At 46.7% G+C, this 143,660-nt stretch overlaps 2 protein-coding genes, 1 long non-coding RNA gene and 1 other non-coding gene across 12 annotated transcripts; 2 read left to right on the forward strand and 2 right to left on the reverse strand.

The window, feature by feature from the left end:
• Positions 1-2,946: 2,946 nt before the first annotated feature.
• LOC120863652 lies at positions 2,947-38,344 on the reverse strand. Of its 3 annotated transcripts, none has more exons than XR_005721053.1 (4): positions 37,638-38,344; positions 37,308-37,538; positions 35,312-35,388; positions 2,947-3,512 (listed from the first exon to the last, which is right to left on the reverse strand). It is a non-coding gene; the product is annotated as an uncharacterized LOC120863652 (long non-coding RNA). The 3 variants fall into 3 exon arrangements; XR_005721054.1 differs by having other exon boundaries at positions 38,061-38,323; XR_005721052.1 differs by lacking the exons at positions 35,312-35,388; positions 37,308-37,538; positions 37,638-38,344 and adding an exon at positions 8,786-10,581.
• On the forward strand, positions 3,186-31,991 carry SAR1B (secretion associated Ras related GTPase 1B). Its single transcript, XM_040240081.1, has 7 exons — positions 3,186-3,310; positions 13,770-13,845; positions 17,575-17,694; positions 23,197-23,262; positions 24,722-24,825; positions 25,835-25,966; positions 27,298-31,991. Exons 2-7 carry the CDS (start codon positions 13,788-13,790, stop codon positions 27,412-27,414), a joined length of 597 nt encoding a protein of 198 aa, XP_040096015.1. The 5' UTR covers positions 3,186-3,310; positions 13,770-13,787; the 3' UTR covers positions 27,415-31,991.
• On the forward strand, positions 19,285-19,391 carry LOC120864979. The gene has a single exon (XR_005721306.1). It is a non-coding gene; the product is annotated as a U6 spliceosomal RNA (small nuclear RNA).
• Positions 38,345-42,696: 4,352 nt separating the features above from the next.
• JADE2 (jade family PHD finger 2) lies at positions 42,697-92,002 on the reverse strand. 7 transcript variants are annotated; one of them, XM_040240087.1, is made up of 12 exons: positions 91,862-92,002; positions 81,313-81,370; positions 79,262-79,350; positions 69,326-69,483; positions 64,742-64,902; positions 63,839-64,050; positions 62,441-62,608; positions 60,881-60,997; positions 59,148-59,612; positions 50,489-50,606; positions 48,636-48,764; positions 42,697-47,373 (listed from the first exon to the last, which is right to left on the reverse strand). In XM_040240087.1, the coding sequence occupies exons 2-12, from the start codon at positions 81,368-81,370 to the stop codon at positions 46,565-46,567; spliced, it is 2,484 nt and encodes an 827-aa protein (XP_040096021.1). In that variant the 5' UTR covers positions 91,862-92,002; the 3' UTR covers positions 42,697-46,564. The 7 variants fall into 7 exon arrangements, with proteins under 7 accessions (XP_040096021.1, XP_040096018.1, XP_040096017.1 ...); XM_040240084.1 differs by lacking the exon at positions 91,862-92,002 and adding an exon at positions 91,697-91,826; XM_040240083.1 differs by lacking the exon at positions 91,862-92,002 and adding an exon at positions 90,125-90,509.
• Positions 92,003-143,660: the final 51,658 nt, after the last annotated feature.

Genomic DNA, 143,660 nt, shown 5'->3' on the forward strand with positions numbered 1-143,660 from the left:
CGTGCTGTTGCTGTTGCTGCTGCTGCTGCTGCTGCTAAGTCGCGTCAGTCATGCCTGACTCTGTGCGACCCCATAGACAGAAGCCCACCAGGCTCCTCTGTCCCTGGGATTCTCCAGGCAAGAACACTGGAGTGGGTTGCCATTTCCTTCTCCAATGCATGAAAGTGAAAAGTCAAAGGGAAGTCACTCAGTCGTGTCTGACTCTTAGCGACCCCATGGACTGCAGCCCACCAGGCTCCTCCATCCATGGGATTTCCCAGGCAAGAGTACTGGAGTGGGGTGCCATTGCCTTACATGCTGTTGAGGTCCTGGTAATAAGATAGAGACTAGGAAGCAGGGAGTTGATGTGGATAGAAAGGTTAGGACATGAGGTGACATTTAAGCTGTGATCTAAAGGACAAGGAAGTTAGCTATACAAAGGGAGAATATGGGGAGAAGTAGGACTCTGGGCAAAGGGAACAGCACCTACAAGAGCTCAGACACAGGAATGAGCTTGCTGTGGTGAGCAAGACAGAGTGGCACAAGCTGAGATTGGAGAAATATAGGAAGCAGCGCAGCAGGAGCCTTATAAGGCGTTGTACAGACTTTATAGACTTCGGGAATCAACTGAAGAATGGTAAACTAATTAAATTCATGCTTTAAAATGAATGCATCAAAAAATCAATCCAACAGCTGTGAAGATAACCAATCAATGGGGAAAGAAGAGTTGCTGCAGTAACCCAGGCCACGGATGATAGTGACTTGCAGTAAGGTGGTTGTAGGGGAGATAGAAGTAGACTCACTAAGCCAGGTTAAAACTTGGAACTTTGATATTTCCTTTACTTTTGCTACCAACATGTAATCAATCGTGTATAGGTTCTGACTTCTACAATTTCTCATAGCTGACTCTATTTCTTTGTTCTCGCTGACCCAGCACTGCCCCATGCTACCTCTCACTTCTGTGACTGCAGCTGTCTCATTACTAATCTCAGTTTTCAGTCCTTACCTGTTCCAATACAACCCACACACAACTGCCAGAGCAAACTTTCAAAAATATGATTCTGACCCTGTTCCTGTTCTGCTCAGAACTTCCAAAAGACTCTATAGTTTGGGAGTCTACATCCCTGGTAGTCCAGTGGAAAGCTATTTAGTCAAAGCATAGTGCTTGCCTGGTGCTTTTCCCATCCCTGTTCCTTTCTGAATGTGATTCTCACATTATGATATTATCCCTGCTGGATATTAATCCCCATTTTACATATGTAGTAACTGAAACCTCAAGTGGTTGATAATGTTAGAACCATAATCTGTAGTTGTACTCCATTAAAATAAAGTCATTAAAATTAATGATTTAGAAGAAAACTTGATTACATTGAAATGTTTTTAACTTTAAATGTTTTATAAAACTGTTCATAGTATGATTATAATCTTATAAAACTGTTTATATCTGTGAGGTGTGACAGAGGGTGATTTTTGTTTCCATTTTTTTTGACTTTCCAAACTTTTTAACCATGACTGTGTATTACTTTTATCATGATAATAGTCATCAAAAAGCTCAAGGGTAAATATCTTACATATCCTGTAAGGCTCTCCTCAAACACTGATATCTCCTGCCTCTCCACTCCCTTACCCCTACCAGAAGTTTGTAGTTTGTTATCCTTTCTCTCCTCCTACCTTCTTTTATAGTCAGTTGTGAATTAACACATCTCCCAGCCAAATCAAAAGGTCCTGGAAGAAAGAGACTGTCTTGCTTATTGTCATTCCCCCATTCCTAATCGATTTACAATCTATTGCTGAAGTCAGCAGGAATCATAATTTAGATTTCTATCTAAAAGCTAACTCAAATGCCAAGGATATCAGGAGTATCTTTTCAATTTCTGGAAAAGAGATGTGGCGTAATCTTGAGAAGCCTGGTGAAGTGCCTCAAGCCACTTAAAAGTATTTATTGTCAGGGGAGAAAGGCTCAAGAGGGAGACGATATATGTATAATTATGGCTGATTAGCATTGTTGCGTGGCAGAAACCAACACAACACTGTAAAGCAATTATCCTCCAATTTTAAAAAAGTATTTATTAAACCAAACTGAAGACTAGATCAGTGGAAAGGAGAATAAAGGGAAACCCAGCCTAGAACAGCAGGCTCCTCCAACTTAGACCAATCAACTCCAGGGAAATTCTTTAACCCTCTGAGGACAAAAGTGTACCTAAGAGTCCTTTATATTATGACTGAATCACTTGCTCGAATGTATTCAGCACCTATAGTATGCCAAGCACTGAAAATATGTTCAACAGGAGAAAAGGCAGATATGGTTCTTCACCTAAGGAAGCTGATAGAATGCCTGTTGGGGAGGCTATAGATAATAATCATACATTTTAATTGTAAAATCATAAGCAAGATAACTTCAATCAATCATAAGATAAATTGTACAGTTGCTGGGGAAACCTGAAATAAAGGGCTTAACTGAATCTGAGAGGGAGTCTGATGAGAGAGCTATTGGTGCTGAGACCTGAAGAGTGTGTAGGAGTTAGCCGGGTGGAGGGAGATATCTGCGGAAGCAGTTCTGGCAGAAGGAATGACAAGTGAGAAGCGAGGGCCAATGGAGTAAGTCATTTCCTGAGGCTGGGATGAAAGAGGGGGAGAGCTTGTAATAGGCTTGTTGGGAATCTATCCAATAACTGCTTCAGTCCCCAAGCACCTCCTTGTTCTGTCTGCATCCCCGGGAAAGAATCGTAGGCTTGGGAGCAATCTTGGAAGCACTGCCATCACATTTTCATTCAAGGTACCTGAGTATTCCTATTTGAATAAATTTAAGAAAAGTAACATTCATGAGCAAAAAACAGCGGAGTCAAGACAGTCTTAAAGATCAACATTCATTAGCAAAGAACGATGGAGTAAAGACAGCCTTGATGAAAGCTCAACACATTATCTGGCACATTTTGTAAATTACTTGTTGAACTCAAGAAACAGGTGCACTTTGAAAATGTAATTTATTATTTTTTTTAAAAAAAGAAAGAAAGAAAAGAGGATGTCACGTATAATTTCCCCAAGCTAAGAACCGGTGTTACCTTCTCTGCCTGAAACTCCTTCAGGCCTGTGTGGGCAGCAGGTCCCACCTCGGAGCGCAGTCAGCCGCGGGACTGTCCGCGGAATCGCCGGAAGGCGGAACTGCAGGCGCGCGGCACTGCTGTCCCGCGAACCTTCGGGAGTGAAGCACCCGCCGGCCCGGAAGGAGCTAACGCGAACTACGGCCGCGGCAGCCATCGCTCTTTGCAGTTTGGTGTCCGAGTGAACAGGGCCGACTCCAAGCAAGGAATTGCGTTTTCTCCAACAGCAGGTAAGTGGCGGCCTCTCGTCCCGGGAGAACTGGCTGGCGGCAGCTGTTGATCCCGGGGAAGGAGCGCCTTTGGGGCTGGGCCCACTCGATGCCCCTGCCTATAGCAGGGCGGGGAAGGGGCTCCTGTTTTTCGCCCTGGAATCTGGAGGCAGGAAAGACGACAGGTTCCTTTCGTGCTTCGCGGGGCCACTCTGACGACCATCTGGAAAGGACACCACTGCTGTCAAATAGTGGTTATTTCAGGAATCAAAGAGATGACTCTGAACTGCAGCCAAGCTCTTCCTTGCCCTTAGCCTCAGTTTCCTTACCAGGTAAGGTGAAGGCTGCGGGGATCATTGACAGCTCAGAGGCAGTGACGCGACGTGTTTTCAACTCTCCCACATAGAGTGGGGACAAATCGAGCTTTCCCTGCTACTAGTAGTTAACGTTTTCCCATTGCCCAAGTCCCAGTTGAATGGGGAAAAGATACACTATACTCTTGGGGGAAAGCTGCAATTATTTACCGACTGTCCCAAGTTTACAACAAGGTTTAAATACTTTGACAACAGCTGAAACTCTTGACATCGTTGACCAAAAGAACCAAACTCGTCAGGAATTTTAAGGTATTAGGTACATTGGACACAATGAGCTGAAGAAATACTTTTAATTTGAAAAAGTAAGCCTATTATTAGTTGCACATTTTTATCTCACACTGAAGACTGTCCTGCGTTCAGTGTTAGAACACCAATTAGAGTCGCAATGAGGCAAATGAAAAAGGGACAGGAACATTTGTTGTCTACTATGTGTAAGGCGCTAATGTATTTTTTGTTCATTACACGAACCAAAAGGTTTAGTTCCATACAGCAATCCACTGAGGAAGTAGTAGTACCTCTATTTTACAGATGAGGAATAAGGAAGGTTTACATTTTGTCAACAATTAGTGGTGCTATTTCAAAATAATCTGTATATCAAATATTTTAGTGGACTTGCATTGTCATCAAAATATTTTTAACTTTAAAAACTTTAGGATAGTTCTTTGATGTTTCCTGATTTGTGGAAGAGGAAGGTGTTGCCATGATTTTAGAAATATGAAGAGAAGCAGTCATTAATTATGCAGATTAGCAGTTTATATAGGGTACATTTTAACTCCTTTGCCTTGCACTTTGAGCAAAAATTGAGACCAAAGAATAGGCTATCAGAAATGGAAATCAGTGCCATATATTTGAAGCTTATAAATCAGAATTCTGTAGTAATGATTATTTCTCCACCCTCTTAAGTACACTTGCTGAAAGTCATTTAAATTATTTTTCTGCAAAACGTAACTAAGCAAATAATTTTCAGATCATTGTATTGAAAAGTTTACCTTCCTTGTATGTTGCTTTTAGTACAATTTGAGTTAAAAGTATTTTAATGATTGAATTAGCCATTGCTTTGTCAGTTTTTATTTTAACTCATTATAGGTAAGTTCAGTACTTTTAAGCTTTTTTTTGACGTGGACCGTTGTTACAGTCTTTATTGAATTTGTTACAGTATTCCTTACGTTTTTATGGTTTGGTCTTTTGGCCACGAGGTATGTGGGATCTTAGCTCCCCGACCAGGGATCTCATCCACAACCGCTGCATTGGAAGGCCTCCAAGTCTTAACCACTGAACTGCCAGGGAAATCCCTCACAGCTTTTTAAAATATATAGTTTTTTCCCTCTTCCTCTTAAAAAAATCCAACTTATATCTGTCATAGATTTAACCTTATTTCAGTCGAGCATCACTTTTCCTTAAAGAAAAATGGAGTATGTACTTTTTGTTCATTACATGAACCAAAAGATTTAGTTCCATTTTTATAATGGCTAAACATTCAGTCCCCAAATGTTTTCTTGAGTTTTTTATTTGCATCACTATTTCAGTACTTTAAAGGCTATAAAAAGAAAATCTAATAATTTTAGGGGTGGGTATTTAAAAGCAGTCTTATTTTTAAACATTCAGCATCGTCAGTGTCCAAACTTTTAGTATGGACATTGGCCCTCCTTATCCATGGATTCTGTTTCTGAGGATTCAAGAATGGATGGAAAATATTTGGGGGAAAAAAATTCCAGAAAGTTTGAAAAAGCAAAACTTCAATTTGCCAAGTGCTGACAGCTGTTTACATGGCATTTACATTGCATTTACAACTATTTGCTTTGTGTTAGATACTTTAAGTAATTGAGAGATTATTTAAAGTATATTAGAGGAAGTGCAAAGACTGTATGTAAATATATGACATTTTTATATAAGGGACTTAAGGAGAGTGTGTGGGGTGTAGAGGCCTGGAAACAATCCTCTAGATCCCCGAGGGACCAAGGCCGAGGGCCTTGTTGAAATTCTACAAAACATGGCCAGAATTTGGCCTTTGTATTTGTAGTACTGTTTGAAACTGAGAGAGGGGTATTTATAGTTCCTAAATTGGTTTACAGATAGTATACTGATCTTATGGAATTTGTGCACTTTATAAGGCTGACAAAATTGTGTAGAAAGTTTTGATCAATCTCTTCTACTGAAATTTCCTTACCTGGATTTGAAAGAAACTATTCTAGTGCTTTTCTGGTGACAATGATGTTGTTGTTAATATTTAAAGTAAAATCAGAACATCATTAAAAATCTTTTTCTTAGTAGTAGTTATTAATATTGAAGTTGATTTCAAAATTGGCATTGAAAGTTCTGTGCTTTGATTTTCAATCGATTTAGTCTAAATTAATACCACCTTATATGGTGTATTCAAAGTATTTTCATGTATGTTATAGTATTTAATCATTCTTAACACTCTCTGAGGCAGGCGGTATTTCCCTTATATCGAAGAGCAAACTGGGGCTCATGAAGATTGGCTTTCCCAGGATGAAATTACAGTATTTCGAAAGAAGCACATTTAGGACTTCCCCGGTGATCTAGTGGCAAAGACTCCATGCTTCCACCACAGAGGCACAGGTTCAGTCCCTGGTGGGGGAAGTTCTGCATGCCATGTAATACGGCCGGGTGAGAGGCAGTGATGCACATTCAGTTTAGATTTTTTAAAATCTAGGACCTCCATTCTACTCCATCCATTTTACCACAGCTCTACCATGCTTTGCTTCCCAAAGTTATTAATGTATTTACTCTCGAATCCTATTCTCAATAGGATTTATCTCCTTAGAATATTCTAGTTTTTATTTTCTACCAGCACTACTTTTTGGAGTATTTGTATCTTGTCATCTTATGTTTATTTTTTCTCTTTTTTAAAAGTTCACACCTAAATGATTTTGCTAAATTACTTATATTGTTGTTGTTTAGTTGCCAGGTCATATCTGACTCTTTTGCAACCCCATGGACTAAAGCCTGCCAGGCTCTTCTGTCCATAGGATTTCCCAGGCAAGAATACTGGAGTGGGTTGCCATTTCCTTTTCCAGGGGATTGTCCTGACCCAGGGATTGAACCCATTCTCCTGAATTGGCAGGCGGATTCTCTACCACTGAGCCATCTGAGAAGCCCAAATTACTTTGTTGTTGTTCAGGCACTCAGTCCTGTCCAACTCTTTGTGACCCCATGGACTGCAGCACACTAGGCTCCCCTGCCTGTTGTCTCCCAGAGCTTGCTCAAACTCATGTCCATTGAGTTGGTGATGCCATCCTACCATCTTATCCTCTGTCATCCCCTTCTCCTCCTGCCTTCAGTCTTTCCCAGATCAGGGTCTTTTCCAATGGGTCGGTTCTTTAATTTTTTAATAATAATTTTATTGAAAGAGAGTACATACCATAAAGGATAGTTGTACATACACTACTTACCATTGTAAGTGTACAATTAAGTGTTTTTAGTTTACTCATGTTGTGCAACCATCACCAGTAACTCCAGAAACATTTTCATCACCCCAAAAGAAACCCAGTACTCATTAGCCACTCCCAATTTCACCTTCCCCGAGTCTGACAACCACTAATCTACTGACTCTAAAGACTTGACTATTCTGGACTATTTCATATAAATGGAATCATCCTTGTAAGTTTAATGTGGCAAGGCTTTCAGAAGTTATTTGTAATCTGAGAATTTATTTTCCATTACACCCTTTGCACTGATTTTTGTAGTACTTGAGTAGATCACTTTTCTAATCTGTGGAGCGATTTTTCCTGTTTGGTGTTCATGCAATAAATAAATCTGCTGACGTGTATATGTTTCCTTGTTCTTGACCTTTGCTTTTCACATGTCTTAATAGTGTATCCATGGTGTTGTGTAACCTGTTCTCAGGGCTCAGGTATCTGATTGCGGCTAAGTAACTTTTATTCTTAGTTGGCATTTTTACCTCTACTTTAAAATGACTAATGACTCCTAGCTTGTTTTAAAGATCTCAGAAGCCATGACTTTATAGAAATATAAATATCTCATTAATTTCTGAAGAAGAGTTTCCTCATATATGTTATCAGTTATCTTGGGACAAATTTTACAAAAGCAAATCCTTACACCATAAATGCATTTACCTGCATGGCTACCCTCTCTACCCTCTTACTCTCTCTACCCTCCCTGTCTCTCACCTACCAGCAGTCTTCTCCAGTGAGGACTTTGCCACTTGACTCACAGTCCTGCTTTCTGTAATGCTCCCCTCCAATCTTCTGGTGATTCCACTGCCTGTCAGCGAGGACAGTACTTTGGAGCTTGCCACCACTCAGACCTTCCTTAAATTCTGAACCCACATTTTCCTCCACTTTGCTGGCACAGTTCTGATCACCTTTCACTTCTTGCACCCTTTTACTACATCTATATCTGCTATTTTTAACTAAAGACTCTTCCTCTATTCTTCCAGTTTTATTCTGTGAGAAGCCTGCTTTTGACCCCCACCCATTCCCGTACTTTGTCTACCTTTGTAACTTTATCCACGCAGCCTGAACTTCTGATCAGACCACTTCAGCCTCTGACACTAGTGCTCTCAAATTCTTGTTCCCCTTTTTTGATTTGCTCTTCTAAAGTCCCTAATACACATTTGCTCCTTATTCTCTAAAGCTGAGCACTGCTGGGGTGGGGCTGGGGAAGCAGCGGGAGGGATAGAAGTCAGTGCAGACTGGCACTGCTGTGAATGTTTCAGTCTTCACAATTGGCTCTTTTTAGCCATCTTTTAACTTGATCTTTCCCCCCACAGTAGCTATTCTAATCCTCAATCTGCTCCTCAGAATTTCTCTACACTCCTTCACCTTTCCTGTCCTGCCTGCGTTTTCATCTTAGAGAAAGAGAGCATGCTCTCTGCCCGGCCTCCTCTTGAGACCTTGCCCCTTTTGGTCAATTCCTTCTCTTTCTCATCTTTAACTTATTCCTTGCCACAAGCTCCTTCCTTTCAGTTTATCAACATTATCAAGCCTCACCCTCCCCTAAAAAGAAAATCTCACTTCCCTCACCAAAATTATTTCAAATTTTTTGCCTGAAGAATTTCCTCACTGCCTCCACCTGCTAACTTCCATCTCATTCTGTTCTCAATAATATTAATAACAGAGGCCACATTTTAAATACTTACTTTGTGCATTTTGTCTTGTTTGCTCATAAAACACCCTGAGAGATGGTAATTTGCTCAAGGGCACACAGTTCTGCTAGACCCCTGGCTGGAATCTGCTCATGCTCCCAGCAGCTGCCTCCGTCAGCAAAGCAAGCAGTGACACCTCTGCATATACTGTGACTGACTGCTTTTCTTGCCTGTCTCTTCTAGTTCTTTTACCCTTCCTGGGTTCTGTTGGTTCTTCCACCCGTATCTGTACCTTGAACACTATCTCAAGTGAGAATTAGTTTCTTCCATAGCATTTGGCAAGGAGACTTTAGGCAGAGATGATGGGAAAACATTCTGATGCCTGGAAGGATAATGGGCAGATGTTTTAAGGTAAAGCACAGGTCGCCAGCAAGCAGTTTACTTTAGCCCAGGGAAAGCTACAAGTAGGGAAGTGATATGTATTATAAGCCTGGAAAGGTAGCTACAAGTAGGATGTGGAACACTAGACCAAGGAGTTTGACTGTATCATTTCTCAGCTCACAAACCTCCAGTGGCTCTCCATCCACAAGCAGAACGGCCATATAATTTAACACTTAAATCAGGACCCTTTTGAGAAGGGAAGCACTATTAATGATTACACTGAAATAACTTTACTGAGACTGTCCCCAGCCAACTGGGAGTTACAGTCACCCTGACGGCAACAAATCTGAGATGACATTTTGGTGAAGCTACTCTGGAGGGCATGTACAACTGGGTAGAAACACATTTTGATGTTAAGATGGTAGTTTAGGGAACTGACACAAGGATTTTAACCAGGTGGCTCCTGTGAGAATCAAAGAAAATGCAGAAATTGATAGAACTAAGGAATGACTGGCCGTGGGGTGTGAGGTAGAAGAAGGAATTACATGTCAGAGTCATGAGCTGGAGTAATTTTACAATGTTATATAATGATTTAAATAACTTTAAACCTTTAAAACTATTTTTATAAAGCTTTAGAGAGCCAATGCAATGTAAAGAAAAGGGAATGGATGTGGAAGTCAGACTCATGTTTGAAACTTGGATGTGCCAATCACTAAAAGTTGAATTTTACTCACTAGTAGCTTCAGCTTCTGCAAAATGCAGTCAATAATGTATTTATTCTGAAAGGTTGTTGAGGTGTTTAGTGATGATATTTGTAAAGTGCCTAGTACTGTAGGCCATGTAGTGGAAGAAATAATAGTAATAGCAGCTAAAATTGAGTGCTTCCTCCATGCTCAGTTCTAAATGCTTTGTGTGTAGTAATTAATCTTCACAACAACCATCTCAGATAGGTATTGCTATCCCCATTTTACAGATGAGGAAAGTGAAATAAGTTACTTAAAATATTAGTAAAGTCTTAGCTCCAGAGCTGCTGCTCTTAACCTCTAGACCATACTGCTCACAGAGGTTTAATAAATGGTAGCTGGTATTTTTTTGTTTTGCTCCGTTTTATTAAATTGAAGTGCAGATTCAGCAGTTTCTTATGTTCACATATTAAAAGTAGCCAGCATGAAAGCCAAATGTCTAAATTTAATCTCAAATTTGTTTATCAATCTGGCTTCTGCATCACTAATTAGCACCCATTGATTTTAACTCTCAGTCTCAATCCCCTAATCCCAGTTACATCATCTAACAGTTCCTGACATTTTGCTATACCCATCCAGGCTATGGGTACCCAATCACCATCCAAGAAACCTTTCCTTAGCTATACCCTGCTGTCACCACTCCAGTGTTCTTGCGTGGAGAATTCCAGGGACGGGGGAGCCTGGTGGGCTGCTGTCTCTGGGGTCGCACAGAATCGGACACGACTGAAGCGACTGAGCAGTTGTCACCACAGAACTGTGAAAATAGGATTTTGAATGTTGAGACAAGCAGGACTGGTTTTCTCGTTTTCATACATAATATAAAGTGTTACTTGTGAGCATAATATACCTCTTTCAGGATTCCCTTGTGGCTCAGCTGGTAAAGAATCTGCCTGCAATGCGGGAGACCCCAGTTCGATCCCAGGTTTGGGAAGATCCCCTGGAGAAGGGAGAGGCTACCCACTCCAGTATTCTGGCCTAGAGTATCCCATGGACTGTATAGTCCACGGAGTCCCAAAGAGTCAGACACGACTGAGGGACTTTGATTTCACTGTACCTCTTTCTGTTGGTATGCACACACATACCACATGTCTTTTTTTCATTTGTAATTTATTTTTGGCTGTGGTGAGTCTGTTGCTCTGTGGTCTTTGATCTAGTTGCGGTCAGCACGGGCAACTCTCTAGTTCAGGTACACGGGCTTTTACTGTGGTGGCTTCTCTTGGTGGGGAACACGGGCTCTAGGGTTCACAAGCTTCAGCAGCTATGGTCTGTGGGCTCAATAGTTGTGGCTCCCGGCCCTAGAGCACAGACTCAATAGCCATGCTGCACGGGCGGGCTTAGTTCCTCCGCAGTTTGTGGGATCGTCCTAGCTCAGGGATCAAACCCGTGTCTCCTGCACAGGTAGGATTCTTTACCATTGAGCTACCAGGGAAGCCCACCTCATCTCTCTGTTATTTATTTTTATTGTTTTGTTTCTATGCTCTTATGATCATTACTCCCCTAGTAGCTTAGGATCTACAATATGGGCATTTCCCCCCCTCCCCTTGTGCTTGAATAATTCTTGAAACTCTATAGGGTGAGTTGTTACCATTTTAGATAATACCCTGTTCAGCTTTAACATTTTTCAGTTGCACTTGCGTAGCTAATTCATCACTCTATAACCTTTCTGAGAGAAGGAGCCATGCTTGTCATCAGTATCTGTGTTCCCTATAATGTCTAACTTAGGGCCCTGGATGTCATATGAGCTAGGTGCATATGGATTGAATCAGAAAAAAGACTCAGCACACCACTGCTTTATTTGATTCTCTACAGTGAAAATTATTATAATATATAATATATTATACACCATAATATATATTAAATTTTATATTAAATATATTTAATATTTAACATAAAATTAAAAATTTTTAATTATTAAAATTTTCCTTCAAAAGGCATATACGTAAAAATCTTCAGAAAAGATAAGCCACTTGTATATATTTTCTCTTAAGTCTCAATTTCTCCATGACCTAAAATGATAATAGTAGGAGGAGTTGTAATTTTCAACTTGTAAAATAATAACTTCTAAGAAATTCGAGGTACCAAGGGAACATTTCATACAAAGATGGGCTCAATAAAGGACAGAAATGGTATGGACCTAACAGAAGTAGAAGATATTAAGAACAGGTGGCAAGAATACACAGAAGAACTGTACAAAAAAGATCTTCACGACCAAGATAATCACGAAGGTGTGGTCACTCACCTAGAGCCAGACATTCTGGAATGTGAAGTCAAGTGGGCCTTAGAAAGCATCACTACTAACAAAGGTAGTGGAGGTGATAGAATTGCAGTTGAGCTATTTCAAATCCTGAAAGATGATGCTGTGAAAGTGCTGCACTCTGCCAGCAGATTTGGAAAACTCAGCAGTGGCCACAGGACCGGAAAAGGTCAGTTTTCATTCCAGTCCCAAAGAAAGGCAATGCCAAAGAATGCTCAAACTACCGCACAGCTGCACTCATCTCACACACTAGTAAAGTAATGCTCAAAATTCTCCAAGCCAGGCTTCAGCAATATGTGAAGCGTGAACTTCCAGATGTTCAAGCTGGTTTTAGAAAAGGCAGAGGAATCAGAGATCAAATTGCCAACATCTGCTGGGTCGTGGAAAAAGCAAGAGAGTTCCAGAAAAACATCTATTTCTGCTTTATTGACTATGCCAAAGCCTTTGACTGTGGATCACAATAAACTGGAAAATTCTGAAAGAGATGGGAATGCCAGACCACCTGACCTGCCTCTTGAGAAACCTGTATGCAGGTCAGGAAGCAACAGTTAGACCTGGACATGGAACAACAGACTGGTTCCAAATAGGAAAAGGAGTACATCAAGGCTGTATATTGTCACCCTGCTTATTTAACTTATATGCAGAGTACATCATGAGAAACGCTGGGCTGGAAGAAGCACAAGCTGGAATCAAGATTGCCGGGAGAAATATCAATAACCTCAGATATGCAGATGACACCACCCTTATGGCAGAAAGTGAAGAGGAACTCAAAAGCCTCTTGATGAAAGTGAAAGTGGAGAGTGAAAAAGTTGGCTTAAAGCTCAACATTCAGAAAACGAAGATCATGGCATCTGGTCCCATCACTTCATGGGAAATAGATGGGGAAACAGTGGAAACAGTGTCTGACTTTATTTTGGGGGGCTCCAAAATCAGTGCAGATGGTGATTTCAGTCATGAAATTAAAAGACGCTTACTCCTTGGAAGAAAAGTTATGACCAACCTACATAGCATATTCAAAAGCAGAGACATTACTTTGCCAACAAAGGTCCGTCTAGTCAAGGCTATGGTTTTTCCTGTGGTCATGTATGGATGTGAGAGTTGGACTGTGAAGAAAGCTGAGCGCCGAAGAATTGATGCTTTTGAACTATGGTGTTGGAGAAGACTCTTGCGAGTCCCTTGGACTGCAAGGAGATCTAGCCAGTCCATTCTGAAGGAGATCAGCCCTGGGATTTCTTTGGAGGGAATGATGCTGAAGCTGAAACTCCAGTATTTTGGCCACCTCATGCGAAGAGTTGACTCATTGGAAAAGACTCTGATGCTGGGAGGGATTGGGGGCAAGAGGAGAAGGGGACGACCGAGGATGAGATGGCTGGATGGCATCACTGACTTGATGGACGTGAGTCTGAGTGAACTCCGGAAGTTGGTGATGGTCAGGGTGGCCTGGCGTGCTGCGATTCATGGGGTCACAAAGAGTCAGACACGACTGAGCGACAGAACTGAACTGACGCGACTTAGCAGCAGCAGCATACACCAGGTTAGACTGGCCTGGAAGAGTATTTAACTCTTTGTAGTAAGGTTGCTGTAGAATTATTTACTCACAGTTGATGTTTAATGTCATTGCTATTTAATATTGACTACTAAATCCCACTTTTTTTTCCAGACCCTATCAGATTTGGCTATGTCCTTCATATTTGACTGGATTTACAGTGGTTTCAGCAGTGTACTACAGTTTCTAGGTAATGTTGGCCCTTTTTTCCCTTTTGTTATCCCATTTAATCCTACTTATATGAAAGTGTCTTTTATTTGTCTAGAGCTGCTTTATATGTAACCCAGTAGTTACAGATGTGGGCTTTGGAATCATACAACACATTCAACTACTCATTATACCTGTTATGAAGTAATCTTAGATAAATTGCTTTCTCCACTTTAGCCTTAATTTCCTTATGTGTAAAATGATTAACAATTCCTACCTCCTAAGGTTGTTGATCGGAGAAGGCGATGGCACCTCACTCCAGTACTCTTGCCTGGAAAATCCCATGGATGGAGGAGCCTGGTGGGCTGCAGTCCATGGGGTCGCTAAGAGTCGGACACAACTGAGCAACATCACTTTAACTTCTCCCTTTCACGCATTGGAGAAGGAAATGGCAACCCACTCCAGTGTTCTTGCCTGGAGAATCCCAGGGACGGAGGAGCCTGGTGAGCTGCCGTCTATGGGGTTGCATAGAGTTGGACACGACTGAAGCAACTTAGCAAGCAAGCAAGCAAGGTTGCTGATAAGCATATTACTAGCAGGAATAGCTACCATTTATTAGCCAGTTTCTATAAGAGCTTTACATCTTTTATCTCAGGTAATGCTCACAGGAATCCAAGACATTATTATTTTTGCTTTTTTAATAAAAATTCATGTTCCATCAAGTACCTCATATATTATAAATGGCATTTTTTAACCTACTAAATGAGACTTGTTCACCCAGAGATTCTGACTAGTGCTTTTCTTCTCTTTATAGATTTTACAGATAGGAAAAACCTTCTTTTATTGACACCCGTGACTTCTCACATTTTTCAGTGAAACAGGCTTTTTTTTCTCCCAAGGACAGACTTTTCATTAACTTTTATGTTGGGATATACACAACTTTACCATTGCAATAATTAACAAAAATATTTCTAGTCCCCTGCTTTCAAATTTTGCTTTAATTTAAATTGGCAGAAAGAGAAGCATTTCATGTAATTAAAGATTGATAAACATGGTTCAAACTGGCCACAACTGTACTTATGGAATGATATCTTCTAAATATTTCTTTCTCCACAAACATAATCTTAACTGAGGAAGTAAATTTTGCTTGGGAAATGTAAATTTTGACTACTATATATTAAAAGGATAAAAGTATAAGATCAAATTTTGTCACTGTACTTTTATTTCTTAGTTGAACCTTAATATTTGCAAATTTAAAAGAAAACTCAAGATGTTTTTCTTTATGTTTTAAAAATAAAATTCCTCACATTATTTTTATACTGTTGCTCTACCACAGGTCAAATGTCAGATCTTGCTATACTACCTCCAAGAGAATTCTTAAGTATTTTGTCACATATTTGTAAGAACTGTGTCAGAAATAGGGGTTTTTAAAGTTTATTTTGCTGACGTTTTGGATTATAACAGGTTGGAATCTGTATCTCAGTTTACAGAACAATGAATCTATCCTGAATTATGTTGAAAAGGCAAAAAAGACTGCATCACAGTCAAGAACAAGAAAGTTAATAGTGATAATATCAGGAGGCAGTGTAGAGAAATGGAAATGAACCAAAGGTCTGGGATCAGACATGGGTTCAAATCTCAGACCTGACTTCAGCATTTGAGTAAATAAGTTAATTGAGTCTTCATTTCTTCTCTGTAAAAAAGACAATAATGATGCCCCTATACAGAGTTGAGGATTAAGTGAAATAATGTATGCAAATGTTTAACAGTGCCTACCACAGAACAGAAACTTAGTTCAATTCAGTTGAAAAATTAAATGCTCTAGGCTGGTCCCCTCTGGAATCTTATCCGGTACACTTTTACTATTTAAAAGCTAGGGTGGTAAGACTGAGTACATTGGTTAGAAGCAATCTGTGTAGAAACCTTTTAAGAAATAGAAATGTTTAAAGAGATTATTAGTCAGTATTCATAATTAAAGGAGAGCTGTAGTATCGCAGCGCAAATGACTGTGGAAGATAATTTTCTCCTTAGGATCCAGGTGGTTGGTCAATAGGTGATTAGGACTTAAAAAAAAATTGCTTCTTAAACTTAAATGTGGGTATGTAACTAAATGTTATTTTGGCATGAACTTACTAGAAAATGGATAGCTCAATCTGTAATTGCCTAATATCTTAAAATTTTCACTTACTGATTAAATTTTTTGAGTTGGTACTGTGTTCCCTGTCCTCATATACTCCTATAAAATAAAGTTCAATACTACTACACACCTATTAGATGCCCCAAATTCAGATGCTGACAATACCAAATGTTGTCAATACCAAATGTTGGTGGGGATGTGAAACAACAGAAATTCTTACTCATTACTGGTGGTAATACAAAATGGTATAACCACTTTGGAAGACAGTTTGTTGTTCTCTTATGAAACTAAACATACTCTTACGATTCAGTCCAGCAGTTGTGCTCCTTGGTATTTACCCAAAGGAGCTGAAAACTTACATCCATCCAGAAACCTGCACACAGGTATTTACAGCAGCTTTAGCCATAATTGCCAAAACATGGAAGCAACCAAGATGTCCTTTAGTGGGTGGATGGATAAATGAACTATGGTACAGCCAGATAATGGAATACTATATAGCATGAGAAAGAAAATGGGCTTTCAAGCCATGAAAATACATGGAGAAACCTTACGTGCATATTACTGAGTGGAAGAAGCCAATCTGAAAAGCTATATATTGTGTGATTCCAACTACACAACATTCTAGAGAAGGCAAAAATATGGAGACCATAAAAAGATGAGTGATTGCTGGGCAGTGGGTAGAGTGGATATATAGGCAGAGTACAGAGACTTTTTAGGGCAGTGAAAATATTCTGTATAATGATGGACATAAGTCGTTAAACTTCTGTCCTCTTTTAGGGAAGAGTATATATATGTGGGGACAGAGGTATATGGGAAATATCTGTACCTTCCTTTGAGTTTTGTTGTAAACCTAAAAGTGCTCTAAGAGAAGTCTTTAAAAAATATATATAAAAAGCTCAATATGGAATTCTGCAATAAATGTCAGTCTACTGTAAACGAGTCGGTGCTGTCTTTCTCTCTTTATCACTTTAGCTATCAGTGCTTGATTGATGTATTTAAAATCATGTGCTTGGATATTTTTGTTTTGCTTAGTTTTACACAGTCATGTGAATAGTTTAACCTTATTCTCAGGTAAATTTGACAGTGAACTAAATTTTCTTACTGAAAAAAACTCACTGTAGTTTTGATTGTCAAAAGTAATTTATTTTTACCTGTGAAATAAATGAAAAGAACTCTAATTTTTCTTTTGGTCTAGCTTCATAAATATATAATCTCAAGTATTTTATGTTTCTCTAGTAGAGGGCACAGATATTTGTCAAGGGATAAATTAAAAGAGGATTTAAGTTAAATCATCAAGGGAATTGGCATTTTGGTATTGCAAGATAAGTTTAGGTCACACACATTCATTGATTGGGGCAAAGTTTAGTTTTATAATGATCTGACGTCCCAAATCATAATAGATTTAAAATAGCTCTTCAAAACTAAATATAGGTTAGAAATCCAAGCTTTTTCAGGCCAATTTATAAAATCTTAGAAGTTCAAAAGGTTAATAAGTGTCTCTTTATCAAAAATCTGGGGTAATTGGGAAAAGTATCCAAATAACTAAATTGTGAAGATTATACTTTTATTTAAAGTCATTTTATTTCTGTAATCTGTGTCGGATATCACTGACTAATCATAGCTCTTACTCTGCAGGATTATATAAGAAAACTGGTAAATTGGTATTTCTTGGATTGGATAATGCAGGAAAAACAACATTGCTACACATGCTAAAAGATGACAGACTTGGACAGCATGTGCCCACGTTACATCCCAGTAAGTACATTCTCCCATACAGCGCGTCACCTAATGAAGTGATTCCAGTTCACAGGCCCTAACCAAAAGGTTTTGTTTGTTTTTTGGTGGATAAATTATGATCATGTCATTTCACTTGTTCTTATTATAGTAAATGATAAGTGACCCAACTCCAGGGAGTATATTTAGATCTTGAAATAATACTCATATTATCTTATAGTTAGTATACCTTTGTCCAACTAGAGTTAAAAAGTTATTGTCTCAGGGATTATGATAGTATATTCAACCACATATTGTTTAGGTTATAAATAGCATTACCTTTCTTATATAACCTAAATTTCTTTCACATTTTAGAACTGTACTATTTTAATCATTATTCAGTGGACAGATTATAGTCTTACACTTTGCTGTAGCTCTTAACTTATTAACCAGTTATTTTTCTAGTTCTAACAACATGAACTGTTTCTAACATAAAGACCATAGAATTTTTATTCCAAAAACCAGGCATATATTGATACACTTATAGAAAGTTTTCTTTTATTTTGTGTTTGGCCAGACCCCATGGCTTGCAGGATCTTAGTCCCTCAACCAGGGATTGAACCTGAGCCCACAGCAGTGAAAGTGCCAAGTCTTAACCACTGGACCACCAGGGAATTCCCTAGAAAGTGTTAAAGTAATTAAAAAATAATTTACTGTGCTTTCTTTTAGAAAGCCAACTGAAAGACATTAATAGTGATTCTGTAAATCATTTAATATGTATCATTCTTAATAAGATTATGTAATAGGTACTGTTGAGAGAGTCAAGTTAAAGTGACAAAATTAGTCACTTTAAAATTAGAAACAGAAGTCTAATTTTAAAATACCTGTGGGGGACTTCCCTAGAAGTCCAGTGGTTTAGAGTCTGAGCTTCTAGTGTGGGGGCACATAGATTCAGTCCTTGGTTGGGGAACTAATATCCCACATGTTGCATGGCACAACAACAACAAAAACTTATGAACTTGTTTTACTGTTGAAAAGACTGTGAATCAACTACACAGAGAGTTTAAGACAAGCTAATCCACAGATTTTGAAATAATGAGTGTCGGCCTTAAAAATGAGTATAAAGTTGAGAATTGGGCTAAAAATTAAATAATACAACAGTTAATTTAATTCTGTAAATATACTAAGAACAAGGAAGGAAAACAGAACAAAACAAACTACCATTTTATCTCTAAAACTGTTAGTGAGTCAAGTTGGAAAAGGAAGATTTCATAAAATTGATACTTTTTTTTACATTAGGGGAAGAAAGTGGGGCTTGACAAATAAGATTCTGATACAAGAACAATACTGTTAAAGAAAAATCATGGTGAAATTGAGTATATAAAATTATCTGCAAAAATAGAAGAATTGGAAGAGATTACACAGTGGTCTTATATTAGGTGTAAGTCATTTTTAAATTTTTACGTTCTTTTTAATATATTCAACAAATATTTTTTGAGCACTTGCTTTATGTCAGACATTGTTCTAAGTACTAGGAGTAAAAACAGTGGCACAAAACAGATGTTATCTCAACCTTCCTGCATCTCATATTCATTTTAGCTTATATTTTTCAGTTAATCAAAAGCATTATGTGTACTCTCTTCATCAGCACATATACTAAAATTAGAAAGACACAGAGAAGATAAGCATGGCCCCTGCAGAAGGATGACACACAAATTTGTGAAGCGTTCCATATTTTTAAGAATGAAATTAAAAATACTCTCTAACACCATACCAAAAATAAACTCAAAATGGATTAAAGATCTAAATATAAGACTGGATACTATAAAACTCTTAGAGGAAAATGTAGGCAGAATGCTCTCTGACGTAAATCTCAGCAGTATCTTTTTTGATCGACTTCTAGAGTAATGAAAATAAAAATAAACAAATAGGGTCTAATTAAGCTTAAAAGCTTTTGTATAGCAAAGAAACCATAAACAAAATAAAAACAAGCCACAGAATAGGAGAAGATAGTTGCAAAGAGACTGACAAGGGATTAATCTCCAAAATATACAAACAGCTCATGCAGCTCAATGTCAAGAAAACAAACAACCCAATAAAAAAAAGGGCAGAAGATCTAAATTGACATTTCTTCAAAGAAGACGGATGGCCAAAAGGCACATGAACAGGCATTCAACATCACTAATTATTAGAGACATGCAAATCAAAACTACAGTGAGGTATCACCTCACATCAGTCATAATGGCCATCATCAGAAAAATCTACAAACAGTAAAGGCTGGAGAGGGTTTGGAGAAAAGGTAACCTTCTTACATTGTTGGTGGGAATGTAAATTGGTACAACTATTTTGGAGAAGAGTGTGACAGTTCCTTAAAAAATTAAATATAGAATTAACATATGGTTCAAGAATCCCACTCCTGGGCATATATCTGGAGAAAAACCATAATTAAAAAGATACATGCTCCCCAGTGTTCACTGCAGCACTATTTACAATAGTCAGGACATGGAAGCAACCCAAATGTCCATCAACAGAGGAATGGATAAAGAAGATGTAGTACATATATACAATGGAATGTTGCTGTTGTTGCTGTTTAGTCAACTCAGTTGTATCCAACTGTTTGTGACCCCATGGACTGTAGCCTGCCATGCTCCTCTATCCATGGCATTTCCCAGGCAAGAAAACTGGAGTGGGTTGCCGTTTCCCTCTCCAGGGTCTCTTTCCAACCCAGGGATTGCTTACTCAGCCATAAAAAAGAATGAAACAATGCCATTTGCAGCAACAGGGATGGACCTAGAGATTTATCATATTAAGTGAAGCAAGTCAGACAGAGAGAAATATCATATGATTATCAGCCATATGTGGACTCTAGTAAAAAATGATACAAATGTACTTATTTACAAAACAGACTCACAGATCTTGAAATCAAACTTATGGTTTATCAAAGGGGAAACAAATAAATTAGGAGATATGGATTAACATACACCACTATATATAAAATAGATAACTAACAAGCCTACTGTATAGTACAGGGAACTCTACTCAATATTCTGTAATAACCTGTATGGGAAGAGAATCTGAAAAAGAATGGATAAATATATATGATTCACTTTGCTGTACACCTGAAACTTAACACAACATTACAAATCAACCATACTCCAATAAAAAAATTTTTTTTAAGAATATGGGAGAAAGGTAACATGTAACTACCCTATGATCTGGCAGTTCCACTGCTAGATATTTATCTAGGAAAAATGAAAAAATATGTTCACCAAAATCCTCATACAGGAATATTTGTTATACCAGCTTTACCTGTATTAACTCCAAACTGGTAGCAGTTCAGATGTCTTTCATAAAAAGATGCATAAACAATGGAATTCTATTCAACAAAAAGAGGAATAAAGTACAGATCCACACAATGCATATTATATTGCATGGAAGAGGCTGGTCACAAAAGTTATATACTATATGATGCCATTTATATGAAATTCTAAAACAGGCAAAACAAACCTGTGATGATAGAATCCAGATCAGTGCTTGCTTCTGGGAGTGGAGGTGTGGACTGACTCGGCAGGGGCAAGAGGGGACTTGCTGGGATGTTAACAGTGTTCTGTATCACAATCAAATTGGGACTCATTTTATAAAGCAGGGAGTGTACCAGAGATTGTAACCACAGAGATAGTTTGCCAGCCATGTCCAAGCATTATCTTTTCCTAATGGAAAGGACCATGCTTTGAACACAAATTGTATTAATTATTCAGCTGGCAGTCTTCCTACAGAATTTTTTAGCAAGATAAACTACTCTGGGGTCTCAGCTATACTGAATAGTTAACAATTGTACTGAACCTTTCACCATAATTGTAGCGGCCTTCTGCTTTTGTCCGTGAGGGAATAACAGGGGCTGGAATTACCCTCTCACTAAAAATGCCTAGAAAAGTGGACAAAAATATACACTACAACTGTTTTCAAATATTGGGCAATAGCTAGCACAGGGCTATGATTCCTGAGGAAAGAAAAACAAACCCTTGTCTGTTGTAAGTTTTATCACAGGGGTTAATTTTAAGACCATGGTGTAGGGAAAAGAAACCCAAATGTAACCCAGTAGTCTCACTGAATTGAGACAAGAGACCAGAATTTGGGGAGGCTGAGGTGACTGGAATTTGCTGGGCAGATTACCACAGAGCAGACAGCTCTGTAGAGAAAGAACTCCAGAAATGTTCATGGCTGAATACCAATCTGTGCATACATAGGGTAAAACTACACATAGCCCATCAAAAGAACAGGTATAGGGAAGCGGTTAGCCAGTTCATTCCCAGAGCTCACACGGAGCTATGGACCCATGTACCCACCAGCCGGAAAGAAGACACCTTGTAGACTACTCCAGAAAAGCGCATCTTAGCAATGAGGCTAACGCAGCTCCAGAGTGAAGGCTACCTTAGATCTGCTGGAACGAAACTTAAACCTGATCTGCAAGCAGTCTACCTGCCTGCCAGAACAAAGGGACAAAGTCCAACTTTCTGGGGGCTTTTGGGGGGGCGGGGTTTGACCATGCCCTGGAGCTTGCAGGATCTTAGTTCCCTGACCAGGGTCCCCACAATGAGATGGCTGAGTCTTCACCACTGGACCACCAGAGAGTTCCCAAAGGTCCAACTTTCTTGAAAATGATGAAACAAAATCCAACATCCAATAAGAAATTACTAGACATGCAAAGAAGCAGGAAAGTGTGATCCCTAAATAGAAGAAAAGTCAATCAGTAAACACACTGATGGCACAAGTCAAAAAGATGATGGAGTTAGGAAATATGAACACTAAAACAGCTACTATGAATATGCTCAAGGATTTAAGGGAAACACAAACATAAGAGAGAAAGGTTCAAACCTATCACTAAAGTCCCAGAAGGGAAAGTAAGGGAGCAGAAAAAAAATTTGAAGAAATAATAGCCAAATTTTTTTATTATAATTATGTTTGCCATTAAAGACAGTGTGTGTGTGCTTAGTCACTCAGTTGTGTCTGACTCTTTAGCCTGCCAGGTTCCTCTGTCTGTGGGGATTCTCCAGGCAAGAATACTGGAGTGGGTTGCTATGCCCTCCTCCAGGGGATCTTCCCAACCCAGGGATTGAACCCACGTCTCCCACATTACAGACGGATTCTTCATGGTCTGAGCCACTAGGAAGCCCCAAAACCATCACCTGTGAAATATAATAGCCATGAGAAAATACTGTTTTTTCACCTTTATCATTTAAGATGAATTACAGGAAAAATTATTAGGTTAGACCAGTCACTTGAATTCACAGTAAATAACTGTCAGTTTCAGCTGGATAGAGGAGGAAAAATAAGTTGGATTTGTGGTGGGCACTGAATACTAGAAGTGAATATTACCAATTACTTGCATTATACTGGCAATATGAAATGGAATATAGTAGTTATAACAAAGAATTCCTTTTTGATTTGACCTTCTTTGCAATTAATCAAACTTTAAGTGGCAGTATATGCCAGAAATGGACTTCTAATTTTCATGTTTTTAAAACATTTTGTATTATTATTTAGCTTCAGAAGAACTAACCATTGCTGGCATGACCTTTACAACTTTTGATTTGGGTGGACATGTTCAAGGTGAGATTCTACTACTCTTACAGTTATTTTATTTAATAACAATGTGACCATTATGTTACAGTGCATGAAATCTCATTTTATTCAAGGAAAGCCAGAGTAGACTTAAAATTTAGGAATTATCACCCCTGGATAAATGCTTTAAATGCAAAGGATGATTTTATGATACTCCAGTTTAAGTCTGAATTGCTTTTGGTAATAAAGCATATGAGTAAAATTTCACCTCCATTTTTTCTCTTCTTCAGCCCACCTCTCTCTTACTGTCATAATCATGTTATGAGTATGTTATGGCTTCTATTGCTCCATATGAAAAGCCTTCATTGGCTAACTCATTACCTACAACATAAAGGCCATATTCACTGACCTGGTATTCAGGATTTCTAAGATCTGATTGCACTTTACTTTTTGAGTCTTTATTTCCCACTCTACCCTTTGTCATTCTTTTGACTCCAACCAGACCAGACTGTCTTGGTGTTTGTTCTTCCACCTCTGTGCTCATGTGGTCTCCATCAGCACACAGGTAGTCCACTTTCAGGGCTCAGTGCTAAGTGTGGCTGCCTCCCCTGAGAAGCCACTCCCAGCTGGGAGTGCTCTCAACTATACTTACCTAGCAATTAGTACATTTGTATACATGTCTAAAGATTGGAATGACTGTCTTATTTCAGACTCTACTAAACTTTCTGGGATTGAAATGCTAGTTACTTTTTAATATCCCCACAAGGACTTAGCAGTACCCACTACATAGTAATTCATAAATAATGAATACTACAAAGGTTGTGGCTACAGAAAGCACATTTGAGGTATACATCTATGTTTAAAATATACATAAACTAATTCCTAGAATATAGTGATTAGATTTAGAACCTAATGGAGGTTGAGGCTTCATCTCTATATGAAGGTGTATCATAAAGCTGAAGTCTGGAGAGAAAAGTTACCTTCCTCTAGGGCACCCTCAAAAATATTTTCTTTTCTAAAAGAGAATGTCATGGAAAAAATTACCCTAATGGTTTCATAAACTTGTGCTATGAGTAGAACAATTTGCTTTTTTAACTTAACAAGTCTGAACCTGATACTAATTTCCTTCTGTCACTTACTCCAGACTTGATCACTAGCAACTAAAAATGTCAAAAAGAAATGAATACTGCATATGACAAATAGTAGTGGTCCCGCTGATGAACTTAATCTACATCCTTGTCCATTAGTAAGCAAATATTAATTCTTCTGACATGGGTAAACTGGGCAGACTATAATATTTGACTTGCCCAAACTAAGGAAAACCTGTAATTTCTTCTTTGATCATGTGGAAAGATTTTGGCAATACTGGGGAAAAGATTAATAAGTACATAGTGATGTAGCAGCAGCTAAGGGCTAATTACACTTGGTATCTTGTTGGACTCTTCCATCAAACCATCTGCTAGGTTTGACCAGCAAATAAAATCTAACTCCTGATTGTTTTTGTTAGCTCGAAGAGTGTGGAAAAACTACCTTCCTGCTATCAATGGCATTGTATTTCTGGTGGATTGTGCAGACCATGAAAGGCTGTTAGAATCAAAAGAAGAACTTGATGTAAGTTAAATAATTAAAACTAAACAGTTGAATCACTCTGGTAAGCCTGAGAAAATAGGTTAGAGATGTAGGTATGAGAGTGTAGCTTTTCTGCAGCCTCTGATGTAACTCCTGACAATTTGTGGAGTTCAGAGATTACTTAGAATGCAGAGGGAGTACCCTGGAGTAACTGCGGCTGTTGAGGAGTACTAAGATTTCCTTCCTGAAGGCTTAGGCTCATTCTATGCAGTGTGTGCCCTTACAGTTTATTTCATATCTGCTGCATTCCTGTAGGGGCTTGGTCTTAAGCCCCTGGTCCTCCAAGTGGTTTCTCCGGGAGTTGGCCAGAACCTGGAAATGGTATAACATGCTATCTTTGTCACCATTCCCAGGAGTGATCAAGGCCATGTGTAGCCACCTCCTCTCCCATCTCTCGGGTTACATGCTTCATAAAGGGGCTCAGGAGCAGCAGGCAAGGCCAGTGCTAGACCTGGGCCCAGAGAAGGGAGGTCCATGACCCATCCATGCTTCTACCAAGAGCAAGCAAACAAGTACTTATTCATGTGGAAAACTCCTTAAGTTTTATGGTCATGGAACAGAGCCGGAGAATTCCTTTGTTACTGCTTTGTGCCAGGCACTATGCATATGACCTCATTTAATTCTCAGATTAACTCTGTAAGGTAGCTGCTACTGTTGCAGATTCTCTTTAAACTTCAGCGAGCCTTATTTGTCTAAGATCTCACAACTCAAAAGCAGCAGAACTAGAAATGAAACCAGATCTGCATACCTTCAAAGTGTTGAGTCTAGTCACAGTGAGAATTTACAGAAGGAGACAGAGAGGCAGAAGAATTGAGCTATGGGATCGTTGAGCTCACTTTAAAATGTAGGGAAAGTTCACCAAAGAAAGCCAAACTGCCAGGATACGATGGAGAGTGAGCCCTTGATGCCCATTTGCTGTCTTGTCACAATGAGCCCTTTAGATGGTTTTATATCAACATCTTAACTTTCATTTTGCCTTGTTTTTTTTCAGTCACTAATGACAGATGAAACTGTGGCTAATGTGCCTATACTGATTCTTGGGAATAAGATTGACAGGCCTGAAGCCATCAGTGAAGAGAGGTTGCGAGAGATGTTTGGTTTATATGGTCAGACAACAGGAAAGGTAAAAAAAAAATTGACAGGTGTGAATACTTCATTCAGTAGTACAAATATCTTTTTATTTACTTTTAATCTTCTGAAAAGGTCTGTTCCCATACTACCCTTAACAGTAATCATGCTTACCAGTCTAACTGGTAGTCAGGCTTCTTTTTTTTAATTGGGATATAATTGACATACTAGTTTCAGGTGTCCAACCAGTTGTCTTTAAATTACTATTGTCCAACCTCACAAGGCCAGTTTCATTTTCTTCTTAAAAACTGTCATTGGTACATTTGGGTCTTTTTTGAATGTCCTCATTTATTTTCTTCCTACCACTGAATGAAATGAAACCTTTTCAGTTCAGTCTGTCGTGTCCGACTCTTTGCGACTTCATGGGCTGCAGCACACCAGGCTTTCCTGTCCATCACCAACTCCTGGAGCTTGCTCAGACTCCTGTCCATCGAGTCGGTGATGCCATACAACCATCTCATCCTCTGTTGTCCCCTCCTCTTCCTGCTTTCAGTCTTTCCCAGCATCATTTTCCAATGAGTCAGTTCTTCACATCAGGTGGCCAAAGTATTGGAAGTATCACCAACCTTTTCTTGTTGATACTAAAAATGTCACAGCCTGTGCATATGGGAAACTTAATGAAAGCTTTCCAAGTTTTGTCATAATTTTTCAGAATTAGCCACTAAATAATATATTTGAATGTTTAAGCATACCAGTAGTGTGTTTAGGCCCCCAGTTCAGTGTTTAAGTCCAGAGTTCCCCACAGATAAAAATGAAATGTATACTTGGCTATAGCAGAGTTATGGGGTTTTCAGAACATACACTTCATAATTAAGCTTTAACACACATTATTTTTGCAATCATTTTTACTGGGATTTGTTTTGGGGAAGGACCTTAGTATTGAAAAATCCCAGAGTAGAGCAATATGGCAGCCTGTGGAAGGAGACTGTTATGTTAGATAAGGTAGACTTTGGTCTGTTTTCTGTGTCTTCTTTTTAGTAAGTCAGCTCCACATTAATTTTAAGAATGGCCTTGTTAGGTCATAAATCTACTCACAGAATGTTTGTTTTAATATTAGTGAAGCCAGTTGTCCCAGGCGATTTTGAAGTCACAGATTATTTTCATTCTTGTGCACCTCACAGGCTCGCTCCCATCCCACCGAATGGACATCTGTCCTACAGCAGAGTGAGAGGAGGTGCCCTGTGTGTTGAGGGGAAGGTACTTGGGTGACATGGCTTTATCACAGTCACCCTCTGTTCTAAGATGTATGAACTGCAGCTCTCCTAGGGAGTAGGGCTTTTATTTCATTAAGAGGTCACCCACCATAATGCCCATCTTCTCTCCTAGGGCAATGTGTCTCTGAAAGAACTGAATGCCCGGCCCTTAGAAGTTTTCATGTGCAGTGTGCTCAAAAGACAAGGCTACGGAGAAGGCTTCCGCTGGATGGCACAGTACATTGATTAACACCAGCCCACATCAGTTCCAGGTCTCACCATTCAGGCCTACTCAGAGATTTGATCACTCAACATGCATAACTTGAATTCAATAGACTTTTATTGTTGGTTAGAAAACAGATGTTTTTTAGATTATTAATATTTTATCAACTTGAGTGAGAATTGAAAACTGATTCAAATAAGTTTGAATATCACAATATTAGCTTTCTAATTCCATAAAAATACTTAGTTTTTACAGTTTATAATGTGACATTACCCCCAGCACCATTTTTGAACAGCAACTTTCCAGACAACATTTGAAGCACTTTTTAATAACATGAAACTGCAACTATCAACCATATTTAAAAGCTCATCATGTTAAATTTTTTAAGTAATTTTTTGAAACTAGTTTTTAAATTTTAGATTATATGTCCACCTATCTTTAGTAAGCAGTTAATAATAAGCTTTTATGACTGCATGATGCCTTACAGTTTCAATTATTTTTTTCTCATGCAAACGTCATGCAATAAAACAAACCCTAATGTTTGGCATCCTTGTTGGGCAAATGTTTCATTTTAACGTGTCTTATCTGGCTAGTATGCTCTGAAGTTTTGCATATTTAATATTAAATATATGAGAGGGTTGTGGGGAAAGGAGATTGCTTTAGAATATTTAGGATAATGTTTAAGTCCCTACAGGCTTTTGCATTTATCTAGAGACAAGTTGTGTTTGGTTGCACCTTATACCACATTTATCTCTGAATCATGTATATTTTTATCTGTAACACTACCATGACCAGTGCTGATGGGGTCCACGTCCTACTCCCTGTGGGATCACCCTTCTGAAGAAAAAGCACATGTTCTAGTACAACCCAAGGTTAATTTTTGGTTTGATGAGCCAATCCCAGTTGTCGAATTCTGACGTGCTCCAATCTTAATGGCACCCAGTTTGGTAATCTGCCTTTTCACCAAAAATAATGACAAGTACCAGTCTCTCCACACCTAGAGGTACTCCCCAGTCTTACTTAATGGTACGTAATGGTACTCAGCAGGGCAAGTAACACGTAGGGTGTTGTGCAGTTGCATGGTGGAGGCCTGCATCTGAGGATAAGGAAAGCGTGTTCTGCTTCAGTTGTCACTGAGATATTTGAAGATTTTTTTCCTGTCCTATGGCTCTTTTGCATTTTGGGTATATTTTATTTCTTGGTGGAAAGAAAATGAATCCATGTATTTAATTTTCTTTTTTCTTAGTTATTCTCAACCAGCTCTTAACTTTACAACACAAAGGCTTTTGTTTTTTGAACCATGCTTGCCACATGATAGCGTCTACAAGCCTCACTGATAAGATTTTCTAATCAGATTTTGGTTAGCTTTTTAAAGCATTTTAATTTTCTAAGAAATTGAATTCTTTTTTCCCATATGTCTGAGATTCCCATAATTAGTTGAAAGACAAGTGCCAAATATTTATTTTTAAAGACTCTCAAGCTTAAGATTTCCTCTCTTGGTCATAAACCGAGGTTTTATAGTATATTCAACCAACTCTATTGAAAATAGATTGCTCCAATTCCATCAAGAGTAATTTTAATATTAGAATTACTGTTTCCTCTAGCTCTTGTCCAAATCAGAGTTAACTATAGTCCTTTCTGTCATCAATAATATAATATTGTATATGAAGCAAATAAGGATTGAAAGATATGCCTGGAAGGAATTACTAGTTAGCTAAAACAACAAGGTCATTTCATCATGACATTTGGTTTTAGGAATTTAGCTATTCTGTTTCATTTTCAGCTTCCTTCTAAAGGAGAATAAAAAAGCTTTCTCCCTGCCTAAAAACATCAGTAACACCAGGGAAAAGTAGGAAATGACATTCAGCCTCTTGGTTATTCTGCCAGATATGTTTAAAGTTCTCATTTCTAACGTCTTGACTGAACAGAATTAAGCCTTATTCAAAGTAATTGCCTCTTGTTGATGGTATCTGTTTTCAATATTTACAGGGACATGCTTTTCTCCAAGTATTTCCTAGTATCTATTGTGATGATTGAGAAGTTAATTATCTGTGTTATAAATTCATTTAAAAGAAAAAGCTTACTGGTTTCTCTAGAGGGGATTTGCTTTCTGGCACAAACTCTCTTGTTCCAGAACTCTCATTCTAGGTCTGTCACTGGGATCAAAGGAACAGAGTCACTTTGTGGACCACAGCTAAACTGTGGATATTTTCCCAATGATGTAAGAGTCTTCCAGAGTCTGAACCTCTGGAAATGAAGCTGCACTTTCCTGCCATCTCCAGGGAGATGGGCCTCAGAGTTCACCAGCCATTGGGTTTATCATCCAGCTCTGAGAGCTCCTCAGAAAATGTACAGAGTCACTGCTTCCATCAGGAGAAGCAATTTAAGAGAATGCCAAGAAATGGCAAAGGCACGTGGGAAAAACATATACTCTGTATGTGCCTGTGCAACTGTGTACATTTGTGGAGTATTTTGGGGGTAAATGTAGTTAATTTTGTTCTTCCCTCTACAAAGTGTGCAAATGTAATTAACACTATTATATCCAAGTTAAGACTGGATTCCATATACATCAGGAAGTGTTCAAAAGATGTTTTAAAATCTTAAGTCCAAAACTAAAAACAGATGGCCTCAGCTGGCTTATATATTTTTAAAAAGATTCTTAACATCACACCTGTTTCAATGACTGCTATTAATTATGCTATTATACTTTTCTGTAACTGGTTAAACTGATGGATTCCAGTTTATCTTGATGAATTTTTAGATTGGAGATTATAATAGCATTTTTAAAAATTGGGCACAGATATTCCCTGAAGAATATGAAAAATATTATTCACTATTGACTTAGTTAACCCAGTATCCTTGAGTGCCAAAGAAGTATGAATTCAGATATTGCCTGCATAGATCTAAATTTTAGTTTTGTGTGCCTGTGTACATATACAACTTTACTGTGGTTTACAGCATAAACACAGAATGTTGTTTCTTTTCTTTAGTTTTCAACTGGCTCACACTACATGTAGTGCTTTCCAGTACATAAACTACTTGTAAATCACTGAAATAGAGTAATAACTGCGATAAAAGTGTTTCTTCTGCAAAATGATTTGATTAACCACATTCAAAATCCAGCATTTTCACAAGTCCCATCATTAAAAACAGAATACCTCTAGTTGATGATTTGAGCTTCAGCAGACAGGTTTACATTTTCTGAACCTGTATTTAGTATGTGACTCAATGTGGCGTTTCAGTCTTGTTAGTCACTTACATGACTGAAGTTTGCAAGGCTTCTATTGCCAAATAAATTTTGATCAGAGTACACTGACAAAGCTAATATAAAAGAAAGTCTCTCAGAATATTGTGTGTTGATTTAGAGTACATTGTTTGAATCATTTTAAATATATGTAAAAGTTGGTGGTGAAGTTTCAAAAAAATCTCCAAGACAACATGAAAAATTGAGATTAGCAAATATAAATTTCTGAATAAAATTAATAAGGAATTAAGAGGTTTTCTATAAACCATTAATTTTTTTTTGTTATAAATAGTAAGAGTTCAGACAACATATTTTAAATTAAGGACTAAATTCTCAGAGCCCAATATTAATGTTTCTGGTCTTTCCAATCATTGTCCTTTTGAAATGCACATTAGTGCTTTTTAACCAATAAAGAAAAAAAGAACAAATTCTTAAAACTATGGGGCTGTGCCTCTGTGTAAAGTGACTGGGATTCTATTAAAACCATGTTTCTACTCTTGAACCCTATAGCCATTCCCCCTCACATACCCCAGCTCATACCTGGAAATCCCTGAGTATAAACGGAATTGACCTCTCTTGATTTGACCAACTACTGACCATCTATTGAAGATGCAGTTTTGAATCAACCAATTTTTGTCTTCACAATTTAAAACATTAAATAGATAATATATTTAATACCTCTGATTATTCTGGGCTTTGACCACACCTTTAAACAGAATCCAAATTAATCACAGTAGAGGAAGCAAATTTCTTCAAAGTAAGCTTTGTTTCAGGAGTACCCCCACTCTAAATGGATTTTAAGACAGAAATGGGAAAGGCTTTGGGGTGATTTCATGGAGAATTATTATCTTTGGAAAAGATTCACGTCAGAATGGCCAACTTCACCTGGGTTTCTGAATTCCCTGGTGCTGCTCCTAACCTGAACTCATAATCTATTGCCATACTGAGGCAAGAGCACTCAGGGTGAATGTAGTCAGGTAACTTTCAAAGTGATCAAAGTGTTTTCTGTGGTGAGGCCTTTTTTAGTATTTGGCTGGATGCAGAGTATGTTGAAGTGGTAAGTCAGTGATAAGTTTTTCATCACTAACCTTGTTTGCACTTTTGTACACCACTGCTTGCACTAGTATCTTAGTGTGAATTTTAACAATTGTTTTACAGTGTATACAGATTGTTAAGCATTAATTTATATAAAGATGTTTCTGTTTACCTTTATGTATTTTACAAAGAACAGCTATAATAGATGGTTAAATGTTCTTGAATTGTGTTTGTGTGTTATTTTGATTATGTTCTATTATCTTTTTACCCCCTATGATTTGAGTGTCAGAAATAGAAAAATAAAATAACTACCTGGTCTTTGAAATACTCTGGTGTTAAGTCCTGTTTTTATCATCTAGTAGTTTTTATTGTGCTTATTAGAAATTTCTTGAACTTTGAAATTACCAAGGTTATAGAACGTGCCCTCTGCAAGGATTCCAAGAAACTAAAGCCTAATTTGCTTAGACTAGAAAAAGCTTATAAGCACGCTGTAGTAGGACTTACACAATGCTGACTCAGTTGAAATGTGAAAAATAAATGGTTGGTTTTATCTACATCAAGGTTTTCAAGCTCTAGTATGCATCAGAATCTCCTAGGGGTGGAGAGAACTTAAAAAAAAAAAATACAGAAAAGAAAATCCCACAAAAACTGTGATTCAGCAAATCTGGGGTGGAGTGGAAGGCAGGCATACAACTCAGCAAATCTGGGGTGGAGTGGAAGGCAGGCATACAACTCTTCAACAAGTTTCTCGGGTTTTTCTGATGCCAGAATGTGTCGATTTGCATTTAAGAGAAACAGTAATATACCACTAAATACTAACAACACTAAATGATCATTGGCTAATCAGTGAAGAAAAAAAATTTTTTTTTCCTGAGAATTCATTTACTAGGAAATTCTGCATCACTGTAGGGCTTCCCTGGTGGCTCGGTGGTTAAGAACCTACAGGCCAATGAGGAGACACACGTTCAGTCCCTGGGTCAGGAAGATCCCATTGGAGCAGGAAACCGCAACCCACTCCAGTATTCTCCCCTGGGAAATCCCATGGACAGAGGAGCCTGGTTGGCTACAGTCCATGCGGTGGCGAAGAGTCACATACAAATTAGCAACTGAGCATGCACGCACATTACTGTAACCTGTAGCCGGTTACAATTCAGAATCACTGAAAGCCCAGGTAGCAAAATTTTTTCAACTCAGGTGATGCAAATGAAAAAATATCATTTTGGTAAGGATTATCAAGCTACTTTTGAGACTTAAATCCAACTATAAGACCTTTCTAAGGACTTCCGTGGTGGTCCAGGGGTTAAGAATATACCTTGCAACACAGAGGATGCAGGTTTGACCCCAACTGGAGAACTGAGATTCCCACATGTGGCGGAGCAGCTAAGCCCAAGCCCCTCAACTACTGAGCCCACACACCAGAGCTAGACAGTCCATGCGCAGCAACAAAAGATCCTGCAGGTCGCAACTAAGACCTGATGCTGCCAAATAAATAAATATTAACAAATAAAACTTCACACAGCCATTCCTTTAACCTTTCTACTAACAATGTGCAGGATGACATAAGGCTTTGTGCTAACTCTTTTAACATAGCCAGTCATGATTCTATTACTGTTGAAGTGAAGTGAAGTTGCTCAGTCGTGTCTAACTCTTTGCAACCCCCATGGACTGTATAGCCTACCAGGATCCTCCATCCATGGGATTTTCCAGGCAAGAATACTGGAGTGGGTTGCCATTTCCTTCTCCAAGAGATCTTCCCGACCCAGGGATTGAACCTGAGTCTCCTGCTTTGTAGGCAGACGCCTTACCATCTGAGCCAGCAGGGAAGTCCAATTACCACTGAGTCCATCAAATAGAGATTTAGCATGCACTCAAACTATTTGTTGAACTGAAACTAACAAAGTAGACAGTGAATGTACTGAAGGCATAAATGCTAAGAAAATAAAATCCAGTTTATTCAGACCTTTCTCCAAATAAGACATACAGATGGCTAATAAACATGAAAAGATACTCAACATCACTCATTATTTAAAAAATGCGGATCAAAACTACAATGAGGTGTCACCTCACGTTCATCAAAATGACCATCATCAAAAAGTCTACAGACAATAAATGCTGGACAGCGTATGGAGAAAAGGGAACTCTCTTGTACTGTTGGTGGGAATGTAAACTGACAGAGCCACTATGGAGAACAGTATGGAGATTCCTTAAAAAACCAAGAATAAAACCACTATATGACCCAACAATCCCACTACTGAGCACGTACCCTGACAAAACCATAACTGAAACATGTAGCCCAATGTTCACTGCAGCACTATTTATAAGAGTCAGAATGTGGAAGCCACCTATTAACAGATGTCCATCAACAGATGAATGGATAAAGAAGTTGTGGTACATATATACAATGGAATATACTCAGTCATAAAAAAGAAAACATCAGGTCAGTTCTAATGAGGTAGTGAACGAAGAGCCTATTATACAGAATGAAATAAGTCAGAAAAACAAATACTGTATATTAATGGACATACATGGAATAGACGGTACTGAAGCCTACTGCAGAGCAGCAATGGAGATGGAGACACAGAACAGACTCGTGGACCCAGTGGGAGGAAGGGGGGGACAAACTGCGACGTGCGATGGGAACCTGGAAACATACACATCACCATACGCAAGACAGTCAGCGGGAATTTGCTATATGATGCAGGGAGCGCAAACTGGTGCTCTGTGACAGCCTAGAGGGTCGGATGAGGCGGGGAGGCAGGAGGGAGGTTTAAGAGGGAAGGGACATATGTATACCTATAGCTGATGCATGCTGATGTATGGCAGAAACCAACACAACACTGTCAAAGCAATTATCCTTCAATTAAAAACAAGCTTTTAAAATGGAAAAAAAATCCAATTTACCTCATTTTCTTGAATTTAGTTACATAATATCCCACCAGACTATCTGATGGGCTTCCCAGGTGGCGTGAGTGGTAAAGAACCCACCTGCCAATACAGGAGATGTAAAGGACACGGGTTCGATCCCTGGGTCGGGAGGATCCCCTGGAGAAGGGCATGGCAACCCACTCCAGTATTCCTGCCTGGAGAGTCCCATGAACAGAGCAGTCTGGGGGAGCTACAGTCCATAGAGGCTCACAGAGTTGAACATGACCGAAGCAACTTAGCAAAGCACACAGCACAAACTATCTGATATTTGTACTAAAGGTACAGCAATGCAACATCACAGCCCTCAAAAGAGTGTGAAAAGAACCTTGTTGGGGACAGGGGAACTAGGAAACTGTAAAAGAAGCCCTTTGGGTGGTGGCCACCATCCTCCTAATTGAAAGGTGAGAACAACTTAGAAACCTGATGATTAAAAACAAAGGTCCCAAGGATTTAGCTGGGTATTGTTAGTTGACAAAGGTCAAAGCCTGTGTTTACAAAGCCTCTTAACTTGATTTATTTAAAATTAGACACCAAAACTCAATAATTTTCTGGCTATTATGTGGTAAACAAAGGAAGCCTCGCTTTGGAATGTGGATTTGATTGGAGGCAGCACAGTGACCCATTTAACATGCTTATTAAAGTCACCGAGTTCAGTGACGGCACCGTGCCACTACAAACAAGCTGGTAACGCTGCAAAAAGAAACTGAAGAGCTTTCTTACCCGATCATATTGAAAGGACCTGGGTTAATGGGTAACAGTCCTCCAGTCAAAATCTTCACAGGTGTCGTGTTTCATGGCTGTTTCGGAGGTGAGGTAGAGGTGAACAGAGAGAGAACACTTGGGGGTTGAAATGAAGATATTTGTTTACTCCTTTCTTGAGCTAAAAGGAATTGAATGTGAACCTCATCGGTGGAGTTGTAGTCTTATTTCACCCGGGATTAGGAAAATCCCAGAAACTAGAGAGATTATAAACATTACCATTACAGCACCATTTAGGGTTCTCTCCTAGTCCTTGGGTTTGTCTTGAGGTCTCTAGACCCACCTCGTGACTGGGAAGCCACACCAGATCAATTGCAGTCTGGAGAAAAGCACATTGACTTCCCTCCATTCTATGGACTTCTCTTTCGAGACCCAAATGGGCAAGAGACTTTCTTTGAGTAAAACGCAGAATAGGTGAGTTCCAGCCCTGTTCTGGGCCCCAGAGCTGATTTGCAACTAGGGGGTCCACTGCAAGGGGAAACATGTCTGACAGTTCCTGAAGGAAACCATGCAACGCTACTTTCTTTTCTGACTTCAGGGTAGTAGACGGCAGGGCAAAAAGCTATTTTGAGACCAGTCTGAAATTTTCTCCACATCAGCTTCTTTTTGGGACCAGGTTCAGAGTCCACAATCCTCTGGCAGTCTGATGGCAGGGGGACCCCTCTTGGATTTTGAAGCCTCACTCTGCCTTCCTGTTTGGAGAAGCGGTTTCTGATTACTTGACATGTTGGCGGCCTTGCTCACTGCTCCATGTGCAAGGCTGGGCTGGGCAAAATACGAGGGAGGGTTTTACCTAATCACCTACTCACTGGGTTCATTTTCTCTCTTTTACACATAAAGCCTTATGTGTAAAACTATTAGTTATCACCAGGTCTTTTGCAAGTACTGTGCAGATGTTGGGTTCAGGTTGGGACAGGTGGCCACACTTTCTGTCTGCCCGTCCACGAGCCAGTCAGCTGGCATTTCAATACCTCCTTGCTGGGGACTCACATGGAACGATGAAAAATGGGCAGCCATTTGCCCAAGGCACCATGGAAGGCAAAAGGGAAAGGCCCTCAAACACCATCGAGGTTTCTAAAAATGGGGCACCAGAGCTGAATCTTGAAAGCATATATACTGTTTAGTAAAGAAGGGGTGAGCAAGGCGAGTGTAAGCAGACAGAACAGCAAAGATGAAGGCACAGCAGAAAACGGCATGCTGTGATTTCGGGCTGGTAGAGCCCAGAGCCTGAAGAGGTGCTGTGTGGGCAGCGTATTAGACAGATGTCAGTGGAGGAAAAGACAAGAACACGAGGCCTAAACTGAGAAGGCAGGAGAGCAGGGCTGCCCTTTCCCATCTTTCAGCCCGTTTTTCACCTGTCAAAGTAGGCTACTTCTAACACTGATTCCAAAACCAACGGTTTATGATATATGATCACATTTTTCAAACCAAGACAGGAGCCAGCAATCCACCAGGAGAGCCTGCTCATGGGGCCATGAGATCAGCAATAGGCTATTTGAAGTTGGGAACAACTGTACAGACATGTGTCCCCAAAATGCCACACTGACCATGCACAGCAGAATGTGTGCTAGTGACAAGGAAGACACAGGTTTAAGGTCAAATTAAAAATTACACAGGGTGGATGTTGCACAGGGAACTCTGCTCAATGTTATATGGCAGCCTGGATGAGAGGGGTGTTTGGGGGAAAATGGATACACGCATACCTATGGCTGAGTCCCTTTGCTGTCCACCTGAAACTATCACAACACTTAACTGGCTATAATCCAATATAAAATTAAAAGTTAAAAAAAAAAAAACAAGCTGGAACTGTTCACACAGCCAGTACTGCCAACCTATTCAATAAAAGACATCAGGCTAAGGGGGTGGAGGGTTGGGGATCCCTGAGGGTACTGCTGGGAGCCAGGAGCTGAGACCCCAACTGTCCCTCTCTGATCCCCCTTCTCCACGAACCTCTTACCTGGGGGCTGGCTTTGCCTGCAAAGTGTGGGGATCTGATGGTTCCATCCATCAAGCAGGAGAGGCATAACAGAAGTAGCTGAGGAGAACACCGTGCCTTCAAATCGCCTAGTAACGTCTTGAAGTTGAAAAGTCAAGTGGGCAAGGCATCCTAACTCCTCACACAGCCCAAGGACTGCCCAGTGAATACTGGACCGGACTTGATCTCTGTGGCTCCAGGGCTCAGAACAGCCTGTGAATAGAAACATCATGTTTCAAGGCAACAATTACAGTTGAATTTAAGTAAGACGTTTTAAACTTAATATGGATGGCTTGGCAACGGGTTGCTTACAATACGACAGGTTCTCAGTCACTAGAATTCAGAGGCTGTCCTAGAGAAGGTGGTGGGCAAGACGAGGTTTCATGCCCCCCCCCCAACCACCTAAACCCTGAGATATCACCCAGATGAGGCTCCTTGGCTGAGGCCTGAGCAGGAACCAGGATTGATAACGTTGGTCGGTACTGGTCCCGTACCCCTTCTTGACCAGAAGGGAAGTGCTCCTGAAGGGCAGAGGGGCCCCTAAGACTTGAGCACCCCCTCTGGTTCTTGATGGCCCTTCAGGGCACACACTCCCCTTTGCCAAGAATTCATTTAGGAGTCTAACAGTGGACGACGCAGCTATCGGGGACCGTCCACGGCAGCTCCTTTCGTCAGCTGAGGAGCATAAATAATTACGGCGGGCATGTGGGAAACAAGGTTTCGTATACCAAGCACCTGTCACCATAGCCAGGCAGTCACCCAGGATCCCAAAATAGCAGTTCAGAATATCCACAGGTGACGGTTTATTTTGCTGAGTCACTCTTCCTTTTCGGCTTCTCCTACAAACCCTGCTGCTCTTCTGAGTTTCAGGTTAATCCCAACATTCAGTTTTTAGCAATGCAACCTTCCTGCTCTGCAACAGAGGGTTGGGTGAGGGGGTGGGGAGCGGGAGACTTCAGCTACCTCCCGCCTCCTGGGTTATACCGTTTCAGAATGGCCGCGGAGGAACCCAGAATGCTGGGAAGGTGGGTGTGTTTCAGGCGCAGGCAGCTGATTGGCTCAGGTGTCACGTGAGCGGTGTCCCGGATGACCGCCAGGTGGTTCCTACCCGCCCTCGGCCGGCCCCCCTACCCAGGCATCACGTGACCTTCCTCTGCCCTGCCCCCAGAACACAGGTGCCCAGGTTGGGCATGGGGCGGCCCGTGAGAACAACGGAGCTTCAGCGAACAAATCCCTCTGGGCTCCTGGCCTCTCTAGTCAGCCTGCTGGCGTCAGGGCGCCCTCTGCCTTAACCTCCGTCCCCCTCCTCTCACAGTGGTTCCTCATTCTAATCTCCGCACACCCAGGCCCACTTTGATCCACTTTCAGCCACCATGCGTGGGGGGCGCCCAGCAGGAACGCTCATCCTCACTTAACAGATAAGGAAACTGAGGCCCAGAAAGGGCCAAAACACAGTCCTTAATTCTCCTTTACCCTAAGGCCCACACGAATCCATTTCTAGTCACTTCCTCATGTGCAGTGCATTCCTGGATGAATTTTCTGGATTTGAATGGCCACGAATAGCTAATGGTAACCAAAGATGGGGGTGGAATAAGGCGGATTGCCCACTGAACACAAACCCCTAGACCTGGGCAAGCCACCCTACAATTGCTGTTACCCAAATCACAAAGCCCGCCCCACACCCCCAGCCCTCCCAGAGAGGCATGGGCCCCACTTCCAAGCCACCCTACAATTGCTGTTACCCAAACCACAAAGCCTGCCCCACCCCCCCAGCCCTCCCAGAGAGGCGTGGGCCCCACTTCCAAGCCTGCAGGACAGATAATGTACCTTCCTTCCATTGCCTACAGGTCCTGCTCAGCACTTTGCCCTGTCACCATCGGGGCTGGATCTGGTGCTTCACTTCCATGTTCACACCCATGGCTACTGCTTTGCTCCTAATGACCCCTCTCCTGGTGACATGAATCTGTGGCCACCGTGGCATTCTGACAATGTGATGACCCTAAGCTTCCTGCTCTGGCTCTGCCGAAGTCCAGCCTGGAGGCTCTCGGTAGCCCCAGTCAGTCCCACCTACCCAGTTGGCCTTAAGGTAAAAGGGAGGGCCCTGTCAGGCTCTCACCTCACCCTCACTGACCACATCCTCCAACCATGGGCTTTCCCACCAGGACCTAAAGAAATCGGTATCTCCAACGTCTTCTATTTGACAGATGGAAAAACTGAGGTACATGAAGTCAATGGCAGAAGACTAGAACCTTGGTTTCCTGATCCTGGGTTAGACATACTTTCCTAAGGCGTTGTACAAAAATCACTATGGGGATGGGGTTAACAATAATAAAAAGAAGCCTCCTTGAGTTTGAGTTGGGGGACCCAGGGGAGTCATGGATACTCTAGGAAAGGAATTTTTGCCATGCTGTTCGGCTTGTGAGATCTTAGTTCTGCAACCAGGGAATGCAACCCCAACAGCGAGAGCACCAAGTCCTAATCACTAGACCACCAGGGAACCTGCTTTTTTGCTTTTTAATGTTTTAGAATGGTTTCTTTTCCCTTAACATGGGCTTCCCTGGTGGCTCAGATGGTAAAGCGTCCGCCTGCAGTGCGGGAGACCCGGGTTATATCCCTGGGTTGGGAAGATCCTCTGGAGAAGGAAATGGCACCCCACTCCAGTACCCTTGCCTGGAAATTTCCATGGACTGAGGAGCTTGGTGGGCTACAGTCCATGGTGTCGCAAAGAGTCGGACATGACTGAGCGACTTCACCTTCACTTCCTTAACAACGTGTTTGTTGTTACAACAAAGCAGTTGCACATTATTAAATGTAGCAGGTCCCCCCCGCCACCGCCCCCATATAGGATTCTTTTTTTAAAGAATTGTGGAGAAAAAGAAAAAACAAAAACACATATAGTCAGTCATCAAGGCTGGGCAGCAGATGGCGCCCCAGATCCTACCTACCTTGCAGGAGTTTCATCAGAACAAGGGAAGTTCAGGGCGGGCAGAGGAAGAGTCCCTCCCCTCTGCCACACAGTCTGTGTGTAACTGTACCTGGCTTTGGGACTATGGGATTAAAGTCTGTCTCCCCCACTGGCCTGGTCTCTGCATAGGGCATTTGGTCATCCCAGTGTCTTCAGGGCCCAGCAACTGATGCACTGTGAATGCTGAATCCATACGTGCAGGAACGAAGTAGCGGGGGAGTGAACACTCCTGGCCTCCCCTTGGATTCTTGTACATTGGCTCATTAGTGATTATTTTATATTGATTACTGGTTCAAGTGATCATATTTTGGATATAATGGATTAACTGAAATATGTTAAAATTCATTTTACCTGTTCCTTTTTACTTGTTAAAAATGTGGCTGCTAGAATTACCTCTGTGCCTCATACTTCATTTCTATTGCACATTGCTGCTTCGGGCCCACCGGTGTTTTGCCCTCTCCTGCCCCACGGTTATCAGCTGGGTCAGCTCTGCAGCTGCAGGCCTGGCAGCAGGCCCCCTGCATCACTCTTCTGGAGAACTGTGGTCTAGTGGGCCTGGCTCTGGGAGGAGGGAAAATCTAGGGTGTCGAGCCCAGGGCAGCTGGCCCATAGAACCAACAGCCCCAAATCACAGGTAGGGTAGCTGGCCACACAGGAGCCCCCTCAGCCTGGGGACTGATCTACCAGCACCTCAGGCTGACTGCGGTTGATGCTAAGTGAGCCCTTCTCACTCTCGGCTGAGCACCCTGAGAGAACACATATGTCTCAGTCAGACAAGGTTCCCTGATCCCCAGGCATGGGGCCCCTCAGTGAGGAACACCTTCCTCCACAGTTGTTCAAAGTACACCAGGTTTATTTCCACCACTTTCTGCATTGTGGAATCACAGAACTCTGGATCTGGAGGTGCCCTTGGGGACTCACTGTCTACTCCATCAGTGAGGAAATGGGGCACTTCTCTGGGGTTCACAACCAAGTCAGTAGCCCCAGAAGCTATATTCCCTGAGTCTCAGTTCAAGCTCCTTTCCACACTCCTCCCCTTGGACTCTCAGAGGAGGCTCAAGACCCTTCCACGCATAGCTGAATCCAACTTTGTTCTTGTGGACCCCTCTGTCCAGAGTGCTTGTTGTCCCTTCCTCCCAGCCAGCTCCCCTTGGGCAAGCAACTAGTTATCCTTCGAGCCTATGTTACCTGGAAGCTCTGGGAGGGCAAGGTCCTGGTGCCACTCACAGCATACAACCCAGCATACTGGCAGAATGAGATGCATGCTCAGTAGACAATTGTCTGTGAATGAATGAATGCATGAATGATGTTGCTTCCTGTGCCCTCCCCACCTCATCCATACAGGCCTCCACAGTACCTCCCAGATTCCTCATTGCCTCTCTGCTGGACTGTGAGCTCCCTGACGACAGAGACATTGGCTTCATTCTGCATACTTTATAGAGTCTGGTCCAAAGCAAGTACTCAGGAAATAACGAGTGAAAAACAAGCCTGGATTAAAACCTTTCCTGATCTAGGGACAAATACCAGACTGGAAGCAGTGAGATTCTATTTCTTAGACTCCAAAATCACTGCGGATGATGATTGCAGCCGTGAAATTAAAAGATGCTTGATCCTTGGAACAAAAGCTATGACAAACCTAGACAAGATATTAAAAAGCAAAGATATCACTTTGTGACAAAGGTCCATATTGCCAAAGCTATGTTTTTTTCAGTAGTTATATACGGATATGAGAGTTGGACTATAAAGGCAGCTGAACATTGAGGAATTGATGCTTTAGAATTGTGGTGCTTGAGAAGACGCTTGGAAGTCCTCTGGACTGCATGGAAGATCAAACCAGTCAATCCTAAATGAAATCAACCCTGAATATTCATTGGAAGGACAGATGCTAAAGCTGAAGCTTCAAAACTTTGGCCATCTGATGTGAAGAGCCGATTCCTTAGAAAAGACACTGATGCTGGGAAAAGACTGAAGGCAAAACAAGGGGGCAGCAGAGGATGAAATGGTTAGATAGCATCACCAACTCAATGGACATGAATCTGAGCAAACTCCAGGAGATAGGGAAGGACAGAGGAGCCTGGCATGCAAATCCATCCCATGGGGTCGCAGAGTCGAACACGACTTAGTAACTGAACAACAACAACCAGAGTTTCCTCTCAAACCTTCCCACTGTAGGTGGCTCAAGGGGTTCTGACTTTGATGCTGAATTTCACCTCTGGTAGTTTTGGGAAGCTCCATCATCCACTCTGAACCCCAGGGAATGACAGCTGTGAGAAGCAAATCAAGTAAGCCCAGCCCCAGTGCATACTGAGCACTCACTATATTCCTTGGGACACCCAGGGACCACTCACTAGTTCACTGAGCCCACCCTCTCCCACTCCCCAATGCAACAGAGCCTCACACCAGCCAGCACAGAAAACATTGCTTTATTAACTGCGTTTGCCAACACACGAGGATTGCAGAGGGGGTCCTGAAGCCACAGGCTCCAGTGAGGGCTAGGCTCTGGAAACCCCCATGAGTGAGCAGGACAGGATGGGACTGGGAGCTACGTGGTAGCGGGACCACAGAATCATGCAGGGCACGCGGGCACCGGCCACCCCGAGGCAGCCATACATTCTATTGCTCGTTAAGGGTAGCGAACATGGACAATGTACAAAAAGGAGAAATAGGTTTTTGCGTTAATGAAAAATACATTTTTTTTCTACAAAGGAATCTTTCCTAATACAAGAAAATAAATATTGCAACATAAGCCAAAAATAATTTAAAATTGCTCTTTTCAATATATTTTCAATATTTCTCTTGTATATTAACAAATGGCACATCAACTTTCTTTGAAACAAAGACAGAAGGTGTCTCCTCCTGTGACATTCATATCATCCTCCCACCCCGAGCCGATGTGGAGCACAGAGTGTTGTGCGTCTGAGGGACAAGGTGGCAGGAAGTGCCTTAAAGAACAACCAAAGGTCCTGGACTCCAGCCCTGGCTCTTTGGCCAATGTGGCCAGCTGGGCCGGAGCCATGGGAAGTGGCCTCCCCAAGGGCCTTGTTACAGGCATCCAGACCATTCTGCAGAGCTTGGGGTATGGGCAGAGAGGTTGGCCACATCTGGCAGTAAGCGAGGAATGCCAAGTCCAGCTGCTGCCAATGGCTGTCAGAACTGGGCATGTGATTCTCTAGAAACTGCCCTGGCAAGTCCCACTGTGTGCCCATACGTGACACACAGACACACATGCACATGGACACACAAGATGTGCCCTGGCACAAACTCACACATCCACAGCCCAACACCCACGTTTGGAAACCTGGGTGGCTTCTCCAAGGAACCTGAGACCTTCACACTGCAAATGTTCACACACCGTCACCAAGTCAGAGCTCATTTAATAAAATAAACCCTTCTAACCTTTCTTCTCTGCGTTTGTTCTAAAATACATTTATGATCCATAAAAATACTTTCCTTGCACATTATCCTTTCTCACTGTAAGAAGGGGGAAGGAGGTGGGCAGCAGGGACCAGGAGAGTGGTAAAGACCGCCGGGCTAACTTCCAGAGCAGCTTGTGCCTCCAGTAAGTCTGCAGATACGGTTGCGTGAAAGACGCACCTCAGCCTCTAGGCTGGAAAAGGCCTCCTGCCACCTCCCCAGCTTCCCATCCTGACCTCAAAGGCAGCAAAGCCACCTGTACAGTGGATGGGAAGCTGCAGAGTGAAGGGGCTGTGCTGGCAACAGGAAGGCCAGCAGTGAGGGCCAGTGTCCTTGTCTTCTTTGCAGCCTGGCGGGCATCCCAGTAGTGGACAGCTGGCTGGCAGACAAAGCTCTTGGGTCTGGCCTGGCAGGCCCTGGGCAGCCAGCCTTAGAGGCACCCAGACTCCGTGCAGGACACGGGACCCCAGGGATAATTCAATTCAAAGCAAGAGCCAATTGAGAAGTGGGTTGAAATCTAGAGGCCAACTTGAGGAGAGGCCCTCTGCTGGTCTCCTTGGCCTGGCCCACCCAGTCCAGACCCTGACCAGACCTACCACCTGCCTGCCCTGGTCCTATGCCCTACCTCGCCCCCAGAGAGCCCAGACCCTGCCTCAGGATGGATGAAGGGTAAGCAGGCTAATGCTGAGTCTACTGGACCTTGTGAGCACCCCACCTCCCGGCAGAGTTTGGTTGTTCTTTAAAGCTGGTCCCTTTGCTTCCTGTGAGGTCAGACCAGGCAATCCAGCACAGACAAGGTTGTTACCCAAGGTGACCCAAAGCACGGGGAAGGAAGAAGATCTGTTCAAAGGCAGTAAACAGAGAATAGGGTTAGGACGCTGCTGCTGACACTGCACTGGCCACTACTACCAAGGCGCCAGGCAGACTAAACTCTACACAGTAGCTCATGCCATCCCAACGCCCAGAGTCCTTGAAGCCCACTCTGAGTCTGCTCCGACTGGACACATCTGTCCAGCCCTTTAAACTTAGTCATTATCTTTGTTTCCTGTTTTGATAAAACTCACATGAAACTCAGTGTCCATGACCATGCCACTGCCGTACCTTGAAAGTCTTGAGTCGGGGATGGGTGCTCAGCCTGCTCCCCATCCCACTGATTTGCGCTTTGTGTTATGTGAGGGGGATCCCCATGGTGAGACTTTTGCCACGCTGGTTTCACCGTCAGTCTCCTCGTGTGGAGTTTTAGGGTTCAGGAGAGCTCACAGTGGGCCCAGGATCCAAAATCCAACACCAGCAGCAGCAGAACAGCATCCTTGTCTGAGAGCTTGGGCTCACCTCCTTGGGTGTGTGCAACGAACATGTTTCTACACTTGGTTGCTAAAGAACTCCATTTTTTAAAAAAAGTCCAAGTGACAAGTTGTCAGGTCCTGGCTGTGCTGTATTATGGTCAAAATATTCTTTGGCATCCACAGAATGATTCGACTGATTCACTGGACTTTTGCAAGGTTCTTGTTGGAGAAGTTCTGGCTTTACCAGTGGCAGAAGTGACCCAGGAGTAAGTCATAAAAGAAAAAAAAAAAATGTTTTCACTGAATTCCTTTTTGTTTTTCATTTGTTCCCTGAGCTATCACCCTGGGGCCACTCCACTGAAACTCTTCAGAGCTACTACCTGGGACTTAGAGGGTGGAGCGGAGAAGGCAGGACGGTGACGGTGGGGAGGGAAGGGCTGGAAGGGCACAGCTGGGAAAGGGGGTTAAGGCTCAGAGGGGAAGAGGAACCAGGAAGATCCAGCAAGACTTCAAACAGCCCCGGAAGGCCATCACTAACCCATCCTGGGCCCCGGGATCCCACTGCTTGTTGGAAGGAGGAGTTTCCAAAAGGAAACCGAGGAAGAAGCTCATCACTTAGCAGGAAACTTGAAAAGGCAAACGATCTGGTCTGGTCAGCTGTCTGGGAGTGATCAGACCTCGGCCGAGACTGGCCCCGAAGGAAGGAAGGAAGGAAGTTGGAGTCCCAGAGCGATTCTCTGTAGTGGGCGAGGCTGAGCCCCACGCCCCTGACCGGGCACTGGCCCTCCCTCGCAGCCCTCCGCCGGCACTGGCGGCTGGCTGGCTGGGAGTCCCCTGAGAAAATGGCACAGCTCAGGAAGGGCTCTGGGAAGCCCTCCCCAGAGCCGCCGAGCTGGGCGCTGGCAGGGGCAGAGCAGCAGGAGAGTGGAGGGTCGCAGGGTGGGCGGGCAGGCCTCAGATGATGTGGGTTGACCAGGAACAGCTGTGGTTCCCTTGGAACCAGCAGGCCCTCTTCGCCCCCTCAGTGCTTTCTCGTATAAGCTCATTGTGCTTGTGACAGTGAGTAGACTCTGGCTGGGTATCACTTATTATACTTCCTTGGGGATCAGTGAAGTGCAGCAGGACCCCCCCCCCCCCCCCCGATGGACCCCAGTGGGATTTGGGAGCAAGGAGAGGCAGGCCCTGGGCTGGCCCATCTGCCATAATAATGCCCAAACGACAGTCTGTGTCACCCAGTGGCAGCGGGCGGGAGTCCTGAGCTCTTCATCACCTTGCCTACATGTAGCCAGGAGCCCAGCAGTACTGTGTGGCCCAGGCGGGGACGCTGCCATGGCTGTGATGGTGAACAGGACCAGGGCTGGTCCTTGTGGCCAGAGCCGTGGAAGGAATCCTAACGTCCTGGGCCAGCACAGAGGAAAGACAATAGTGTGGAATTCGAAACTCTTTTTATATTAAAAATAAAACCACATCAGAGTGGCAGCCTCAAGGGTCTGAGACACTCAGCGGAGATTGGAAATGGCAGTTGTCACTGGGCTGAGGCCTCATGGGGGGACCAGGACAGGGGAAGGGGTGACTTAGGAGGCCAGTACCCCCATGCGGACCACCTCCTCAGCCCCTGCTTCCCTGGGACCCCGCTGCACCCCACTGTCCTCAGCCTCCACATCTGAGTCGCTCATCTCCCCATCAGAGAAGTAGCCATCAGTCTCAGTGTCAAAGTGTAGGCTGACCTTTGGCCTCTCGGCCACAGCAGAAGGCGGTCCCGTCCCGGCATCAGGCCTGGCACCTGGCGATCTCCGGTTTCCCTTGCTCTCACGGGGCAGCCGGAGCCGGCCTGAGGGCTTGGGACTCGCTACAGGGCCAGGCACTTGGACATTAGAGTCGGCAGCCATTGGGGCTGCCTCCTCCGGGGACTCAGGGGCCAGTGGTGGGGGGCTCTCGGGAGCTGCTGGGATGGGACAGTCCCCAGCTGTAGGACTGGACGGCAGGTGAGAAGGTGTTCGCCGTGGTGGCTTCCTGGCAGGTGGCCCCTGACCCCCTTTGCTGCTGCCAGTATCCTGGGCCGAGGGCTTCTTGGGGGGTTTGTCTGGAGTCGTCCGTGAACCGGGCCCGTCCTGTGGTGGTTTCTTCTTAGCAGGCAAGCGGGTGCGGCCGCGGGCCTTCCTGGCAGGGTCGCCAGGTCGCAGCGAGGGGTCCCGCATGAAGCTCAGCAGTGTCTCCTCGTCCTGCAGCAGCTCCTCGGACAGCAACCCCGGGGTGGGGTCTTCGCGGTGCCCATTGTTGAGCGACCACTCACTCATGGCCATGTTCTCTGCGGTGATCTGCACTGACTGTGCCAGCCAGCTGTTGAAGAAGGTGCCGTCGATGGGGAACGAGGTAGACAGGCCTGGCCAAGGGGAGGAAAGAGGCAGGTGAGATGCCAGCAGGTGTGTGTCCCACCGTCCTTCCAGAAGCCCTCTCCCACCCTGCCTTGCACACCATCACGGACCTTCCTCCCTCTTTCCCTCTGTGCTAGACCCGGCCGAGTTAAGCTGTTCTGTCCATCCCACCTGCGAACACTGAACACCCTTCTCCCCAGACAGATGTCCTGCTCCTGGGACTGTCTTCATTGTTTGAGGAGCAGAGTACAAAGTGAAAATGTGGGCTCCCTATTCAAAAATTATTAAGAATTTCAAAGTGGGTACAGTAGAGCATTAAACCAAGCGAGGGCCCTTGGTGACTGCACAGGAGCACACCAGCCCTGCTCCCCACCCCACACAGCATCGTCCTGGGAGCATAAGGGGTAAGGAGCCCTCTGGTCACCAGGGGGCGCTGGGCTTTCATAAGTGTCGCTTTCCAGAGCTTCCAAAGCAAGGACTTGGATAAGGGTGTCTGTCAGGGCCAGCTCCAGTTATGGGCTCTCCTTCCTTTACTGAGGTCTTGGGAGGCGGCCGCTGATGTTCCCATTAGATACCAAGTTGAATCCTTCCTGAGACCGAGGAAAATAAAAGATGACCTGGGGCTTCGATGCTAGAGGTGAGGTGGGGCTTCCATGCTAGAGGTGACCTGGGGCTTCCTTGCTAGAGACGAGGTGGGGCTTCCATGCTAGTGGTGAGGTGTTCCTCTAGAGCACGCCCCTTCCCTGAGGAGTGCTCTAGAGGAAACATGTGACATCCTGGGAGAAAAAGCCCAAGTCCAGGGCAGCAGTAAAGAGAGAGGTCTGTGACAGACAGCTGTGACAGTGAGATGGGCTGGGCAAAGACCACTCCTGCGGGGGTCTCTGGTGGCTCCCAGAAAGTTTGCAGGGGATGAAGGGAGGGCCTACTTGAGGACATTCTGGCAGAGGGGGACAGGAACAGAGAATTATGGCAGGCCCTCACCCCACAGCATGACACAGGGTTCCTTGAAGGGCCAGGATGTCTAGAGGCTCCTGAGTTCTTGGGCCTAGCCTCTAGTCTATGAGAGGAACCCTTGGGAGGCCAGCTAGGGCTCCAAAACCCCAGTCTCCTCTATACCTGGAAGGTGGGAGTGCCTGGGCATGGAAGGGCCTGCCGACCCCTCCTGGCCTCCCACTCTGCAGCAAGGATGCTGGTGGTTCCCATGGCCTTTTGCGGGGACCTGCAAGTGCAGTGATGGTATGAGTCTGGCTGTGTGCACCAGGCCACTCACCAAGCTGCCCCAGGACTGAGTCGGACCCTGCCTTCACTTTCTCTTTCTTCTCGGGGCTGCCCTTGGGGCCCTCACGGCCTTTTCTTTTTGAGTCGCTCTTCTTGCCCTTTGTTTTCCTCCCAGACCGCTCTGCATCAGGGAAAGAGAGAGCAGGAGGAAGATGGTTATCCCAAGCAGGCCAGACAGAACCAAGACCTCTGAGTGGAATCCCAGGAGAGCGCCATCACTTAGTGTCTCGCCTTCTGGGTCACCTCCCCTGCACCTCTGTGGCCCCTGTCCAGAGCCATGTGGGACCTGGGATAACTGTGGCTCCAGTGAGTCAGGGAGTAGCTGCTGTGGGAAGGGGGATAAGAGTCCCTGGGGGGCTTGGTGCGGGGCTCAGCGACACAAGGAGGGGGAAGACCACTCTATAGGACCTGTGCTGCAGTTTGACCTCTGCGGACTACAGATCCCACGATAGAGTCCTGGTGGGCAGGAAGGCTGGCTGGAGGTGAGTGGATAGGACAGGGCCTCATGGGCTAGGCCACAGAGGTGAAGGTGGATAGGTCACTGAGGGGTCAACAGCCTTGGGTTCCCCTCCTGACACAGGGGTCAGCCCCCTGCCTTGCTCTCGTGGTCTGCTCTGGCGGTCAGACAGTTGACAGAAGACTCAGGTACACACCTGCCCCTCATACCCTTCTAGTCCAGGACCACATGGGTCTGCGGAGTCACAGAACAAAACAGAGCAGGGGAGAGACATGCTGTGGTGGGGAGCTGCTAGGAGTCTCCTCCTAGCGTCTTAGCCAGAGGCTAGCAGGCTTCCTGAGTAAGCGCCTAAGAGAAGGTTGAGGAGTATGGGCCCAACTCCAGGACTCTGCCTAGCTCTGCTGTTCACTCCAGGTGTAACCTCAGGCCAGGCCTCAGTCTTCTCACCTATGACATGGGACAGCGCCTAGATACTTGGAGGGAGGCTTCCCAAGTCCCCCACCACATTCGCTGTGGCCTGAGCTCCTCCCAAGGGCACAGACCTTACACAGCTCAGTTGTTGACTCTGGTGGTGGTCCAGCCACTCTCCTCTCTCTGCTCCAGGCCTAGCCTGACCCACAGGCTCTACCTGCAGTGGCAGCCTCTGGCTTAAAAATCTCTCCATCCACCTATTTTTACTGCATGGAATTCAACATCAGAGCACCATCTTCTGCACTAAGCATTGCCCTCCTGAATATGTTAACACTCCACAAAGGGCCCTGTTGTCTGGCAACACCCACAACTAACAAGACAGAACACTCTCAGAGCTCCTTTAACCTTTGATTTCCACATCTGTTAAATGCATGTGATGGTAAAAGCCTAAGAAAGAGGGAAAAAAAAGCCTATTGGCACAGGGCCTCAATCCTATCAGATGGGGTCAGAGAGGAGGAACACATAGGTCCTCTTCCACCCCTGGGGCAGTTGCCTTCTTCAGAATCAACACACAGGCACACAGGGGTTCAGGGAAGCTTGCCAGCTTGGTCCCTTCCTGCCTTGGAACCAGCAAAGAGCTGCTCAGACTTCTGGTTTGCACCTGTTCACATGCAATTCACTCCTAAACCACAATGGGCCTCACACTGCCTGAGAGTCCCGTGAACCAGAAAGCTCCCTGAGGGTAGGCCTGATGCCCACATCACATCTTTGCTCCTTGCCTGCCAACACACACCTACGACCCTGGGAGGCCCGCCTTGGCCCACTACCTAGGTACAGAGGGTAAGGGTGAGGTCAGTGGCCCCTGACCCCGTACACATGCCCCACCAGGCTCTGAAGACACACAGCTCCCTGGAACCCAGCCCCCTCGAGGGTGTGCTTACGAGAGGTGGCCAGCGGCAGGCAGGGGAAGCGCCTACCTCGACACAGATCCTGTTCGATAAGTTTCATCTGCAGGTGGAATATCTGCTCCTGGAGCTTGCAGATGGCATGTTTCGTTCTCTCGCGCCTTGTCACCATGTAGCACAGATTTCTAACCTGAGGAAACACAAGAGAGATTTTCCACCTTACTCATGGGCAATCACCTCAACCTCCCAACGCTGGGGGGCCATTCTGCCTAACCTGCCCAGGACATCTGGGAATCAATACCCAGGCCCCGAATGCATGCTCAGTCCTGAGCTGAAATTCTCTGATCTAAAATACAGGGCCAAGCACAGTCTTGGCCCCAGGGCCTGCAGTGAAGCCAGTGTGGGCAGGGAGTGCGTTTGCAGAGGTCAGGCTGGCAGCTCTGCCTTCCTTCCCTAGGCCTGCGCTTCCTGGCTGAGTCATGCCATCGCCCGAGGCCCTTCCAACATGACTGCTCTCCCTTGTATGTAAATCCCCCAAGGCTTGTCACAGCCTGACAAGGTCACCAAGTCCATCCTTCAGCCTCCTGTCCAAGGCCTCTTACACATCGAAGAAACTCTTCAGCCACCAGCACCTGGGCAAAAACCACCTCCTATCCTTAGCCACAAATGACCAGTACATGAGAGCGCACCAGCAGAAGAGCTCTGAGTAGAGAGGCGGTCCTGATGCACTGGAGTCCAGCCTGCAGCTGGCCCTTGTCCACTTGCTGCACTGGCCCTGAGCCAGGTTCACAGCTGCTCTGCTCCAGGCCCCATGTGCACTCGACCGTGTTCGCTCTGCCAGAGACAGAACCCCTTCTGGGGAAGGGCAGGGCCGCTCAGACCACCTTAGGCCAGCTAGGAAGAGCCTCTTGGGGCCTGGGACACCATCTTGCTTGGCCCATGGGACAGGGCCCACCCTGCAGCTGGCCTGGAAGCACCTGAAGAATGTTGCTTCCTGTCCACCTGGCACCTTGACCCCGTGTGCCATCCCTCATTGGCTGTTCTCAGTGTACACCATCTCTCTGGGACCAAGTCCAGGCCTCCTCCCCATCAGGACACCACCTTGCTCTGGCACTGTCTTCAGATCGGGTCACAACCTCCAGCAAAAGTGACAGCTGGCCACCAGAATCCTGGGTGCCACCAGGTTCTACCTCCTGCTGGGTTCCGCTTCAAGGCTGAGTTCGGTATTCATAGCCTTAAGCTGCCTGGGCATGACCTGAGGGTTCCAGAGCCCCTGCCTCTTGTTGTGACCATAACTTCTCCCACCCTGGAGTAGCCATGATCAGACCTCCCTGCTGGCACAGGCCTCCTCCTCTGCTCCCTGAGCCTAGCTGTGAAAGAGACGCCAGAACACCTCCGCCAGGCTAGGAGGCTCTGGGTGGGTTCTCAGCACCACCATCACCACGGCCCAGACTGAATACCAGGCTCTCCTGTGGTCAGCACCTCCCCAAGGGGCAGCCACCTGGCCCCGCCTGTGAGCCCTTGCTCCAGCACACTGGCGCCACCTGACTTCTTCACAAATCCTGGACTCCCTAGGACCTCCCTCCAGCCAACCTCCTCCTACACGTCCCTAGGCACAGGCTTGTGCTGGTCCCTGGGCTCAGCTGCAAGAGGTGCCATCAGAGTCCCCTTCTTCTGAGGGCTTGCTGCTCAGCAGGGCAGAGAGATGCTGACCAAGCAATGACACAGGCAACCCTGATCCAGACTTGCGGGTGGTGAGAAGGCTCCCTGGAGAAGGGGAAAGACAGGCAGGACCTCATCCTTCAGGTCCTGGCTCCAGGATCACCTCCAGGAGGCTTCCTGTCCATCACATCTAAGCAATTCAATCTCATTCTCCTCATATTCTGGTCTCTTTCCTTCCCAGCAGTCATGTGGCTGAGCATGCACAGGGACAGTGGGGATAAAGGCAGCTGGGTGGATGCATGGCTACTTTGTGGGCCTGAAAACAAACTAGTCAATATATCTAGCCTAAAACCAGATCAGGACTACTTCCTATTTAAATACAGATGTAGTTTTCTTTCTTTTTTTGACTTTTAGAAACATTAGAGCAAGGTTTCTCAAGGCAGGCTAGAATGAATTCCTGGTGAAGATTACCCCCCAGATCCCTGGGGTGGCTGGTTAAAAGCACAGATTCCCAGGCTTGGGGGAGTATCAAATTCTCTGGGGGTGGGGCCCTCAAATACATATTTTTCACAGCACTACAGCATCTGAGAACTATTGCCAAGCTCCAAAGCAAGCTGCATGGGCTACTGAGTTTGACAGCTCAGCATATATAGGAAGATAATATTCTAGTGGGTTTTTTTGGTCCTATTAGAAATTTTGATTATGTATGCTTTACAATAGAGCATGGTAGATGTGAATGAGATATTAAGCATACAATATATTGGAGGTAAATGCTCAATTTTTTTCATGATAAGGGTACATACACTACCTAATCAGTAATGTCTGGAGACTTTTGCAATAGAAGATTCTGTGAGAATCCAAACACATTGCTACCCATTACGCCTAGTTCACTATGGAATCATCAACTCCTCTAATTTTTCCTGAGACTCTCGGTAATATAGCTACATGTAACTAAATGCTGTAAAATCCCTCTTCCATGATGGCTTTTGGGGAAAAGTACTGCAACCATCTTAGAAGCCAACCCATTATTACATTATCTTTTTCTGATTATAAATATAAAACAAAAAACAAACAACGCAATCAATAAGTGGGCAGAACTAAACAGACGTTTCTCCAAAGAAGACACACAGACGGCCAAGAAACACATGAAAAGACACTCATCATCACGAATTATTAGAGAAACGCACATCAAAACTACAGTGAGATGTCACTTTACACCAGTCAGAATGGCCATCATCAGAAAATCTACAGACAATAAATGCTGGAGAGGGTGTGGAGAAAAGGGAACCCGCTTACACTGTCGGTGGGAATGTGAATTGGTGTAGCCACTATGGAGAAAAAAGTATGGAGGTTTTTTAGAAAACTAAAAATGGAATTACCATGTGATCCAACAATCCCACACCCGGGCATACCCAGAGAAAACCATAATTCAAAAGACACATGCACCCCAGTATTCACTGCAGCACTATTTACAACGGCCAGGACATGGCAACAACCTAAATGTCCATCAGCAGAGGAATGGGTAAAGAAGATGTGATGCATATACACCGTGGAATACTACTCAACCATGAAAAGGAACAAAACTGTGTCATTTGCAAAGATGTGGATGGACCTAAAGACTGTCACACAGAGTGCAGTAAATCAGGAAAAGAAAAACAAATATTGAATATTAAAGCAGATATGTGGAATCTAGAAAAATGGTAGAGACGTTCTTATGTGCAAAGCAGAAACAGAGACACAGACGTAGAGAGCAAACGTATGGACACCAAAGGGGAAAGTTGGGAGAGTGCAATGAACGGGGAGGTTGGGATTGACCTATATATAACAGTATGCATAAAGAAGATAGTGAGAAGCTACTGTACGGCACAGAGAACTCTGCTTGGTGCTCTGTGGTGACCTAAATGAGAAGGAAATCCAAAAAAGAGGGGATATAGGTATATGCATGGCTGATTCACTCTGCTGTACTGCAGAAACTGACACAGCAGTATAAAGCAACTACACACCAATTTTTAAAGAAAATGATAAACATCAAAGAGCCTAAAAGTGAATCAAGTAGAAAAGTCCTCCAAAACTAGAGCAGGGATCAGTAATAAAAGTAGGTTTTATGATAAAGTTTTTTTTTTCCCTTGGCCACGCCATGCAATCTTAGTTCCCCAACCAGGGATCAAACACGTGCCCTCTGCAGTGGAAGTGCAGAGTCCTAACTGCTGGACCACCAGGGAATTCCCTTGATAAAGTTGTTTTGATAACAGCAAATTTGGCAGAGATAGTCTGGACATGGGCTAAGGAGGGCAGGAGGCAGGGAGGACTCTCAGCCAGTTACCTTAAGCTAGAATGGACCAGTGTAGGGGCATTCATGGAGCCTAGGAAGGTTACAGGAGGAGCAGAGCATACTGGGCATGAGCTGCTGGAGCTTGGGAGGCAGGTGTGGGATGAAACCAGCCTCCTGATGGGGAGTAAAGCTGCAGAGCAGAGGCACAATGAGAGGAAAAGCCTGGTGCAGTGAATGATCGCAGGGATCAAGGAACACTCAGAGAGGGAGCAGCAGGACTGGATTATCGGGGATGGGAAGTCTGGTCAGAGCATCCACAGGAGAAGTATCTCAAGACCAAGGGCGTGTTTACCTGTGGCGACCACTGCTGAGAAGGCTGGAGGATAAGGTGGAGAAGTGGTAGAGATGGAGGCTGCTGGCAGCCCTGGTGGAAGGTTTTAGAATACGGCAGTGACAGGGGTCTGGCCTGCCACTACGGTAGATATAAATGAGGTATTAAAAATACAATATATTGGAACTAAATTGCTTCAAGGAAGCTCCAAGAGTGAGAAGCAAAGAAGTAAGAACAGTGAGGGATGACAGAAAAGGAAAGATAGGGATGAGGGTAGAGAAACCGATGATTAGAGGGATGTGGGGGAGGGAGGACTTGCTTTTGAAGATGGGAGAAAGCAAAATGGATTCAAACACTGGTGCAATCCTGGAGACAGAAGGGGATGAAGAAAAAATAGACACTCCAGGGCTGTGCAGTGTGGGCTGGAAAGAGATCCCCAGTGTGGGGCAGGAAGGGAGGAAATGAGAGGAAAGGGCAGAGAATCGGTCCAGAGGGCATTAGTGGGCAAAGGTTCTGGTCTGAGGAACAGAGGATGAGGTCTGCTAAGAGAAGGGGGAGCCCTGAGGGAGTGGGAACAAGGGTGGGAACAGGTGGTGGAAGGAGAGCCCAGAATGCTGCTAGCTAATGCTTTCATCAAGGCTGGCTGGCAGGCACCTTGGGGTGCTCACCCACTCACTGCTATAAGATCCCTGCTGGTTGGCAGAGTGGCTCCTACTGGTGAGGCTCTGCCCAGCATGTGGCCTTTGCACAGGAACAAGGGACTGGCAGTGAGCTACTGCCACAGGGCAGAAGTGAGGAAAGCAGGGGACAGTGGAGAAGGAACTGAGTAGGGAGAACAGGGGGCTTGGAGATCTGGGGCTGCTGATCAGAAGCAGGTGGAGCAGGTGAGAGGGCTTGAGTGGGTGGAGGGGGTAACGGGGTGGAAAAGTCCCAGAACTGGGAGCCGTGGGCTTGAGAAGCTAGAGGCTGGAGGCCACAGCTGCCCACTCGGCTTTAGTAGGAGGTCAAAGAGGCACAACCCAGGCACTGAAGATAGTAATGGTGTGTGACAATTGACAAGGAAACACGCGGAGTGTGGGGGAGGCAGGACCAAGTCTCCTGGGGAGAGGTATGGACACGGAAGCCGGGTGGAGTTCCTACATGTCTATCCTCTGGGGCCAGTGTCTCAGAGCCGCTCCTGCCCTCTCGACTCTCCTCAGGCCAGGTAAAACCTTTAATAAACTCCTGGTAATCAGGTCCAGAGCCACGGGCAGGAAGTAAGCCCTGTGTAGCCCACACTGCCAGCCTGGTTGCTAGGGGACACCAGCCAGTGTTTGTCAGGTTGATCGCTGCTCATCAGCACTGTGATTTTTTTTTTTTCTGTCAGCTGTGAACAACTCTGAGAGGCTGCGGTAGCCAGGCCTTCCTGTGCTGCCTGCCAGGGCCGAGGCCTAAGGCTGAAATTTGAGGAAAGCACATCGTCTAGGCTAAGCATAAAATGGGGTTTCATGCTGGTGGCACCATGGCCCGGCTCCTGCTTCTCTCAGCAAAAGTCTTGCCTGGCCTTGGGAGGCAAATCAGTTGAGGAGGACCCAGGATTCCTGGGCCATAGCCCTGGGCCTGCCCTTTCAGTCCTCCCTGGAGTCCACCTTCCAAGCAGCCCATCAGCTAAGAGTCAGAATGCAACAATAATCACCACTGACAAGGGAGGGTGGTGTGCTAAGCCCTGTCCCTGCCAAATTTCCCATGATTCAAGGTCAGCTAGACTCTTATTCCCATTTCACAGACAAGGAAACTGAAACTTGGAGAGGTAGAAAGTGAAACTCAGAAGGCACAGAGCTGGGCAGTGCTGGAACTGGATGCAAACCCAGGCTCCCTACAGCCTCAGTCTCAACTCCTCCCCTGAATCCCTGATGGGTCCAGCCCAAGCTGGCCCTGTGCCCAGGGACAGGCTGGATACTCTTGACTGTTGGCACGGGGCCACGGTCAGAGACGGAGCCTGCTGGACAGGCTACCGACGGTCATGGGTCTTTGCAGAAAGCCTCCCCCGTGGCACAGTTCTCGGCCTGCTTCACTCACTCAAGTCACCAATGCGTGGCCGTGAAAGGTCCTGAGGCTGGATCGGAGTGGGGGTCAACGGAGCACATGGCTGCCTAACTTCCTCTCCTCAGCCTGCCAGGGCTTACTCAGCTACTGCCCTTCCGCCTGGCTTGGGGGCTGCTGGAGAAGCACGGGCCCTCCCAAGCCCTCAGAAGCTGAACAGACTGCAAGGCTGTTCCTGCCTCCTCCTCCTGGGGGCAGAGTGGACTGACTCACACCTGACCTGGGAGGGCTCTGTGCCCCAACCTGAGAGGTCTGTGAGGTGGGGATCCCACAGCTGCCTCAGCATTCTAGCCGGTGACACCCATAGCCCCTGGCCTCACCTGCACCAGCTGACAATGGGCCCGAGAGGCTGGGGGACTGAGGAGGGAGTACTTTTGCCCAAGAGGAGTACAGAACAGAGAATAAGCCAACAACTCTCTGATGAGCCCCTCCCCTCTTCTGCTCCAAATTCAGCTCAACTCTAGAAAACACATGTTCCTCCAAGGCTCTCTATAGCCCCACTGCTCATCAGGGATGGCACCACAAACTTCTCAGCTCCTTCTCCAGGATGATGGTTCAATAGGTGGGCCCGTCCCCTGACCTCCTCACGCAGTCCAGCCAGGGTCAGACACGTGCTGAGCAGCAGAGATCAGAGAGGTCAGACATGATGTGTCGCTCGGAAACAGGAGGACTAAAAGCAGGGTGTATGTACTACAGATCCTGGGGGTGGAGACCCTGGGGGTGGCCTGAGGACAAGTGTGGAAGCAGCTTTGGTCTCAGAAGGATCTGTCCCTGAGGGCCCTGCCGCATGGGGCAGGAGGCTGGGCTGCCCAGAAGTGGTGACTGCAATGTAGGTGGCCTTGCTCTCTGTCCCGGTTGACACTGTGGACAGGTGATCATTTCCCTGCCCCCTACCTTCTGGTTGCAGGCTGGCTTCCAGGCAGTAAGCTTCCTCCCTCCCAGGCCAAAAGGGCCATTTCCGTTTGACCAGGCCTCAGGGCAGATGCATATGGGGGTGAAGGAAGGTAGAGAAGCTGGGTCCAGTTTCAGAGCCTCCACCTCATTGCCCCTTACCCCAGTACTCAGCAAATGCTGAGTAGCTCTAACCATTTTACAGCCTTGCCAACTGAGACAACATTTGAGCAAAGTAGCTGCCTTAAGTCACACGAAGCCCCCAGAATGCTTCCACCCCTACTGCTTCCTAGTATGGCCTGGGAGATGGTAGGCGTGTGTGTGTGTGTGTGTGTGTGTGTATCCATGGAAGACACCCTGACATGACCCCTCATGCTCCAGAACCCTAGAAATGAATGTCCCAGAGAGGAGAGGAGAGGCCAGAACAGCACCTGGGGTTCAGAGGACTCGATCAGGGACCTGAAACACCCTGCTTTATGCTCAGGTTGCCTCCACCTCAGGGGTGGGACTCTATCTGGAGGGACTTTAGCTGGAGGAGTTGGGGAGGGGTGTCAAAAAAGCCAAGTTTGAGGGCACACAACACAGAAGGCAGGACCCTCTCACCGGTTCTCTGGGAGGAGGAGGAGGGATTAGAGGCTTTTCGGGGGCCTCTGTGCTCTAGGAAAGCAACTCTCACTGGCCCCGGATCTCCACAGCCCGGCCTAAAACCATGAAGTCTGCACACCTGCCTTGTCTCACTGGGCCCCCAAAGCTGTGTGCCTGGACCAAGGCAAGATCCCTGCCACCCGGCGCACAGCTGAGGGGTTCCGGCCAACCCACTCACTCTATCTGGGCCCCATGATGCCACCTCCAGGGTAAGTGTTTGGAATCTGCACCCGCAGCAGGACAGTCCCTGATTAAAATCTTTCTGCAACTTCCACAAACACTGTGGTCCAGAAACACCCAGCCCCACAGGCTGTTGCTGCTTTCTAGCCCAGCCTCATGCCCTGGGCCTCTGCTCACATGGCTCCCTCAGTCCAGCACCCCAGGAGCTGCACTCACAGCTGTCTTCCCTGTTTTGGCAGCACATGCTGACTACACTGATTTAACTCTCTGGTGATGCCCCATGCCTCCCTGGCTTGACTCTAAGCAAAGCTCCTGTGTTGGGACCAGGCCGGGCCCACAGAGACAGCTAGGGGTAAGATGCCTAGATCCTCTCCCAGCTCTGGAGTCTCCCAGCCTCACAGTCGTGGCCGGCCCTCACCCTTGATCAGACCTGCAAAAGGGTTGGGACAAGAGGGACTTAGAGAGCCCAGAGCTGGATCCTCCCATTCTGCAAACTCTCAGTTATCCCAATCTGTCCAAGATCCGGAGGCCCTCAGCGCCTTGGCCAGAGCTCACAGTTTGAAAGCTCGTGAGCCACAGCTGCTCCGGGGCAGCGAGGGAGGGGCGGAAAGGCCTGCTGGGACACCCACCAGGCAGGCGGGTGGGCGGGGAGCGGCAGGGGGACTCACTCTCTCCAGGTCCTGCCGCAGGTGCGTGAAGAGCTTCAGTCGGCGGTAGAGAACGTCCTGCTCCTGCTGGGCCAGGTTGTCCACCTCGTCCGTCTTGGGCGTCAGCAGCGGCTGGTTGGAGTTGGCTTTCCTCTTCAGCTTCCAGTACTGGTAGATGAAGTCGACCAGTGCCTCGGCCAGATCCAGGCGCTCGGCCACCTCGGCTGGCTCTACCAGCTCATAGAAGTCTTCCTCTAGCTGTTGCAGCCGCTGCTTGCGAAGGGTCACCTTTTCCAGGTCCTCGCTAGCTGGGCTGGGCTCCACAGGCTCGGATGGAGGTTCACCCCGTGGGCCCCCATCACTGTGCTCCTGGCAAAACGACTTGAACTTGACTTCATCGTTGTCTGCTAAGATAGTCCTCATTTCCAGGCTGTGGTCAAAGGCGCATGTGACGTGGAATGCCGTGACGCAGGAAGGCATGGAACACTGGAGGGAGACGAAGGGCACCGTGAGGTATGAAGGGAGCCACGGTGGGAGGGAAGGATGGAGGGGCTTCCCTCAGGGTGACACTGCGAAGGCAGAGCTGGTGAGACCCTAAACAAAGCAGCTGCCAACATCCTGCAGGGTGTCGAGGGGAGCCATGCAAGAGGGCAAGGGAGCTCTGGGGGAGCTGAAAAGGAAATGGGGTACAGCATCATAAGCCCTAGGGAGATCAACAGTTAAGTGACTGACAGCCTCTCTGGGGATGAGCTGCATTTCTACGTGGACAAATGACTTTGGAATCTGCGACGTCAAGAGAGAGAGGCTGTTGATGGGTCCCTACCGCCTCTACTCCTGCAGCGTTATCTAAGATGGGGAGTTGTGCCCCTCCTTTGTCCTCTGGGAAGCGGGGCTGGAGTTGGGCCCCTTCCTTCCTCTCTCGTCCAGGTAATTATGGCCAACTCACGGCCTTAGTTGCCTGGGATGATGGCTGTGGGCAGCTGACAAGTGTTTCAGCGACAGCCCACCGAAATATTAGTGGGGCCCTTTATGCCGCACTCACAAGCCATTCTCAGAATCTTACAAATGGTAGAGGCACGTTCAGTATTTGCAGTGAGCACTGTTTCTGGAGACATGAGAGAAAGAAAGGCTGGCCCTTCCACCTCCCAGCCTATAGACCAGGAGCATCAGTATCACACAAGAACTTGCTAGAAATAGGCAAATGCTCAGCCCCACCTCCGATCTACAGATTCAGAACCTCTGAGGGTAGGAACAGCAGTCTGTGTTTTAACAAGTCCTCTGGGTCATACTGAGGCACCCTAGAACTTGGGAGCGGTTACTATTAACAAACTAGCGCAGCCCTGCCCTGTGTAGGGAGAACCAGTCAGCTTAGCTGAAAGTAAAGTTTAATTCCTATTCCTCTCACATGTCCAGCTGACACAGGAAGTAAGGTCAGCGTCTTTATGAAGTCCCAAAACATTTGCTGTTGGGAAAGCCAGAGTCCCTGGTACTATAATGGGGTGGTGAGCCTGGCTCCCCAGGCCTTTACCCCATCCCCAGTGATACTATGGATGGAGGAAGGTCCAGCAGATGGGGAGCTGACTGTGGTCCCCATCGCAGGCCCAACAGTGGTTGTGGCTGCAGCCTCGTGGCTGCAGGCGGAGGGTGGCGGCAGTGGCCTGCTGTACAGGCTGTCCTGGACACGCCCTGTGGCGTAGCTGTAGCAGGCTCCTGAGTGGGTTCCCAGGCAGCAGCGTGGTGGAGGGGCTGTGTACCTGGATGCACGTGCCCGTGCACTCCTTGCAGAGGCTGCAGGACAGAGCCCAGCGGCTAGCTGGGATATGCGAGATCTTGGTGATGGGCTCCATCTTCTCGGGGCACCCGATGCTGACCTGGACAGGACACAGGGAGCTGCGTCAGGCCTCTCAGCCTTAGCCGGCCTCCAGGGCTTACCCAAAGAGAGGACTGTCTGCTGAAACCAGGCGGTGGGCAGACAGGGCAGTGGGAGAGTCCCAAGTCCTATCTCCTGTCCCAAGGGGACCACTGAGCAAGCGTTAGTGTGTGCTCTCCAGTGGCTAGGCTTAAACAGTGACTGGGAGAGCATACGTCAGTGTGTGTGTAGCTGACTGAGTATATGAGTGCCCGTGACTGTGTGGGTCTCAACACAGAGAGGCTTCATGTGCAGGTGAGTATGTGTGCCAGGTCCCCTTCTCTTTTGTACCTCAGGCCTTTGTTGACAGCATCTTCAGAGTTATTAGAACTGGTACTCATTTTACTTAGGTTTCTGGGTGGCAACTATAGGTCCCCACAGCATAATCTCTTCTTGGGGACTTCAGGGCTTTCCTGGCTACAGGGGATGTGCCTTTGTTCAGCCCCTCCCAGGGGGACAGGCCTATAACCACTCCCATCTCCTGGGCACAGCCCACCCCTCAGCCCCAGAGGCAGAGCCCATGCCGGAGGATAGGAAAAGGGTCCCTGCCCAGAGATCCTGAACCAAAGAACCCCATAGGTAGGTCCTGGTTGCTTCTCTGTGTCTCTGCTGTGCCTCAGCCAGGGTATACTCAGAGGTTGTCCCAGCCTTCCAGCTGCTGATGTGGAAGCAAGTGACTGCTGCTGACATAACCACTAAGATCACAGAAGCCTGCAAGGTGGGACCCAGCAAGGACTTTCAGACTGCAAGCCCAGGAAAGAGAGGGGCCACCTGCTGACCGGGCCACCTGGCTTGCTTCCGGGCACAGGCAGCATTGGAGTGGGGCCTCATTCTGGCTCAGGGCACACAGCAGGGGAAGGGCTGAAACGTCAGCGAATGTCAGCATTTCACACGTCAAATAAGATGGGAGCCCAAGGCCCCTGCTAACTCACTGTGGGCCCAGCCCATCACCTGCGGCCCCTCCTCTCCATCCCAGCCAGTCTTACTACTCAGTTTTAACCAGGCTCCCCATCTGATTTCCTTTTAGGTCATTTGGCTCACTTTTAAACAAGTGCTTGACTTTGCTTGGGACCACTGTCTAGATCTGGGTAAACCTTCAACCTGCTCTCCCCTAGAATCAGCTGCCTGACTTCTGTCCAGCTCGCACACCTACCACCTGGATTCCCCAGTGGCTCAAAATCCCATTTTCCCATGTAAACCACGACCAAGTTCTGCCTAAGTCCAAGGGTAAAGTTCCCTGTGGCCTGCTGCCTGAATTCTTCCCAGGCTGGACATCTGAGATCTGCCATTTCATGTGGCCCATCACCTTCTTTTCCCAGTGCTCTGCCATCTGGACTCTGAGTTCTGTTCAGACCCACTTCCCCATGGCTGGGCCCCAGGGCCACCCCACCCCACCTCTGCCCACCTCAGGAATCCACAGGGCGCAGCTAACGTGCACCCACTTGGTCCCACTTCTAGTGGGCTTCAAGGCTCCTCCTCGCTTCGGGCAGAGCAGGCACTTTGGCTGGACACCCAGAGCACATGTCCGGCACAGCCAGCTGCCCGTGGGCACCTTGAGGATCCCATAGCATGCCTGGGGAGAGAGCAGGGAGGACACAGGTCAGAGGCAGTGGCCAAGGTGCGTCTGCAATGTGCATTCAGCCACAAACAGTCCTAGCCCCAACCCATAATGGGAGCTACAGAGTGACGCTGCTACTCAGCTCCACCGAAGACCTCCTGAGGGACTGTAACGCAGAGGCTCCAAGGAAGCTCTGTGCAGGCACTGTGCACTGAAATTTCACCATTTCACAGTTCTCTGTGAAAGGGCTCAGCTCTGCCCTCTGCTGGGAGGACAGTCACTTCAGCAGAGGTTTCTAATCTGGGATGGATTTCAGGGGCATTCATGAACTCCCTTAAACTGAATACATATTTGGGTATGTATGCTGCCCTCAGACAAGGCCCAGAGCTTTCGTCTTTTCTCACAGGGATCTGTGGTCAGGGATCCTTCTGGTCACGCCTAGGGATTATGGACCTAAGAGCTGCTGGGTGTGTGAACAGGGTGAATGGGGAAAGTGGTGTACCACCTACCCACCTGCCACCCAGGAGAAGCCCCTCTGAGCTCCCCGGGCACTATTCCAGCAAAAGTGGCTGAGGGAAGGCCTCAAAGTCAGGGCTAGAGTGGGTCCACTGAGTTCTAGTCAGTTCTTCTACATCTTCCATGAACTAAGCCCAGAGATGCCCCAGACCTACAGCCTTGGGGCTCAAGATCAACAGGGCAGCCTAGTCAGGCCGTACCTGGCTCATAATACTAATAATGTTAACAAATATGAACAGCCCTTACTGTACAATTCTAACCAAATGACTCAGAGTAAGGAACTTAATCCTCCAAACGACTTACTTTTATTTATACTTGAGGAAACAGCAGCACAGAGAGGTCAAGAAACCGACCCCAAATCACACAGCTTGCAAAGGGCAGAGCCATGATTTGAAACCAGGTGGCCTGGCTCCAGGCTGTGCTCTCCATCACTACACTGTGCTGCCTCGTTGTAAGTTGAGGAGCAGAGGAGGACGGGGTAGGACGGTCCGTGGGCAGAGTCTGAGGGAGGCTGGCGGCAAAGGACAGGAAGACCATCCAACAGGCATTACTCAAATCTGGCTGAGGGGGCTAAACCCTGGCACCGTGGGCACTCGCACCCTTCCCTTCTCCCCACTTGCCCTCCTTAGGGGCCTGTGCCCACAGCGCTGCAACACCCCCACAGCCAGGGTGAGCAGTCAGGCGGGGGCCTGCCAGCACCACACAGCAGTGGCTGTGGGGGCCGCCCACCTGGTGCACGCAGACATTGCACTTGTCGCAGAAGACCATCTCGTTGCCGTCTTCGCCCTCGGGAGAGCGGCACACGTCACAGACGACATCCTCGTCGTACTCGATGCCCAGCCCCTCCTGCGTCTCGATGGCCCGCACCATGTTCTGGTGGCACAGCGTCTCCAGCTCCTCCAGCACGCGCTCGAGTGTCAGTTCGTCCAGCCCCGGCCTCTCTGTGAGGAGAGCAGGATGGGGCGTCAGAGCCCAGCCTCTCGGGGCAGGTGTACAGAAGCGTTTCTACCCACACATCCTGTTTACTGCCTCCAGCCCCAGTTCCATTGTCTGAAAACCGACTGGGTTGGACCATGCAAAGGCCCGGGGACCTGGTATGGTGCTGTGACTTCAGACCCTGCTTGTGACCACACACACATGCTTGTATACACACAGATGCTATGGGGGTGTCTCTCTCTGGGATGCAGCCGCCACATGGGGAACCCACTGCCTGAGCTGTGTGTATGGGGGGCACCTGAGAAGGTGGCTGAATCCAGCAGAGCTGGCTTTTCCTGGGACATGGTGGGCCTTCAGCCAGAAGGCCCATACCAGCTGACCCCACCCCATGTGTCACACTAGACTTCTAGGTGCTCACTCACTCTTCATGTAACAGTCAGACTTACCAAGTGTGTGGGTGCACGCTCAGTCATATAATACTCCCCCAAACCCTGTAAATGACATGCTATTACTGCCTCCATCTGACAACTATAGAAATTGAACCACAGTAATCAGTAACATAGCAGGGACTTTCCCCCAGATCTGTGCAGTGCCAAAGCCCAGCAGTGGCCACTGCCATTCTGAGAGCAAGGATGGTTTAGAAGAAAACCCTGTGTGGCCTGCCCCCGTCCCATTCTCACCTGGCAGGTCACCTACCCATCTCCTTGAGCTCCGAGTTGATGAGTTCCAGCCAGTAGGCGTCAATCTCGTCCAAGTCATAGCGGCTGCCCCCTGGCCAATCAGGCTGGGAGCCCTCACCAAGTTCAGAGCCACTAGGGGAAACCTGGGTAGGGGGGCCTTCCAACGGCGGAAGAATCCTAAGAATTCAAGAGAAGATATGAGGGGAGGGTGCCCTCAGCCTGCTACTCTTGCTGGATCTGAGGGCCACCCCCAGGGAGTTGGCCAACTTGGATGAGGGGCTAGCAGGAAAGTGAGGTGTGAGACTTTGATGCCAAGCAGAGCCTGCCTCCTTCCAGTCCCTCCTCCCATCTGCCCACCCTGCAGAGGCTGTAGGAGGCCATTCCCTTTGCCATCCTGGGCAATGCCTAGTGCCAGTCACTTTGGCACAAGTTGGATAGGGCTGGCTGGCCCCCAGGTCCTTCCGCATACCCTTTCAAAGCTGGGGAAAGGCCCCCAGAAGCCCCAGTCCTTCTTCCACTAGTAGGCTCAGGGACCCGAGGCAAGGGTTCCTCTGGGGTGAAGAGGACGCACCTGCTACAGTCCCAGGGTCACACTTCAAGTCAGCCCTCTTTCAGGCCATGGCTCTGCCTTGGAGGAAGCTTGCAAGGGTCCTGGCTTCAGGGCAAGGTCTCCAAGCCCAGCTCCACCACTTAATGTGTGACTCTGGGTAAGCCACTTAGCTCCTCTGCGCCCCAGAGAATGGACCAATGATAACAGCACCTAGCTTCCACAGTTGGCATGAGGATTAAATGGATGAACACGTGTGGAGCTCTTAGAACTGTGCATGGCATGTAGTAAGCACTACACTCGAGTGAGCGTGTATTTTAAGACCTCTGGATATCACTTTGCTCCTTCTGAAATGGAATATGAGGGTTTTCTGCCTTGGGAGGGCACGGCTTCCTCTCTTGGCTCAGCTGTGTGCTGCCCCTCAGTTCCTAGTGCCAGTTCAGAATGCCAGCTCTTTCCACCCCCTACCAGTTGCCATGGTTATTGCTGTGGAGCCTGGCTTCCATCTGGCCGGACTTGCCAGGGCTGCGAGGCCCCTTACTTGCCCGAGAGGCCTCCTGGGGTCGAAGGCAGGGCTGCCAGGGGCTGTGACTCAGCGCAGACTGGGGAGGGGAAGGCAGAGACATGGCACAGCTATGGGGAGGGCACTGGGGCTTCAGGAAGAGCCCTGGGTGTCGGCAAGGGGGCAGGTAGGATGAAGGGCGAGGGGGTACAGAATGGCCTCCAGGCAGGAGGGAGGCCCAGAGGAGACTGAGGGAGGCAAGGATACAAGGGAGGGGGCTTAGAGTCACCTTCTGCCACACAAGATGCCGGATTAAGGAAGGCCCTGCTGCTGCTGCTAAGTCGCTTCAGTCGTGTCCAACTCTGCATGACCCCATAGACGGCAGCCCACCAGGCTCCCCCGTCCCTGGGATTCTCCAGGCAAGAACACTGGAGTGGGTTACCATTTCCTTCTCCAATGCATGAAAGTGAAAAGTGAGAGTGAATTCGCTCAGTCGTGTCCGACTCTTAGCGACCCCATGGACTGCAGCCTACCAGGCTCCTCCATCCACGGGATTTTTCAGGCAAGAGTACTGGAGTGGGGTGCCATTGCCTTCCCCAAGGAAGGCCCTAGGAAACAATAATGACGTGATGCCCACCCCCAACCCCTAGACCATTTCAACTAGAAGCAATAGTATTTGCTTTGAGTCCTACAAAGTTCTGCCTTTCCTTGGGAGGCTCTTACTTAAATTAACACATTCTTTCAAAAACACTGTAATTTTGCCACGACCCTGCTTTGTTTGTGTCCCCGGCCTATGCTCAGCTGGGGTTTGGGATAGCCCAAGAGCCCACCACCTAATGGCATAACTACCCACACTGTGTGCTCAGGATATACCTGGCCAGACCTCTTGGGGCCAAGATCACATTCCTTTCTCCGGGAAGCTGGGTTAAAAGGCTATCAACAGAAAAAGCATTTCCTGTGCTTCCTGGGGTGCTCATCTTCACCTGTCTGGCCTCTTCTGGCTCTGACTATGGAGGAAGCTCTCCTATCAAGGGTGGTTTGACGTCACCCTCAGTCAAGGCCTCAGTCTTGGCTGCAACCAGTAGAACCAAAGTCAGCAGGGAGGAGACGGGTGGCTGGGCTGGGATCTGGGGGAGGAGGTGGTGGGGGGGATCGTGGGAGGCTCTCACTCCAGAAGACCAGATAGAAAACAGAGGCTGGTTTTGCCCTGGGCTGTCTCTTTTGGCCACCCCGAAGAACAGTGCAGGCTCTCCTTCAGTTCATGATCTGACAGTGAGGGGTTCTCATTATCCAGAGAAGTTTAGGACCATGAGGCGGGTAGACCTGCTCAGGGCCAGGGAGGACTGGGCAAGAAGAGAAGGACGGAGGGGACCAGGGAGGCAGTGGGGGAGGGCAGAGTCAGCAAGCCAGGGTGACTAGGGCACAAGACTCTCTCTGGGCCACACAGAGGCAACCCAGGGCCTGTTCCTGTGGCCTGTGACTTCCTGGCCCAGCCCACAAGGCCCTGGCGGTCATGCAGGGAATTCCCCAGAATTTCCCAACTTCCTCCTCTATAAAATGGGGACGGCAGTGTGCCTTTTAGAGAGCTGATATGATAATTAGATGAGAAGATGAACTTAAGGCTTAGCACAGCAAGTTCTCAGGAACAGAGCTCCTGTAACAGTTCTGACCACAGCGCCTGCTGTGTTGGCTTCCACGTGAGAGCTGTGCAGGGAAAGGTGGCCCGGCAGGTGGAGGTGCCAGGCTGCAAGGAGAAAGGGAGAGATGGGGCCCAGAGATATCTCCGTGGGAGCATCCCTCCCCTTCCAGTCTTATTCTCTCCAAAGAGCAGGGATAGGCCAGGAGTGCCTGGCTCTTGTCAGCCTAGACCTGTGTGTATGTGGGGAATGTACCTAGTAGGGCCAGAGCTGTGTGAACACATGCTTCCGTCGTGATGTCAACAGATAAGACACCGACTGAAGCCAAGTTACTTGTGTGGCGGCATCTACAATTAATTACCCAGGCCAGCAGATGTTTCCAGAACCACCTGATATTGACATGAGAACAGAGGACAAACCGCTGGACCAAGCCTAATCAGGACTCGCCCTTCTCCACCCAGCTGGTGGCCTACCCCTCTGCCTTGTTACATGTGAATTCTCAACTAATCCTCACCACTACACTATCAGGCATATACTGTTATTAGATCAATTTTATGGAGAAGGAAACAGGTTCAAAGAGGTCAGTTACAGTTCTTTGGTCCATAGAGCGGACAGGGTGAAGCTGGCTGGGAGACTGACCCACGTTTTTGGCCCTGGGTAGAGGACATGTAGAATAAAGTCTTTCTCCAAACTCCACATATACTCTCGTCTGGAGAGGCCTGGAGCGTCCCTGATTCTCAGAGGGCCAAAGATAAGAGCCCTTGCGAGCCCAGGACAATAAGCACTGCCCAATACCCAATCCTCACTGGGCACCAAGTGAGGCTTAGTGTGTGCTTCGCCTCTGTAATCCCATGCCCAGCACAGGCCTGGCACCAGGCAGGCACTGGGTGTCTGTGAGCCCATCATAGGTGTGGCTGCCAGGGAAGCATCAGTGCCAATGTCAAGGGAGGTGACAGCTGAAATCTTTCCCTTTGGCCCTGGCAAAATGGACCTAAGCGAGAGCCCTGGGGCTGCCAAGGCTGGGAATGGACTGTCAATTAACACAAATCTGCCCAGCCCAGGCAGGCTGGTGTGTGTGGGGGAGGGGAGGCCAGGACAGCAGGCCCCTATAGCCCAAGACACAACTTGGAGGGTTTCCCAAGGTGCAGGAAGAAGCACTTGGCTGAATTCTGTCACTGGAAGCAAGGCCCATGGCCACGAGGCCACCTCCTTACATGAACACAGGAGTCTCTCTGACCTACAAGACCACAAGGCTCCTGAGCCCAGAGAGGACTCAGCCCTGATCCAATCCTGATCCTAGGAGGCAGCGGGCCATCCTCAGAATCTGATCATAGCAACCGTTTTGTGGACATCTGGTGTGTGCCAGGCACTGGATTTCTTGCTCCCAAGAACTCCTCAAAAAGGTTTTAAGAAGCCAAGAGCATGGTTTGTCCCTATTTTAAGGACTAGTCAGAGGTCTGAAGATATCCCCAAGACGATCTTCTGGCGGAACTCAGTTTGGAATGACATCAAGCTAATGTCGGCCAGTTTTCACTGAGTGTTCATGTAGGCCAGGTCCTGTGTCCAGGGCCTTCCATGCATCATTTCTCTACATCATCTCGACCACTGCATAGGGCAGGTGCTGTTGTTATCATTCCCATTTTATAGACGAGAAAACTGATGCCCAGGGAGATTACATTCTCTGCCCAAGGTCCCACTGAACTTGAGAGGCAATTTGAACCCAGGCTGTCTGGCTCCAGAGCTGAGCCCAAGCTCAAAACCTTGGCCTCAGAGGTAAAACTGCAGTATTTCTGGAACATGCAATGTTTTTTAAGAACAAAAGAAACTAAGAATAGAGACAGACTAGAAAGGAATCGCTTGACTCGTCCTAGCCTCCCCTTCCTACGGCCCCCTGGCCTGGACTGCCCAGCTCACCTCACCACGGGCTCTGGAATGGCCTCTGCCCCGGCGGGCACCTGCACGCCTTTCTCCCATTCTTGTCGCCATGGGTCTGCCAAGATATAGTAGTCATCCGGGCTGAGCTGGTATGAGTCTGGGATCTTCATGGCTGTGATCAAGTCTGTCCGGAAAACCTGTAGGGAGACAAGGTGGAGAGAGAATGGTTTCAGATCGTCTCCAGGTGATCTGCTCCACAGGCCAGGGCAGGAAAAGGCAAATGCTGAAAGCCCACTCACTCAAAAATGAGAATACGACACAGAAGCAATAAGTACAGTCACCCATCTTCTCTGAACCCATCTCCAATAAACGTTGAATTGAACTTACATGCTCTGATCTGCTCAAGGACAGAGTCTGAGTGATGGATAGGAATGGACCTTAGAGGGAAGAGGAAAGACATGTGGGAAAGGCAAAAATACTGAGGGAAAAAATCAGCTGGCAGAAAGGCTTGTGTGAATGCGACACTGCCATGAAGTTCTGTTCAGGGAATTTTTGTTGAAGATTCAAAAATATGTTTGTTGTTGTAACTGCAGTCACAAGTGTAAAAGAAGCCAGGCAACTACACGCCAGGGCCTCAGGCAAATGGCTGAGAGAGAAGCCAGCTCTGGGAGGGCCTAGAGGGCAGCCGCCCGTGGGGCAGGGCCTCACGGTCCCCAGGAACAACGGCACCATATGCCCTGTTCAGTGGGCGCTCCGCTGTGCCATGCTCTATGATGAGGAAGGAGAAGCGTGTGGAATTCCTTCTCAATCAAGCCCTTCCAAACCCCTTGGGGCCAGGCCATGAGTGGACACACCCTCATGCTTTGGTTTCCTTGTGAACACTTGCTCACTCAGGGAGAAACTTCTTTTCCCAACGTTCTATCTGTGGCTCCCCACCCCAAAGCAACCTCCAAGCCCAGCACCAGGCGCCCTGGCAGTGCCTCATCTGTTCCAGCTGCTTGGCCTCACCACAAAGGGCTGCTGGAGGCCTTGGTGGCAGCCTAGACACTATGAGACTTGCTTTGGTACCAACTTTCCCAGTGAACATCACAAGTTAAAGGAACGTTCATATCACAGAGAGAAGAGAAACCACTTCAGGGAGTCCTCCAGGTCTCAGACCCAACTCCAAGCCCACGCCCCTCCCTGGAAGACTCGGCATCCACCAGCCTTCCAGGGGTGGTGGCCAGTCAGTGGTGACTTCTGCCTGCAGGAGGCCCCACCTGCTGGCCGTCTGCCTCACTTCAATCTAGGAGACAGCTGAAAGGGGGCGCCAAGGGGGCTCAAGGCAGCGTCTTGCAGAAATCTAATCAACGTCTGCTTCTAGCCAGAGAGGGCCCTTGCTTGCAAAAGGTCAAGTTTCTTGAAGACTCTATTTGCCAATATAATTTAATTGTTAAGACTAACACCCTAACATTTAATTAGGGTGTCAGTGTGAAAAAATTAAAATGAGATTACGATTAAATGCTAATTACACAGAAGATGAAATGTGGCAAAGATTTCACAACCCGGATAATTTGCATATCTTATTAGCAAGTAGCAAGACAACTGATATAAGAACATAAACTCAGGTAGTGGGTGCTTCTGTGCTGTCCTTCAGCACTCTCCCCACCTCTGCTAGCTGGGGCCAGGTTATCTCCCTCCAGGGCCCCCTGTTCAGGACCCGGCAGGGGTAAACTGGACCCACAGCAGACTGGTGACTGTCTCAAAGTTCTCCCAACCGTGGCAAGCCCTACATGGTGCAACATCTAATGCCCTGTTACTCTGAATGCCATGAGGAACCAGCCTCCAGGGAAAGCCTGTCATCTTGCCCCTTCCAGAGCCCAGTGTCACTGTGTGCCCCTCCAAAAAGGCACTGGGGAGTCTGAAATCTCTTGCTGTTCCCTTTTCCTGAGCTATAGTTCACATGCTGCCTCGTGGGATCATCCTGATCACTACAACTCAGGGTGGCCAACCAGCCAACAGAGCCACTTTCCAGCCCATGGTCCTGTCTCACTTCTGAGTTCGTATACTCCCGAAAATTAACTGGTGGATGCATATTCCTTGCTTCCTGTCATCTCTCCTGCCATACCTGTCCTGTTCTCTGCAACATTCTCAGGGCTTGGCAGGGTGACTGGCACATAGTAGGTGCTCGATAAATAGTAACTGAGAGAATGATTAAATGGATGAGTGAATAAAAGGGCCCCTCTGGGAAGTTATCTGAGAAGTCTGATGACCCCAGCTGGCTCCTTGGCAGTGCTTTTTGAACCCCCATGAACTGGAGAAACACCTCATGGATACATCCAGAGCTGAAACAACCCAAGTACCTGGACCGAATGGAGCAAGAGGCAGCCCTGGTCTGTACGTGCAGACAGATTGCCAAGCCACACCAGCAGGGGAGAGGTGGCTCTGTCCTAGGAACAGGCTTGGTGCTGAGAACTCAAGAGCAGGAAAGGATCCCATGCTCAACTCAGGTAAGGAGATTCAGGAGAGAAAAAGAGTCTGGTCCCAAGAGAGCTGCAAGCTTCATCTGGTGTGACTGGATGCCACTGGCCCCTTTTGGGCAGAGGACTGATGGAAGCACAGGAAGGGCAGCATATCTTACAGGTACTAGTCAACACTTAAAAGAACACAGTGTGCCCAGCACCAATCCAATGGCTGTCCTTGAATTAATTGTTAGTCCCTATTCCAACTCTGTGAGGTGGATGGTGTTACCGTCCCTATTCTACATTAGAGAAACTTGGGACTCAGGTTAGTTTAATAACCTACACAAGGTCCTACACGTTACAAGTGGCAAAGGAACCCAGACAGACAACTCTGGAGCCATCCAGCACTCCTCTGCAACCTCGCCCCTCTTGGCCACTGGCTCACTGCCAGTGCCCTTGAATTAACCCAAAGCCAAATCAAGGGGCTTCCCTAAAGGCTGGAATATGCAAATCAGATGGTGACCTCTGCAAGTTCCAAGTTCTCCAGTGTCTTTCCACTGTCTTCTCCCTGCCCTCAGGACGAGCCACGACTGCATTAGTAGTTAGTCTCCCTCCCAAGCACGTCTCACACTTGGCAGAGGGGAGGACCCCACTGGGACACTTCTCCCTGCCAAAATGGGGGCGGTCTGTTTCACCCTTAGGGTGTTACTCCAGCCCACAACTGCTCTAGGAAGGCTTCCCTGATGCCAGGCTGGGTTCTGGGCTTCCTCTGGACTCCCACAGCCCCTCTACTGGTATCTCTTGGTTTCCTGCCAGGCCTTCCCCACTAGAAGGTAAGCTCAGTGAGGTCTGGCCAGGCTACAGGCTGCAACAGTGCACACAGGGCCTGACACATGCTAGGTGCTAACTAAGGCTGAATGACTGAAGAGCCTCCCGTGGATCTGCCACCATCTTTCTGGGTAGCTGCCCAAGGATACAGCTGGGGACTCTGTCCCTTCCAAAGGAACCCCTGAATACTCATATAAAACCTGTCCACAAACAGGGCAACCCGAACATCTTTCTGTCTTGAATCGCCAAAGGTTAGGCTTCCAAAAAAAGGCTCAATTATTCTCCTAAAATGCCTCTGAATTATTTATGAAAACTAAATAAATAATAAAACGGACACTGATGAACTGGAGGCCTTGCCATGGCAAGGAAGTTGGAAGCTGGAAAACAAGCAATTTTCTAAGAATGTGAATGTTTACTATTTTTCTCTTTTGGCAGAAGTTGACAAATTGTCTTTAAAGGTCTGCTGCCTAGCAACCAAGTTCTGCTGAGCTGCTTGGGAGACGTTAATTGTAGCTTCTTCAAACAGTATGAAGAATGTTTAAAGGCCTAAAACTCTAACCTAGTAACCAAAGTGAGTGCGAGAGGTACCAACACAGCTCTGAAGAGAGCTGGAGACCCTGTTCTGCCCACACATGGGGAAGCTGCATGGGGCTTGCCTTCTAGTTCCTCTTCCCAAAACTGAGACCACAAGCACTGAAAAGTCTATCTTTCTGAGCCTATTTTCCCACGGAGAACCAAAAATGAGCTATGCCAGAAAGCACGTCATGTCTAAAGTCTTACGTGATCTCCAAAAGCAGATGAAGACGATGACAACAGACAACTTTCAACTCTGCTATCCTCAGCATTCCTGTACATGATCGTGAGATTTATGAATAGTATTTGAACATTTCATCCTGGGGCCTTGGTTTCTGCTTCCTTTTCTCAAGAGTAAAGTATTATATATCACAGTGTATTTCAGACCAAGAGGCACCAAGGGGAAGTTCCGTTACTTAAGGAAAAGCTCCAGCACTTATCATAATTACAGAATACAATTATCTGTGTAATTATTTGTTTAACGTCCATCTCCTCTAATAATCAAGCTGAGAGAGGCAGAGACTATGTGTCCTGCTTATCATTGTGCCTATTTGTGGCACAGTGCCTGGCACACAGCAGGTATTCAAGAAATGTTTGTGAAATTAGTGAGTGAGTGAATGAATGCATGAACCACAGGATTTGCGTAAATCCTATATGACCAAACTCTGAGACTTCCTCTCTTGCCTAGCAGAGAGAGTGAAGGCAGAGAGCTGGCCCAAAGGATTCTTCCAGGCAGAACTCAGGAACTGGTCTTGGTGGTTGTCCCAAAGCCAGTGAAAATGGCTTTGGCCAGGACAACCTCTCCTTGCCTTCTATCCACATCAAAAGGCCCAGTGCAAAGCTAGGAATGGCCCCTCTCTCTAATCTCCCAAAGGATGTATGACAGTCTGTCTTGGAAGAGCCATGTAAAATCACTACCAAAGCCTCATTTGAAATTTCTGTGTTATTCTGAGCACCTCATCTCATTAGAAAGGACAGCTAACAGTGAAAAGTAATTGCCCTGCTGTAGCATGCTAGGTGCTACACTAAACACTTTATATATACAATCTCACCCATTTCATATTCCTCCCACTTTACAGATGTGGGGACCAAGACTCAGAGAGGTTAAACCACTTGCCTGAGGTCTGCCCTGTGCTTTAACCAATGCAATTCTGCCTGCAAACCAGTCTGCTATTTCTTCTCTAAAAAAAAAAAATCTCTTTCTTGGGCTGGAAATTGATAAAGTATCTCAGCCAAGAGCATACTTAGATACTTAAAATTAACCATAAAACACCAGAGAAGGGCTCTGGAAATAGCTTCCCAGTCCTATTCAAGCTACCACTAGGCTAATTTGGTCAGACACTTACACACACACACACACACACACACTCAACATCTCTTTCTCTTTCACAAGGATAACAGCACTTCCTGCTCTTAAAGAGAATTTATTACACACATTTCTTTTGCAAGACAAGTCCCAGAGGCCGGGAGGCCTTTCCAGCTGGCGGGAGCAGCAGTGTTTCTGACTGTATGAGAAGTGGATTCTGCCCCCCACCCCAGAGCAGTGGGAGGCCCAGGGGAAGGGCTCCCCTCACCGCCCGCCTGCCTGCCAGGGTAGCAGAAGAGCTGTTGGCTAGAAGCATGGCTCACAACCACAGGGTCAAGCAAAAAAAAACCCTTTTCTGGGGAATCTCCTATTTACTCTCAAGTTTGGGAGCACTCTGCCTTTCACTACCACATATGCCATCACTGTTTTAATATACAATATTGTGTCATTTCAAACATTTGGATAATACCTCTGCTCCTCCAGGAAAGCACCTTATTTATCCCATGGCTTTGCACCCCAACACCCATCTGGCCACCCTTGCATTCACCCAGGGGGGAAGGGGCCCATTTTCAAAAGCAATGGGTCAAGAAGAAACGCAGCATTCTCAACCTCCCCTTTCCTAGGGAGGGCCATCCTTATATAAGAACTTTCACAGACACTGGATCTGGAAGACCTCCACTGGGGGCAGAGGCTGTTCACAGGGTCACCTCTTTCTCCCAGGCCCTGTTCCAGGGATGAGAGGCTAAGGACTGGTGAAGGGACCCTGCGGAACCCACAGAGAAGCCCCCCATTCTCTCATCTCGAGATATGTACAGTTTGTCACCAGGGCCTAAAAAGGAGCCCAACTCTTGCCCACCCGTTCTGAGACCATCCAGGCTTCCATCCCAGGCATGGCAGCTCCACCGTCACTCACGTCTGGGCTCTCCCCAACCCTAGACTCCACGGGCCTCAGGACAGGACAGTCACACCTACAGAACAGACACTGCAGGACAGCACTCTCCAGACAACCACCCTGAGGTGCACAAAGAGACTATACTTGCCCAAAGTCTCACAGGTCCTCAGTGGCAAGCTGGCTACATCTCTCGTAACGGACACTTTCCAGTGCAGCACCTGCATCCTGCTAACGGTCAGAAGACAAGCTCCCCAGGGACAGGGCCTGCGCTTTCTGTGTCCCTGGCACTAGGCTGGGCCTCAGAGGTGCTCTCAAGTGTTTGCCGAGTTTAATCACTAAGGTCCTAAAGACCTATCTTCCTGCCCGTTGCTGACTTCTGGGGACTCTGACTTCCCGAAAACACAGCTTTCTACCTCAAGAGAGCCTGTCTGGGGAAATCCTCACTTTTCAGCCTGCTCCTCTCTCTGCCTCTCTGCCTCAGGCCTGAGGAAGACATGGCTTCAAAACAGCAGTCTCCCAACCACCTGGCTTCCAGGTCTCTTCTCAAACTGCCCTTCCCACTCATGCCAGGCCGAGGGCTTAGCAGAAACCTGTCAGTCCCATGGCCACTGTGGGAGAAGGGAGGAGCTGTGGGTGATGCCACACCCACATGGCCAGCATTTGTTTAGGTCACTGAACCAGGCTGGAAGGCCTTCCCTTCTTCCCTCAACTTTCAGCGAGGACCAAGCCGGAAACTCCCATCTTAGCAGATCAGGGAAAAAGGTAGTTCTTAACCCTGGCTTCCAGCAGGAGGGCTTTGAAAAAGTACAGGTGCCTGGGGCCCTACTCCAAAGCATTCAAGTCAGAATTCTTGAAAATGGTATGGGATAGGGGTCTGATATTGGTATTTTATAAAATAATCCCTGGTCTGTGATCTCTGTCAGGCTCTCAGAGGTATGACCCACAAAGTTACATTGACGGTATTTAGTGAGACAGGCCAGGTCAGAAACGCAAGGCCTCAGCGCAGTTTATAATACCAGCTCTCCCAGGCTAGGATAATCCCATCCTCTCCTTCAGGACGGGCCTGGCCAACTTAAGCACCAAGGTACAGAGCTCAGCTTTGTTGGGATCCCCCTGGCAGGCAGAGTAGAGGAAGGCAGCAGCCTGTGTTCCTGGGGTCAGCCCCACCTTTTCCCTCCACTGCCAAACGGATCCTGCGGCCAACTTCAGACTAAGTGTACTGCCACCAAAAATCCCAAACCAGCCTCTCAGGAATCCCAGGGCCTGTTCTTTCAGCCCCGAGTACTAAGGCCTGCAGTCCCCTCTCAATCAGGCTGAGGGAAGCCGCCCACTGGTTAAGGGCCAGAATGAGAAGCTGGGCCTCAAGGCCTCGGCCCTGTCCAGGGTCCTGACTCCTGGTCAGAGCATTCTGTTCCCGCCTGGGGCCTCTCCCTCTGGTGTGCAGAGCGCCCCTTGATTTGCACCCTCAAAGTGCACATATCATCTCAGGGGCTGCTCTGCCAGTCCCGTCTAAACCCATTCCCTGCCCTTTTCATAACTGGTGGCTTCTCCATGGGCCAGTGCTGCTGTCATGCTAAATACTCCTGATGCTCAAATCCCCACTCATCACTGTCCATCTTCAAAGATGAGGAGACGAAGAGAATTCCGAGTCCCATGGCTCTGTGTGTAGCCACCAGGAAGGGACTCCTGCACCACACACATCAACTTGCATGTATTGAAGCTGGGAACTTGAACCAGACTGGGAGCAGACCGTGTGTACAGCCTGAAAACCAGCTCCCAGGCTTCTTATTCTGGGACTGAGTGGGAGGGACTCCAGAAGCCCTTTCACCAGGGTGTCGGAAGCCCTTAGCCCCCAGCACCAGCAGATTAGGAAGGCCTTTCTCTCCAGCCCATGCACAGAAAGAGAAGGGACAGCCCAATGAAGGGATTTAGTGTGAGCATTATCTGCCGCCAAATCCTCGCTTTCATCTCCGCCTTCTCTAGAGCCAAATCATTTGGAAGCTTTCATCGATGGTTTCCTCTCTGCCCCAAGAAAACTTGGAATTTATGCCGGTTTATGGCTCAGCCTCCTCGCTTAGGGGACGAGGGAAACCTCGCAGGCTGCTCTCCCGCCTGCTGTGGGAGGAAAAGCTTGTCCTTGGCGACAGTTCAAGATAGGGAAGACTTCCTCAGCCCTCCAGGAGCCTAGGACTTGAGGGCGTCAAAGGCCCTCCCTGCCCTTGCAGAGACTTCTGGGCTTGAACCCAGGGCTGTGCACAGCCAGTCCCCATTCAGCACCCGTGCAATGGCTCGATTCTATTTTTAGGTGGAGAAAGTATCAAAGGCCCTGCGCAGGAAAATCCAAGAGGGAGGGGAATTCTCAGAGCCATGCAAATCACACTTTCCCCTCAGCCTCTGCTTGACACCTGTTTCCCCCTAGCCAGCTGGCCAATCCTGGTATTGATAGCAGCCTGGTCCCCAGGATCTCCGCTCAGAGCAGAGGCCCCTCCTCCTCCTGCTGCTTAAAGTGAGAGCTAGGGGAAAGAACTAAGCCAGCCCCAGGGGCTCCCCAGAACTTCCCCTCCATTCTCCAATCTGAATAGCCCATGAAGGCAGTGAGGAGGTGAGATTCTCAGAGGCAGGTTCCTCAGCTTCAAAACAGCAGGATGACTACTGTCTTTCAGGACCAGGGAGACACAGAAGGTGGCTAGGGTTTTACTAATCCAGCCCAAGTAGTAACTGCGAGCCGCTGTAGCTCTCAAGATGAGGGTGGGGGTAGAGAGGTGGTCCCAGGGCCCTAGCACACTCTCCTCCTACTTCCCAATGCACAAGAACACAGCCTGTCCACCCACTGAGCAGGGCTACTGTTAGTCGCTCAGATGGGTCGACTCCTTGCGACCCCATACACTGAAGCCCCCCAGGCTCCTCTGTCCATGGAATTCCCCAGGCAAGAATACTGGAGTGGGTTGCCATGCCCTCCTCCAGGGGATCTTCCTGACCAGGGGATTGAACCCGTGTCTCTTGCATTACAGGCAGATTCTTTACCACTGAGCTATCGGGGAAGCCCTGTGGCCTGCCGAACAATGTCTCCTTTAAAGGTCAGACTTAAAACCACCCCAATGGGGACTCAGGGCTCTTGCAGCCTCATCTGTTCCAAAGGTCTCTTCTGTGCTCACTGTAATGCACTGAAGACCTAAGAGGGAGCAATGAGGCTCTAGGATGTGATTTTTCAGGGGCTACAGGAGGCAGGGCCCCATGTCCATTTGTCTACCCACTTCCAAAACTCTCTACAGCTCCAGATGTCATAAACATCCCTACCTGTCCCAAAATACAGGGTCAAAGCAGGGAAGGAGTAAAGTGCAGGTGCATGTGGAATGGGCATAATAAGGAGTGGATGACCTAACTGGATGACTCTGAAGACTCCATCCCTCATCCCTACATCAGCGAATCCTATCACTCTTGGCTCAGCCTCCAAAATGTCCCATATATCCTACTGCTTCTTACTCCACTGCAACCACCCAGCTCTGAGACCACCATAATTTCTCTGCTGGACAGCTGCTAAAGAAGCCTCCCTGCTCCTGCTCTCACCCATCACATTCCCTCCTCCTCACAGCAGTCAGCGGGACCTTTCATTAACACAGCAGACTATGTCATTACCCTGCTTAGAATCTTTGAAAGGCTCCTCCCCTCACTCAGATCAACAGGAACATCTTTACAACAACCTACAACGTTATGCAAACTGGCACTCCCAGCCTTTCCTCTCAGTCACTTCACTCAGCCACACTGGTCTTGTTTGGCGATGGCTGCGTCCTCTTCCCGGAGCCCCCTCTCCCCGTACACCTGCACTCCCCGACACAGTCCTTCCTCTCCACAGGTCTCTGCTCCTCCACTCCGCTCCACTCCTCCACACCTCTCCACTTGTTTCATCTTTCTCCAGGATACTTGTCATTACCCACCTCGGAGGGCTTCTTTTCGTTCTGCCGGGGCCAGCCCGATTTGGTGCTGCTGGGCAGTTTGGAGCATCTTGATGCAGATGTAGCGTGACCTGCAGAGAGAGCACAGCCCATGAGGGGCCCCTGGAAGGCCAGGAACCCCACCCACCCATGTCCAAGGAAAGGAAACCTGTAAGGCAAGCTCTGGCTTGAATGCTCAGGAGGTGGAGACCTCTGTGAGCATCTGGTAGACTGTCCCTGCTCTGGGCCTCTCCAGCGATGAATGGGGACATGACGCCTCCCCCACTCACCCACCAGGAGAGACTTGGGAGGTGAAAGGCAGCTGGACAAGGACTCAGTATTAGCTTTCTGTGTGACCCAAGAGGGTTGCTCTAAAGTAGACACATAGACTTAAGCTTGAGCCCTGGCTCAGCCACTTATTAGCTCCTCATGATGGGCAAATGACTTAGTCTGAGCCTCAGCTTGCTTTTGTATAAAATGGGAGCAGAGAGTAACTATCCTCAGAGTTTTTGTGAGAATTAAATGAGACCATGCCTGTAAAGTCTTAGTACAGTCCCTTGCACAAGGCAATGCTTTGATAAACACTACCCATTATCACTGGGTTCTAAAGGCCCTTGTGGGACCACTAAGAGTGTACGTCACTCTATGGGTCACTCCACTCCAATGGGTCAAAGAAGCACACCCTAGATGGGCAGTGCGGGGACTGGTGAGAAGGGAGTGTGCCACAGCCCAGCCCAACTCCAATGCAGATACAGGGCTCAGCTGCCAGGTGCTCTCCCTTGCAGGTGCCAGGGGCTTCAAGGGTTCCTTTACCTGAAGTAGTTAGAAGCAGAGGACGCTGACACAGGCCACAGGCAGCGTGACTGCAGTCACAGAGGGCCAAATGCTGTGATCTACTGCCATGGGGAGGAAGAGCCAGCCAGGTCAGCCTCCAGGGCCAAGCTGGAGTCTGAGCAAACAGACCCCAAAGGACAGTGAAGGAAACCCGGAGGGAGAGAGCAGGAGAGAACTAGCTTCTCATCCTAGTGCATGTGTTCCTGAAACCCTCAGGTTCCTGGGGGTAAGAGAACTCCAGGGACTCTCAGGGGGCCTTGAGGCTCTCCCCAGTCCCAGCTGCTCACCATATATGTGAACAAGCTAAGGTCTACAGGCCCAGCCTCTGTGGCAGTGCAGCCTCTTTCTCAGCCTGGGCTTTCACCTGAGGGCACCACTAGGTGGAATCTTCCTGGCAGCACATCTCTCCTACACAGGGCAGAATGGCATTCTTTACTCTGACTGGCTCATGCAGGCCCGGGTTCCTGGGGCATCTAGGAAGAGCTGCCTTCTGGTACCAGGGACAAACTCTCACCTAATGCAAACTTTCTTGCCTCCCCATTTCAGGAGAGGTTCCCTAAGCCCCATTTTCTGTGTAAGAGTGTCCCCCTCTGTCCAGCTGACACACCCAGCTCCCACACAAGTCTATCTCTGAGATTCTACTGCCAAGATCCCATGAAGGTCAGGATCCTTCATTAATTTCTTCAGCAAACATTTACTGATCACCTATTATGTACTCCATCTAGCCGGATATGGCAGTCAGCAAGTCATGACCTCTCTTACCAAGGGGCTTACTTTGATAAGGAAATGGCACTTAGTTAGGAAATAACACTGATCAGGCAATTATAATGAAGAGTGACAGGGTTTTTTTGCCTGTTGTGTGGACACTTCCACAGGGCCCTGACTCAACAGCAGGGCCAGAAGGAGTGAGGTGTGTTCCTAGCAGTTCAGAACAGCACAGGCAAAAAAAGGCCCAGAGGGGAGTTGATCTGTTCCAACAAGAGCAAAACCCATGGGGTTGAGAGCTAGAGGGTAAAGGGGAGCAGAGCTGAGGAGGACACCAAGGCCCTGAAGGCCATGGTGCTGTGGGGATCTCAAAGGGAGCAGAGGGGCCCAGCCTGCTGTATGCTTCCATCAACATGGAGACCCTGGAGCAATGTCCCACCCCCCTAATCTGGGCCTGTGGTCCTGATAATTATTTAAACACTTTCCCTACAGGAGCCCCACATGGAAGGCCTTACTGTCAGTGGTATCAGAGTTGTCGCTGCTGATGGAGTACTTTCGCCTCTTCTCTTCCATCTGCAACAAAAACAGGCCCCATTATACTCACAGGCAGCTTGGGAAACCCTCAACCTCTCAGAAAACTGCCCGTCAGTCTACCTCCCCAAACTCAACCCGCGGCAGCAGAACAGTGAGAACAAGGCCATGCCCTAGCCTTCTCCTCAGGCAGTCTCCCCCTTCTCTCACCTACCTACATGGGCCCTGGGGCTGGGGCAGGGGGCAGCATCTCTCAGCTCCTGAGCCCAGAGCCTCACACAACAGAGAATCTAGTCAAAGACGACAACGAGGGAGGACAAGGGGGGTCAGCAGCCCCAGAATGAGCAGTGACTTGGACCTGCCTCTGCCCCGATCCCTCACCTGCCACAGAGTCCACTCTCACCTGCAAGCTGCAAGTGGCGCCCTGCTGGAGGCAGAGGAGGGAAAACAGAAACAAGACAGGCTCTCCCAGGAGGACCAGGCTACGGGAGTTGAGGGGCAAGCCAGCCTGCAAGCACTGGGCACACATTCTGCACATCCTGAGAGTGGCAGCCAGAGCGGCGTGGAACTGGGGTGGGGCAGGGAGGCTCCAAGCTGGCTTCCCGAGCCACACCAGGGCCAGAGCGAATGGGCTGCACCGCCCACCCTCCCCTCAGTGTCCATCTCCAGGTAAAAATACAAACTCACTTTCCCTCCACTACAATGTTTAGCTTCAAGGTAGAAGGGCGGCTCTCCCACACTGAGTTCTTTCCCCTACCCATGCCAACTCAGCTATCTCGTGTTCCTAACAACCTGGGGAGTTGTGAGCTATTAGCTTCATTTACTGAGGAGGCTCAGTGCCTTGTCCTGCTAGTGACTTGGCTGAACTGGGATTTGAATCCACGTGGTCTGATCCCTGAGCCCACACTGAGCTGCCTTTGTGCCCTTGTCAGCTCCTGCCTGTTGGAAGTGCTTTCCTCCCCACTATTTCCTCTAATCCTGCAGAGTCCTGGGTGGCAGAGCCTGCCCTGGTCCCCTCTTGGAGGGGAGCACACTGAGAGACTTGTTAACCTGCCTTACGTCTCACAGCTAGTCAGTGGCTGAGTCCCAGTTCAGAGAACAGACCCGGGGCTCGGAGCCCATGGTGCTTTTCACCATGTTTCTGTCAGCCTGGACCCTGGGCTGCCTCACTGTACACAGCAAAGGACAAGGACCCAGTGTCAGTAGGGAGAGAGCCCAGCTGCCGACCAACAGGGCTGCCCAGCCCCACTGTGAATCCCATTTGCCACCTGCTGTCACCCCAAGTCTGCTCATGCGGAGCCCTGGGAGAGGTCACCTTGTTTTACTGTGGCCTTGCAGAGGCCTTAGGAGCATTGGCTCTCTAAGGTGGGTTGCAATTACCCAGAACTCTGAGCTACTCAGAAGGACCCTCTGGCCTCAAACTTGACCTTAGACAGGAGCTTTTCTCCACCCCCATGTCTCCCGAGAGTAGGGTTAAGATGGAAGGTTCACTGGGGCTGCTTGCTGCCCATCTGCAAAGGTGGAAGCCAAGTGCTCTCCAGAGGGTGTGGAGGTCTGGAGGCATGCCTGGTGGGGAGGAGCACGGATGCCAAGGAGGCAGGAACCAGAGTTGAAACGGCTAAGTACCCACTGCTTGGGGAGGGGCACATCCTGGCATACAGGGACCCCAGTGAGGCCTCAGAACTGGCCCTTGGTGCTGGCAGGCATGATGGCTGCTTCCCTTTTGCAGGCAAGGAAAATGAAGCTCAGAGGTTAAGTGACTTGCCCAAGATCACAGTTCTTATAAGAGGTTTCTCTGACTCAGGAGACCATGCTCTTGACCTTGAGACTACTCTGCCTCTGTGCAGCCCAGTGGCTCAGGTCATAGACTGAATGACTGAATGGGGCACTAATACTCCACCCCCCAGATCCTTGCCCATCCTTGCTGTTCTCTGGGGTCTGCATGTGACAGAGGTGACTGTAACACAACTCTGACTCCAGCCTGAATCTTGCCAGCCCAGCTGTCGCAGGTAGGGTAGGAGAAGGGGGAGGAGTGCTCTTAGTGCACCCATCTGTTTTCTTCTGAAATCCTCTACATGAACGGCATTTTTCTTCATTTCCAGCAAATACGCACTTGCAAGCCAGGCTGTCCCATAATATAAAAGCAGCAGCACTGGACTCAGGGAGGCCAAGTTCAAATCCTATCTCCACCCCTCACTAGACCAGGGACCTTGGGAAAGACACACCTCCCCAAAGACACAAATTGGATCTGGAATTTTACATAAATCTCCTGAACTTAAAATGCTGGCAACTGATTTAGATATTTAAAACACTTTGAGAGGGCCAAACTAAACACATCTGTGGGCCAGAATCAGCTGGTGAGTGAAGGAGAGCAGCATAAAGCCCTTAGCACAGTGGCTGGCATTCCATATGGGTGCTGGTTATTAATACCACAGCAGACTTGGGCCAGGTGAACAGTTCTACCAGCCGCCACCCGAAGGCCTCCTCAGCAAGGCAGTGAGCTGTGCAGTAAGGAAGGTCCTGCCAATAGGACCCCTTGACTGCCAGGACCTCCTCCTACTGCTGTTTCCTGCTCCCCAGGACCAGTGTGACCTGTCAGCACACAGACCTGCACCCCACCCTCAGCCAGCTCCTCCATGAAACACCCCAGAGTCCTCCTGGACAGTGTGTTATTATGGAAGCAGATTTTGTGGCGGCTTAATTGGAATAATAACTAGGCTTCAGAGGGAAACCACTGCTTTGCTTCTTTTCTTTGAACCAAGTCTGTTCGAAAGGTCTCCCTGCCTTAGGTAAGCTTCTTCTCAGTGGGCAATGAAGCCTCAAATGAGGCCTGGCCTCCCCTGCGGGACAAGGCTTTGCCCCATGACGTCCCCCTCCAACCCAGCACAGAGGACACGGAGGATTCTTACCAAAGTTGAAATCCAGGGCTACACGTGCAGGTGGGAGATGGGGATGCCAAGACCTGATCTTGGCCTCTCGTTTTTCCTCTCTGATGGCTCCCCTAACCTCTCCCAAAGCAAGGTCTGCCCTAGGAAAATATTCAGGGTCACGAGGCACTTACTTTTAGGGACAGAAAGTACCACAAAGGAGACTCTGGGAAAGAAGTGTCCCCTTTTCCTGCCATTGCTACCAGTCCACTTGCACTCCCACACCTTCCCCAGCTATGAAGACACACACAGCTCTCCTCTGGGAGTCCTAGAGTCCCCTCAGGGAGCCGCCTTGCTGTGGCTCCTCCACCCCACTGCTGACCCTTGGCAAGTGCAGTGGGCGCTCCCTCCAGAACACACAGAGAATCCAGCCGCCTTCCCCATCTTTACTGCTTCTACGCTGGTCCAGGCCAGTCTCATCTCTCGAAGGACTCCTCATTCATCTCCCAACTTTCCCTACTGCTCCCTCATAATCCAGGATCCACACAGTAGCCAGAACGATCTTCAAAAAACATACATCAGATCATGTCATATGGCCTATTTCAAATCTTTCACAGGCTCCCTGTTGATCAAGGGCAAAACTCAAGCTTCTAACCATAAGACTTTATATGATCTGGTACCTGCCTACTGCATATTGACCACCAGCCCGTTTCCCACCACTTCCCAGTCGAACCAGCCTCCTTTCGTTTCCTGAAACAGAGAGTCTGCACCTCCAGACCTGTGCACAGGTGTGCTCTGTGCCTGTAATGATCTACACAATCTAGGCACCTTGGACTTTTCATCCTTCAGGTTTCGGCTTAAACATCACAGAGGTCTACGCCAGCTGCTTTATCTACAGAAAGCCCACCACCCAGTTACTCAGCTTCTTTAGAAGTGTTTCTTGAGCTACTTGTTGAATGTCCTTCTCCTTCAGAGTATATGTTCTACAACAAGAAAAAGTGTCACTGTTTGGATCCTTGCTTGTCCCCAGTACCCCTTCGAGTTGTACCTAGCACATAACAGGGGTTTGGTACACATGAAGTGCTGAGTGTGTTCTTGTCTCCTCCCTCCAGAAGTGTGGGGCCACACAGCCCAGCCAGCCTGCTCGCAGCCTGTGGGAGCAAACACCCCAGCCCAAGATTTCGACCTGTTTGCACAGCCCGCCTTCCCCGTCTTAACCTCACACGTTTTCCAAGAGGCTTTATTTGGTTGGGCTCCTGGCTAATGATCAATGTCAACTCAGTAATAGGGCAGCAGTTTGGTGGCAGATGTTTTCTTGGCAGCACTAGCCACTGGTCTTAGTGGGGACCTCAGGTCTGGACTTGAAACACCAATGCCCAATGCCAGCCCCCTTTAAAGACCTCTCCGCAAATAAACTCAAATAAACACCCTGGGCCTCTATTAACGCCCCTCCAGCTGACCCTGGAAACAGTGGGTCTTTCAGGCCTGCTACTGCAGCAGCTCCCTGGGCAGTTAAAACACCCCAACCTGGCCTCCGGCCTCTCCTCTCTGGGGACCACCAGGCCTGCCCAGCCTGCCACCACACACAGCAGGATTTCGTCTTCCTCCTTTAAAAAGGGGAGGAAAAGGCTTTCAAGCAGGCAATTTACCATTCCAGACACAATCTTTCAAAGAGAAACAAAAACTCTCCCTGTCTGAGGCAGACCGCTAAGGCGTGTGTGTAATAAGATGCTAATACAATTTAATGATATTTCGGCTGGAAAACCTGTCCTCAGAGCCTGCTTGTGTCGGGAAGGCCAGACATTCAGAAAACAAGAGCTGCACACTCTTAAACCGTTTTAAATGGGGGTCAGAGCCCCACTCTTTCCTATCTCTCATTAACTTTAATGCCTTCTCAGGGACAGTAACTGCTGTGACAACAGTGATTTTGTACACACAGATCCTCAGACTTGCTTCTCCAATCACAGGGAATCCTAATCCTCCTCCAACACCCATCACTGCTCGCCTGTCCCGGGGGCACCCAGCTCCCCTAGAACACACTCTCCACACCCACCCTCCAGACCCAGTTCTGAGGACATGCCAAGGGGATCCTGGGAGACAGAAAGGGGCTTTGTCTACTCTGTCCTTCAGCACTTTCACACTCTACCCTCCACCTCAGAGAGGGCAAAGTTCAGCCCACTCACTCCACGAATGACTGCCCATTGGCAACTGCAGGGTCCTTCTGGTTCCTTCTTCAGAGAAGGAAGCTGGCTCTCTGGCCTACCTTAAAGGGGAGAGGTCAAAGGTCAGCTGCATTTGGGTCCTATCCAGGTTATTAATAGTAAGAATAGCTAATACCAATCAGGTGCTTATCCCATGGCCGGCTTTGTGCTTAGTCTTCTTTATGCAACATATCACTTAATCCACACACCCACCATGAGGCAGGTACTGTCAGTAACACAGCTGCAGATGAAGAAACTGAGGTATGGAGCAATTGCCACAGCTGGTGACTGCAAAGCCAGCAGTCAAATCTCGGCTGTCTTACCTTAAAGAGAGCACCTTGCCCCCAGCACACAGTGCACATATCTACAACTTGGAGTATGGTTGGGGTGCTCCAGATTCCTGTGGGTTTCCTGAGAATCTTCCTGGGTTCCTCACCTTTGAGACACAGTGAGGATCTTACACGGATATTCCCCTCTTCACAAGTCCAACTTGGCCTCCCCATAGAGACCCCAAAGGGAAAACTGTGAGTGCCAAAAAGAGCCTGCTGGATGAGCTGTGAAGAATTTGGACTGGAAGCCTCTGATTGAATCTTGGATGTAAGATAAGTACCTCCCTGATAACTGGAACAACGCTTAATCAGAATACCCTGCCCCCAACCTCAAGGATGTGGAAATCAGTGCCAAAAGCCTCACCTCAAGATTCTGGAAGGACTTGGGGGCTGGGGATCAGAGTCCCACCTCACCTGTCAACAAAAGCTAAGTGGAGATTTCCGACTGCCTCTTGGATCAGTGTTATTGGCCATTCAGCCGGGCCATTTAGGGAAAGGAAAAGCACATTGGATGGGAAATGTTCTGGAAACATTTGCTGCATCCTGAGCCCAAACAACTCTACCCTTAAACACTTCAACTCCAAAAGTGCTGGGGAGACCCTTGGCTAAACAGTTTCAAAACCAACACTCACTGCAAGTCTTGCTGCCTGGGGCAAGGACTTCCCTCAGTGAGGCATTTGCTGTGGAACCAAATGCTTTTCCACTCTAGACAACAGCCAACAGCACTTGGGACAACTGAGAGGCCTCCAGATCAAACAAACATCCCTTTTTTCCCCTACCATGCAAACTTTCTCAATAAATTATTCGCCCACTTCGGATCAAAGCCTGTTTTTGCAGCCTGTGACCTAAAAAGCAAATAGCATCTCTTAAACATGAAAGCCCTCCTCCCTGCCTGGGTCGGCTTTATTACTCATTCCTTCCTCTTACAGTTATTCTGTTGTTATTTTCCTTCTCTGCTTGTTAGATCGTTCTGCGAGTCCCAACCCGCCTGAGGAAGATGGGACAGGAGAGATGGTGCCTTCACTTGGGGCCCTAAGGTGGAAAAGGAAGTCAGGGTAGGGGAGAAGCCAGCACCCTGGGAACCCAGGAAACAGGGCCAGGCCCGGTTGGCAGCTCCCTGCCCAGCTCTTCTGCCAAATGTCCTACTGGGAATTTTACCAGTGAAGGGAGGGAGTTAATGTCACCCTGGGAGGAGAGGCCAGGAGGCCCTACCACCACCCAGGCCCAAGACTAAGTCAGCAAACATAAACGTTAAAGGGACATCCTGACAGCTTGTCTGGCCTCAAAGCTCAGGGTTCCTCCCCCTTGCAACAAAGGCAAGGTAGCAGTCAGTTGTGTCCTCTCAGCTCCTCGGCTAGGAGTGTAAACGCGATGCCTCCTGATGACCCCTGCAAACTTAAGACCCTGTATAAAAACTTCGTGTCTTGGAATTCCAAAGTGGGGGACGACGAGAGAGAATGCTAAGCGCGAGGGCAAGGTTTGGGAATTTGCAGAGACCAGAGACGCCGGATGCTTCCTACCCTTGGCACCGAGCAAAGGGAAACACAGCCCTTCCCGCCCCACCAGCCCAGGGCATGAAACCAGAAGACAAGGTGCTAAGGAAAAACGTCCCGGCCGGCAGCAAAGGCTAAGGGGAGTGGGAGGGGGGTGGCGCGCGCCTCCAGCCTGCCCCTAAAGGTAGTCCGCGGGACAGCAAGCTGGAGGCGCGCCGGCGTGATTCTGACCGCGGGAGCCGGGAGGAGGAGCCGGAGGTGGCTGCGGGGGGCTCCAGCCCTGGCTGGAAGCGGTTCGGGCAGGGGGTGGCGCCGGGAGGTGGCCTTGACCCGGGAGCGGAAGGAGGAGCTTAGGTGTAACGGGTGAGAGCAGTCGAGCCCCTTGGGGGTGGCAACTGTGTGTGGTGGGGGACAGAGAGTGTGTGTGGGGAGGGTGGGTGTCCTGGGCCTCTAGAAGCTACAGTCAAGCCTTCCTGCTTGTCTCGCAGACATCCTCCTTTTCTGACATTAAAGCTACGAACCACCAAGCTGACCCCTTCTCTCCTTGGCCTGAAGTACAGGGTATCTCAGGGGCCAGGGATAAGCGGGAAGGGACCGGAGGGAGCCACAAGTCTACACCCAGGCGGAGAGGAGGCGGGCAGAAGCCGCTCCGCAGGCGCAGGCGAGTGGGTGGGAAGGAGGGAGGGAGAGAGGGAGGAAGGAGGTGAGGCCGGGAAGATGCCACTGCCGGGGGCGGGGCGGGGCCGGGGATCCGGGAGAGGGACTGCAGCGGTGCTTGGTGGGGGCGGGGGCTGCAATGTCACTCATTTGGGGGTCAGGTGTGTAAGTCCCAAGCTCAGGGCGCCACTTGCCTACATCTTCCCAGTACCACTCAGGGATCGGGGCGGAGCCGGAGGGCAGGGGACTGCAGAACCGTCCCCTGAGCGGGACGCGAACCAGCAGAGTTGGGAGAAGGTAAACAAGGGCCACGCCCCCTGCCGTCGCCCCGCGGGCGCGCACCCGCCGCTCCGGCGGCCGCCGGTACATTTCCACTCCCAGCAGCGTTTCTCCCCCGCTGGACTCGCGCGCAGCCCTGGACGGGGGGGTTGCCCCCGACCCCAGCCCGCGCCCCCGCGCTGGAGCTGTGAACCCTCCATACTCACCTGGAAAGGGTATCCCCCGCCCCTCCAAAAAACTGCTTAATTTGTGCAGAGCCTCCGCGCCCGGGAGCCGAGCATGCTGCCCCCGCGTGCATAGCCCGCGTGCACCCAGCCGGGAGAGGGGGCAACAGGGCGGAGGCGGTAGCCCCCGGAAGGTGTCTGGGACCGGACCGGCTGCACGTGAGCCCAGCGCGGGGTCATGTGCACCGGCTCGACCCGGTTCGGCGCCCGGACGTGCTGCGTATCAACAAAATGAAACTCGGGGAGACAGGAGGGCAGATACCCCCGGGTCCTCCGAACCCACGTCCCCGGCCGCGCGACCTCCTCTCCGCACAGGTCTCCAGCCGCAGCCCCTCCGCCCAGCCAGAGCCCGCGGGGCAAGTTGCAGCCCAGGCGCGCCCCCGCCCGCCCGCGCCCCCTCCCCGGCCCAGGGGCGCTTTGCCGCAGTCATTAATAAAGAAGGTCGCCAAGCTCACCCTTCCAAAAGTTGTTGTTGCATGCGCCCCTCTCAGCCTCCCCGCAATGTACTCTTTAAAACACGACTGACCAACATGCGCAATCTCCCCTGTGCTGTGCATCGGCACCCCCCCCCCCCCCCGCGCGCGCGCTGGCTTCCTAGAACAGGCAGCCAGCAGGAGAGAGAGGGAGCGAGCGAGCAAGAGAGAGAGAGAGAGAGAGGGAGCGAGAAGCGCTGGCAGATCTGTTGCAAAAACACAAAATAACGCCGTGGAGATGCGCAGGGCCAGTCGCCGGGGGCTGGATCTTACCTTGCTCCGCGGTGCCCTTCCGAGGGGCGCTACCCACGGTTACGCGCCGCGGCTGGGGCCGGCGTGGGAAGGATGCTCCTGAAACCCGGAGCTCCTGGGGCCGGCGCGGGCGGGCGGGGGGCGCGCATCCATCCGGGGTCGTGGCGAAGGAGGTGGCCGGGGCCGTGGGGTCCCCGGCACCGCACCCTGGCCGGGGACGGTCAGCCCGCTGGACCTAAGCCCTTGACGCTAGGAGTGGGCGCAAAGTAACTCCATGGACGCCTCTCACCCACCCCCCCAAATAGCCTCCAACTGCGATGGCCGCGGTCGGCACCATTCACCAACCCCCCTGTGTATGTTTCTGTTTCTTTTTAAACCAAGACTTCCTTGTGATCTCTTTAGAAAAAAAAAAAAAATGTGTTGGGGTGGGGGCGGGGTGGGGGTGGGGTGGGGGCAGGCGGGAGGAGCGAGGGAGGGGGAGTAGCCACTTTTTTCTTATTCACTCGGATCTCCACTCCTGACCCCCCCGTCCACCCCCCCGCCCAGTTGTTTGGCTCCAGCAGCGGGTTCAGGTAGCGTTGCAGGCCTCCGGGTGGAGGGCACCCTGCTGGGCCGCCCTCTTGCCTGCACCTCGGGCCTGTACTCCCCACGGGCTCTGGGGCGCCCCCAGCCCGCCCTGTCCCCAGGGCCGGGCCCAAGCGGCGGCTGCGCCCGTGCAAGTCCCATCAGGTCTGCTCACACTTCACACACTCACACACATACCCCGCCCCTCCACTCTCTCTCACACTTTCTGCTCACACCCCGCCCCCTTCGCGCCCCAGACCGGGGCGGCGCCCCCCCGCAACCTTTAAAAAAAAAAAAGCAAGCTTATACTTAAAAAAATCTTTTGGCGCCATATTAATGACGTACTTAAAATTTGCCATTTCTCCCTGCGTCAAAAAGACGTTTCTTTGCAAATAACAGCCTGAAGGCGACACTCGCGGAGGGAACGAGGTTTGCACAGAGCACCCCGCCTCCCGGGGTTCCAGCGCTGGAAGACCCTCGCTCTAGGCCCTGCTGGTTAAATCGCTGGTTTAAAAATGCGAAACGAATAAATCGCGTGGCGTTTTGCAGCGCCAGAAGTGAGCAGAAAGTGCTGGCTGGAGCGGAGGGGAGGGGCGCGCGCGAGTCTGGGGGAGGGGGCGCGGCTCTCCTCCCCCACCCAGAGCAGATGGAAACTAACATCCCGGGCTGGGGAAACTTGAAATTGTGGGCCACCTCAGGAAGGAGGGGCGGTCCGTAGAGAGGGTCCCTCTCGGGTTCATCGCCCCCCTCCCCCCGCCCGAGTGCCTCCTGGCGCCCGGCTCAGCCCCGCATTTCCGGGGGATAGAGAACGCAGTGATGGGTGAGTGGGTGGGTGGCTGCACGTCCTGGTTCCTGTAGGAGTTTGCCGGAGGGTATCCACTTCCCCCTTGCTCCTTCCCACTCCCCTTAAAGGGTTAAAAACCAAGGGGCAACTTCCAAGGATTGGCACTTGGCGAGGAAGCGGGGCGCCCCTCTCCCCACCCTTCGCCTCCTCGCCCCTCCTCCTCCGGCTCCACTTCCCGACTTGACCTTGTGGTGCACAGTTCGCTGGGATCCTCGCAGTTTCTGGAAGAAGAGCTTGCGCTCGCCAGGCAGGCGGGCTGTCGGGCGGCTCTCGGGCGCTGGCGGGGCCTTGGGTCCGTTCCCGGAGCCGCGGGCCACACCCACCCAGCCCGCTGCGCCCGCCGCACTCACCTTCTCTCGAGGAAGGAGCCTGGCTGGCCTTCTGGATGGGGAGAAGTGGGGGGCAAACTGCAGCCTTCTCAGATGCTCCCAGCTAGGGAGGGGGTGGTCTGGACTCCGGCGGGGTTGGGGGGTGGGGGAGACCTGGGAGCCAGGCCCAATATCCTCAAAGCATCATTGCCAACTTTTTCTAACCCCTCCTTTTTGGCTATCCCTCAAACATGATCCAATAATTTCTTCAACCTCACCTCTGACTTTGAAGGCACGTGGGTGAGTTGTGAACTGAAACAGGAACCGCCTCCCCTCTCCAAGACTGAAGGTTGTTTATCCTTTCTTTTCCCTCCACCCCTTCTGTGGAAAGATAAATATTAAATTTACATAAGATGACATTTATGTGACAATTAAGAAGATTCCCTGATGGAATGTTGTGAACACATTTGCTTATAGGAGAAATAAATCCAATAATAAACAAACTCATAATAACAGCACAAATCCTCAGACAGGGCGGATTGTCTACACAACAAAGAGGGAGATGATGGATGCTGAAATAAGCACTTTTTGCCACAGGAAAGAAATACAAGCTCCAAGGGAGTCACTGCAACATTTCTCTTCCTTGGCCTTCATTCACAAAGTCTAGGGAAGTTTGCCAGCAAGATTGAGGGGCTGGGTATCACCTCCCAATTAGATCTGCTCCAGCGTTCAGTAGTCAGTTGGTAGGTTTTCCGAACCTCAAGCTCAGTGCCCAGAAACAGGTGTCCCAGACTAAGAGCATGTAACAAAATGGTTAAATAGGGAGGCTCTAATTCTGGCTCTGCAGTTCCAAGACTGCTTCATGTGGGCAGGTGAATTCATCTCTGGGTCTCTTTCTCCTCTTCTGTAGAATGGGGTGGTTGGAGGCTTCCTGAGGCCATATATATATATATATATATATATATATGGACTATAAGTGTATAGCAGGGCCTGACTCAGTGTATATGGTGCACATTAGCACTTTTCCTGGTGCCTACATTTTGGAAGGGTGCGAATATACTCCCTGAAAGCTGTTAGCACTAAGAAACTGAGGGACATATACAAGATCTCCCACTGTGGGCCAAAGGGAAGGCCAGGAGAAAAAACTGAATGATTGTGGACATCATGGTCAAGGTCCAGATGGTAGCTGCATATCTGAGGTGAGAGTGGAGGTACCAAGATACAGTGGCACAGTTGAAGGGAACTGCTCTTGTTAGAGCTAGTCGTAGAGGGTTTACATGTAGGAGAGAACTGGACAGGCTCCTCCTCTTAGCCATCCTGATCCCATGGCAAGCAGTTATTAAATGACCTAGAGGAAGAAGAGGGAGTGAATGACCATTTATAGGGCACCTGATCTGGGCTGTGGACTGTTAGTCATCCTCCTTCATCCTCAGGAAAACCGCATGTTACCTATTCAAAAGATTTAGCAACTTGCCAACAGTAGAACAGCTAGCAAGTGGCAGCAGAATGGGCACCTAGTCCAGCAGACCCCAGGACCCATGTGCTTTCCATTTTACCACACTGCCAAAAATTACTAGCATGACTGGTTTGACTGGGGATGGGAGCCTGATTGCTATATTGGCAAGAAATAATTGTATGAGCTGCACTTTTTCTCTGAGGTGGTTTCCCTGACTTTGGGTGAGATCCAAGTCACCTAAATAGTCCTTGGAAGGTACTTCTTGTTTAGGATGGGGTACTCCATTAGAATCCTTGAGTTTGTACTGTTCTGTGCTACTGTTTAAGGCTAACCTTGGAAATGTAAATAGAATGATTTCATGGAAGCTAATTATAACTCCTCAATCCTTGTTAAAACTTTCACAAATCATTCATTAACTTTTTACAGAAAAAAAAAGAGAGAGAATCTTGGTGTCCTTGGAAATGTAATCATTAATTATTTTCAACAAATATTTATTGAGTGCCTTCTGTATGTTAAGCATCATTCTAGGTGCTGGGAATACAGCACAAACAGGATAGAAAAAATGCGTATTCTCTAAAGGCGGAGCCAAGATGGTGGAGAGGGAAGACACAGAGTCAGTGTGTCCTCACACATAGGATACTCACCACACTGCTGGTGAGGGACCTCCGACAACCAGGCAGACAGGAGGAATCCAGAAGCAACCAAAAACCAACACAATATTGCAAAGAAATTATCCTCCAATTAAAAAAAAAAAGCCTATTCTGACTTCCTAGTTAAAGGAAATACATAATTTTTTAAAGTTGAAAAAAAGCTTATATTTGAAGGTTAGTAGGTGCCGTGGAGAAGAATTAAGTAGAAAGGGGGATAGGGAATGTGAGGATGCAGTTTAAATAGAGTCCTCAGGGAAAAGCTTGCTGAGAAGATAGATTTTGAGTAAAATGAGATGAAGGAATGAGTTGTGAGGGTTTATGGAGGAAGAGCATTCTGAGATAGGGATTCTTTTTTTTTCTTCTTTCTTTTTTATTTTTTAAATTATGAAAGTATGATAACACATTTACAGGAGACTTGGAAAATCTCCAAGACGGACGGATCATAGTGGAGAAGTCTGACAGAATGTGGTCCACTGGAGAAGGGAATGGCAAACCACTTCAGTATTCTTGCCTTGAGAACCCCATGAACAGTATGAAAAGGCAAAATGATAGGCTACTGAAAGAGGAATTCCCCAGGGCGGTGAGTACGCAATATGCTACTGGAGATCAGTGGAGAATAACTCCAGAAAGAATGAAGGGATGGAGCCAAAGCAAAAACAATACCCAGTTGTGGATGTGACTAGTGATAGAAGCAAGGTCTGATGCTGTAAAGAGCAATATAGGAACCTGGAATGTTAGGTCCATCAATCAAGGCAAACTGGAAGTGGTCAAACAGGAGATGGCAAGAGTGAATGTCGACATTCTAGGAATCAGCAAACTAAAATGGACTGGAATGGGTGAATTTAACTCAGATGACCATTGTAATACTGTGCGCAAGAATCCCTTAGAAGAAATGGAGTAGCCATCATGGTCAACAAAAGAGTCCAAAATGCAGTACTTGGATGCAGTCTCAAAAACGACAGAATGATCTCTGTTCGTTTCCAAGGCAAACCATTCAATATCACGGTTATCCAAGCCTATGTCCCAACCAGTAACGCAGAAGAAGCTGAAACTGAATGGGTCTATGAAGACCTACAAGACCTTTTAGAACTAACAACACCCTAAAAAAGATGTCCTTTTCATTATAGGGGACTGGAATGCAAAATAGGAAGTCAGGAACACCTGGAGTAACAGGCAACTTTGGCCTTGGAGTACAGAATGAAGCAGGGCAAAGGCTAATAGAGTTTTGCCAAGAGAACACACTGGTCATAGCAAACACCCTCTTCCAACAACACAAGAGAAGACTCTACACATGGACATCAGCAGATGGTCAACACCAAAATCAGCTTGATTATATTCTTTGCAACCAAAGATGGAGAAGCTCTATACAGTCAGCAAAAATAAGACTGGGAGCTGACTGTGGCTCAGATTATGAATGCCTCACTGCCAAATTCAGACTTAAATTGAAGAAAGTAGGGAAAACCACTAGACCATTGAGATATGACCTAAATCAAATCCCTTATGATTATACAGTGGAAGTGAGAAATAGATTTAAGGGACTAGATTTGATAGACAGAGTGCCTGATGAACTATGGATGGAGGTTCGTGACATTGTGCAGGAGACATTGTACAAAGCCTTCCTCAGCGATCAATGCAAAGAAACAGAGGAAAACAACAGAATGGGAAAGACTAGAGATCTCTTCAAGAAAATCAGAGATACCAAAGGAACATTTCATGAAAAGATGGGCTCGATAAAGGACAGAAATGGTATGGACTTAACAGAAGCAGAAGATATTAAGAAGAGGTGGCAAGAATACACAGAAGAACTGTACAAAAATCTTCACAACCCAGATAATCACGATGGTGTGATCAGTTATCTAGGGTCAGACATCCTGGAATGTGAAGTCAAGCGGGCCTTAGAAAGCATCACTATGAACAAAGTGGAGGTGATGGAATTCCAGTTGAGCAGTTTCAAATCCTGAAAGATGATGCTGTGAAAGTGCTGCACTCAATATGCCAGCAGATTTGGAAAACTCAGCAGTGGCCACAGGACTGGAAAAGGTCAGTTTTCATTGCAATCCCAAAGAAAGGAAATGCCAAAGAATGCTCAAACTACCGCACAATTGCACTCATCTCACACACTAGTAAAGTAATGCTCAAAATTCCCCAAGTCAGGCTTCAGCAATATGTGAAGCGTGAACTTCCAGATGTTCAAGCTGGTTTTAGAAAAGGCAGAGGAATCAGAGATCAAATTGCCAACATCCGCTGGGTCTTGGAAAAAGCAAGAGAGTTCCAGAAAAACATCTATTTCTGCTTTATTGACTATGCCAAAGCCTTTGACTGTGTGGATCACAATAAACTGTAGAAAATTCTGAAAGAGATGGGAATGCCAGAGCACCTGACCTGCCTCTTGAGAAATCTGTATACAGGTCAGGAAGCAATAGTTAGACCTGCACATGGAACAACAGACTGGTTCCAAATAGGAAAAGGAGTACGTCAAGGCTGTATATTGTCACCCTGCTTATTTAACTTCTATGCAGAGTACATCATGAGAAACGCTGGGCTGGAAGAAGCACAAGCTGGAATCAAGATTGCCGGGAGAAATATCAATAACCTCAGATATGCAGATGACACCACCCTTTTGGTAGAAAGTGAAGAGGAACTAAAAAGCCTCTTGATGAAAGTGAAAGAGGAGAGTGAGAAAGTTGACTTAAAGCTTAACATTCAGAAAACTAAGATCATGGCATCTGGTCCCATCACTTCATGGGAAATAGATGGGGAAACGGTGGAAACAGTGTCAGACTTTATTTTGGGGGGGCTCCAAAATCGCTGCAGATGTTGACTGCAGCCATGAAATTAAAAGACGTTTACTCCTTGGAAGAAAAGTTATGACCAACCTACATAGCATATTCAAAAGTAGAGACATTACTTTGCCAACAAACGTCTGTCTAGTCACGGCTATGGTTTTTCCAGTGGTCATGTATGGATGTGAGAGTTGGACTGTGAAGAAGGCTGAGTGCCAAAGAATTGATGCTTTTGAACTGTGGTGTTGGAGAAGACTCCTGAGAGTCCCTTGGACTGCAAGGAGATCCAACCAGTCCATTCTAAAGGAGATCAGCCCTGGATGTTCTTTGGAAGGAATGATGCTGAAGCTGAAACTCCAATACTTTGGCCACCTCATGCGAAGAGTTGGCCCATTGGAAAAGACCCTGATGCTGGGAGGGATTGGGGGCAGGAGGAGAAGGGGACGACAGAGGTTGAGATGACTGGATGGCATCATTGACTCGATGGACATGAGTTTGGGTGAACTCTGGGAGTTGGTGATGGACAGGGAGGCCTGGCATGCTGTGATTCATGAGGTCGCGAAGAGTCGGACACAACTGAGCAACTGAACTGAACTAAACTGGAAAATATACAACAAAGTTACATATAGTTCCACTATATATTACAATTCTTTTTTAAGTAGATAAATTAAGATATTTAGTTGGAGTTTCAATATCAAACTCTCAAAAATTAATAGAATGAATAGACAGAAAAGTAGAAGGATATAGTAGATCTGAAAAGCACTATGAACCAATTCAACACAGTTAAGATTTATACAATTTTCATATGACAGCAGGATACAAATTCAAGTTCCCATAGACTGTAAACCAGGACACACTGGAACATATCCAGGGACATAAAATAAGGTGCAAAAATTTCATGGTCTACAGGTATTGAAATCATACAGTCTATTCTCTTGTCACTGTGGAATTATGTTAGAAATCAATATCAAAAGACATTTGAAAATAACCTACATATTTTCAAGTACAATGTGACATTTACCAAGAGAGATGTTTTACTTTAAGCTAGGAATTCTTAATGTGAAGTCACAGACACCTCCCCTCCAGAGGTCTGAGTATAGAATTCAGGGAGTCTTCACTTTAGATGGGAAACAAATATTATATTTTAATTTTCACTAGTTAAAATTTGGCATGTTCTTTGATTATGAAAGCAGACAGAAAATCACAGCACCTATGATATTGCTGCCAATAGAAATCACAGATATTGTTATATCACATTATAGTTGTTGCAAATACCTTAAAATATCATAACACTCATCACTATTTCAAAATTATGCTCTTAGCTCTTGTCATTTAATGGATTCATATGAAACATATATATTACTATATTACACATTTTAAAAATATTTTGAGGGTCTTTTCTTTGGGAGTGGGGAGGAGGAGATTCCATAGACTGTAGCCTACAAGGCTTGTCTCTCCATGAGATTTCCCAGGGAAGAATACTAGAGTGGGTAGCCATTCCCTCCTCTGGGTGATCTTCCCAACCCAGGGATCGAACATGCATCTCCTGGCAGGCAGGCTCTTTACCACCGAGCCCAGGGGAGCCTGCCAGTGCAGGAGACGCAGGTTCGATCCCTGGGTCGGGAAGATCCCCCAGAGAAGGGAATGGCTACTCATTTCAGTATTCTTGCCTGAAGATTCCCATGAACAGAGAAGTCTGGGGGGCTACAGTCCATGGGTTTGAGAAAGTCAGACACGACCTAGCAACTAAACAACAACAACAACATTTCATTATAGTTGGTCTTTATAATTTATGAAGCTTATCTTATGGATTTAAAGATATTCAGAGTCTACAGACATCATAGGCTGCCAAAGGGGTCCATGGCATGAAATAAAGATTAAGGACCACTTTCTCTACACAGAGACAAACAAGTGCAAAAACCTTCAGGCAGGAATGTGTCTAATATGTACACATACAAGGAAGAGATTATATATGGCATTGTTAGGAATTTGGCTTTTGCTAGAAACAATATGAAGGATTATGAGAAGAAAAAGGGTGTATTCTGACTCTCGATTGCACAGGTCACCCTTCTGCCAGATGAAGGACAAACTGAAGGGGAAAGGTTGAAGCAGGAATATCAGTTAGAAGTTCACCATAATAAAACAGGTGGGGGATGATGCTTTAACTTGGACTAGAATGTTATATCAGTGGAAGTGGTCAGATTCTGTATATAGTTTGAAGAGAGCTCTGACAGGGATTTTTTGATGGGGTGTGAGAAAACAAGAAGTCAAAGATGACAAGAGTTTTGCCTTGAACCAATGCAAAGAGGGAGTTACGATTAACCTAGATAGGGGAAACTGTGAAAGGAGTAGGTTTGAAGGACATATAAGGAGCTCACCATAAGACATGCTGAGCTTGAGGTGCATATTAGATATCTAAGTGCAGCCTTCCTATAAGCAGCTTGAAATGCAACCTCAGCCCAGGGGCGAGGTCTGGGGAAGATATCACTTGAGAGTCATCACCAGGTAGATAGTATTTAAAGCTACAGTGATGTTTGCCATTACTTCATGGCAAATAAAAAAGGAAAAGGTGGAAGTAGTGACAGATTTCCTCTTCTTGGGCTCTAAAATCACTGTGGATGGTGATGTAGCCATGAAATCAGAAGCTGATTGCTTCTTGGCAGGAAAGCTATGACAAATCTAGACAGTGTGTTGAAAAGCAGAGACATTACTCTGCCCACAATGGTCTGTATAGTCAAGGCTATGGTCTTCCTGGGGGTCACGTAGAGTTGTGAGAGCTGGACTGTAAAGAAGGCAGAACACCAAAGAATTGATGCCTTTGAACTGTGGTGCTGGAGAGGACTCCTGAAAACCCTTTGGACAGCAAGGAGATGAAACCAGTCAGTCTTAAGGGAAATCAACCCTGAATATTCATTGGAAGGACTGGAGCTGAAGCTCCAGTAATTTGGTCATTTGATACGAACAGCCAACTCAATGGTAAAGTCCCTGATGTTGGGAAAGATTGAGGGCAGAAGGAGAAGAGGGCATCTGAGGATGAGATGGCTGAATGGCATCACCAATGCAATGGATATGAACTTGGGCAAACTTCGTGAGATGGTGAGGGACAGGGCGGCCTGCTGTGCTGCAGTCCATGGGGTCACAAAGAGTCAGACACAACTTAGTAACTGAATAACAACAACAAGTGATGTCTGAATCACCAAGAAGGTAGGTGTAGAAAGAGAAGAGGTCCAAGGATGGCATCCTTGGGCACTGCAAGGTTAAGCGGTCTGGAAGATGAAGAAGCAAGCTGTTGTTAAAAAAAAGTATTCCGGTGTTTCTCCAAAGAAGAAATACAAATGACCAATAAGCACATGAAAAGATGCTCAACATTACTCATCATCAGGGAAATGCTACACTGAGGTACTGCCTCACATCCATTAGAATAGCTACTGCTAAGGCGCTTCAGTCGTGTCTGACTCTGTGCGACCCCATAGACAGCAGCCCACCAGGCTCCCTCGTCCCTGGGATTCTCCATGCAAGAACAATGGAGTGGGTTGCCATTTCCTTCTCCAATGCAGGAAAGTGGAAAGTGAAAGTGAAGTCACTGAGTCATGCCCAACTCTTAGAGACCCCATGGACTGCAGCCTACCAGGCTCCTCAGCCCATGGGATTTTCCAGGCAAGAGTACTGGAGTGGGGTGCCATTGCCTTCTCCGAGGATAGCTACCATTAAAAAAAAAAAAGTGTTGACAAGAATGTGGAGAAATTAGAACACTTGTGTATTGTTGATAGGAATGTAAAATAGTACAACCAGTGTGGAAAACAGTATGGCCATTTCTCAAAAAATTAAAGACAGAATTACCGTATGATCCAGCAATTCCATTTTTGGTGTGTACTCAAAGAATTGAAAGCAAGATCTTGAACAGGTATTTGTACACTTAAGTTCACAACAGCATTATTCACAATAGCTAAAATGTGGAAGAAACCCAATATCCATTGACGGATGAATGGATAAGCAAAATGTGGTATGTATGTGTGTGTGTGTGTGTGTGTGTGTATCAGTTCAGTTCAGTTCAGTCGCTCAGTCGTGTCCACCTCCTTGCGACCCCATGAATCACAGCACACCAGGCCTCCCTGTCTATCACCAACTCCGGCAGTTCACTCAAACTCATGTCCATCAAGTCTGTGATGCCATCCAGCCATCTCAGCCTCGGTCATCCCCTTCTTCTCCTGCCCCTAATCCCTCCCAGCATCAGAGTCTTTTCCAATGAGTCAACTCTTCGCATGAGGTGGCCAAAGTACTGGAGTTTCAGCTTCAGCATCAGTCCTTCCAATGAACACCCAGGGCTGATCTCCTTTAGAATGGACTGGTTGGATCTCCTTGCAGTCCAAGGGACTCTCAAGAGTCTTCTCCAACACCACAGTTCAAAAGCATCAATTCTTTGGCAGTCAGCTTTCTTCACAGTCCAACTCTCACATCCATACATGACTACTGGAAAAACCATAGCGTTGACTAGACAGACGTTTGTTGGCAAAGTAATGTCTCTACTTTTGAATATGCTATGTAGGTTGGTCATAACTTTTCTTCCAAGGAGTAAACGTCTTTTAATTTCATGGCTGCAATCAGCATCTGCAGTGATTTTGGAGCTCCAAAAAATGAAGTCTGACAGTGTTTCCACTGTTTCCCCATCTATTTCCCATGAAGTGTGTGGGTATACATATACATACATACATACATATATATATATATGTATATATATATATATAATGGAATATTTTTCAAATTTAAAAAGGAAGGAAATTCTGCAATATGCTACCACATGGATGAAACTTGAGGTTCCTATGCTACTGAAATAAGACAGTTACAAAAAGATAAATGTTGCATGATTCCACTTGTATGAGATACCTAGAGTGGTGAAATTCATAGAGACAAAAAATAGAATGGTGGCTGCCAGGAGCTGAGGAAAGGGGAAAATGGGGAGTTATTGTTTAATGGATATAGAGTTTCAATTTTACAAAATGAAAGTGTTCTGAAGATGGATTGTGGTGATGGTTGCACAACAATGTGAATGTACTTAGTATCACTGAACTATATACTTAAAAAAGGTTAAGACAGTAAAATTTATGTTATGTATATTTTCTCACACTGAAAATAAAAAAGAATTGGAAAAAAATAGGAGCAATAGCATTCAGAGATAGAAAGAATGTCCTGGAAGCCAAGTGAAGAGAATTTTAGGACAGGGGAAAGCCCAATGTCCAAAGCTGCCAAGGGGTCAGGTAAGATAAGGACTGACAAGTGATCATCAGGTTCAGCTACATGCAGGCCCCTGGAGATCTTGACAAAAGCCATGTCAATGGAGTGGTACAGGCACAAGTTTAAACAAGTGAAGAGTGGGAACATTTATGGTTGTTACAGCTGATTTCAAGATAGTACCTAAAAATGAGAGGTAATCTGTATACACATGACTGTAGAAATGGGTAATTGTGTATGTGTAGAAATTCAATTGAAACTACTTCTGTTGAGAATATTCCAGATGCTATGCATGATAATGGACACTACAGATACTGAGAGAAATGAAACACATTCACCATCTCCAAGATTTCCTAAGAGTTCACAGTCTGGCAAATTTTTGTGAATACATGAAATACACACAAAATTATATAGGTGGCTAACTACACACAGCCAGCCTGGGCCTTCACTTTTCCAGTATAACAGATATATGGTTAAAACTGTGGATTCCAGACTTAGGCAGTCATGGGTTTGAGTCCTATCCACCAGTTCTGTGAATCTGCACAAATCTGTTTCCTTAATTTCCTTCTCTAAAATTAAGGATGTGATAATTCCCAAACTTTAGAGTGCCTGGGATGCTTGTTAAAAATGTAGATTTAAGGGCCTCATTCTCAAAGGTTCTCAATGGCAGGTCTGGGGCAGGGCCTGGGGCTCTGCATTTTTAACAAGCAGCAAGTCATGCTTCAGGCCCTTGGCCTTGAACCACACTTTTAAAAACACTGAGAATTTTCCACATGGTACCAAGCTTTGGTCTGGCATTCACTAATTGCTCATTCAATAACAGCCATTCTTCCTGGAGCTCTTATTGGGGACAAAAAAATCTTTCTAATAACTTGCAATTTATGTCCGGAAGCAGAGGTCCAGCATACTGTAGACACCCTAAATTGATAAAATAGCATGATAATCATTCAATATTTACTTATTGAATTTTTATTGAGTGCCTACTATGTTCTAGACAGTATTCACAGACTGCAGAGAAAAAAATATCTGACTTGATAATTTGTCTGAGTCATCAAGGTAGGCAGAAGCACAGATGTAGCTCTCTAGCAGCCAACCTCTGTGCCAGGTGAGAAGTCACTAGCTGCTTAAGGCAGTACTTAAAGTACGCACACATAAAAACCTGGGATCTTGTTCAAGAGCAGATTCTGACTCATTAGGTCTGGGGTGGGGCCTGATATTCTGCATTTCTAACAAGTTCCCAGATGATGCTGCTGCTGCTGGTTCACAGATCATGCCTGAAGTAGCACAGGTATGGAGGCTTAGGAAAAGTGGGTCACAACACTTAACCTAACAATAGAGTTACTGAGGAATTCCTGGGAATCCTGAAGGGAAAAATGAAACCTGGGAAGATCACGTAGATGGAAGTGAGGTTTGTTCACACTTCTGTCCCCTCTGTTTCGGGAATCCATCTTTCACCCTCCCTTAGGGGTGGCCACTTAATGCCACTGTGTGTGGGAGGGTGAACATTCATTCTGTTGGCCATTCAATAAATATTTCCTGGCTGCCTCCTCTGCGTCAAGCCCTGTGCACAGCACACAGTTTGGCATTCAAGTGAGGACAAATTCAGCAGCTTCTGCCTCCTAGACTCTACGCAGTTGGGATTTGGAACAGAGAGAAAAGCTGCCTAAGGCTGTGTCCATGGCTGAAGACACTGACCTGGCAGGATCCAGCCTTGGCTTTTTCTGTGGTGCCACAAATACATACTGGGGAGAGGGACCCCTCTAGAGCCCTCGCCAGCTGGTTTCAAGATGGTACTGACCAGCCCCAGGAGATGTCTAAATGATGTGCCAGCCAGGCCACCTGTCCCTTCACAGACTCCAGCTCCAGTCCAGTGGCTACAGATGGCAGAGGGCAAATAAGACCCCTGGGGCCTCGAAACACCGCCCCAGAAACTGGCAGCAGGCAGTAACTCCAGACAAGTCAGGGGCCAGCTTGACCAGAGTCAAAGTGTGAGACACCCCACTCAGAGCTGAGAGGCCTGGCCCAATCCAAGAACCAAAGGCACTGGTCCCAATCAAGTTGAATAGTGTGAGAAAAACTCCGTTTTTTTCAGGGTTTCTCATGGGGTCGCAAAGAATCGGACACGACTGAGCGACTTCGCTTTCACTTTTCACTTTCCTGCATTGGAGAAGGAAATGGCAACCTACTCCATTGTTCTTGCGTGGAGAATCCCAGGGACGAGGGAGCCTGGTGGGCTGCCGTCTATGGGGTCGCACAGAGTCGGACATGACTGGAGCGACTTAGCAGCAGCAGCATAAATCAAAGTCCCATCCGACCTTCCACCCCTAGTCAGTGTGACAGTCTTACAAAGACCCTTCCCATGCATTTACAGATGAGTTCATAGCCACACTGAAGGTAACTTGGTTTTATTAGAAATAACATGCACTTTACAAGCACCCATATAAATAAGGCTCTATCTTAGGGCAGTGAGTTCCAGGTCAAGATTCAGTCTTCTAGGGATTTAGTCCCATTTAGGAAAATAACTCCTTAAGCATTGATGGGAAGGTCAAGGTAAAAACAAGCTCTCTTGGAGCCTGTGAGTTGGTCAAGAGTTTCTTTAAAAGGGCCTGGAGATGGACCTACATATAGATGGAAATTCACATGAGATGGGAGGATGGAGGATATTCTAGAGAGATGGGTGGTGTCTACCTGGACTATAGACCTCCCTTTGTACAGGAAAATATACTAGTATGCTTCTTGAGGATGAAAGGTGAGGCCCTATAGTTGCCCCAGATTGGAAGAAGAAGACGAGAATGTGAAGTTAATTTCCAGGAATCTCCCTCAGAGAGACCTTCTGATGTGGGCACAAGAGAATCTGTTTAAGAGCGTCATTACAGCATTGTTTGTAACACTGAAAAACTTGAAATAGCTTGAATGCTTGTCACTAGAGAACTCACTAAATAAACCAGGAGCAAAAAGAAGACAGCATACTAAAAAACACTGTGTGGTTTTGTGCGTCTGATGTAGAAAGAGCCCCTAGAAAAGTGTTAAATGAAAAGAAAGTTTCAGGGTAATATGTACATTATGATCTCATTTACTTAAAAAAAAATACCTACAGAAGTCTACATTTTAAACTGAACACAGACACACAGATATACGTAGCTTCATATTAAAAAAATGTAGTGTCTGGTGATTACCAGTTGCCTATATTGGAGCAAAAGGAGTAAGGTTGGGGAGGGGGTCAGGGCCTGGGGTAGGGCTGTGGAGCTGGAGAGGAAGAGGTGACTCTGTGGTTGTCAGGGGAGTCTCAAGAAGCCCTTTGCATTTGGGCAGTGCTGGTTACCCCACAGGAGCTCAGAATTCTCCAAGAGCAGAAGCATCAATGGGGTGGAAGGATGGACTCCTCCAGCCCAACCAAGGTTAGACCATGGTCCTGGCATGCAGGAACAAGATATCTGCTCTCCAGTCTAGCCCCCGTGCTGACCCCTAGGTGGCCTGGAGCCTGTTTCGACTTCTCCAGCTGGCCAGCCTGGGGTTCTAAGTCTATTCCAGACGCACCCCCCATGGAGGCTGAACTCCAGGAAGGGCACAGAAAAGCGCCACTTGGCCTTTGCCTGGCTGAGGTTAGGGCATGAGTCAGGCTGCGCCTGGGAACCAGGGTGGGAAGAGAGACGTTTCTGAGCAGCATGGCTTCTGGGAGGAACCCCCTCCTCTAACAGGTAGAGTACTTTTTCTTTCCAACACATCTGGCTTGAGGGTACCTGGTCCAGCCTGGCTCCTTAGGGAACAAGTATAGGGGTAAATTCAATACCTGCTGGGCCCTACACAGTTAATGAAACCCCCCTGAGTGAGGGCTGTAGCTTGGGTAAGAGAAGCAGACGGTGCTTGAGGCCAGGGCTTGGGCTCTGGGCCTGTGGGACGCGGGTGCGTGCAGGTGCAGACCTGTTCTGTATACAGCTCCTATAGTTGGTCTGGCCTGGCTTCAGGCTATGGGGATGTGTTACACGAGGTCCCAGCCCTGAGATTACCACAGATGTAAAGGGACATACACTGGATTTGCATGGGAGTGTGTGTCAAATATGTAAATAGGATCAAGGCTCAGTGTGGAGTCAGAAGCAGTAGGGTCAACTGACTCTGAGATGCCACACCACAGTCAAGGATTCGTTAATGGTGTTCAGACCTTGACCAGCCTCCCATTGCCAGGAAGTGTTCCAGGGTGCAAGGTGGCTGCCTTGGGAGCCTCCTGCAGGCAAACTATCCCGCCTTTAGGACTGTAGACAAAGAGACTTGTGAGCCTGAGGTGACCTTGGGCACTATCACTGCTGGACTTCTAGGACCTGCAGCTCTAACAGGTGGCAAGTTGCTTCCAAATGTGCTGGATCCCCTGCCAGGGCCCTGGGGAGAGGATTGGACAGGAATTGGTGCTGGATGCCTGTGCAACAGAGATGCTTAGAAACAAGGGTATTCTTATCAAACTGCTCTCCAGCTAGGCCACATCCAGGCAGCTTATCCACCTAACACAGCTCCTCTAGGAAAGTTCTATGGAAGAAGGAAATCTTGCATTACCCTGACATCCAGCTAGGGCAAGAAAGTCAGTTTCTTAGGGTGCAGGGGGAACTGTACTTGGCAATGGGGACTCCCCTGGAGAGCTTCTGCCACTGGGCATCTAGTTCCTTATCTCCTTGATCTCCAACCGCTTTCAGAGTTCAAGGAGAGGCAAGCAGCTCTTAAGTGTCCAGTCCTTTGGCTGGACACTTAGGGTAGTCCCAAGGAAGAGCAGGCACCATTCTTGGCCCAGAAGACCTCAAAACCCAGGTAGGGAGGTAAGATTCCTAGACTGGAAACAAGATGAGGCAGGACATGAGTCAGTGCAGAAGTGCCTGCTTTGGCCCTGTGTGTGTCTGAGGGGAAGGAAGGAGCCACCATGCATGGAGGGAGGGGAGAGAGAGGGTACACATGTGCTTGTGTGTGCATGTGTGCATTTGTGTGTGCCCACATCTGTATGTGTGTATGTGTGTGTTGTGTCACTGTGTCTGCATGTGCCCACATATGCCTGATGCCACATCTCTGGAGTTCCCATCTCTTGTGCTATTGCCCAGACAACCTAAAAACAAGTTCCATATAACTTTAGGATTTGTTATTTGATGCATAAGATGCTTGCCCAGCAGATATACTTTTCTACCCACACTTTATCTAAGATCAAGTTAAAATGAGTCTGCATTATTTATGCAAACATAGGATGGCTAGTGAGCAAAAGTCGGACTAGAGCACCTTGGATTTATCTGGAAAATTCATATAAAAATGGTTCCTGGACTTCCGTGGTGATCCAGTGGTTAAGAATACACCTGCCGATGCTGGGGACATGGATTCGATCCCTGGCCGGGAAAGCTCCCAGATGCCACAGGGCAACTAAACCCGCTTGCCACAACTACTGAGCCCACACTCTAGAGCCTGTGCTCTGCAGCAAGAGGAGCCACTGCAAGGAGAAACCCGTGCACCACAGGCAAGAGTAGCCTCCCTCGCCACAACTAGAGAAAGCCCATGTGCAGCAACAAAGACCCAGCACAGCCAAAAATAAATATAAATAAATCAAAATGGTCTCTATGTGGATAAAAGATTTGAACAGTGTATACATGGATTGGGCAATGATGGCATTGATAGCGATGATGATGATGATAAAGAGATCCAAATGTAACTACTGGGGTTGTCATCAGCCCTTTATCTCACTGATGCACAACGTAAAATTGGGCAAATGACAAGCGCTCAGAGAATACTAATTGAATTTATTTGCAGGCATTGAGAAAGAATGTCCACATATGTGACATGTGCAAATATGGAGCTAGATGATTGATAATTCATCATGGACAGAGGGCACTGAATGATAGATTGAGTTTAAAAGTCAGTTTATTAGATTGATGGCTGAGGGGTGATGAAATTATTAGATTGAAAGATTAAAGCTATGGAGGAATGATAGACTGATAAATAACTTGCTGATACTGGTTAGAGGGTAGGAAGAGAGATAAATTATGGCTAGGTGGCAGGTCAAGAAATCCATGGCCAGATCCACATAGGGAGGGAGAAAGGTAAACAGAAATGAAGTGAAAGAGTGAAAGAGACAGACAGGAGGCTGAGAGAGATAACTGTCAGACAGGATGATGCCCCCTAAAGATGGCTATGTTGTGTTCCCCAGAACCTGCAACATGTTACTTATATAGCAATAGAGACTTTGAAGATATGATTAAATTAAGAACCTGAGATGGAGGGATTATCCTGGATTATCCACGTGGGCCCAGTCTAATCACATGTCCTCTCACTGACCTCTCTTTTACCACGCTTCAGCCTCCACTGCCTTCTGTTCAGTCTCTCATCATGCCAAGCTCATTCCTACCTCAGGGCCTTTGAACTCGCTGTTTTCTCTTTGGGCTCCTTTTTGTCACTCAGGTCTCAGTTCAAATGAGAGTTGATTCCCTGCTTCCAAATTTTTGTCCTGAAGCCTTGAGAACACTCCGTTCCTGGGACTGGGCTGGGGCAACAGGACGCCCAAGCTCCTAGGCTGTGCTCCTGGCATGATCCCCAGCCCTGGGTCCCGCCCAGTGCTGCGGGATGGATCAGTGTGCATGAGTCATCGAGCCACAGACACAGTCCCCTTGTTGGAGGGACCTGAGCAGTTTTACGTTGTGGCAAACTCCTAGGGCCAGTGGCCCGACTGAAAGAGAAGGTTAGGAATTTCCCCAAGTTCTTCAGACTTATGTGGGACCAGGAGGGAACTGGAAAGTGGAGGAGCTGAAAGCGGTCTGCATGGATGATGCTGTAACCTCTCTGGGCAGCTCTGTGCCCACCTGAGCTGGGCTAGGCTGTGGAGGAACAGATGGCATGTGCCAGTCTCGATGACCCCTCCATTTACCTCACACTGACTGAGCACCTACTGTGTACCCAGCCCCATGCTGCCAGCCCTGTCCTGAAGGAGCTAACAGTCTAGTTTGGGAGCTAGGCTGGCTATCAAACTGTACAGGTCTCCTGGACGAGGGCTCGGCGTTAGGTGACTCAGAGACTCCCATTAGCCTCTGCAGCGTGGAGCAGGTGGTTGCACTCAAAGGCAGTGAGCAGGCTAGCCGGAAGGGTCTAGATAGGAAGGCAAGGCGGTCCAGGCCGCAGCGTCAGCCTGGTGCTTTAGTCTTCCGGGGCTGCCATGACCAAGTGCCGCAAACTTGGTGGCTTAAAACAACAGAAATTTGTTCTCTCTCAGTTCTGGAGGCTAGAAGTTTGAAATCAAGGTGTTGCTGGGGCTGGGCTCCCTCCTTCCTGCTCTCTGTTCCTTGGTTTGTGGCTGCACAACTGCAATCTCTGCCTTCGATTCCACAAGTCTGTCTTCCTTCTGTGTCTGTGTGTGTCCACATGGTGGTCTTCACGTCTCCTGTGTCTCTGTCCGAATTTCCCTCTTCTTACAAGGATCCACATCGTATTGGATTAGGGCCCACCCTAATGATGTCATCCTAACTATATCTGCAGAGACCTTATTTCCAAATAAGGTCACGTTCACAGGTAGGGGGGTGGGTTACGGCTTCAGTATATCTTTTTGTGGGGACACAATTCACCCCCTAACAGTGGTCAAAGGCTTGGAAGGGCATGGAGCTCAGGGCCAGAGTGTTCCACTGTTTGCCATCTCCTCACCCACAACCTTTGTACACATTTCCCCTGGGCTTCTCATGGGTCCTAATGTTCCCACCTCCAGACTCTTGCTCCCACAGCCCCCAAGTCCGAGTAGTTTTTCTTTCTTTATTGGCACACCCATGTCTTCAGGAGGTGCTCTTAGGCACTGACCTGCAGGTGCTGGCTCCTTCCTCTGATCTCTGGGAGTCATATGGTCTAACTGCATGCTGTTTAGTCTACAACACAGTGCCCAGGTGAAGGCCTGGAGGCCAGTCCCTTGGCCGTTTCCAAACTCTCTCCTCACCATCCCTCACTGTCCCAAGACAGGGCTCCGCACCTCTGAGCAGAACCACCCCACGCCGACAGCCCCAATTGCCATGGTCTCCCTTACTCTGGACACACTGCATCTTCCATGAGCTCCCTTGGAGTTCTGAGGTTGGCCCCCACTCCTACCACTTGGATCCCATGGAGCCCACTTGGCCCCACCAGTGACCAAGGTGACAGTGGGGCACTGGCTACCTGAGGCAAGTTGAGGGGCTTCAAAAGGGCTCGCTGACCCAATCCCCATTTCCTCCACGGACTGCCCTGGGTAAGAAATTCCAGAACTGACAAGTCTGACAGCACTTATCCCTGATGGGGACACATGCTTTGCAGGGTAGCGACTGTCTGATAGGAGTAGCTGGGCATGACTTGGCCTCTGGAGCCTGGCAGCCTGGTGTTATCCCACTCAAGTCCTACAGGAGATTGCTACCAAGGAGCAGGAAGAGCTGAAGATGGGCTATTCTTCAGAGCTGTGTCCAGGCTGGGGGGTGGGGGAAACCAGAGGGAGGCCCTGTGGCCCAGCTGGCCCAGGCAGAGATGCACTCAAGACCTGAGATATGCACTAAGCTCAGCCTCTTCCTTCTCTGCAGCCTGCCCTCCTTTGTCCTGCACCTCCCGGGCTGAAGAACAGCCCCCTCCACACGCAGCCCCTGGGCTGTTAGTGACCTTTGGACGGGGAAGGACTAGGGCCTCCCAGGCTCCACACCCAGGCTGACACTTGCAGGAAGCACGGAGAGGCCCAGAGCTGTCTCTCCTCAGGCACAGTCCCACAGTGTCCTCAACCGGCCAATCCTGTTCTGCCCTTTCTTCTGTGGGGGAGGAGCTGGGGGCAGGGAAGAGGGCAGAGCTAAGATCTGGCTAGAAGTACTGTTGCTGCCCCTGGCCCTCAGCCCACATGTGCCCATGGAACTCAGATTCTGTGCAGAGGCCATGGACGAGACTGGACTGCTATTCCATTCATGCCAGAAGGACTGGAGGGTAGGATGAGGGCCATTCTCACCACAAGATCCCAAGGGTCTTAAAAAGGCTCTCTTGGAAGGATAAGCCAGCCACACCTAGTAAGGAACTATTTCAGTTTTGCCATAATCAAGTCTAGCTCAGCAGGGCTGCCTAAAATAGCCAGGTAATAGAAGTCAAATGTCTGCAAAGAGAGTTTGGCTCCTGAGGCCTAGGTGGCGGGAGAGGCGGCGGGGAGCAGCGGTCCAAGTGTCAGGAGGGTAGCCTCAGTCCCTGCACCCAGGTTCTGCACCCCTTCCCTCCACCCCAAGACATTGGTCCAGGCCTGGCCCCTAGTAGGTCCTTAAGCTAATGAAGCTTCTAAAATCCCTACTCTTACTAATCCAGGCACTGCTTACACAGTGTGTGTGTGTGTGTGTGTGTGTGTATGTGTGTGTGTTAGTTGCACAGTTGTGTCCTACTCTTTGTGACTCCATGGACTGTAGCCCACCAGGCTCCTCTGTTCATGGACTTCTCCAGGTAAGAATACTGGAGTGGGTTGCCATGCCCTCTTCCAGGGGATCTTCCTAACCCAGGGATCGAACCCAGGTTTTGTGCATTGCAGGTGTATTCTTTACCATCTGAGGACAGTGGACATCAATAAACCCTTTTTAGATTAAGGGCTTTGTAGAGAATTTCATGGTGCCCCAAAGAGGGTAAGGTATGCTCAGGGGTTTAGCTGAGGCTGGCCTGGAACCTGGTTGCTGATCAGAGAAGGCATCTCTAGGCCTAGCTTAAGCCCATGTAGGGGGTCCAGTTAGTGGCCAGGACAGTTGGGTTGTGTCTTTCCCCAGGACTGTCTACCTGATGGGTAACTGAGGACACCTTTGGTGGGGCTGCCTCGACTCCAGGAAGCACATCCTGTCAGTGGCCCTACTGGCCCGTCTTGGGCTTGGTCCTCTCTAAGCCTGGTTCGACCTGCCCATTTCCCACTGTCTCTTTTCTTGCAGAGAAAGAGGGAGACCAAGCAAGGCATGGCCTGGGCCCTGAGGCCCACGGTCTGAGCCCTAAGTATGGCACCTCACGCACATGGCCAAGAGGAGTGTGCAGACCATCTAGGGGTACATTTGGAGCACGGCCAGCTATCTTTGTTCTTTGCTCTTGTTCTGCAGCAAACCCTGCCATGCATCGTTTCCTTACCAGGCCTGTGGAGACCATCTGGAGAATCTGTGGGGTATCATCTCCCTCCTCCAGGAGCATGATCCTCTAGCCCAGCACACCCCAGACTTCTAAGTGTTCTCTGGAGGTCTCTGAGCAATATTAGGGAGGAAGAACACTTACTCCCCGCTCCCTACCCTAGACTCCTCTGGGAAGCTCATCCCTCCCCACTGCCATCTGTGGGCTTCCTGAGTTCAGCCCACAGCCCCTGAACCTCAAAGCTTCAGTCTAACAAAGCGGTTAATGCCTACTCCACCATTTGGTAGCTGTTTGAACATGGACAAGGTACTTAACCACTCTGTACCTTATTTACTTCACTTATAAAATGGAAATAATGAGGACTTTCCTGGTGGCCAAGTGGTTAGGACTCTGAACACCTCCACTGCCAGAGGCCCGGGTTAAATCCTTGGTGGAGGAGCTAAGATCCCACAAGCCATGCGGTATGGCCAAAAAGAATAATAAATAAATAAAATGGAAATAATGATAGTCCTTATCTTGAAGGGTCATTGTGAGGATCAAATGAGATCATCCAGGGGCTGGCATTAATAAAGAGCAGGGAGTAGAGAGTATCATTGTTATTACCTGTAGGTCTCCCCAGGTGGCACAGGGTTGAAGAATCTACCTGCTAATGCAAGAGATGGTGGGTTCAATCCCTGGGTCAGGAAGATCCCCTGGAGTAGGAAATGGCAACATGTGCCATTATTCTTTCTGGAAAATTCCATGGACAGAGGAGCCTGGTGGGCTACTTTGCCCCTCTCTTTCAGCTCCTTAAGTCCAGTCTTGTCACATTCCTAAAGTCTGAACCAGGGTGAGCTGGTCAGGTCCTGCTTCCAGGTGAACGGGAGACAAGGATGTGTGTCTGAGTATCCTGCATCCCTGGTCCTGAAGCTAGAATAACTCTTCCAGAAAACTAGGATGCTGTCTCTTTGGTCACCACACTCCTAATTCAAGGGGATTTCAAGAATCAGCATTTTTGTGGTAGAAGCCAAAGCCAAGAAACAGAGAGGGTGAGAAAATAACTGAAGGTCACACAGCAAGCTCAGGCCAAAGTTGAGTGAGAGCCCCAATGGACCTGCCACACAGCTCTCCTCCCTACCTGATGTAAGCTTTCTTTCCTTCAGAAACCTCAACAGAAGCCTCCTTTTGGAGCTTCACTTTCAGAAAAAGCAGCAAAGTGTGGAGTCAGTCCCCCTGGGCCTGGACCCACAGGATGACGGAGACGTTACCAGAGCTGATGATTCAACTTCCTGCCTTTTGAGAGCACCCAGACCACAGACGTCTTCTTGCTTGGAGGAGGGGGCGTCTCACTGCTGAGGGCCAAGCAGGGTGGGACAAGGCCCCACCACAAACCACAAGACAAGGCAGTGCATGGGCAGGCTCTAAGGGGCCATTCTGGACCCCTGGCCAGCTGCTTCCTGCTACCGTCTCTTCGGGTGATTGATTACTACCTAGGGTGACCAACTGTCCTGGTTTTAGCACCCAAAATCCCACATCCTGGGAAACCCCTCAGTTCTGGGCAAACCAGAAGGGTTGGTCACTTTATTACCACCCACATTTCTACAGGATGTGACTGCCTCAGTGACTCTGGGAGTCTGGGCCCCAGTACAGGGCATTCTAGAACAGGGAATTAGCAAACTACAACTGGAGGGATCTGGCTTTCTGGCTATTTTGAATAGCCCATCAGCTAAGAATAGTTTTTACATTTTTTAATGGTTCAAAACAAAATTAAAGGAGAATAATATTTCATGACAAGTAGAAATTATATGAAATTCAAATTTCAGTGTTCATATAGGAACACAGCCAAGCCCATTAATTTACATATTGTTTCTGGCTATTTTCACATTACAAGGCAGAGTTGAGCAGCTGCAAGAGACCATATGGACCTATGGGCCACAATGTCTAAAATATTCAGTCTGACCCTGTACACAAATAGTTTACAGACCCCTGTTCTAGAGGCAGGCAAAAGATATGGTGCCTGATCTGGGCTGCATGTGAGCAGTGTGTCAGTGGGCAGTGATGCTTGTGTGCAGAAACTCAGAACTGGAGGAGAGAGAGATTCAAGGCAATGTCTCAACTTATTTCTTAGACTGCAAATACTTGCCAACCCAATTCCAAAAGTGATTCAGGAATGACATCCCCATCCATTGCTAACAATTCTGCTGAGCTTGGGTTTGTAGGAGGCACCAGGGTCTGCAAGGTACATGCAATATCAGATCCTTGGCACTACAGGCAACAGAGTCTTGCCCAGGCATCAGTGGGCCCTACTATCTCAGAAACCCAAATGTGAACACGGAGTCTGACAACTGGACAGCATATTTGAAGCTGGGACCATACTAGGAAACCCATTGTTCTGACTGTGGGTAAAAACAGTGAGACTCCATGTAGCGTGAGGCCTCCCACAGTTGTCATATGGTGCCATAAATACAACAGGGGCTCCATGTGCCTGAACAAGTCTCTCCACTTGTGCCGTGGTTATCCACCTGTGAGGCTGACTTAGCAGCTCAGGACTGATAGAGGGCTGGTGAGCTGTTCTCAGAGTCTATTGGGGAAAGTTCCCATCTGGTCTGTCTCTGAGCAGTTTCTAACTCACGTGACCCTGAGTCATTGTTACTGTTAACACCTTCAAGTAGGATTTCTCAGAATTGGATCCTGCCCTTAAGTCACTCTCTCTGGTCCAGGTCTTCAGTCCTTGGAATGACAGAACTGACTGCATCTCTGAAAGAAGCCCCCCTCCATATCTTGAGAAAGGAGGCAGCTCCATTTAAGTTTGAGTCATGCTTTCTACACTTTGAAGGCTAGTCATTAAGAGCAAGGACCATCATTAGGGATGCCAGGAAGAATTTTATAATAGACCGAGGTTAGTTTCTCGATCAGTTTGTTTCTAGCTATACATCCTCAGACTGGCTTCTGTGGACTTAAGACTGAGATTTGGGGAGATTAGAGAGTCCCCTCATAATAGGTCTCTAGGTCTATGCTGTGTATTCTGAGCTGTTGGTTAGTTGTCCCACTGGGTCACCATCTGTAAAATGAATGATTTGGGAGACTTGCCTTCTCATGGGACTCTGAAGAACTGTTGTACCAGAGAGAAGGCCCTCTGTTGATTTCATTGTGGATATTCCTAAGGAGTTGCCTCAAGGCTGGTGCTTTAGCAGAGTGTGTGTGTGTGTGTGTGTGTGTTGTGGCGGGGTGTGGGGGTGGGGATCAATTAGAACTCTTAGCTTTAAGTAATATGAAATTCACCCAAACCTGCTTAAGCAAAAGGGATCTATTTATTTGTTTGGTGGGTTTACATAATGGAAAAGTTCAGGGGCTTCAGGTACAGCTTGGTCCAGGGCCTCAAAAATGTCAACAGGATCAGGTTATTCTTTTTTTTTTTAAATCATAGTTGATTTACAATGTTGTATTAGGTAGGTGTACAGCAAAGTTATTCAGTTTTATATATATGTGCTGTGCTGTGCTTAGTTGCTCAGTCATGTCCAACTCTTTGCAATCTCAAGATCTGCAGCTCACCAGACTCCTCTGTCCATGGGGATTCTCCAGGCAAGAATACTGGAATGGGTTACCATGCCTTCCTTCAGGGGATCTTCCCAACCCAGGGATTGAACTTAGGTCTCCTGCATTGCAGGTGGATTCTTTACCATCTGAGCCACCAGGGAAGCCTTATATATATATATTCTTTTTCGAATTCTGTCTTATAGGTTATTACAAAATATTGGGTATAGTTCCCTGTGCTGTACAGTAGGTTCTTGCTGAGGACCAGGCTAGTCTTCATTTCTGCTTTCTTTATCATTGACTCTGTTCTTAGGCTGTGATGGCAAGACAGCTGGAAACAGCTCCAAGACAACACCCTCACATCTCCAAATGCAGATGAGAGGACAACATATTTTTCTAGGCCACTCAAACACCTGGTATTTGTTCCAATAGACATCATGGCTTGGCTTATGTCACATGTCCATCCCTAAACCAACCATTATGCAACTGTGAATAGCATACAATGCATTATGCTACTCTGATTGGCCAGACCTGATTCACATGTGACTCTCAAGACAAGGAATCAACCCCCTGAGGTACCCATGCTGAAAATGACCAGAGGAGTAGTTCCTAGGTGAAAGTTAGGTGGCTGTTACCAGAAGAGTAGGGATGGACACTACGCAGGGAAACAACAACAGTTCTCAGCAGGGAACAGACATGTATAGGCAGGAATCCTTGTGCGTAGGTCTGTACAAGACATCAGTGGATGGATGCATAGCTCTAGGATACAAAATGAGAATATGAGACACCTCCCACCTCCAAGAAAATGTTGAACTGCCTCAGAAACCCCTAAAATATTGCCCACTCCACTGGACTTTATGCCTCATAGTGAATCAGAGTATAACTGGGGCACCCTGAAATCCACAAGAGTTACCAGCCCCTGCCTGGAGCAGGGGTCATCAGGCCCATGCCTGCTTAATTTCCTGATTGTGCTCTCTTTGAGGTCAGGGGCCACAAATTTCTTCCTTCTGTATCTGCAGAAGTATCGTGCTCTCTTTGAGGGCAGGGGCCACAAATTTCTTCCTTCTGTATCTGCAGAAGTATTTTTAGAATGAATAATCATCTTCACAGGTGTGTGGAGCTTGGTAACTTTTCAAACCCCTTTGACATCTACTATCATATTTGATTCTTTGTTCTTCTTTTTGGCTACCCAGGATCAGAACCCTCTTCCTGTGATGGGGAATTCCCCTCATTCTGAGGCTGAGCCTACTTCCCACCAGAGAGGCTGAAAGTACCACGTGTATGTGTTTCCCAGCCTGCACGCGACTGGGCAAGGGCCCCTGACTTATGCTCTGACAATCAGATATACAGGCTCCAGATTGCGACCCAGGAGCTACTGGCCTGAAGAAGCACTTGGTGGTTATCGCGGGTGCAGCAGACCCACGTTCTGGGGCGGTGGAGACTGTGATACCCAAGGCGAGGGCAGGAGGCTACAGGCCAGCCAGCACAGTCTGGTGCACACTGGTGGGTGCTGCAGCGACAGCAGCAAGGCTCTGCCTGAGTTCTGCATGTGACTGGGGGCCTTGTGCGAAGCTGTGGAGTCTTTGGGGCTGCTTCTCTGCCCAGAGATTCTCTGAGCTGCTCAATATTCTTATTCTTTTTCAGCTTAAATCAATTTAACTTAAGTCAACTAAGTCAATCTGCTTAAGAATCAATTTCTGTTGCTTGCAGCTAAAAACTGTTATAAATCCTTGAGACAAGATAACCGCTTAATTTCCTTTCCCCAGATGGATAAATTGAGGCTGAGACTGGCCCAAGCTCATGTAACATTTCTATGGTGAGACCAGAACCCTGGACTAGGTGAGACAGACATACAACTGGCAGGTGGGAGCCCAGGCAAGGAAGAAATTTCTCACAAGTAGAGCTGCCTCACCTGGTAGGAAGCCCCCTGTTACTGGAGGCACACAAGCAGATCTGAGAGGGAGGGAGAGGCCAAACAAAGTAACTCCAGTTCACTGATTCCTCACATGTTATTATCTGCCCAACTCAGATTCCTCTTTGTGAACACAAATGTATTAAAGTAAAAACACAACTCCTGGTGCTACAGTTTCAAATCCCCACAATCTCTTTACCAGCTTGCCTGTTTCTGGCCCCAAATACAACAGCTGCTAGTCCCATATCCCAGAGCAAAGTCATGGTGTTTATTGGCCTCCGTCACTTTAATGAAAAAGCCCCTACACCAAACAAATACAAGCACAGACATTTGCAACTAATTATGGTATTGCTGATCAGTCAAATTTCATTGCAAATTGCATGTTGAAATTGATAGTGGGCGAGTCATGAATAAACTGGTTGTCTGGAAAAGTGACATGGGCACACTGAACTAGATTAATAATTCAATTTAGATTCAGCCAGACACTCTGAAGAAAAGGAAAAAGCAGATTAGCATTGCCCCAAGATTGCTTGTTTACCCGTGTACCTCCTGCCAATGTGCCTTCTAAGGGAAGCTGATCCTCCTTTAGGATCCTCCCACTTTGGGAGACCGCAGGGCGTTGAGTATTCCAGCCTTTAATTCTTGGTTTGCAAAATTGCAGCCTTGAGTGGTGTGGGGAGGGGAAAATGGCCCTACGTCTCATCTGCTGTTAAGAAGCCCACTTATGAGGCTTCTTGGAGGATGGATGCTTCCTGCTGCAGTGAACAGCGCTCTTGGTCTTCCATCTGTGGGTACTGGGCTAGGGGAACATAACCCACCTTGGAAGTCCAGGTGGGTTTCCCAGGTTAGGTATGGATCCAGAGGAGTAAGCCCAGAGAAGGTAGGAAAGGAGCCAGAGGGGCGTTACAAAGCTCCCCACTTGCCCTGGGCACTGTAGGGTCCCAGAGAGCTAAGGAGTCCAAAGGAGAGACAATGCATCAAGTCTACAAGATGGAAAGGCAGTGTCCTCAGGATTGGGTCTTTCTGGAAAGTCATTATGTCCCTGCACTTGGGGAGGAAGCAGGAAGGAGACGCAGAGCAGGCAGAGTGCACAGGTGTGGAGGGGTAGGCTCCTATATGCATGTAAGATGCAGCCACAGGAATGCTTAACCCACCCAGGAGTGCTTCCCCCTGAGCTTCTCAGTTATTCCAGATGCCCTGGCTCCAAAGACCCATGTAGACGGAAAGTCTTAATTTTTATCTTCTAATTGGGGTTTAAAACTCAAATGTCTCCATGGAAGTGGGCGAGCTCTGGACTGGGCAGACTCGGTAAGATTGGGCCTGACTCGGGGGGAGCCATGATTCAGCTTCAGGAGACTGCCTGGAGACAATATGAGTGGGAATACAGAAAAAGATTTAGGCCAGGGATATAAATTTGGAAGTCGTCAACAACCGAATTATATTTAAAGCCAGGACACTGGGGAAGATTAGCAACGGAGTGAGTGGAGATAAGAGGTCCGGGGACTGAGTCTTAGAGATGAGGAAATGTCAGCAAAGGGGCACTTAGTGAAGGAGCAGCCAGAGAGACAGGAGTGAAACCAGGAGAGGGGGTGATGATCCAGGCACCAAGGAGGGAAAGATGAACTCTCATGTTCTATGAAGAGGCAAGGAAAGTGAGGCTTGAGATTTAGCAACATGGAGAGTCCTTGACAGAGGCAGTCTTGCCGTAGTGGTGAGGGCTGATGGGAGCGGATGGGAGAAAGCAAGGGAAGAAAGGACTTGAAGGTGGCAAGAAGAGTCAATTCCTTTCAGGAGTTGTGCCATAAATAGGAGCAGAGAAATAGGGTGACAGTTTGAAGGGGATATAAAGCCAAGAGAAGGTTTTTCTTTAAGATGGAAAAATTACAGTATTTTTGTGTGTTGTTGGGAATAATTCTGGAGAGAGGGGAATTTTGATGATGCAGGTGAGAAGCGGATAAATGTTGGACTGAAGTCCTTGAATAAACAGGTGGAGATGGCATCTGCTGCACAAAAAAAGGGGGCTGTCCTTAAAAAGGAGCACTGGAAGGTTCACCCATATTAGCGAAAGGAAAGGCAGAGTTGACGAGCACAGATGCAGGTGGGTGGAGGAAGTAGTGGTGGCGCCCATGGAACTTCTTTTCTATTTTCTTAAACTAGGAAGAGGTTGTTAGCTGTGAGTGAGGTGGAGGAGGTGTGAAGCAATCGGCTGGAAGAGAGTGTGTGAGTAGACCTGGGGATGAAGTATGAATCCTGGGCAAGCCTTTAGGGCTCACTTAGGAAGGGTTGTGGTCATCGATTTAAAGTGAGGCTGTGTAACAAAAAAAAGAAGGAGACTCACAAATACAGAAGACAAACTAGTGGTTACCAACGGCGGGGAAGGGCAACATAGGGGTGGGGAGGTACAAACTATTGAACATAAGGTAGGCTCAAGGATGTATAGTACAACATGGGGAATAAAAAAGCGTGATATTAGTGTAAAGATAGAAACAGACGCACATGATACCCGATCAAGTGGTTTTCAACAGTACCAAGGCAACTCAGTAGGGAATAATCTTTCCCCTGGAATTACTGGCAACCCACTCCAGTATCCTTGCTTGGAGAATCCCATGGACAGAGGAACCTGGTGGGCCGCAGTCCATAGGGTCGCAAAGAGTCGGACACGACTGAAGTGACCTAGCACGCGTGCAAGATAATGAATTTTGACCCTTACTCACATCATAGACCACACACAAAAATTAACTTGATGTGAATTAAAGGTCTATAAGTATGAGCCATATACAAAATTACACATACAAATATAATACAAAAATGAGCAAAAGACCAACTGAAGAAGACTTTAGCCAAACTGATATTTAGATAACAAACACGTGAGAAGATGCTCAACATCATTTGTCATTAGGGAAATACTAATTAAAACTACATGCTAAAAAGACTAGAATTTTTAAGACTGCCCATATTAAGTATTGGCAAGGATAGGATCATTCATTGTCCTGGAATAGATGGGTCTCAGAGGTACATGAAGAAACACTGGGGAATTATGGGTATGTTGTAAGAACACAACAGAGTTTAACATCTCTGCAGTTGACAGACATTTAGGTTGTTGCCAATTTGGCCTTTGGCAGTTGCAATGATTGCCACTCAGATTCTTCCTCAAGGAAGAATTTGCTCTCTAGTTGCAGGGAGTGTGATCAGCAGACACCTGCAAGCTTCTTCGGGGTTCACTGGAGCTGCAGATGGTGCCTGTCTCTTTCCAGAGCAGCTTGTATTGTGTGAGTGAACAAAGGAAGGATATGAAGGCTGGGCCATTTTTATCTGCTATAGGAGTGTTCAGATGAAGAATATTTGCTTCAGAGTTCCCTACCAAGATGGCCTAGACTTTGCTGAACCTGTATTAGAGTTTGACTTCTTCTACTCAGTTCCGCTTTTCTCCCTTCCTTTCACAGATGCTGATCCCTAATATTCTTAATAAATTTCTTGTACCCTAAACTCCATCTCAGCATCTGTTTCCTGGGAACCTGACAGGGCGATTACAACAAAGCTTCTGTGCTCATTCTTATCCATGTTTCCTGTCCTATAAACATTTTCTGTAGGATATTAGCATAAGCGTGGAATTGCTGGGTCACTGCTGCTGCTAAGTCGCTTCAGTCGTGTCCCACCCTGTGGGACCCCAGAGACGGCAGCCCACCAGGCTCCCCCGTCCCTGGGATTCTCCAGGCAAGAACACTGGAGTGGGTTGCCATTTCCTTCTCCAATGCATGAAAGTGAAAAGTGAAGGTGAAGTCGCTCAGTTGTGTCTGACTCTTGAGTACGCAATTTTCAGCCTAATTGAATAAAGCTGAACCGTTTTCCAAAGTGAGTGTACAGGTTTATGTAGATTGATGTGGATGAATATTTTTGCTAATCCTTGGTATTGTGACTTTTAAATTTTATTGAACTTGATTAGTGTGTAATATCTCATCATGATTTTAATTTGCATTTCCCTGATTACCAAAGAAGTTGAGCACTTTTTAAAATGTTGCTGGTCTTTGTGTTTCTCATTTTTCAAAGTGCCTATCTTTTGCCCATTTTTCCTTTTCTTTCTGCCAAGTTATTTTTTAAATTATTACTTATTTATTTCTTTTAAGACCACTTTTTTTGAGGTATGATTGACATTTTAAAAAGCTTTACATGTTTCACCTATACAACAGGATGAATTCGAATTGCACATTTTTTTATTTGGTTGTCTTTTGTCATTAATTCTAATGAGTCTGTATATATTTTAGATAAAAGCCCTTTGTTAATCTTATCTCTTGCAATAATCTCTGCTATTCTATAGCTTGCCTTTTAACTATTAGTGTCTTTGATGAAGAGTGATTCTTCATTTTATTAGTATTTCTCTTATAGTATTGCTTTTTGTACTTTGTTTAAGAAAATTTTCCTTACCCAAGATTATGAAGATATCCTTCTACATTATTATTTTAAAATTACAGTTTTGTCTTTTATACTTATATACCCCTGGAGTCGATTTTGGTATATGGTGTGAGACAGAGATCCAATTTAATTCTTTTTTTTTCCTCCTATTTTTTGGCCATGCTGTGAAGCATGCAGGATCCTAGTTCACTCACCAGGGATAGAAGCCCTGCCTCCTGCAGTGTAAGCCTGGTGTCTCAACCACTGGACCACTATGGAAGTCCCAATTTCATTCTTTTTTGATATGGATATCTAGTTGTTCCAGCCAAGTCTATTTGAGAGTCCATCCTTTTGCCACTGCTACACATGCCATCTCTGTTACAAATCAAGCATCTGGATTGGTGCAGGTCTGTTTCCATAATGTCCTCTCTATTCCACGGAATTGTGTGTGTGTGTGTCTGCTCAGTTGTATCCGACTCTTTGCCACCCCATGGACTGTAGTCCGTAGCCCGCCAGGTTCCTCTATCCATGTAATTTCTCAGGCAAGAATACTGGAGCAGGTTGCCATTTCCTTTTCCAGGGGATCTTCCCGACCCAGGAATCGTACCCACTTCTTTTGCATCTCCTACACTGGAAGAGGATTCTTTACCACTGTACCACCTGGGAAGCATTCCATTAAACCTGTCTGTACCTGGGGCTTCCCAGGTGGCTCAGTGGTAAAGAATTTGCCTGCCAATGCAGGAGACACAGCAGACTTGGGTTTGATTTTTAAAGTCCAGGACACTGGTTGAGCTCTCTTAATAATTCTAATTACTGATAGACTATTTTTTAATTACTCTGTACACTATCCTATCATCTATAAATAATGGCAGTTTTGTTTCTTTTTCCAGTCTTTATTCCTTTTCTTTCTTCACTGTGCTGGCCATAACCTCCAATATAACGTTGAAAAAAAGTGGTAGTAATGGATATCTTTGTTTTGTTCCAGTTTTCAAAAGGAAAAACTTTCACTGTTTTGCCACTAAGTACGATGCTTGCTTTAGTTATTTTTCAAAAGACAGCTTTTAGAAAATTAAGGGATTTTCTTTCCAGTTCCAATTTGGCAAAAATTTTTTAACTATTCTCATCCGTTTGATTTAATGGATATTGAGTTTTATCAAATACTTTTTCTTTATCTATTGAGATAACCATAAAACTTTTCCCTTTAATCTGTTAATATAATAAGTTATATTGTTAATATTAAACAAAACTTATATTCATAGAATTAATTATAACTTGGTCATATGATCCTAATTTTTTTAATAATACTTTTTTTTACGATTTTTTTCTTTTTTTCTTTATGGCCATGCCACACAGCATGTAGAATCTTAGTTCCCTGACCAGGGATTGAACCCATGCCCCAAAGCTCAGAGTCTTAACCTCCAGACTGCCAAGGAAGTCCAATAATACTTTTTATATGATCCTAAATTTTGTTCAATAATACTTTGGTTAGCATTTTTATATCTATGTCATAAGTGAACATAAGTTCATAAATGCATGCATTCATGCATACGTGTATGCATGCATGCCCAATTGTGTCCAGCTCTTTGTGACCTCATGGACTGTAGCCTACCAGCCTCCTCTGCCCATGGAATTTTCCAGGCAAGAATACTGGAGTAGGTTGTCATTTCCTCCTCCAGGGGATTTTCACGACGCAGGAACTGAACCTGCATCTCCTGTTTCCTGCATTGCAGGCAGATTCTTTACCACTAAGCTATTGCCCTTTAGTTTCCCTATATTGATTCTGTCAGATTTGGGGGTTAGGGTCGTATTAGTTCCATGAAATGAGTTAAGGAGTGTAAATTTGGTTTTAGGGGAATAGGAACTTCTAAACTTCTAGAAGTTTTTGTATGAATGAAATTTTATTTTCCTTGAATGTTCACTATAATTCACAGGTAAAGCTATCTGGATTTGAAGTTTTCTTTGGGGAAGATTTTAATTACTGATTCAATAAAATATATCAGAATACATGCCTAAGGAGGTAAAAGACTCGTACTTGGAAACCTATAAACTACTGATGAAAGAAACTGAAGACAATATACAACAGATGAAGAGATAGACTGTGTTCATGGATTGGAAAAATTAATATTTAATATGGTTAAAATGATCATATTATCAAAGGCAATCTATAGATTCAATGCAATTTCTATCAGAATACTGAGGACAAAAAAAAAAATACCAAGGGCATTTTTCATAGAACTAGAAAAAATAATGTTAAAATTTGTATGGAAACACAGAAGACTCTAAAGAGCCAAAATAATTTTGAGGAAGAACAAAGAAGGAAGAATCACACTCCCTGACTTCAGACTATACTACAAAGCGATAGTAATCAAACAGTATGTAACTGGCATAAAAACAGACACATAGATCAATGGGAGAGAGTAGAGTCCAGAAACAAAGCCATGCTTTTATGCTCAACTAATCTGTGACACAGGGTGGAAGAATATACAATGGAGAAAAGAGAGTCTCTAATAAGTGGTGCTGGGGAAAGTGAACACCTACATACGAAACAATGAAATAAAACATTCTCTAATACCATATAGAAAAATAAACTCAAAATGGATTAGAGACCTAAATATAAGACCAGAAACCATAAAACTCCTAGAAAAAAAAATAGGCAGAACACTTTTTGATATAAATTATAGCAATAATTTTTTTGATCAGTCTCCTAAAGCAAAGGAAATGAAAACAAAATTAAACTGATGGGACCTAATTAAACTTAAAAGGTTTTGCACAGTAAAGGAAACCATTGACAAAACAAAAAGATAAGTTACTGATATGACCAATAAGGGGTTAATATTTAAAATATATAAATAGCTTATACAACTCAACATCAAAAAACAAACAGCTTGATCAAAAAAATGGACAGAAGACATGAATAGACATGTTTTCCATAGAGGACATGCAGATAGTCAACCGGCACATGAAAAGATGCTCAACGTTATTAATCATCACAGACACACTAATTAAAACTACCATGAGACAACACCTTACATATGTCAGAAGGGCTATCATCAAAAAGAACACAAATAACAATACTGGTGAAGATGTGGAGAAAAAGGACTCTTTTAACTGTTGGGGATGCAAATTAGTGCAGCCACTGTGGAAAACAGTACAGAGGCTTCTCAAAAGACTGAAAATAGAACTATCATATGACCCAGCAATTCCACTCCTGAGTGGAATCCACAAAAAACCACAAGAACACTACATGAAAAAGATACATGCACCTCCCCCAATGTTCATAGTGCATTATTTACAATTGTCAAGACATAAGAGCAACCTAAGTGTCCATCAACAGAATGGATAAAGATGTGATATATATATGTGTGTGTGTATATATATATACACACATGCATGTAACACATTGGAGAAGGAAATGGCAACCTACTCCAGGACTCTTGCCTGGAAAATTCCATGTACGGAGGAGCCTGGGAGGCTACAGTCCATGGGGTTGCAAAGAGTCGGACACAACTGAGCGACTTCATTTTCACTTCACTTTCACTGTCATGTAACACATATATATACATATAGACAAATGTCTAAATGTACATATACAGTGAAATATCAGTCATAAAAAGAATGAAATTTTTCCATTTGCAATAACATGATGGACTTGGAGAATATTATGATAAATGAAATGTCAGAGAAAGACAAACATTGTATGATACTGAATTGGCCAAAAAGTTCATTTGGAGTTTTCCATCATATCTATGGTAAAAACTGAAAAACCCAAATGGATTTTTGGCCAACCCAATATGTCTTATATGTGGAATCTAAAAAATAAAACAAGCTAGTGAATATAACAAAAAAGAAACACATTCACAGACATAGAGAATAAGCTAGTGGTTACCACAGGGAAGCCTGGTTGCGATGCAATCCATGGGACAGGAAAGAGCCGGACACAATTTAGCGACTGAACAACAGCCAGGGGAAAAGGGAACGGGGTCGGGGCAAATAGGGGTAGTGGATTAAGACAAAGTATTACGGATAAAATAAATAAGCTATAAGGTTACATTATACAATACAGGGAATATAGTCAGTATTTTGTAGTAACTATAAATGGAATATAACCTTTAAAATTGTGACTCATGTAAGATGTAAAATTGTGCGTCAACTATACTTCAATTTTAAATAAATAAATATATAAATAGATACTGATTCAATCTCTTTAATATTTAGGGGACTACTCAGATTTTCCATTTCTTCATGAGTCACTTTTTCTAAATTATTCTTTCTAGAGATTTTTTCCATTTTAACTTTTTACATTTATTGGCATTAAATTGTTCTTTAATATCTTCCCAGTATCTTCTAAATGTGTATGGTTCTCTAGTAAAATCTTCTTCTTCATTCTTACTATTATTTGTTTATTCTCTCTTTTGTCTTTATTAGTCTCATAATAAAGAGTTAGTTAAATTTTCTTATTTGTTTGAAAAACAAAGTTTAGTATTAAAATATTCTATTGTATGTTTGGTTTCTATTTCATTGATTTCTCATCTTCTGTTTATTATTTCATTCTTCTACTTTCTTTGAATATAACTTCCTGAAATACATCTTTGGTTGATATTTTCAACAATTCTTTTCAAATATATATATTTAATGCTATAGATTTTCCTCTAAATATTACTTTAGGTACACTCAAAAATTTTTATACAGAATATTTTTGCAATTACTTAGCTATTTTTCTTATGAATTTATAGAATGTCTTGATAAAATCTGGATACAAGCCATTTACTAGTTATATGATTTGTCAGTATTTTCTCTGAATCTGTATCTTTCTAGTTAACTTGTAATAATATTTCAATGAACAAGAAACTTTAATTTGAGAATAATTCAATTTACATATTAATTTTATGTTTGAGTGAGTCTAGCTTAAGAAATTTTTCTCTCTTCTGTAATTATAAAGATATTCTCCTACAGTATCTTATAAAACTTTATTTTTTGCTCTTTTCAGCAAGGATTTATTTAAAATATAATAATTGCTGAAGCTGTGTAAAAAGATTGGCAGTGAATTTAAAGAATCTTACAAATGTTGATTCCTCCCTTTTGACCCACTCACTTATACAGGATTCAATCCTAAGTGAATTGATAATTGGTTTAGGAAATAATAACTTGGGAAATAATTCACTTCTAAGAAACAGTGTTATGGCTATAGCATGATACATGACAATAATTTTAAAAGAGCTATATATATAACAAAATAAAGCATATCTCTAATGAAATATTCTATAGTTGCTAAGAAATTATTATGAGATTCTGAGATTTGCACATAAACCTTAACTATTACTTTACTTCATAACAAAATATGCACATATTGTAATTTTTTAAATCTAATAAAATATTTTAAAATCATACTTTTAAAGAGTTTTATCACATACACTAAAGCTCAAAAATATATTTTTGTATTGAGGTAAAATTCACTTAACATAAAGATAATCATTTTAAAATGAACGATTCAGTGGCATTTAGTACATTCACAACATTGTGCAACCACCACCTCTGAATAGTTCCAAACATTATCCTCACCTCAAAAAGAAACCCTGTACTCACTAAGCATTCTGTACTCTCCATTCCACAGTCCTCCCACCTCCCAAACACACACAGTCTCTAGCCCCTGGCAACCACCAATCTGCATTCTGATTTACCTTAATTTATGGCTATCTTACAGAAATGGAACCATACAATATATGACTTTTGTGTTTGACTTTTTCACATAGCATTATATGTTTAAAGTTCATCCATGCTGTAGAATGTGTTGGTACTTCATCACTTTTTATGGGTGAATAACACTGGGCTTCCCTGCTGGCTCAGTGGTAAAGAATCCACCTGTCAATGCAGGAGTCACGGATTTGATCCCTGGGTTGGGAGAAGGAAAAAAAACTCAGAGGAAGGAGCCTAGTGGGCTGCAGTTCCATGGGGTCACAAAAAGTCAGATATGACTTAGCAACTAAATAATAACAACATTTCACTGTAGCTCACAAATGTAATTTTAACATTAAAAAAAAGCAAAACAGCATTCCAAACTGCCTACAGAGCATGATGCCAATTTCTTATTTTAATATGTATAAGCATAGGAAAAATGGGAAGGAAATACTTTTAAATATTAACAATGGTACTCTACTTAGTGAGATTAAGAGTAATTTTAATTTTAGTTAACTTTTCTGTATTTTCTTGTTTTTGCAATATGAAAATCAAGTCATTTAAAAATATAAACAGTAGGAGGTCAATATTACTCTGGTATCAAAATCAAAAAACTACAGACCAATATATTTTATGAATATATCTATATCTATCTATCTATCTATCTGTATATATATAAATCCTAAACAAAATATTAGAAAACCAAATCCAACAACACACAAAAAAGTTTATAAATCATGACCAAGTGTGATTTATTTCAGGAATACAAGTTGTTTTTTTAACATCTGAAACTTATATATATATATATATATATATATATATATATATATATAATAGCAACAGAATAAAAAAGAAAAAACACATGATAATATCAACAGCTTTTGACAAAATTCAACAGCTCTTCATGCTAAAAACACTCACAAACTAGGAATAGATAGGAACTTCCTCAGCCTGATAAAGAACATCTACCAAAAAACTCTAAGAAATGAGGAGAGACTGAATGCTTTCTCATGAAGATCAGAAATAAGACAAGAATGTCCACTCTTGTCACTTCTATTTAATACTGTAATGAAATTTCTAGTCAGGGTAATTAGGCAAGTAAAAGAAATAAATGGCATCTGGACCAGAAAGAAAGAAAGAAGAAAAATCATCTTTATTCACAGATGACATGGTCTGGTATATAGAAAATCCCAAGAAATCCACTAAACAACTATTAGAATTAATAAATAAGATCAGCAAGTTTGCAGAATACAAAATCAATACACAAACATCCACTATATTTCTATATACTAGCAATATAATCCAAAAATGAATTAAGAAAAATTCACAAAGAATAAAATACTTAGGAATAAATTTGACAAGGTACTGTAAGATACATACTGAAAACTACAAAGTATTTTTTATTTTTATTTTTTGAAAACTACAAAGTATTTTTTATTTAAAGAAATTAAAGAAAATATAAATAAATGGAAAGACATCCCATGACCATGGATCAGAAGACTTAATGTTGTTGAGATGGTAATTTATAGATTGAATGCAATCTCCATGAAATTCCAATGGGCTTCTTTGCAGAAAGTGACAAGCTGATCCTAAAATTCATGTGGCAATGCAAGGGAGCAAGAACAACCAAAACAGCCTGGGGGGAGAAAAGAACTCACTCACACATTCTGCTTTCAAAACTTATTACACAAAGCTATAGGAATCAAAACTGTGATTCTGGCATAAGGATCAGACATACAGATCAACAGAATAGAACTGAAAATTCAGAAGTAAACCCTTCCTTACATTTGAGGTCAACTGTTTTGTTTTTTTTTTCCTTTGCCCACTGTGTCACATGGCTTGCAGGATCTTAGTTCTCCATACTGGGATTGAACCTGTATCCTCAAGAGCAAAAGCATAGAGTCCCAACCTCAGGACTGCCAGGAAATTTCCTAATGTCAACAGATTTTTTTACAAGAGTAGCAGGACAATTCAACAGGGGAAGAATAGTCTTCAACAAATGGTGCTGGAACAACTAAATATTCACACACGAAAGTCAGACCCCTATCTCACTCCATCTGGAAAAATTAATTCAAAACAGATCAAAGACCTACATGTCACATGTAAAACTCTAAAATTCTTAAGAGAAACCACAGGAATAAATATTTGTTACTTGGATTAGGCAATGGCTTCATAGCTATGAAATCAAAAGCACAAGCAATCAAAGAAAAAAGAGATAAATTGGACTATGTCAAAATTTAAAAAAATGTGTGCTGCAGACAGCATCATCAAGAAAGTAAAAAGAACAACCGAGATGATGGAAGAAACTTTTTACAAATCATGTATCTGACAAGAGACTTGTATATAGAATATATAAATGACTCTTACAATTCAATAATAGAAAGACAAATAGTTCAAATAAATGGGTAAAGGATCTGAATATACATTTCTTCAAAGAACACATAGTGCAAATGGCCAATAAGCACATGAAAAAACATTTAACATCATTAGCCATCAGGGAAAAGCAAAGCAAATTATAATGAGATACTATGTCATATTACTATGATAACTTGTAATCAAAAGGACATACACAGAATGAGAGTTTGGGGTTAGCAGATGAAAACTATTATATATAGAATAGATAAATAAGGTCCTATTATATAACACAGGGAACTATATTCAATATCCTGTGATAAACCATGATGGAAAAGAATATAAAAAAGACTGTGTGTATATATATATATATATATATATATGTATAACTGAATCAGTTTGCTATACTGTAGAAGTTAACACAATACTATAAATCGACTATACTTCTATCTTTAAAAGAAGGACAGATAATAATAAATGCTGGGAAGAATGTGGAAAAATTGGAACCCCCACACACTGCTGATGGGAACATTAAACAATACAGCTGCTTTGGAAAAACAATCTGACAGTTCCTCAAAACATTAAACATAGAGTCACCATATAACCTAGCAATTACTCCCAGCAATATACCCAAGGAAATGAAAATATATTTCCACACAAAAACTCATGTGAATGTCCATAGTAGCATTATTCACATATCAAAAACATAGAAACCACCTAAATGTCCATGGTCAGATGAATGGATAAATCAAATGAAGTATATCCATACAATGGAATATTATCCAGCCATAAAAACTAATGAAATTCTAATACATGATACAACATGGGTGAACCTTGAAAACTTTATGTAAGTGAAAGAAGCCACATATTATATATGAGTCAATTTACATGAAATATCCAGAACAGGCAAATCCATAAAGACAGAAAGTAGACTAGTGGTAATCTAAGTCTAGAAGTGGAGCATGAGGGGGACAAGTAAAATGATTCCTAATGGGCATAGTTTTTTGAGGAGGGTGATGAAGTGTTCTGAAATTGATTGTGGTGATCATTGCACTACTCTGAATATCCTAAAAACCATTGAATTGTACATTTTAAATAGGTGAATTGTATGGTGTGTGAATTAGATCCCAATCAAGTTGTTTATTTTTTAAAACATCAATGGGCCTGACAGTTAGGAGGACTCTGGTAATACCCAGCCAAAGCCATTGCAGTGCCATGTTGGGGTATTGGAAAGCAACAGGCTAGGGTAACGTCGGAGAAGGCAATGGCACCCCACTCCAGTACTCTTGCCTGGAAAATCCCATGGATGGAGGAGCCTGGAAGGCTGCAGTCCATGGGGCCGATGAGGGTTGGACACGACTGAGTGACTTCACTTTCACTTTTCACTTTCATGCATTGGAGAAGGAAATGGCAACCCACTCCAGTGTTCTTGCCTGGAGAATCCCAGGGACGAGCGAGCCTGGTGGGCTGCCGTCTATAGGGTCACACAGAGTCGGACACAACTGAAGTGGCGCAGCAGCAGCAGCAGGGAGTAACATGAGCAAGGAAGAAAGGAAAATACATGGAGAAGACTTGGGAGGCGCATCGGCTCATGAGGAGCAGGAGTGAGGTCTGGTGCAGGGGAGGGCTTGAGGATTTCCAAGCCCTGAGACACACTATATTTCTAAGCCTAAGATCCAGCTCCTCAAAGAAGTTGGTTATAATGACTCTCTGGGCCTCTCCAGCCTTCTATCCTGATGCTGGCTGGAGTGGCCAAGCCAGTCCTCTCTTTTCCATGCCACTATAACTTAGCCATCTGAAAAGACTTGCCACACCCTTGCTTCATCAGACTTGCTTCATCTTGGAGCTCCCTTCCCTGGAGGTGCTAGCTCCCACGGACCTCTTGCTTCTCAGCATGCTCTCCCACTACACATAAGATGTCACCACCATACTATATCTTAACAGTTATCAGAGCAACTTGCAGGTATGGCAAGGATACAGGTACACACACACTGGTTCCCCAGCCTGTGAGGACAAAGGGGACCCAGGCGTGGTTCCAGCTTACATATCCCTGACTCTCACCTGCTCAATCAAGGTTTCTGCGGCCCTCACTTGGTGCCCCAAGGATTTCTGGGAGCCCCAAGAAATGCTCTGAAATGTCCAGGAAGGTCTCATGCAGGGTCCACTATCTCTTCTAGTCACCCTCTACCTTCCAGTGAGGATGTAGGTCTTGGTGTTGGTTCAGTTCAGTTCAGTTCAGTTGCTCAGTCGTGTCCGACTCTTTGCGACCCCATGAATCACAGCACGCCAGGCCTCCCTGTCCATCACCATCTCCTGGAGTTCACTCAGACTCACGTCCATTGAGTCAGTGATGCCATCCAGCCATCTCATCCTCGGTCGTCCCCTTCTCCTCCTGCCCTCAATCCCTCCCAGCATCAGAGTCTTTTCCAATGAGTCAACTCTTTGCATGAGGTGGCCAAAGTACTGGAGTTTCAGCTTTAGCATCGTTCCTTCCAAAGAAATCCCAGGGTTGATCTTCAGAATGGACTGGTTGGATCTCCTTGCAGTCCAAGGGACTCTCAAGAGTCTTCTTCATTACCACAGTTCAAAAGCATCAATTCTTCGGCACTCAGCCTTCTTCACAGTCCAACTCTCACATCCATACATGACCACAGGAAAAACCATAGCCTTAACTAGATGGACCTTAGTCGGCAAAGTAATGTCTCTGCTCTTGAATATGCTGTCTAGGTTGGTCATAACTTTTCTTCCAAGGAATAAGCATCTTTTAATTTCATGGCTGCAGTCACCGTCTGCAGTGATTTTGGTTATACTTTGTCAAAGGGGTCCCTAAGCAGCATAGCTTAGATGCCACTGCTTTACTAAAGCAGTGAGAATGCCTAATTTTTTAGGACTACCTTTGCTCCTTTGCTTTATGTAGAGTCAGACAGTTGGCCATATAATGCTCAGCTCAGGATATGTCTTAATGGAGGAACTACAATGAATGCAGTCTCAGTCAGCCTTAAGGCCACAACCTATAACCTCTAGTCAGTACGTTTTCTGCATAGGCCATGGGGTTCCCTAACCATGACCAGGTATCTCTGATTCACCGAAGTTAACCTGGGGACCTGATTTTGGTCATAGGATATTGCCTGGAGCCTGTAACCCAGATTTGTAAGTCTGCCAGACTCAAAAATTTATCTTATGACCACAGGCCCTTGCCTGGGGCCTCCCTACAGGCTCACCTCCCTTTGAGGAAATGGTCATTGAATCTGGGTTTCTAGGAAAACCAGAATTTCCTTGGTGATTACATGTGCCATCCATTTCACCTGGGCTAGAGCCAGCAAGGAAGATACACTTGTTAACCCAGTGTGTATCAGAAGAGCACCAAGTCCCATGGGGCTGGGTTTAAGGTGGCAGAGGGTCTTCTGTATACTTTGTCCCTTTCTTGGAGAACAAAGATGCTCATTAACTAGTATATGAAAAAAAAGGCTCTGGTAAAGTCTGCAGTGAATGGTGTTTCAGTTCAGTTCAGTTCAGTTCAGTTCAGTCGCTCAATCATGTCCGACTCTTTGCGACCCCATGAATCGGTGTTTAGGTTTTCTGAAAACGCTGCTTCCTAAACATGCGTGCCCATGGGACTCATTTTTTGACCACTCCACTCATTATCATCCAGGGACACATCGCCCTAACGATAAAGTCCAGAACTTATGACTGGCGTTTGGAGCCTGCCCTACAGATTTCACTGGTCAACCTCTCTCCTCTCCTGCCATCAGGACTCCTCTTCATATCTTGTGTATTCTTCTCCTCCAAGGCACAGCCCACAGCTGTCTCCACCTGTTGGGGTGCCAGTATACCTCAGCCAGTGTTTCCTTAAACACTCGAAGACGCCCCCCCACTTTGCCACAAATCCACTGCTGGCTATTACTTCCATCCTTGAGTATGCCTACCCCTGGACGCCTATCCTTTCCCTCTCCTCCTTTCCAGGTCATTTCTTGCTGCTCTCTGGGTGCTCTTGTGAGATCAAAGGCATGGGAGACTACATTTGACAACAAGCCAAGGGGGCAGGACTGGGTCTTGAAGCATTCTCAGAACCTGAGCCTCCTCTCTCAGCCTCCTAACAGAGATTCTGCTTCAGGCAGTAGAACTTTGCCGGGTAGGATCAGAGGTGGAGAGGGTGGGTGGAGGAAAACCCAGTGCCAGCTTCTTCCCTGGGCAGGGACCGGAGGCTGTCTCCATGCCTCAGTATGGCACTTGGTGAATGAACAGTCAGTGAGAGTTCTCAGAGAGAAGCCCCTACCCACAGTTCAGGACACATTTCCCAAGTGGGAATTTGCCAACTTCCCCAAACTCGACACATCCTGGCTGGAGCTGCCTGTGGGTCGGGCACCTCCGGGGCAGCCGGCAGGGCGGGGTGGCCTGCAGAGCCGCGGATGGGCCTCACACCCAGCAAGGGCCAGGACACCCAGTCCTTGGCGGAGGCCCAAACCGGCTCTGTTTACAGAATCTGTCAGCTCTATTTCCCCCTCCCCCTCCCACCACTTCCCCTTGAGTCCTGGGGGCTGGGAGCTCGGCAGGCGGGGCCTGAGGGAGCCTAGGAGGCAGCCAAATCCCAGGCGGGCCCCTCAGTACCCCTCCCTCCTTGGCTCCTAGGGTCCAGCCGTCCCGCTGTTCCAGTCTTCTGGTTTTCCCTTTAAAGCACTGAGTGGGAATGCGCATTTTAAAAAGAGAAGCCTGAAGTAGTCAATGCTTACAATCCCAAGGAAAGTTTAGCCAACGGTGGAAAAATAGGCGCTGTGCCAGGAGCCACTGGGAGATTTTTCTAAGCCGGGGGCTTCCTGGATACCTCCAGACAGTCCGAAAGGAGGGTCCCTCTTTCCTAAGAATCCCAAACCGATGGGCCCCGGGGAACTTTTCCAGAAGTGCCGGAGGGACTTGGCGCAAATTAGCTGTAGCCGGGCGGGCCGGCCGGGGGCTTTCAAGGGGTAGACAAGTCTTGAGATAAGGCCAACGGCCAGCCAGGCCGCAGTGACTCAGCTGCGGCGGCAGCAAGGAGGCTCCGCCGGCCCCGAGGAACGGGACAGGGGAGGCGGGGCCCAACCTGCGACGCCCCGCCCCGCCCCGGGGCTCCGGGAAGACCGGCCCACCGCCCCCAACTTCCCAGATGCGCCCGGATTTCCCACGGGTTTCCCCGTTACTGCAAATAGTAACAAAAGCTGGCACTCTCAGAGCGCTCACTATATGTTCGGCACTTCGCCGGCATCCTGTCTTGTTATCTCCATCAAAGCTCTGAAGCAGGCAGTATTATTACCTCCATTCAAAGACAAGGAATCTGACGCTCAGAGATGCCAAGAGATTTGCTCAAGGTCACACAGCTACTGAATGGTAAGCGCCAGTTTCCAACCCCCCAGACACTTTTTGCCCCTTCCCAGCTCCTATGTCTATCACGTCCTGCCCTTCCAGGTGCTAGCAGGTTCCCTAAGGGTGCTTTCCTAGGCAAAACCAGAAACCTAGACATCCCCTAGCCTGGGGGCTAACTCAATACAAATATTTATCATTTTTGAGGCAAATGCAGCGGTCTTGATTATGCATCTGCTGAACTCCCAGCTTGGTTTCAGGTGGCAGCAAAGTTCCCCAGCCCTAAGTTTCCCTTTGACCTCCATTCTGAGGGGAAACTCCTAGGCACAGAGCTAGGTCCCCAGGGAACACTGGGCTGCCAGCACTCAGCCCTTTCCTCTGGAGAGATGTGGTCTCCGGAAAGGCCCTGCCTTGCTCACAGATTAGCTCCCCAAACATCAGGCCTTCCCAAGTGAGAAGCAGGCGACTCACAGCACCACACTACTGCTGGCTGGCCCCTGCCTGTGTGGGGTCAGGGCCAGGGCTGTGCCACAGAAAGCCAAGTGAGAGCCCACAAGGGGTGGAGGAGCACAGAGCACCCCAGGGCTGGCCCTGGGAGGAAGTGAGCTCCCTGTTATCTAGGGTGGAGGAGCACCTGTGGAAGACATGATTCAAAAAGAGGGTGGGATGAGATGACCTTTAAAACTCAGAACTCCTCTATTCTGTGATTCAGGCAGTGTCCAAGTGAATGGCTTGTTCTGACAGCTGCTCAAATGGAAACTTTCCCAGACTCTCCCACTTCCTTCCCCTTTGACCTCTTTCTGCTGGGGCCTGTGATCTTCCTCCTGGAGACTCAGAGAATATTGGAAAGAAAATGGCTCCCACGTATCCCTGCCTCAGTTTTCCACTCTGCTTCAGTGGCCATTGTGTGGGCTCTGGGAGGCAATGATTCATGGGGAAAAGGAAGGAAGAGAAGGAAGGAAAGATGAATTTTAAGATGAATATGCCTAGTCCTCTGTGGTCGAACTGGTTTGACGTGGGCCCCAGTCCCAGCTCCAACCTCTTCTCCCAGATTTGTGACCTTGAACAATGTCACTTTAACTCCCAGAGCCTTTGCCAAATGAGAGAATTTTAATACCAACCAACCTTCCTGTGAGGGTAGTTAGTAGCAACAATGAATGACCACTTGTAGGTAAAGTGTTCCCAAGCACGACGTATGATAGTGCCTAGCAGGTGGCCCAGCTTTACAGGCAAACATCATTCTTCGTGCTTCTGTTTGAGGAGGTAAGTCCTCAGGGACCCTGGAGAAGGAAATGGCAACCTACTCCAGTATTCTTGCTCGAAGAATCCCATGAACAGAGGAACTTGGCAGGCTACAGTCCATGGGGTCGAAAAGAGTTGGGTATGACTGAGCGACTAGCACGTCTTTAGGGACAGGCAAGGTTTGGTGGGAGAGAAGGGAGAAGGGGGCCTAAGTAAAGGGCTGCAGAAGATGGATTTCCTGCAGTGGGAAAGACTGTCCTAAAGATACTATTAATCCTAAGTATCCCTGCTGTGTGCCAAGCATGGTGCTAGGAGCTTCACACACATTGTCACATTTAGTTCTATCTATAAAGTAGGTTGGAGAAGGCAATGGCATCCCACTCCAGTACTCTTGCCTGGAAAATCCCATGGATAGAGGAGCCTGGTAGGCTGCAGTCCATGGGGTCGCTAAGAGTCGGACATGACTGAGCGACTTCACTTTCACTTTTCACTTTCATGCACTGGAGAAGGAAATGGCAACCCACTCCAGTGTTCTTGCCTAGAGAATCCCAGGGACGGGGGAGCCTGGTGGGCTGCCGTCTATGGGGTCGCACAGAGTCAGACACCACTGAAGTGACTTAGCAGCAGCAGCAGCATAAGGTAGGTACTAGTATTACCCCCATTTTACAGGTACCAAAATCAAGGCATAGAGAGGTTAAAAGACTTTCCAGTGGAGGAGCCAGAATTCACAGCCGGGCAGACTGACTTTGAAGCCCTGTCCTGCCCAAGTCCTGACTCTCCGATCCCTTGCCTCTCACCCATAGGTGCTTGGAGGCTGGAACCCCATGGCCTGTCTGATTGTGCCTAGTCCTACAAGATCCCTGCCCTTTCCTGGCACCCTCCTCTGCCAGCTGCCTTGTCCAGCCAGAGTGGCTCTGGCCAACCAGAGACAGTCTGGCATCTTGACTGTATTGGATCTTGTGCAGAGAGATCAGGGTTTGACAGAGGCTAGGATCAAAGCCCCCAATTACAGGACATAAATAAGATATGGGGGTGGGGTCCTGGTTTGTGCTTACTCTTGCACAGCAAAGGAGAAAAGGAAGACAGGGAGGCAGGTAGCCACCTCTGCTCGGCCTCCACCCAGAACTAAAAATTGACCTTGGATCCTACTGTACAGCACATGGAACTCTGCTCAGTGTTATGTGGCAGCCTGAATGGGAGGGCAGTCTAGGGGAGAATGGATACGTGTATATGTGTGACTGAGTCCCTTTGCTGTTCACCTGAACCTATCACTGCTGCTGCTAAGTCGCTTAAGTCGTGTCCGACTCTGTGCGACCCCATAGACGGCAGCCCATGAGGCTCCCCCGTCCCTGAGATTCTCCAGGCAAGAACACTGGAGTGGGTTGCCATTTCCTTCTCCAATGCATGAAAGTGAAAAGTGAAAGTGAAGTCGCATTGTTAATTGGCTATACTCCAATATAAAATTAAAAAGTTAAAAAAAAAAAGTGACCTCAGGCACCTGAAACCTGCTTTGGTTCCATAAGGGTTGAGGACAGTTTTAGACAGTTATTTAGGAAAGCTGTAAGACTGAGGCTTCCCCAACTATGAGATGATATTGGAGGACCAGGAGCTTCCCAAAACACCCCCCACCCATAAACACAGACTCTCCTGTCAGAGTCATGTCTGGCCTGGCCATGCCCTGGTCAAGCCCTACACTGCAGTCCTCCTGGCCATTGTGAATAATCTCTGTCCAGTGGCATGGAACCCCCAAAGGGCCTCCCTTCCTTTTTAGTAAAAGACCCTCCTCTTTGCCCTCTCACCTCCACTCCCAGCTGACTCTTAATCTTTTCTTGGAAACAAATCACTCCCAACTTCAAAGTATCATAATTCCCCCCAAAGAGCAATCTCGAGAATGTCAAGGGGAAATTATTGAATTATCCTGGTTGGCAGAAAAATCTAATTTATAGCAAAGCATTTCTCCTGAAGTTTTAATAGATTTTTTTTTTCCTTTCAATGGATTTTAATGCACAATTGTTTCCTGGGCTTGGAAATTTAGTTTGAAGCACTGACATTGCTTTTCAGTTCTTGATTTATTGCCAGCTCTCTGCTTTTGGGCCTGATAGCATACACAACATCCTATTTTCCCTTAAATGTGAGAGGACTGCTCTCTCTGTTCAGCCTGCTGTACCAGATGCCTGATGGCACTGCCACCTCATTAAGGGTGTGAGGGGCCCTGGAGACCTGGCTGAACCCTCCCTGCCCTCCTTGACTGGCTCTCCAGGGAAAGTTCCTTACTTGAGGATTTTGCTAGTGTGGAACCTCAATGCCATGTGTATGAGGATACCGCTGGTCTCTGGGGACCCATTGAAGCATGGCTAACCTTCCTTTCTGTCCACTCCCTGCCTTCTAGCCTATCAAGTTGCCTGGTGCAAAATACGAGCTCAGCCAACAGGTGTCAGTGACATCAAGCATGGCATGGCTGAGAGTCAGAGTCCTGCTTGGGGCAGTGAAAGCTTAAGCTCCCATTAGCAGAGGAATGTTGTGTTGACATCTTTGCCTAGGCTGCAGTCTCTTGGATTGGAATCATCTGGGCATAGCATAGGGGCAGCAGGCAAGGGTGCTGCCTACAGGTCTTAACTTATGGGGGCATGGCCAGTCTGGGGAAGGGGGCTGGAGGGCCCAGTGGCACCAGAAAAATGCATCCTCCCCAAAAGATGAGAAGCTCATTATGTCCCCAGTCACCTTTCAAGAGTATCTGACTAAGGCAGTGTTTAACCAAAACTTGCTAAGGAGAGTAGGGTTTTGGAATGAATGGCAGGCAGAAAAGGGAAATATTTAAAAATATATTTTTTAAAAATCAACTTCTTTTGAGCCCTTGGAATGGTGATACCCATTTTACAGATGCATAAACTGAGGCTCAGAGAGGGGCAGAAACACAGGAAGCTTTGGCAAATAGCCAAAGTGACACTGAGACCCAGATGTTCAACTCCCTGAGGGTTCATCTAAAAGCGTGGGAGGCTGTACCTGGCTTACTAACCTGACTCTGCAGGACCTAGCAAAAATCAGCCTCCTTTGTGAGGGTGAGGGTCCCTCAGACCCAAAGGAGGCTGCCCACCATGCAGTTTTAGAGCAAGCTGATAGGCCCATGAGGAATCCTTCCTAGGTCACAGCTGTTCCCCGGGGGTTTCTTCTAGCAATCCTCCTATCCCTGACCCCAACTTCCAAATATCCAGAGTCCCTAGAGATTTCAGCCTTTTTCTTCCAAGAGATTGCTGTGGTAGCAAGTGGGAGAATCACCTGGCCAGAGAGGAGTGGTAAACAAGGGGCAAAGGGGAGAGGGTCTTCACCTTCCCATCACTCCTTTTCACAGATTATGCCCTTCTCCATCTCAGGCAACTGGGCTTTCCTGTCTCAGGGCATTACCAGGAACAGAGAAACAAATGGCCTGACTGCTGAAAATTCCTGACAGGTTCCCTAAGCGTGGAGGGCACACTGGCCAGGGTCCCTGTATGGACATGGAAATAGAGGGAACACTAACCTCCCCCAGGAAAGTCACAGGACACAATATTATGAGCAGCGGGGCCTGGCATGTGGGTTGCCTTGTTTACTACACAGAGTAGGATGGCACGCAGGGATGGGTACTTCTATCCTATGCCTAGAACCTGGGGCAGAAGGATGGCAGGAAAGGAGGGTACAGTCCTGACTTTGCTAGCTCACCCGCTTGCTCACCCTCGAGGGTCTAGTGCTCTTGGCAGTGGCTGAGGCAGGAGATGAAAGCGATTAGGATTTGGGGGAGCCCTTGGAGCCATCAGAGGTGGCTGCTGGGAGAATACAGTGTGGCTGAGTCTCCCCCAGGTGACCTAACCTTGTAGCCATCAGTCCTTCTCTTAGCACTCTCGCTGGTCCCTGGCAAGCTGCAATCCCTACATTTCTGTACATGGCCAGGGCCAGCCCCTGCCTGAAGTGGACCCTGGACACTTTGTGGGCCCCTTTTACCCCCATGCAGCCCTCTGGAGCAAATCAAGGAGCCCAGCCAGGAGCAGAGTGATTTGAAGGCGCTCACAGGATTGTGGAGAGGTGGTCAGAGACAGGCGTTTCTGTAGGACTTAAGGGCGGAACCAGGCCTGGGGCTGGAGATCCTGGAGACCCTGCTCCTACAAGGAAGGTGTCCTCACCACTCAAACCATGAAAGCATGGAACAGGAGGCGTCAGGGGGAAGAAGCCCCCTGTTACAGGGCTAGTCCCCTAGAGACCTGCTTCTCAAGGCTGCATCACACACGCTTCTGCAGGAGAAGCCACGGAATCCACCCTGCTCCTCCACAGGTCATGACCCACCATGTCATCTCTCCTGGGACAACTCCCTGGCTCGGCCCCAGCCAGCTGGAACCCAGGTCACCTCGTCCCTCCCCAGTGCTCATCCCTTCCCAGTGCTCATCCCTTTACCCTTTGGCAGGCCTGTGACTACACCAGACATGGCCTGGGGCCCAAGAGAGCTAAGTGGTGGGTGGGTGGACAGGAGAAGGAAACCTGAGTGGGCTGGTCATCTGATCCCAGCTTCTGGGAATGGGAAACTCATGCAAGGCCAGGACTGGGACCCTTCCCTGTAGGTGTCAGGGAGCAGGCTTCCAGGATGGGGGCCATTGCAGCACTGATGAACACTTCCCAGAAGGGCATGATAGGGATTAGGGATGAGGAAGCTGCTAATGAGACCCCAAATACATGGCAAGTCAGTCTTGGTTAGGTCTGTGGGTTTTGAGGGTCCCAGTTGGCCATCCAAGGGGGCTTCTGCCCATGGCTCCCCAGTCCCCAGTTGAAGTTTGATGAGGTGTAGGGCAGCCCAGCTCTGGAAGAAGTTATGCCTGGCACAGCCCTGAGAGCCCCCAGTGCCACAGCCCATGTATACCAGCTATTCAGATCAGACCACAGGGCAGGGCCCCTTGCCTGAGTTTCTGAAGCTTTGCCCTCTGGTGAGTAATTTCTTGGAGTTTATGTCTGGCATCAAGATCAGAGGTTTTGCTCTCCACCTCCTACCTCTGAAGGAATCATGAAGAAGAACCTTTCTCAAGGGCCCTGGGGGATGCTTCTGATCTGAGAGAGGACTCCAGAGGCAGGATGAAGGGCATGTGTGGACCTGAAGTGCTTGGGGCAAGAGGCTCTTGTACTGGGTCCTCCGGCCTACGCACCCTGGCCGGGCTCCCTGGGTCTGAGTCTGATGGGCACCGCGGGTTGGCATGCTTGTTAGTGGTCATGCAAGAGGCATGCCTGCCACCCAAGCCCTTGGCTGCCAGCCCATGCCTCAGCCCCACTCAGCTCCAAGCAGACTCACCAAGGGCAGCCTGGAATGGCTGGAGCTGCAATTGCAACTGGAAGGTCAGGGTTAGACTCAAAGAACTTTCTGAGTATAAGAGTTGTGATGTTTAATCAGCAAAGGTGAACTGATCCCCCAACTCTCAGCAACCAGGTGCCAGCCTTGTCCCTTCAACCTGTCCTTAAATTTGGTTAGATCTCAGTAAGTGGTATTACCATCCACCTAGCCACCCAAGTCCCAGGGGCAGCAAGCCCCTGAGCCAATCTAGCTGCAGGTCTTTGTATCTCTTCCTCCTGACACTGTCCAGAATCTGTCCATAGCCCTCCACCTCCACTGGCACCACCCAGGCCAAGCCACCACCATCTCTCTTCTGAATTCCTACAGCAGCTTCTCACTCTGCCTGCTCCCATCCATGCCCCCTGCTGTTCATTCTTCACCCAGTAGCCAGAGTGAGCTTCTCAGAATGTAAGTCAAATGGATCTCTCTCCTACTATAGACCTTCCAGGGGGCTGTGGTCCTCTTGGGTAAATGTCTTGTCCAGTATGACTCCAGCCTCACCTCCTGCTATCTTGACCACAGAATTCTGTTGCCAGGGGCCTTATTCTGTGTGCCCCTAGCTTGACTGTGACTCTCCCATCTCTCTGGCCTCTTGACTGTCACTTACTCATCTTCTAAGACTAGGAAGACTTTTTGATCTGCCAACCACCTCCAAGGCTTTGAGAATCTCTGCTGAACCTGAATCTACCTTCCCAACACCTGTCACCTCTTACTAACACACTTCTTTATTCTTGAGTCTACCTACTTCAGAATGACAATCACAATTGAGACAACACATACATAACAGACATACAAAATGACCACAAATTAGAGAGGTAGAAATAAAGGGTGGTTGGGGTGGAGGTGGGGAATAGACAGCCCCCTTCCTTTGCCCTCACCCCTCCCACTATCTCCTAGGGTCAGACGTAAGCTCTCAAAAAAAGACACTTACAGATTTAGGTGCCTGACTCCCATTCAACTTTTTCTTTTTTTATTGTGGCAAAATATATGTAACATAAAATTTACCATTTTAACTATTTTAAAGTATAGTTTCATGGCACAGAACTATTGGAAAAGACCCTGATGCTGGGAAAGATTGGAGGCAAAAGGAGAATTGGGTGGCAGAGGATGAGATGGTTAGATAGCATCACTGGCTCAACGAGCATGAATTTGAGCCAACCCTGGGCAATAGTGAAGGACAGGCTGCCATGCTGCAGTCCATGGGGTCGCAAAGATTTGGACATGATTTAGGGACTGAACAACAATGGTTTAGTGACATTAAGTAAATACACGTTACTGTACAACAATCCCCACCATCCATCTCCAGGACTTTTTCATCATCCCAAAATGAAACTGTGTACCCATTAAATAATAATTCTGCATACCTTAGCCTCATCCACTAGCCCACAACCACCATTCTACTTTTGTCTCTATGAATTTGACTACTCCAGGTACCTTATACAAGTGGAATCATACAATATTTGTCTTCTTGTGTCTGGTTTATTTCACCTAGCATATCTTCACAGTTCATCTGTATGGTCATATATGTCAGAATTACCTTCCTTTTTAAGAATGAATAATATTCCATTTTATGTATATACCTCATTTTGTTTATTGATTCGTCTATTGATGTGCATTGAGTTGTTACCACTTTTTTGCCTATTGTGAATTATGGTGCTGTGAACACAAGTGTACAAACATCTGTTCAAGTCTCTGCTTTCAGTTATTTTAGGAGTATACCCATAATGGAATCACTGGATCATATGGTAATTCTTTGAGGAACTGCCATATCATTTCCCATAGCAGCTGCACCATTTTACATTCTCACTGGCAATGCACAGCAGTTCCAATTTCGCCACATCCTTACCAACACGTGCTATTTTCTGTTCTGTTTAGTTTTGT

This window comes from Oryx dammah, unplaced genomic scaffold (assembly GCF_014754425.2).
Source record: "Oryx dammah isolate SB20612 unplaced genomic scaffold, SCBI_Odam_1.1 HiC_scaffold_5, whole genome shotgun sequence".
Classification (NCBI taxonomy): Eukaryota; Metazoa; Chordata; class Mammalia; order Artiodactyla; family Bovidae; genus Oryx; species Oryx dammah.

Bases quoted from the DNA above. Each gene is read 5' to 3' on its own strand.
- SAR1B (XM_040240081.1), top strand. From the start codon at position 13,788: ATGTCCTTCATATTTGACTGGATTTACAGTGGTTTCAGCAGTGTACTA. The intron at 17,695-23,196 runs GTAAGTACATTC...ATTATTATTTAG, and splicing joins TGTGCCCACGTTACATCCCA to CTTCAGAAGAACTAACCATT. The intron at 24,826-25,834 runs GTAAGTTAAATA...GTTTTTTTTCAG, and splicing joins AATCAAAAGAAGAACTTGAT to TCACTAATGACAGATGAAAC.
- JADE2 (XM_040240082.1), bottom strand. From the start codon at position 89,935: ATGCACAGCACAGGGGAGATTGCGCATGTTGGTCAGTCGTGTTTTAAA. The intron at 69,484-79,261 runs GTGGGTAATGAC...GTCTCCCTACAG, and splicing joins ACGAAAAGAAGCCCTCCGAG to GTTTTCCGGACAGACTTGAT. The intron at 62,609-63,838 runs GTGGGCGGCCCC...CTCTCTCCCCAG, and splicing joins GCAATGTCTGCGTGCACCAG to GCATGCTATGGGATCCTCAA.